General features: G+C 36.1%; 3 protein-coding genes across 5 annotated transcripts in view; all 3 read left to right on the forward strand.

Annotated features, from left to right (window-relative positions):
- The first annotated feature begins 25,958 nt into the window (after positions 1-25,958).
- Positions 25,959-62,722, forward strand: trim2a (tripartite motif containing 2a). Of its 3 annotated transcripts, none has more exons than XM_059343097.1 (12): positions 25,959-26,095; positions 42,039-42,217; positions 47,387-47,624; positions 48,785-48,936; positions 50,020-50,200; positions 53,656-54,379; positions 55,009-55,112; positions 55,846-56,013; positions 57,730-57,910; positions 59,179-59,249; positions 60,417-60,557; positions 62,406-62,722. In XM_059343097.1, exons 2-12 carry the CDS (start codon positions 42,084-42,086, stop codon positions 62,556-62,558), a joined length of 2,247 nt encoding a protein of 748 aa, XP_059199080.1. In that variant the 5' UTR covers positions 25,959-26,095; positions 42,039-42,083; the 3' UTR covers positions 62,559-62,722. The 3 variants fall into 3 exon arrangements, with proteins under 3 accessions (XP_059199080.1, XP_059199096.1, XP_059199086.1); XM_059343113.1 differs by having other exon boundaries at positions 57,730-57,898; positions 62,406-62,720; XM_059343103.1 differs by lacking the exon at positions 25,959-26,095 and adding an exon at positions 38,231-38,536.
- A 4,201-nt stretch (positions 62,723-66,923) lies between these two features.
- On the forward strand, positions 66,924-93,335 carry mnd1 (meiotic nuclear divisions 1 homolog (S. cerevisiae)). The gene is made up of 8 exons (XM_059343250.1): positions 66,924-67,051; positions 70,010-70,075; positions 71,495-71,552; positions 72,858-73,006; positions 77,028-77,102; positions 77,223-77,337; positions 87,673-87,717; positions 92,972-93,335. The coding sequence occupies exons 1-8, from the start codon at positions 67,049-67,051 to the stop codon at positions 93,076-93,078; spliced, it is 618 nt and encodes a 205-aa protein (XP_059199233.1). The 5' UTR covers positions 66,924-67,048; the 3' UTR covers positions 93,079-93,335.
- Positions 93,336-101,459: 8,124 nt separating this feature from the next.
- The window catches only part of tmem131l (transmembrane 131 like), a 73,236-nt gene continuing 30,516 nt past the window's right edge, over positions 101,460-144,179 (forward strand). Inside the window, exons 1-12 of the mRNA XM_059343263.1 lie at positions 101,460-101,660; positions 102,382-102,455; positions 106,308-106,351; positions 122,449-122,520; positions 131,104-131,227; positions 131,715-131,831; positions 135,517-135,621; positions 138,181-138,258; positions 140,724-140,877; positions 143,579-143,637; positions 143,725-143,830; positions 143,934-144,036. Of these exons, the coding sequence (XP_059199246.1) occupies positions 101,537-101,660; positions 102,382-102,455; positions 106,308-106,351; positions 122,449-122,520; positions 131,104-131,227; positions 131,715-131,831; positions 135,517-135,621; positions 138,181-138,258; positions 140,724-140,877; positions 143,579-143,637; positions 143,725-143,830; positions 143,934-144,036 (1,160 nt within the window). The 5' untranslated portion in view covers positions 101,460-101,536. The remainder of the gene's footprint in view (positions 101,661-102,381; positions 102,456-106,307; positions 106,352-122,448; positions 122,521-131,103; positions 131,228-131,714; positions 131,832-135,516; positions 135,622-138,180; positions 138,259-140,723; positions 140,878-143,578; positions 143,638-143,724; positions 143,831-143,933; positions 144,037-144,179) is intronic.

Raw genomic sequence — 144,179 nt, forward strand, 5'->3', positions numbered from 1 at the left:
CTATCAGACAAAATCTTTAATGGAAAAGGAATGCAAATAACTTGTTTCTGTCTTTCTTTTCTTTTCTTTTCTTCTCTTTTTTTTAATTTAATCTGAAAAGAGTCTTTCATGGGCTGCTGCATAATGTAGGGTTGTTATGACAACAGCCTCCCTCATAAGAAGGGAGGGGCTTGGCTGGAAAGTTACTATACTGGTGCAGCCGGGACGTCCCGACAGGAGGGAAGCTGCTGTTGCTGGAAATCTTCACCATTTTTTTTTTTTTTCATGTAAAATAAATGTTTGTATTTCATTTGTTTGTGTTTACAATAGACACTATGGAATGCCATTTAAGTAAACATCAAATACATATTCCTATAAAATAAATAAATGAGAAATTGGAAAAATAAAAGTTTCTTGAAATGAAAAATAAAATAAAAAAATATGGAGTTGTATGGAGTCTCTTGAAAATAATAAATATGAAATTTTAAAATAAAAGCCCCCTGAAATAAAAGTGGAATTATAAAATAGAAGTCCCCTTAAATATATAAATGTGTAATTTTAAATAAAATTCTCTTGAAATAATTAAATGTGGAATTATAAAATAAATGTCCCCTGAAATAAATAAATAAATAAATGTGGAATTATAAAATAAAAGCCCCCTTAAATATATGAATGTGTAATTTTTAATAAAATTCTCTTGAAATAATTAAATGTGGAATTATAAAATAAATGTCACCTGAAATAAAAAAATAAAAAAATAAATGTGGAATTATAAAATAAATTTCCCCTGAAATAAAAAAATAAAATAAAAAATAAATTAATGTGGAATTATAAAATAAAAGCCCCCTGAATTGAAATAATAATAAAAAAAATATGGAGTTGTAAAATAAAAGTCTCTTTAAATAAATACATGTAGATTTTTAAAAAAATCACCCCAAAAGACCAAATTGTATCAAATACTGTAGAAATTAACGCAGTACAAACATTTCATGCATTTCTTATATCTTACTAATTTAATAGAGTCAAAATAACATTTAACTTAAAATAAAAACAACTTGAAAGATTGTGTTGAATTACATAAGTACATCCCATCTGACATGACATAAACTGTATAACCTCTGAAGGGAGAAACAGAAATAATGCATGGATACGAAGGCTATTTTTACACGTGAATGTAATATTGATGAAGTTTTTTTGTTTTTTTCTCGGAGTGAATCAGCTCTGACTGCATCCGGCTGCGGTCGCCTTTCCCTTTTATTGTCGGCGGATCCCTTTAATAAGTAGGTGGAAGTGAGTGGAGCGGCTCCCACTAGTTAGTCAGTGTGCATGCAGAGCAGCAGCAGGACGCTGCAGGAGGACAAACACAGCGGTTAAACTGGGAAAAGTCCAGTCAGGATCTCAGCCTGTCACCTGAACCTCCGCATGCGTCATTGCAGTTTTCACACCGGCAGATTAGATCACGTTTAGGTGAGTGAATCTGAATTTACTGCGTGTATTTTTTGCAGAAAACGTGAGCTGAGACTGAATGCATGTCTCACTTGATTCTGTGTGACACTTTTGGATTAACTCACAAGACAGAAGAAGCTTTTTAAAATAATGCAGAATTAAATTTCTGGATTAAATTAGCATCCAATCATGCAAAGTGCAGCACTGACTGTGTGTGTTGTGTTAATTTATGAGTTCAATATTCCATTTGCAGCAACAACAGTTTATTCTAAGCCTGCAGTATGAGAGAAGCAGGCTCGTGCGTGTGCATGTGCGTGTGTGTGTGTGTGTGTATGTGTGTGTGTGTGTGTGTGAGCATCCTAAATCTGCAAAAACCTGAATGGACTTCTGTATTACTGAGGCTCCTGCTGAGTTATGAGTCTCATGTACCACATGGCTTGGGGAATTTATGTTTTGTGCAACAATTTCATGTGCATAGACTCAGGAATAGTAAATATTTAGGTTTACTGTCAGAATATAAGAAGACTATCGCTCTCAGGTTATGTGTGCAAATAGGGTGGAAGTAGCTGCTTGTTTGTTTGTTTTTTAAGTTTAAGAAGAGATATTTAGTTCTCAGTGAAAGTGCAATTAGATTTTATACTAAAGTTGAATACAGCAAAGCTTTTTACAGTTGAAGTAACATGAATAATTGATGCTTTTCAGCTGAAAGATTTGCTGGAATATACATGCAGCCATAATTCATTTGGTTTGTTTGTTTTACGTGTGCTTTTTCTGGTATTCTGGTATTCTGATATGTCAAGATATCTGCAGTGAAAAAGGGTCTAAGATTTAGTTGGGAACAATAAAAAAGAAACAAGACTGTTCTGATGACAGCAGGGCCAGCTAGCAGAAAGAAGAACAACATGTTAAAAACAAGATGGACAGACATGATAAGGAGGGAAAAAAATAGGTCATCCTTGTCAATAAAACAAGGAAAAGTTTATCTTGTCTTTGTGTGTAACAACTCTAGCAATTCAGTAGCTTTTTTATCTGCACAAGACAAACATTCCTCAAAAGGAACATTCAGTTCATGCTCTTGAAAAGGTAATTGAATAAATCAAATGTCACATTTTGTTATCAGTTTCTGCAGTATTGTTGCAGAGCTTAGGCATGCTGCAGGACGGGGGTCAAGTGAGCTCATTCTGGGTTGTCAAGTGTGTTTATTGTTTATTGTTTATTGTTAAAAAGATCCCCATTAGCTGTCACCAAAAGTGGGAGGAGCTAGTCTTCCTGGGGTCCACAAGACAAAACAAAAATCACTTAACAATTAAACATTGTAGACATTATTATATACGTCATCAGAAATCATTCTGAATAAGTTATTACATTCATATCTATTACATTAATTCTCACTTTCATACAGTAAATATGTTAATATGTAAAAGTGTGTCTCCTCTTTCAATGCTAATAATCAGAATCACATTGTGCATTTAATCAAAGATTCTTGCAGTGATTGTCATTGAGCAAAACAAGACAAATAGCCTTTTTTCTCGATGTTGGTAATCAAAAGGATCACATGCAGGATTCATTTGACTGGAGAAGTTTCCATACTGCTTTGAATTTGGTTATTTTAGTCCATGCCTTAACCTCCTGTGACCCTGCTCCTCATATTTCATTTTAGGTTTTCTGGACCTTATATTTCATTCTGCTTAACTATAACTATGCACTCTAGAATAAGAACAATACATCAATCAGTGTAAAAATCAGATGGCAGCATCTTGGCAAAGTCAATGAACAGCTTTTACCCAGACAAACGTGGACCAGGTACCAAAGCTGATCAGATTTTATGGCTAAAACTTGTGTATTTGTGCTTAATAATGTTTGTAGTTTGATGTTCTGTGCAAGTTTGACTATTTTTAGCATTAGCAACAAGATCCGACTCTGCTAATCAGGATGAAAACGAATAGACTTTTACTATCATTCTTCAAATGAGAGGGTGTAAATGTAAGGAAATAAAAAGTTTTATTCACTAGTGAATTAATTGCGTTATACAGTAAAATGAACCCATTATTTTTTTTTCAAAAACTAATTCCTGTTCAAAGACAATGCTTAGTTTTTGTATTTATCAGGTCCTACAAATCCAAAATATCTAGGAGAAACTAACAATTCATACCAAACAAAAGCTTGGCTCTGAGGAGGTTAAAGGTGTCGATACCTGTGCTGACTGTTTGGATCTTTGCTTTCCAGAGTGTTGGCTGGTATACCTCAGTATACCTTCAGGACAGCCGTCCTCTACTGCAGTTATTCTCAACCTTGGGGTCTGGACCCCAGTTGGGGTCACGAGATGATTTCTGGGGGTCGCCAAATCATTTTGGAAGTCAGCTCTGTCTCCACTGTGTTAAAGTGTTCATGTGTTTTAGTCTTTTTGGTCATTTTGTGTCTTTTTTTCAATCATTTTGTGTCTTTTTTTTGGTCATTTTTTGTCTTTTTCGTAATTTTTTGTCTTTTTTTTGTCATTTTGAGTCTTTTTTTGGTCATTTTGTTTCTTTTTTTTGTCATTTTGTGTCTTTTTTTTGTCATTTTGTGTCTTTTTTGATCACTGTGTCTTTTAGTCATTTTGTGTCTTTTTTTTTTGGTCATTTTGTCTTTTTTTTGGTCATTTTGTGTATTTTTTGGGTGATCTGAACTGTGCGTGTGAGATTGTGTTCAGTGAGCGGGGGTCGCAGACAACATGCATGTTAAATTGGGGGTCGCGACTCAAAAAGGTTGAGAACTACTGCTCTACTGTACCCAGGGAGCTTTGGAAGCTCAGTGACGTAAAGGAGATGGAGCGAGGCCGACCACGAGGTCTGCTCTGTGGCTGGTGGACACCATCTCATCCCTTGCCTTGCAGCTTTTACTCACTTTGTTGCCCACTCATTTCCTCCACCACCAGCCCACATCTGTGTGATGGAGCAGCCTTGTTCCAGGCTGAGTCCAGCCTTCCCTTGGTGCACTCTGCCCACAGTGTCTCAGTGTTTGAGCTCTGCCTTTGACTGCTGCGTTGCTTCTGATGTGGTCCATGTTCTGCTAGTAGATAAGGTGACACAGTTAGCATCATCTCCAGTCTTTGATGTACTTGTCCTCCTCTGGAGAGGTGATTCCTCCACCGTGGAGTCCTGCTGCTGAGGATCCACTTTCTTTCATATGAGCTGATCAGCGTCTCCAGCTGGTAAAGATCCAATCAATTTTCTCGTCAGTGGAGCATGAAATCTTTTCAGCTTTAGCAATAGAGGGCATGGTTTAGAAAACACTGCTTTTAAAAATTATTTAGTGAACTTAAACTAGGTGCTTATTAGGGCTGGGCGATATGTCCCTAAAAGAATATCACGATATTGCAGGCTATTTTTTGCGATAACGATATACTTGACGATATTAGGAAATACTTAAAAACATATAGAAAATATGATTTTTTTTTTAGTCTGTATAAATAATTAAAAATCTAAAATGTAGTTTGAAGTGCAAATCTCAACAGTTGCCAAATACAAATTCTTTTACTCTTGAGTATGACCAAATAATAAAAATAACCATTTAGGGGTTTTGGGGGCATATTTAAATGACATTTTGTAAAGGAGAATAAAGGTTCTTTTATTTTATTTAAGGCATCTTATTTTGACAGTCTTCTTGTAAATTCTGTGGTGGATTCTGCAAACACACTGTGCTCTTATTTTGAAAGCTGCATGTGTTTAATGATAGGGAGCAAGTAGCTTTTTGTGATTAAAACAACTTTAACCACTACATCAAGAAGTAGGAACGTTGCCAATATCATCATATGCATTTTGTTTTAACCATTAAAAAAATATACTGATATCATCGTGAACTATATGATATGGCACACCACTAGTGCTTATAGACATTTTCTATCCCTAAAGTAAGACTTTGTATCTTGATCGTTTTAATTTGTGCACAAACTGTGATGTAACTTTGACAAATCTGTAGTTTTTCAGCTCTGTTTCCTTCTGCTTCCTGTCTTTCTGTTGATGAACGCTAATCTTCTCCTGGTTCCAGCTCCATAGTTGCATGCACAGTTATGATGTGTGATATATTTTTATCTCATCTAACTTTTGGCAAAAAAAAATCAATCATTTATCAAGTGAAAACGGCAAATGTTTTTCTTTTTTCATGCTGGATATTTATGCATAGTGGGGCGGATTAGCTGAACAATCGTTCACTTTGTGATAAAAGCATGAAATTTGGTAGATGTGTTGGTGAATATGTTTCAAACAAATCTGGATATTGGGCCACCTCAAAAGCGCCCCCTAGTGGCCGTGGCAGGCATTTGTTATACAAATAAATCAATGATGAATAAAAACTGCCCTTTTAATAATACCAACTGGTGATGAATTGTATATTGTTGGAAAGCCTGATTAGTCACCTTTACAACGAGGTACAGCTTGTAAGGATCGTGCATTCATGGAATGAGCAACGGGGCTAAACGTGTGGGTCGCACCCCCCAAAAATGTGCATCCCCTGTGAGGCGGATTAGCTCAATAAATCACAAGAATTGTTTATTTTGTGATAGAAGCACACAATTTGGTGGATGTGTTGGTGGATATGTTTCAAACAAATCTGCATATTAGGCCATCGCAAATTCGCCCCCTAGTGGCCATAGCAGTCATTTTCTTCATTAAAATTACAAAAAATATTTAAATCATTTCTTAAAATATTTAAAAAATGTAAACTAAATATACAAACGTAAATTAAAAAATGTAAATACACATATTAAATTAACAAAAATCCAGTTAGACACTCTTTCAGTTATTTTTCCTGCTCCACCACAATCACGCTAGCCATCGAGCTAGCTAGCAAATGAGCTAGCTAGCATTTGCTTCCTGGGACAAGCAGTGCAGTGGACTGTCCATCAAGGTATGTCTAAATATTTTATTTCACCTGTTATAATTATAAATAAAATATGCTATGAACATCATAAAGGCTAAAGAGAAAAACAATCATCATGGGCCTTGGCGGAAAAGTAAATTAGCAAGATAGCAAGAATAGGTACTTAAGCTAGCTAGTTAGTGTAACCCAGGTGCATAAAGCAGCTTTTTCTCCTTTCCTTTCAATTTCGTCATTAATATCGCGGTGTTACCTGTACTCCCGCGATAGTGACGTAACGCTCACGTGACGGGTTGCCGCCAGTCACGGCAGTCTATTTTTAGAGGAAGCTGCGGTAGCTTCCGGTCTCTTTGCATTGAGCCACTCGCGTCTGATCTGTCTGTGCTGCAGGTGAGGTGAATTGTTTGTTGCAAATTCTCCGCCGAATTATATATTATATACTTGCCGGTTTATGTGACGTCCTTTAAACTCATAGGAGCCGACTGCCGCTGGGTCCGCTGCGGGGTTTTGGGGTTGAATCCGTCCGTACTGAACTGGTGAGTGTTAATTAGCGATTGTAGCATGTTAGCTATGCTAATGCTAACGGGTATTATTATAGCGGCTGCTAGCATTTTGCCAGTTAGCTTATGTTAGCCTCTGGCAGACTCTAAAGAGATTGGTTCATGACAATGTTAATCATGACAATGTTGATGCATGGTCTGATCTATGAATGTATGTATATTTATTGTGATAAATATGATATGTCAGCTAACAAAAGGTGCCTTTACTTGTATTTGATTTTGAATAATTTATGCACTTCTGAAGTATTTTGTATTAATTTGAAGTTGCATTTATTTAAATACTTTTTCCCACAATTAGTATTAAGAGATGTGTACACATGGGATTTATTGTTGCTCTGGCCTTGTTTCATGTAGGCCAGGTGTCAATGGAGATGATGAAAGTGATTAGATGATTGTGATGGCGAGCTACCCAAGAGCTTCGACTGAAATATTCACCAGCAATTCCCCCAGTTCCCACTACTCCTGCCGGGCCGGGTAGGAGGCTCCATTGGAGTCAGCCAGAACCTTGCACCCCACACTTCCACACACTATTCCCCCCTCTGCTCCTTAACACACACACGCACACTCCTCTTCCGTTACTGGCAACGTGGAACTTTTTGTGAACTTTGGGACGGGGATGCTGGGTCATAATTTATGTATTTAATTGTTGAATGATGACATGTGCTTTACAAAATTCTGATTGCAACCTATGGTGTCTAACAATTGTGGGTTAATCTTGCATTGATTTATTTTTTTGTTCTTTATCCAACTTAACTAGTTGAGTTATTTATTTTATTTAAATACAATTATATATATTTTCTGTAAGTTATTGTTACAGTAATTTTCTGTTATATTTATTTGTGTTTCTAATATACGGTACCCTTTTTGCAACTCAATTCTGGTCTCTGTGTGGTGTTTCCAGTCCTCCATTTCCTTCCTGAGCCGAATCTATATCTTCTGTTTATCTAGCCTACTACTACTACTACTACTACTACTACTACTACTATTATTATTATTATTAATACCTTAAACTGTACATTTAATATATGCTACATAATTGGCGAGCTAGCCAGGAGGATTTGATAAGGTCTTGGAACACACACATTTATTTTTGTTGGACAATCAGAGGTATAAATCATGGACATTTTTCATAAACATGAAATTAAGGTACCTAATTCAGTAATGGTGGAGGGTATGACAAATACAGTAACTGATAATGACGTTTTTGAGTTCTTGAAGCAGTATGGGTCTATTTCCAAAATGGTAACAATAGATGAACCTGATTCCCCATTCGATCAAACACTCATCGTGGAGTTCAGTTCTGGGGCTGCGGTGAGTGCGTTGCAAAGCGTTTTACCACACTTTATCTACGCGGGTGAACCAAAAGTAGTGTATGAAATATCTGAACTGGCAATTGTTTGCGCCGCACAGGTAGGGCAGGCTACAACTAAGTCTTACCTGACGGAGTTGCAGAATCTTGCAAAGCTTACGGGGAGGGATTTTGCGGATGTTTTAAATGGTGCAATGTCTCACATTGGTCACTCTGTCAGCAAGCTGCAACATGTCCCTACTCCAGAGAAAGAGCCACAGGGAGGCGAGGAGAAGCCACTACCATCAGTCCCTTTACTTCCTGTGTCTCCGGCGTCACCACCAGCTGCAACCCCCAGACCCGGATCAGCCACACCAGCTATAACTGCTCGTGAGATCAATCCCCCAGAAGTGCAGCGCTATGTTGTGGAGCACATCGTCAAAAGTGAGGATAACGGCTTCCACCACTCAGCGCAGAGACTCAGATCTTTTTCTGGCAAAGTCCCACGGCCACAGAATGAAACAGACTATGACACATGGCGGTCTGGTGTGGATTTGCTGTTGCAAGACCCCTCTGTTTCTGACCTCCATCGTTCAAGGAGGATTTTTGAAAGCCTACTGCCCCCTGCTGCTGACATGATTAAGCACCTGCGCCCTGACACATCGCCAGCCATCTATCTGCAGACACTGGATTCTGCATATGGAGCCGTGCAAGACGGAGATGAACTTTATGCAAAATTCATTGATACATTTCAAAACACTGGAGAGAAACCGTCTATGTACCTTCAGAGACTTCAAGTTGCACTGAACATGGTTGTGAAACGAGGAGGAATCCTGGAGGCTGAGGTCAGTAGGCATCTACTCAATCAGTTTTGCCGAGGCTGCTGGAACGACGCTCTCATTGCTCAACTGCAGCTCAAGCAAAGAAAGTTGAACCCACCTTCATTCTCAGAACTGCTGCTCTTGCTCCGCACTGAGGAAGACGGCGAAGCTGCTAAGGCGCTGAGGATGAAGCAGCATCTGGGCCCCAGCAAGCCAAAAGCCAGCGCCCAAGCCCAGTATGCTGTCACCGACAGTGAGGAGAAAGGTGTGTGTGCTGTACTTACCACCATTACCCAGCAACTCGCAAAGCAGCTGGCTGAGATCCAACGACAGCTTGCCACCTTAACTGCTGCCCAGGCAAGTCCAATAAAGCCTGCTGTTCCAAGAGCCACTAATGGCAGTAGGTCGGGTGGAGGTTCGAGGGCTGGTAAGTTAAATGCTATGCCATCAGCCCACAGCCAGCCTTCCGGACCAAAGCCTGGCTACTGTTTTCATTGTGGTGAAGATGGTCACATTAAGCTCCAGTGTGACAATCCCCCAAACCCAGCTCTTGTCACAATGAAAAGGAAATCGTTTGCAGAAAGACAGCAGAGATGGCGACGTTCTCTTCACCATACTCAGCATTTAAACTAACAGTGGTTCCTGTTAAGGGGCGAACAGGCACCATTGAGGACCAACAATGTCCCAAGGATAAAGAAATTGTGGAGTGTGCCAAGCTGAATAAGTCTTCTCTCGAGATGTCGCACCTGCCTGAAGGACTAGTGGGCTCAAGGTGTACTGCAGTTGTGAGCATTGCCGGCCAAGAGTGTCAGTGTCTCTTGGACACGGGATCACAGGTGACAACCATCCCGGTTTCATTCTACAACCTCCATTTCTCTGAGTATCCAGTTCAACCACTGCATGATCTTCTTCAGGTGGAAGGTGCAGCAGGTCAAGCCGTCCCTTACCTGGGGTATGTTGAAACTGCCATAACGTTCCCATCAAGCTTCCTGGGCACGGAGTACACAGTTTCCACTCTTGCTCTCGTCGTCCCAGATGTTCGACCGGAATTCCAGTCCCATGTATTGATTGGTATGAATACTCTCGAAGTTTTGTATGAGCAGTATTCAAGTATGCCCAACAACTTTATGCCAACCTTACCTGGATATCGTGCAGTGTTGAAACTGTTGCAGATTCGTCACAAGCAGAACCCTGAAGGAATTATCAGATTGGCCAGCCTGATTCCTGTTTTGATCCCTGCTGGCAGAGCTGTTGTTGTGGATGGAATAGCGGAGGTCCCAACACCTGCTGTCGGCCAGAGTGTTATCATAGAACATCCCACAACTCCCCTGCCTGGTGGTCTTTGTGTCGTGAACTGTTTGATAACGCTGCAAGACCAGCCACTGAGATTTGTGCCTGTTATCCTTCGTAATGCATCTGAGCAAGATGTTTTTGTCCCCCCCAGCAGTGTCATTGCTGATATTGGGCCATCCCTGTGTGTCTTGTCACATCACGCCAAGACTCAGGTCCCCACATCAGAGAACCATCCCAGAGCCACCCTTAGTTATGATTTCGGAGATTCTCCCATTCCAGAGGAATGGAAAATCCGGGTTGTTCATAAACTCAACGAGTTGCCTGAGGTTTTCTCTCATCACAGTCTGGATTTTGGATGCACAGACAGGGTGAAGCATTCCATAAAACTCCACGACGAGACTCCATTTAAACACCGTGCTCGACCAATCCACCCTCACGACATCGAAGCGGTCCGGAATCATCTTCGAGACCTGCTCGACGCCGGGGTGATTCGGGAGTCAGAATCACCATTCTCCTCACCCATTGTTGTTGTTCGGAAGAAGAACAATGATGTTCGTCTTTGTATTGACTTCCGGAAGTTGAATCTCCAAACCATAAAAGACGCTTATGCCCTTCCCAACCTGGAGGAGTCATTTTCAGCATTAACAGGTTCACGATGGTTCACAGTGTTGGATTTAAAATCGGGGTATTATCAAATTGAGATGAATGAAGCGGACAAGCACAAGACCGCTTTTGTGACACCTCTTGGATTCTGGGAGTTTAATAGGATGCCGCAAGGTGTTACGAATGCTCCCAGCACCTTCCAACGTCTGATGGAAAAATGCATGGGCGATTGGAACCTGAAAGAAGTGCTTGTTTTTCTGGATGACCTGATTATATTCTCGGACACCTTGGAAGAGCATGAACGGCGGTTACTAAAAGTTCTACATCGGTTGAAGGAGTTTGGTCTCAAACTGTCTCCCGAGAAATGTAGATTTTTCCAGACATCAGTACGTTACTTGGGTCACGTGGTGTCTGAGAAAGGAGTAGAGACGGACCCAGAAAAGGTCAATGCCTTAAAATCCTGGCCAGTCCCTACTAACTTGAAAGAACTGAGATCTTTTCTGGGTTTCGCAGGATACTACCGACGTTTCATCAGGGATTATGCTGTCCTGGCCAAACCTCTCAATCAGCTCACCCGAGGCTATGCAGTCACTCGAAAATCCACCAAAGCTGTTGTCTCCAGCAAAACCAACTTGTTCCATCCTAAGATGCAGTTTGGAGAGCGATGGACTCAGGAGTGCCAGCAAGCTTTCGAAGTACTGATTGAACAGCTCACTTCTGCTCCTGTTCTTGGGTTTGCCAACCCAAAGCAGCCCTATATTCTCCATACTGATGCCAGCACTACGGGTCTAGGTGCTGCTTTGTACCAGGAACAGGAGGGGAAGTTGAGGGTGATAGCCTACGCCAGCCGAGGTCTGACAACAAGCGAAACTAGGTATCCAGCACACAAGTTGGAGTTCCTTGCATTAAAATGGTCCGTTACAGAGAAATTCCATGACTACCTGTACGGAGCCACGTTCACTGTTGTCACGGATAATAATCCCTTAACGTACATTCTTACAACAGCCAAGTTGGACGCTACCAGTCACCGCTGGTTAGCTGCCCTTTCAACCTACTCCTTTAAGTTGCAGTATCGTTCCGGCAAACAGAACATGGACGCCGATGCACTATCTCGCCGGCCACATGATAACTCTTTGGATGATCGTCCTCTCCAGAAAGACCTAGATTTGATTCACCAGTTCACTCAACAACATCTTATTGAACCTGGTGATGTGGAGGAAATCACACCTGATGTTGTGGAAGCCATCTGCCAGAGTTGTCAGGTGCGAACCCACCTCTCATCAGATCCAGCTGGGACCTGCTTCACGCTGGTGGAGTCTTTGTCGGCCTCTGTGGATGCCATTCCAGAGGGCTACATAACAGAGACTCAACACGGCCTGCCAGTCATTTCATCCTTGTCACAGCTGGACCTCAAAGACAGCCAGAGGTCAGATCCCAGCATAAGAGAAGTCATTTATCAGATGGAAACTGGTGAGAAAGTTCCCCCAACATTAAGGCATGAGCTTCCGGATGTTGCTCTCCTCCTCAGGGAGTGGAATCGTCTTGAACTACGTGATGGTGTTTTGTATCGGAGGAGGCAGGATGATGAGCAGGTCTCATTTCAGCTGGTGTTGCCAAGAGAGCTACGACCAACAGTCTTGACGTCCCTCCACAACGACATGGGTCATCTAGGGATTGAACGGACACTCGATCTCGTACGGACCCGATTTTTCTGGCCTCGAATGGCTGCTGACGTAGAGGCTAAAGTCAAAACTTGTGAACGTTGTGTTCGCCGGAAAGCCCTACCTGAGAAAGCTGCTCCATTAGTTAACATCAGGACCACTCGTCCACTGGAACTGCTTTGTATGGATTTCCTGTCACTCGAACCTGACACCAGCAACACAAAGGATATTCTGGTCCTTACAGATCACTTCACCAAGTTTGCTGTAGCCATGCCAACGGCCAATCAAAAGGCAAAGACTGTAGCCAAATGTTTGTGGGAACAGTTCATTGTGTATTATGGCATCCCAGAACGCCTTCATACAGACCAAGGAACTGACTTTGAATCTCGCTTGATCAAAGAGCTCTGTGAACTTACAGGCATTAAGAAGACACATACTACACCGTACCACCCTCGTGGCAATCCTGTGGAACGCTTCAACCGGACTCTCCTGAGCATGTTGGGGACGTTGGAGCACAAGCAGAAGTCAAAGTGGAAAGAGTATGTGAAGCCCTTAGTGCATGCATACAATTGCACCCGCAACGAAGTCACAGGATTTACTCCCTACGAGCTGATGTTTGGTAGATCGCCTCGACTTCCTGTAGATCTGGCGTTTGGCTTACCAGTGTCTCCATCTCAGACTCCATCACACAGCCAATATGTCCAGAGTCTACGGTCAAGATTGCAGGAGGGATATCAGCTTGCTGCAAAGAACGCTGCTCGATCCATGGAGAGGAACAAGGTCCGCTTTGATAAGCGGGTGATTCCATCTGTCCTTGAGGTGGGGGATAGAGTGCTGGTACGTAACGTGAGGATTCGTGGCAAACACAAGCTTGAAGACAAATGGGAGCGTGATGTTTATGTTGTTGTCAAGCGTGCTGGGGATCTGCCAGTATATACTGTACATCCAGAAAAAGACATGAATGGATCTACTCGGACCCTCCACAGGGATCTCCTCTTGCCATGTGGTTTTCTGTCAGCTAGTGTTAAAGATGAGTCATCAGTGCCTGATCCTGCTCACCGACCTCGAACCCGCAGTCAACCACAAACCGACACAGATGTCCTTGAAGATTCGATGGATGAAAAAGCTGATGATCTCCTGTCTCTGCCTGGTTGTCAGCCCACTCGATTCAGCATCATCCACCGACCTTCAGCTGAATGTTTAGCTGATCCTGTCAGTGACACCCCTGCTTCATCTCCAAGCAGCTCTGACCTTGTTAGTTCTCCACTACGTGCTGCTCCTGTTACGCTTGACTCTTCAACTCCTCAGTTACCTGCAGTGGAAGAGGCCTTTCCAGCAGCTGAAGTGGAACTACCCTGTGGACCTGTGGAAAATAACTTACCTGTGGAGGAAAACTTATCTGTGGAGGAAAATCTACCTGTTGAAGGAAATGTACCTGTGGAAGAAAACTTACCTGTGGATGTAATCCAACCAGCTGAGCCGGAAAATCATGACCCTCAGGGTGACCAAGGTGAGACATGCACTCAGCAAGTTGAGATGACCACTGATCAAAGCGTTGTTGTTGACAGATATGGTGCAGATTCTGAGGCTGCCACTTTAAGACGTTCTGGTCGTCAGCGACAGCCGCCTGAGCGACTCCAATATTCTGCCCTAGGCACTCCGCTTGTTTCTGTTGTTCAGTCCCTTTTCCAGGGGTTAGCAAATGTATTGAGTCCTGCACCTGCAGCAGACGCTCATCCTGTTCCTCGTGTTTTTGTTCTATAGCATGCACCGGGACGGGCATGGTTTAAAGGGGGGAGGGTGTAACCCAGGTGCATAAAGCAGCTTTTTCTCCTTTCCTTTCAATTTCGTCATTAATATCGCGGTGTTACCTGTACTCCCGCGATAGTGACGTAACGCTCACGTGACGGGTTGCCGCCAGTCACGGCAGTCTATTTTTAGAGGAAGCTGCGGTAGCTTCCGGTCTCTTTGCATTGAGCCACTCGCGTCTGATCTGTCTGTGCTGCAGGTGAGGTGAATTGTTTGTTGCAAATTCTCCGCCGAATTATATATTATATACTTGCCGGTTTATGTGACGTCCTTTAAACTCATAGGAGCCGACTGCCGCTGGGTCCGCTGCGGGGTTTTGGGGTTGAATCCGTCCGTACTGAACTGGTGAGTGTTAATTAGCGATTGTAGCATGTTAGCTATGCTAATGCTAACGGGTATTATTATAGCGGCTGCTAGCATTTTGCCAGTTAGCTTATGTTAGCCTCTGGCAGACTCTAAAGAGATTGGTTCATGACAATGTTAATCATGACAATGTTGATGCATGGTCTGATCTATGAATGTATGTATATTTATTGTGATAAATATGATATGTCAGCTAACAAAAGGTGCCTTTACTTGTATTTGATTTTGAATAATTTATGCACTTCTGAAGTATTTTGTATTAATTTGAAGTTGCATTTATTTAAATACTTTTTCCCACAATTAGTATTAAGAGATGTGTACACATGGGATTTATTGTTGCTCTGGCCTTGTTTCATGTAGGCCAGGTGTCAATGGAGATGATGAAAGTGATTAGATGATTGTGATGGCGAGCTACCCAAGAGCTTCGACTGAAATATTCACCAGCAATTCCCCCAGTTCCCACTACTCCTGCCGGGCCGGGTAGGAGGCTCCATTGGAGTCAGCCAGAACCTTGCACCCCACACTTCCACACACTATTCCCCCCTCTGCTCCTTAACACACACACGCACACTCCTCTTCCGTTACTGGCAACGTGGAACTTTTTGTGAACTTTGGGACGGGGATGCTGGGTCATAATTTATGTATTTAATTGTTGAATGATGACATGTGCTTTACAAAATTCTGATTGCAACCTATGGTGTCTAACAATTGTGGGTTAATCTTGCATTGATTTATTTTTTTGTTCTTTATCCAACTTAACTAGTTGAGTTATTTATTTTATTTAAATACAATTATATATATTTTCTGTAAGTTATTGTTACAGTAATTTTCTGTTATATTTATTTGTGTTTCTAATATACGGTACCCTTTTTGCAACTCAATTCTGGTCTCTGTGTGGTGTTTCCAGTCCTCCATTTCCTTCCTGAGCCGAATCTATATCTTCTGTTTATCTAGCCTACTACTACTACTACTACTACTACTACTACTACTATTATTATTATTATTAATACCTTAAACTGTACATTTAATATATGCTACATTAGCTTGGAACATGTATCAGTGGCTGTTGGGTGTGAAAGCTTAATAAGACACTGTTAAATTATGTCCTGTGGAATGTGGACATCCCTCTCTGCACACACACACACACACACACAGGCACACACACACACACAGGCACACACACAGGCACACACAAGCACACAGGCACACACACACACACACACACACACACACACACACAAACACACATACACTATATGTAATGTCTCCTTTGCCCATGTGGTTCTTTTTTTCTTTTTTTAAATGTATTTTATAACTCCATCACAGTTAGTCAGGCGGCTTAGGACCAGATTTGAGAAGAAAGGGGACACGCCGGACAAAAGCACCAAAATTTTTCCACATGCTCTCTATCACTATAGGTTTCAACTTTTGGTAGGAGCCACTTCATCAAGATTGCAGATAGGAGATGGCAGCCATATAAGCCATAAGTCTATGAGAACCAATATATCTTCCAAGCCACTTAGAAGGTCAATCTTGGTGTCAAAATATACATTTTCTGGGTCAAAGAATCATTTAAAGCTATTGAGAATATCACTGGATGACTCACTGTAAATAATTTGTTGATCAAGATCTGACATGAGATGAAAGCGTACCCTTGATTGTTTTGAGCAGTGTACATGGCAGCTAATCTTCACTCTCCCGTGACCATTGATTCCAAACAGTTTCAACTCAGGATTCCCTGCTGCAGCACTTGAAGCAAGTTGCCCAGTCTGAGTGAAAATGAACATATCTATTTGATAAAATAATCATCTAGTGATATTCTCAATAGCTTTAAATGATTCCTGGATTCCCAAGATTGACCTTCTAAGTGGCTTGGAAGATATAGCATTTCTCATAGACTTCATATGGCTGCCATCACCGCAATCTTGATGAAGTGGCTCCTACTAAAAATTGAAACCTATAATGATAGAGAGTATGTGGAAAAAAGGTGGTGCTCTTGTCCGGCGTGTCCCCTTTATTTGGCTAAGTCGCCTGACTAAGTCACACACCTCAGTACAAGGATTTTGCCAGAAAGAGTAACCTGCTACAAGTAACCCTAGTAGAATTTTTAAAATGTATGATTTTTTTCTCTGTCTAAATGTGTTTTGTTTTTATTGTTGCAGGTCATACAATATTGAAAATTATTTTTTCTTTTTAAGGAGCAATCGAAGAATACAAGCCAAAGAGGAGGCCGTAGCCTGTGAATGGGAATATCAAGACCTAATAAAATGTTATACAAAGTTAATGTTCTTTTCTATTAGACTGTAATAAAGCTTTTGTCACTTTAACATGTCTCTAAATTATATTTGTGGTGCTGAAAACATGAAACAGCAGCGGTAGGGTAGGCAAAGCATTCCACGCCAGTAACCACCGGCGGCCATTTTTAAAAAGGCCGCCAGTGGCCTTTTAAATGGCCGCTTTTAAATGACCATTTTTAAAAATGGCCGCCACAGCCATCAGAATTTTTTTTGCGATGGCCCAATATCCAGATTCATTAAACATGTATTCAGCAATGAGTGTACCAAATTTGATGCTTTTATCACAAAATGAACGATTGTTCAGCTAATCCGCCCCACTACACAGGGGATGCACATTTTTGGGGGTTGCGACCCACACGTTTAGCCCCGTTGCTCATTCCATGAATGCACGATCCTTACAAGCTGTACCTCGTTGTAAAGGTGACTAATCAGGCTTTCCAACAATATACAATTCATCACCAGTTGGTATTATTAAAAGGGCAGTTTTTATTCATCATTGATTTATTCGTATAACAAATGCCTGCCACGGCCACTAGGGGGCGCTTTTGAGGTGGCCCAATATCCAGATTTGTTCGAAACATATTCACCAACACATCTACCAAATTTCATGCTTTTATCACAAAGTGAACGATTGTTGTAAAATATTGAGCTAATCCGCCCCACTAGCAGTGATTAATTGAAAGAAACAATTCATTACTCTATAAAGATAATGTTTAGTTGCAGCACTTTGTCTCTTTAAAACATAGTTTCAGCAGCACATCACTGAGCCAGATTCATTAGATGGCTCCATTCATCCTCATAGACAAACTAAAAGTGGATTAACGTCTGGTTACATCTGCCAGCTCTCTCTGTCTGCCTCGGTCTCCTCCTTTCATGTCTGAGCCGGAGTTTTTGTCCAGCAGCTGTTTTTCTAGTCGTTGGGACATTAGAGGTGCTTGAATGCAGTAAGTGATTCTGGGAACAGGAAGTAGAGAGTGATGCATTAAGGCTGCATAACTCTCCCACCACTGCAGAACACGGTGCTGCAGCTGCAGCGCTGCAACTCTGGGACTGTTCTCATGATAACGGGCCACTAAGATGACTCATTGCTCTGATGTAATGCAAAATGTCAACCGGACCGCACTGTTATATTATAGTTGGCTGATTGGTCACAATGCATTATATGCCATACATCCAGACACTGGTTAATGTGTACTGCAGAACATGGTCTCACAGGAATCCGTGAAATAGCCACGGATTCGCTTAACTCAAAATCCGTGGAATAGCCACGGAATCACTCAAATTTCCGTGAAACTGACATGGATTTCGCTACAATGCAAGTTAATGAGGGGTCGCGAGATGATTTCTGGGGGTCGCCAAATCATTTTGGAAGTCAGCTCTGTCTCCACTGTGTTAAAGTGTTCATGTGTTAATGTGTTTTAGTCTTTTTGGTCACTTAATGTCTTTTTTTGTTCATTTTGTGTCTTTTTAGGTCATATTGTGTGCTTTTTTAGTCATTTTCTGTCTTTTTTAGGTCATTTTGTGTCTTTTTTGGTCATTTTGTGTCTTTTTTTGGTCATTTTGTGTCTTTTTTGTTCATTTTGTGGTAAATCTATGTCTTTTTTAGTCATTTTCTGTCTTTTTTAGGTCATTTTGTGTCTTTTTTGGTCAATTTGTGTCTTTTTTTGGTCATTTTGTTTACTTTTTTTGGTCATTTTGTTTCTTTTTTGGGTGATCTGAACTGTGCATGTGAGATTGTGTTCAGTGAGCGGGGGTCGCAGACAACATGCATGTTAAATTGGGGGTCACGACTCAAAAAGGTTGAGAATTACTGGCTTAAATTACCTGGATTACTCAGTATATGAAGTTAGTGAAGATTTGTTGGCCCACACAGGCAGATATGTGTTTCCATTGCGGTTGTTGACTCGTGTTGTTATTGATGTTTTCCTTCAGCTTGTGCAGCGCCTGAAGGCTCTGCAGGCTTACTGCTCTGACCTTTGACCCTTCAGCCTCCCGGGATCAATGGTGTGAGCTCTGCAGCGACGTCTGTCTGGTTAAAGCTAATTGATTACCAATTGGTCATCAGCCAGCTTAGTGACTCCTAGCCCAGTAGTAGGCTGTAAAGGATTTAACAGGAAGTCACAGTGTGTTTGTGTGTTAATAGTCGTATTGTTCACTGTGAAACAACAGTAGCAAAGAGGCACTTCAGGGCAGGACACTCTGTCAATAAGACAGCTGTTTAATCAATAGATGCTGCACAAACTGAGGCAAAGTCTGCTGAAAACATCAGTAGAGTACTGGTAGCTTGGGCGGTTTCCTTTTTTTTCTACAGCACAGTGTGTGTACTGAGAGGACCTCTGAGCAGGTTGATTTAGTGAAAACACCTGTGGCTTTACAGATGCTGTAAACCAGTAGTTCTCAACCTTTTTGAGTCGCAAACCTCAATTTAACATGCATGTTGTCCGTGACCCCCGCTCACTGAACACAATCTTACACGCACAGTTCAGATCACCCAAAAAAGAAACAAAATGAGCAAAAAAGACACAAATTGACCACAAAATGAGCAAAAAAGACACAAAATGAGCAAAAAAGGCACAAAATGACCAGGAAAGACACAAAATGACCAAAAAAGACACAAATTGACCACTAAATGAGCAAAAAAGACACAACATGACCAGAAAAGACACAACATGACCAGAAAAGACACAAAATGACCAAAAAAGACAAAATGACCAAAAAAAGACACAAATTGACCAAAAAAGACACAAAATGACCAAATAAGACACAAAATGACCAAAAAAAGACACAAAATGACCAAAAAAAGGAAACAAAATGACCAAAAAAAGACACAAAATGACCAAAAAAGACACAAAATGACCAAAAAAAGACACAAAATGACCAAAAAAAGACACAAAATGACCTTAAAAGACACAAAATGAACAGAAAAAGTCATTAAGTGACCAAAAAGACTAAAACACACTTTAACACAGTGGAGACAGAGCTGACTTCCAAAATGATTTGGCGACCCCCAGAAATCATCTCGCGACCCTAATTGGGGACCCAACCCCAAGGTTGAGAATAGCTGCTGTAAACAATTAATTATCAAGATTGTCAATGAATTTTCTGTAGACAAACTAATTAATGAAGTATTTATTTCAACAATACTATGAAATCCAGCTTTAGGATTTGAGGCTTGGATTGCGAGAGTTCCCATAATAATAATACATTTTGCTTATAGAGCACTTTACATGGTACTCAAAGACGCTTTACAGTTAAAACACAGTGAAAATGCAGTTACAAATAATTAAAATAAACAGCATTAGTCAAAGCGGTTCAGAAGAGGTGACTAGTGTTTTGCAGGTGGGCCGATCTGAGCAGTCTCTGATATTTCTGATGAATTAGGATTAATAAAAACCTAATTAAAATCCTTTCTTGCAGCTACCAATACTTCCTGTGTTCACTGTCACATCTCCGGCTGTGTGAGCTTCTTTCTGCTTTCTCTAATAATAATATCAGTCATAATGTAACTTGCATGTCGTGCTGCAGCCAGCAGGGGATATCAGCGCTGCAGGAAAGAAACACCACCCACCCAAATGATTTCCATCATGATGCTTCTCAAACAAACCCAGTTTTTGATGACTTGTTTCAGCTAATATGCCTTATTTGAGAACAAACAAAAACAGGAATAGCAGCTAAATATTGTGTGCACAGTGTGTTTGTCATTCACACTGACTGTTTGCATTTCAGATTTTTCAGCGTTCTCTCTGCGTCTGTTATTTTGCATCGATGTCGAGTTGTTTGTCTTTGTTTTCTTTGCTCAAGGGAACAGTAGAAGCAATAGTCAAAATATCCTCGCCTTAACCCTTTATCAGGCAAAGAACTATATTTGGTAGTTAGAGTCAGGTAATATTTTGAGAAAAAAGTTGCAAATTTACTAGATTAAAGTGGCAAACCTACAAGAAAAAAGTAGCAGATTTAAGATATTTAAAGTGGCAAATCTGCGCGAAAAAAGTTGCAGATTTATGAGAAAAAAGTGGGGAAAAAAGCAACTTTTTTCTCCCAGATTCACCACTTTAAACCTCATAAATCTACGCATTTTTTTCTCATAGATTTGCCACTTTAATCTCGTAAACTTCTTTTCTCAAAATATTATTTTCGTATGGTTTTTTTTACACATTCTGGCTGTATGTAATATCCTCCAATATTCTCTAGGGTTGAAATTTGGAATTTGCAAGTATTTCAATGAGTGCCCTATTAAGGGTTAAAGTGGTGAATCTGGGAGAAAAAAGTTGCTTTTCCCACTTTTTTCTCGTAAATTTGCAACTTTTTTCTTGTAGATTTGCCACTTTAATCTAGTAAATTTGCAACTTTTTTCTCGAAATATTACCTGAAGTTACCAAATATAGTTCTTTGCCTGATAAAGGGTTAACTTTGTCTGTTTTGTTTTCTATAAACTGGGCTGAAGTTAATCATTGGTTATCTTTTGACACTCAAACTGGTTCTGATGAACTTTGACCTGAGCAGCTTGTTTTTGGTATTTTAGCATATAACACTATGAGCCATGTCACATTTAGTCACTTTAGGAACATTTGAAGATTTATTTTATTTTTTCTATTAAGCTCCTGTAGTTTTTTGCCTTTCTTTTTATTCATGTTCTCAGGGATCAAACTGGCATTATCTCTGTTGCATGCTAAATTGTATGTACGATTAGCCCTGTGACAATAATTACAATATTGACTTATTGTGTGATATATGGTCATGACCATGATCATTTTGGCTGACCTCAATATCAACTGTTGTGTTTACACGCAGGTTTGTTTACTTAATAATGTCAACAACATCATCAGCCAACATGATGTTTAACTGACTATTATAAGACCTGGGCACAGTGCCTTAGCATCAAAAATACTAAGACACTTTTTTTTGTCATTTCTGGTCTGTTTTTTTATTTATTTATTGAGGATATTTTCATATTTTTTTTTCATTTTGGAAGTCAGCCTTTTTTTGGTAATTTTTTGTCTTTTTTTTTGTCATTTTGTGTCTTCTTTGGTCATTTTGTGTCTTTTTTTTTGTAATTTTGTTTCTTTTTGGGCCATTTTGTGTCTTTTTTTTGGTCATTTTGTGTCTTTTTTTTGGGTCATTTTGTTTCTTTTTGGGCCATTTCATGTCTTTTTTTGGTCATTTTGTGTCTTCTTTGGTCATTTTGTGTCTTTTTTTGGTCATTTTGTGTCGTTTTTGGTAATTTTGTGTCTTTTTTTTGGTCATTTTGTGTCTTTTTTTTAATTTTGTGTCTTTTTTTGGTCATTTAGTGTCTCTTTTGGTAATTTTGTGTCTTTTTTTTATCATTTTGTGGTCAATTGTGTCTTTTTTTAGTAATTTTGTATTTTTTTGGGTCATTTTGTTTCTTTTCTGCGTCATTTTGTGTTTTTGAACATTCTTAAGAATTTAAAAGTTTGTTGCTTTTTGAAAGGGTGTACTTGCATTATCATCCTATTTTATTATGATATTATTATATCTATATCAGTGGCATAAATTGGTCTTTGAATTCCAATAATATCGTTTATCACACTAAATTCTGGAACAATGCATCATCTCAAAAATAGTTATTGTGTGGTGTATTGTTTCCCTTTATGTGGGTAAAGAAATGGCAGTCACATCATAAAAAAGAGTAAAAAGAGAATTGAATCATTGTGTCTCTGTGTCCATTCTCCATGCTGTAAGTAATCCAGTTAAGTGGGAGTGGATGTACAGATGGAAAACAGATGCATTTGGATAATTACTACAAACATTGTTTGTGGCCTGCCAATAAGATTAAAGCTTTCAAGAAATGGGGAAACTCTCTAGGGGCATATCCATGTCTGTGATATATAGTGCAGCTATTCTCAACCTTGGGGTCGGGACCCCAATTGGGGTCGCGAGATGATTTCTGGGGGTCGCCAAATCATTTTGGAAGTCAGCTCTGTCTCCACTGTGTTAAAGTGTTCATGTGTTAATGTTTTTTAGTCTTTTTGGTCATTCAATGTCATTTTTTTGTAATTTTGTGGTCAATTTGTGTCTTTTTTGGTCATTTTGTTTCCTTTTTTGGTCATTTTGTATTTTTTTTGGTCATTTTGTTTCTTTTCTGCGTCATTTTGTGTATTTTTTTTGGTCATTTTGTTTCTTTTCTGCGTCATTTTGTGTATTTTTTTTTGGTCATTTTGTCTTTTTTATCATTTTGTGGTCAATTGTGTCTTTTTTTTAGTCATTTTGTATTTTTTTTGTCATTTTGTTTCTTTTCTGCGTCATTTTATGTCTTTTTTTGGTCATTTTGTGTATCTTTTTTGGTAATTTTGTATATTTTTTTGGTAATTTTGTGTCTTTTTTTGTCATTTTGTGTCTTTTTTGGTCATTTTGTTTCCTTTTTTTGGTCATTTTGTGTATTTTTAGTCATTTTGTGTCTTTTTTTGGTGATCTGAACTGTGCGTGTGAGATTCTGTTCAGTGAGCGGGGGTCGCAGACAACATGCATGTTAAATTAGGGGTCGCGACTCAAAAAGGTTGAGAACTACTGGTATAGTGTGTTTGTGTGTGTGTGTTCCTGTCTGTGGGGTAGGGTTGTCACGATACTAAAATTTTCAACTAGATACCAATACTCGATATAAATATTCAATACTCGTTACCATTTTCGATACCACCAGGATAAAAACAAAGACCCCAAAATTTAACAGAAATATTTTTATTAACAAGAAAAATGCAACATGTAAAAATGAACAGAACCGCACACTGTAACAGATTGCTGTAAGAAAACAGCCAAATTGTGACAGTAATATACTGTTTTCCATTAAAAATGTATTATAAGGTATTATACTGTAGAAAACAATGCATCCTGGGAAATATTTGTAGGTATTATTATTTTATTTATTTTTTCTAAGTCTCTTCTTGTCCACATTTAAATGGCTGTATTAACTAACTCATTCAGTATATGGTATATTAAAATTACTGAGGTTACAGTGAAGACAACACTTAATACGTAGTAATTGACTTTCAGACAGTAATATGCTATATTTATTTAAAAAATGACTGCATTGTATACTGCAACAATATTGCAACTAGCTTCAGCACTATACTGTGTTTTAGTCTACTGTAAAAATCAATGAAATGCAGGATTTTACTGTAATTCAGTATTTGTTTTTCTACTGTAAAATTAACAGTAGAATGCTGCAACCCTGCTGCCAGTATTTTACTGTTAATTTACAAGACAATTGTTTACAGTGCAGGTTAAATATTTATAATAAAAACAGCTGTGCAAAAAGAAACTGCAACTATGATAACAAGCTTCAGGTCTGAGGTAGTGCAAAAAATAAATAAATACGATAAACAATAACAATTAGAACAATATTTTGAGGTTGTATGCTGTGTTTATATGCTGTTTATATGCTGTGTATTATATTGTAATATTGTTAAACTTATCTAGTCCTACTTAATTGCTAGCTGCGGCTAATGGCTAATAATAACATGATACTTTTGAAAATGAGTATTGTATCCGGATACAACGTTTTAGTATCGATACTTTTTTGAGTATCGATACTTTTGCCAACCCTATTGTGGGGAGTGTGTGTGTTTGGGTGTGTGCAGCCTAAAAAGACAGAATGAGTGATTTTGTTTTGTGGAACCACTAAAACATGTGGTAACAGTATGGGTGTCAGAACATGATATTGGGACCAGCAAACACTCATTAAAACATTATTGTACTTACTGCCAAAGGCCACAGTGTCAGACTTAAGTGATGGTTGTTGAGTTTAATAATTATTTTGCCTGTTGAGAGAAGCTGTTTGGGAGCTTTTGAAGGTTTCACAGTATCTTTATCAGCATCCTTTTTTTTCAGTTGTTGTGGATTTGTAGGTATCTAAATCTCTTTATCTATAGAACAACTATTAACCCTTTATCAGGCAAAGAACCATATTTGGTAACTTGAGTCTTGAGACATCTATAACAGGAGGAACCACATTGATATATATATATATATATATATATATATATACATATATATATATAAATGCCTGCACAAAAATGTAAAGTCAATCCATCCAATAGTTGTTGATATATGTCAGTCTGGCCCAAATCATTGGACCGACTCACTGAAAGGCTTTTCTAGAAAACATGTTTATATTTCTCAGTATAGAGAGTCAAAAAAGTAGTGTTTTGGATTATCCTACGGATTTGTGGTTAAAGTAGTTCTCTTTCTCTTGTCTCTGATGATTCTGTTGCATCATCTCCGTGTTGTTTACCAGCTTTGATTCAGTGCACCGAGTCCCCCCGGGGCAGACGGGACAGATAGAAACATGCTTGTTAAACTGCAGTTTCACTCTTTTAACTTCCATGTGCTGTGATCATTATTCACAGGATTGTTTTATGGTTATTGTGGATCTCATTTGTCATGAAATCATCTTGTTTCAATTACTGTGGATTTGGCCAGCTGTTACTCTTAAATTCTCATGTCAACTCTTTGGAATAATAATGTTAAAACTCTGTTTGTTTTACACTCAGACATGTGTTTTAGCTTTGATAAATATGACTTCATAAAATGATGTCATTGCAGCTCACATGCACTTGGAGCCTTTCTTGGAAATGTAGATAAAATTTGTGCACATGACAACAGGGTTCAGCATATTAATTTAAAAAAAGAAAAACGCATTTTGCATGTAATACAAAGCCAGATGCCTATTGTAGCAGGGTCAGTGCTTGGACATATTAAATAATTAGGCTCCTCATGGACGGTTCGGTTTCCCTTTCTCTTCCCTCTGTGTCAGATCCTCCGTCACTCCTTATCAGTTTCTCCTCTCTGCTCGTCATGCCTCTGGGACTCTTGCCCTCACTGGGGTTAAAGAGCAGCACAAGCGTTAAGCCCCGCCCCCTCCAGCGTCTCTAAACCTCCTGATTGGTCGATGCTTTCCCTTTACACTGCCGGCGGGACCCTCCTCCTCCGTCTCAGCTCGTCCAGTGGCTCCCCGTCAGTCTGTTTGGATTATTGTAGCAGCTCAGGCCTCTCTGCCCACTGCACAAACTCCAGCATATAAGAGATGAGAAGGATTAGGTGACAGGGAGCAGTGTTTGTTTTCAGCCCAGAGAAGAAAGCAGGACAGGGGAGCAGCCATGGAGTGGAAGTAAGTGGGATGTTTGGGATTTTAAAGATGGAAAAGAGGCTTGGAAAAAGTGAGCAATAGAAAGGGGAAAAAATTACACAAGGAACGAACAAAAGGAAAGATTTATGATTTAAAGGAAGAGGGAAACTGATGTTGTTTTGGGAAAGTCGTCATGCAGAGTACATGAATTGTTGGTATGCATCCGTTTGGCTTCTGTCGCAGGAAAAGGTCATTATTAAAAGATTCTTGCATACTGTCAGGTTATTTATTTCCCTGGAGGTCTTGTGTGCTTACACTAGAAATACAGGTTAGTTCACATGCTCTTAGCTGTTCACAAACTGTAGTAAAGTATAATATGTTTTGCTCCCGGCAGATGTGCTTGAAGTGGCTTTTCTGTGCAGGTGTATGCTGTACGGTCTGCTCACTAGAAGATATTTGCTTTACTCTCATTTCCTTTTCCTGTTTGTCATGCTCAGTGACCTCAGCTAATCTCTAAGGTGCACTGTAGATGTGTTGAGAAAAAGTTGATATGATGCAAAGTGTTTCCAAGTCTGTCATTTATCAGTGTGGAGAGGCTGCAGGTATCTAGTAAGAATGAACAATGTTAAAAAAGCAGCTGGAATGTGATGAAATATGACGTCCAGCTGCATCATTAAACTGTCTAGGCAAAAAAAAATTGACGCAGTTATCATACTGTAACCAAAGACTGTAGGGGTGTGCCATATCATATCGTTCACAATAATGTCGGTATATTCTTTTTATGGTTAAAAAAAATGCATATCATGATATTGGCAACGTTCCTACTTCTTGATGTGGTGGTTAAAAGTTGTTTTAATCACAAAAAGCTACTTACTCCCTGTCGCTAAACACATGCAGCTTTCAAAATAAGAGCACAGTGTGTTAAGAGAATCCACCACAGAATTTACAAGAAGACTGTCAAAATAAGATGTCTTAAATAAAACATACAAAAACCTTTATTCTCCTTTTACAAAATGTCATTAAAATATGCCCCTGGAACCCCTAAATGGTTATTTTTATTATTTGCTCATACTCAAGAGTCAGAGATACATTTTAGATTTTTAATTATTTATACAGACTACAAAAAGAAATCATATTTTTTTATCTTTTAAGTATTTCCTAATATCGTCACAAATACCGGTATCGCAAAAAAAGCCTGCAATATCGTGATATTCTTTTAGGGCCATATCGCCCAGCCCTAATAGACTGCAGATATAAACCATGACATCACCCTTTGGTTTGTGGAATCCCATTTTGTACCCTCAAGTTTAGCATTTGTCTTTGTTTTTTTTAAGCCAGAAGTGACCATATGAACAAGAGGGAACTAACCCTAATGCTAGATTTTAGCTTGGTCAGCACAGTGAATTTACAATCGATGGTAAACTTTAGTAATCCGGATTTTAGCTAATGTGAAAACAGGCTTAAAACAAAATGTACTTTGCGGAAAACTGAACATTCAATTCCTTACAGCTCTTCCAAACTCGGCGCAATGGAGTTTTTTTCCCCAGTGAAGATGTTCTAGCCTTAGCGATGTGACTTCAACTTATTCTTATTGGTTAAAATCAACATCTTGATGGTCCCAACAATGCTAAATATGCATTCATTTATGTATAAATTGGTTATTTAACAAAATCAACCCCTGTACAGTTGTCATTAACAACTAAAGTTAGACATTTTCACATGGAGGTCAATGCGGGATTGACTCTCTTTTAGAGCCAGCCTCCAGTGGCCGTTCAAGGAACTGCAGTTTTTATCATTGTTCAGACCTGGAGGTTGCTGCCTGGTTGTAACACTGGTAACTCTTTTACTGTTTTTTACTGTTTACTAGCTACTGTGTTCTGGCTGTTGTCAGGATGGAGGTACAATTAAAGCACAGTGAAACCTTTTTCACTGGAAATTGGTGCAATTTGATGACTGCCACGACAAAGTGGAAAACAACTCTGACGTCAAACATAATACATTGATTGTTTTCTGGCTAAACGACTGCTAAGGCTACAGATAATGTAAAAATGTCATGTAGGTCCAAGCTAAACACAAAAGTTAGGACATTTGAAACTAAACAGATGATGGAATAACAGATTGATGGAGGGATAACCTTGTAAATTTAAGAGGTGCTGATAGGTAGATTGTTATATTTAACATATCTAAATGCTTTTTAAACCGATTTTTACCTTTTTTTTGCCTGCATAGGTCTCTTGCAGAAGGCTTAAGGATCAACTAAATCCAAAGCTAAAACCATTCATGGTGCATTTTGTCTGGCCGCTGAGCCACAGTGTTTTGGCTTTATCCAATTCTGGTTGACAGATGTGCAGCGTGGACAGTCTCCAACATCCTGACGCTAGCACATCTGTAGGCCTTAATTAGAGGTCAGGGGTTTACGCACATGTGCTAATGCACCCGGACACCCAGACAGAGCTTCGTCTTATCTTCTGTCAACAGAAAACATGGTTGGCAGATATAGAGCACAGTGACAGCTTCCTGTTTCACTCAGAGTACAGCCTTTTTCTCTAAAAACACATATTTGACACCTGAAAGAATGGGAGGGAATCCAGTTTTTCAGGTATGGTACACCAGTAGTTCTCAACCTTTTTGAGTCGCGACCCCCAATTTAACATGCATGTTGTCTGCAACCCCCGCTCACTGAACAGAATCTCACGCACAGTTCAGATCAGACAAAAAAGAAACAAAATGACCAAAAAGTGATAAAAAAAAGACACAAAATGACCAAAAAAGACACAAAATTACCCAAAAAAGAAACAAAATTACCCAAAAAGACACAAAATGACAAAAAAAGACACAAAATTACCCAAAAAGACACAAAATGACTAAAAAAGTCAAAATGACCAAAAAAAGGAAACAAAATGACCAAAAAGAATTACCAAAAAAAGACACAAAATGGCCAAAAGACACAAAATGACTAAAAAAACAAAACACAAAATGACCAGAAAAGACACAAAATAATCAAAAAACACACAAAATGACCAAAAAAAGACATTAAGTGACCAAAAAGACTAAAACACATTAACACACGCTGACTTCCAAAATGATTTGGCGACCCCCAGAAATCATCTCGCGACTCCAATTGGGGTCCCGACCCCAAGGTTGAGAATAGCTGTGGTACACACCTCTCAGAAGACATCAAAAGTTTATTATTCATAGATATATTTTTTAAAACAGCCCAAATAGAACCCTAAAATGGAACTCACAAAATATCTATGGGGTAATCTATTCTTCTGGTATTTTCTGGAGGTTGAGCATTAAACTTTAATTCGTTGTTTCCAAAGATGCTGCGACTGGAGGCGTGCTCTGCCGCTGTAATCTCTCATCATCCCGTCCCCAGTGGATGCTTTAGATTAGCATGAGAGTGTTCCTATATCAGGGGAGGGGCTTGTGTTGCTCTCTGCATTGAAGGCGTTTGAACCCCCTGATTCCCCTGAAGCTGAAAGCTGGAAGAGACACTGAACTGTATAAAGCTCCGGGACGCTGCTGCTAGATTATTACAGCATCTGGAGTCTCAGAGTTAGTCTCAGAATTAAAGTATTGTTGATGAAATGGTGCGATTACTGGGGTCAACATGGACATAAGCTGTATAGACGGACCATCTGGTTTTAGGTGCTGAGAGGATTTAAAAAACAATAAAAAAAAAAACTGCTGAAAACAAAAAACTACAACAGTTACAATGATGATACAGTGTGTTTCATAGTCTGAAGAGTCAACACAGTGAGTGTAGCATTGATTATAGTTATTTTATCTAATGGATATGTTAGAGCTGTTGCCTGGCTAAAAAGTAATCTTAGTCTTATCTTGTGTTCCCAGAATGAAGTGGCAGTTAACCAACTGATACTTGTTCATGTGTGCAGCCTTTTTCTCCAAAGCTTGTAAAATGTAATGAGACTGTTAGATGAGAAGCTTGTTTGCATACTTATGTCTATGCTTTAAGCGCAATGAATGTCATAATTTAAGTCAGTTGCTCTCACGGCCAAATTGAAATATTTCAACAACTATGAGACAGATTGAGATTCAATTTTGTAGACATTCACGGTCCCCAGAGGATTCATCTTAATGAATTTGGTGATACCCTGACTTTCCCTCCAGCGCCAATGCCGAGGTTAATATTTGAGATTTTGATTGAAATGTCTACACAGCTATTGGATAGATTGGCGTACGATTTGGTACATGTGTTCAGGTTGCAAGATGTTTTCTAGCAGTGGTTGGTTGGTTGTTTTTTTCTGAGCTTTTTGTCAAGGTCAGGTTAAAATAAAAAAAACGTCTCATACTTTGGTTTATATCCAAATACCATCAGCCTCGACTGTAGTTTGTGTATAGTGCTAATTACACTGCAAAAAAAGAAAAGTTGGGTGAACTCAAAATTTCAAGGCAACAAACTTCGATAAATTTTAAGTTGGATAATTAAACTAAATATTTTAAGTTTTGTTTTTGAGTTTGCTCAACTCTGAATTCAGATTTTTGTCAACTCAACTGTAAGTTGTACTAACTTATAATTTTACATTGTAATAACTTTTAATCCTTACTTCTGCTAACTTCTGCAATGTGCTGAATTGGCACGATTGTAACGCCGCTATGAAATGTCAGCTAATGTTGCGACCACAATTTTGAGTCAGCATTGATATGCTAATGGCTACTCTTGTAGCTGTAACAAGCTGCACCGCTAGCGTCAGTTAGCCGCTAGCATCAGTTAGCCGCTAGCATCAGTTAGCCGCTAGCATCAGTTAGCCGCTAGCTTTCGCTAGTGAGCGAATTTCACCGATTTCCCGCATTTCACAACAAAGAAATAAGAGTTATCAGAACTATTGTCCCTTGTTTTGAACCCCAACTTAAAGATATAAGTAACAACAACTCACCAACTTGTTTTTGAGCAGACAACTGGCTTCCTTTGTTGTGCTAACTTACATTATTGCCCTAAATGTCAATCATTTATATTTCCAAGTTTTACCAACTTAAATCACTGTTTTAGGCCAAAACATACAAGTTGGCTTTTTTGCAGTGTAGTGTATTTCAGTACATTAAAGTACAGGCTTTGACTAGTAGTTTTCATTCCTGCTTGTCTACAGATTAAACATTTGTTTTATTAGTGAACTTTAGAGCTGATAGTAAGCAAACACTTGTACCTTACAGCCAGACCAGCTGTCTCTCTTTCAGTCTTGCTTTCAGTCTTTATGCTGCACTAGATTAATCTACAATGTCCCCAAAGAGTTCAGTGCAGTGCACATTAAGAAAACACATGCAGATTGACACTGTGCAAGCAAATGAAGAAAAATCTTTATAAAATTTCTTCACAACATGTTTTCTAAATGCTGCACATTTTCCTTATTTGCTTGTTATGAAACTCACTGACAAGGGAGCTGTAAGTATTTTCTCTCCAAACATCAATAAGCAGGTGTCTTAAAAAGCCAAAGTGCACCAGTCTTAATTTGAATTAATTTGAATTTTTACATTGTCTTCAGCCTGGAAATATTCCTCTTTATTCCACACTTGTGCAAAGGAGAACAAAACATTTGTTTGTAAAGTGTTTGTAAAACTGCAATCACTAAACATTGTACCCTATTAAAATATTGCTGATGTAAAACAAAGTGGCAGTGCATGAAAGGAGCAGCAATAAACTGTCCTGTGACACCAACATGAATGTGTCCGGTCACTGGACTCTAGGACTTCTGACCCAACAAACTAATGAACCTTACATCATAAAACATTATAAAACATTGGATAATGTTCAGATGAAGTGAGACAACAAGCTGATCTCTGCAGCAGCACTGCAAAAAAAGAAAAGTTGGGTGAACTCAAAATTTCAAGGCAACAAACTTCGATAAAATTTTAAGTTGGACAATTAAACTAAATATTTTAAGTTTTGTTTTTGAGTTTGCTCAACTCTGAATTTCTCTGGCACGATTGTAACGCCGCTATGAAATGTCAGCTAATGTTGCGACCACAATTTTGAGTTAGCATTGATACGCTAATGGCTACTCTTGTAGCTGTAACAAGCAGTGCTGCTAGCATCAGTTAGCCGCTAGCATCGGTTAGCCGCTAGCATCAGTTAGCCGCTAGCATCGGTTAGCCGCTAGCTTTCGCTAATGACCGAATTTCACAACAAAGAAATAAGAGTTAGCAGAACTATTGTCCCTTGTTTTGAAACCCAACTTAAAGATATAAGTAACAACAACTCACCAACTTGTTTTTGAGCAGACAACTGGCTTCCTTTGTTGTGCTAACTTACATTATTGCCCTAAATGTCAATAATTTATATTTCCAAGTTTTACCAAACTAAATCACAAATACAAGTTGGCTTTTTTGCAGTGTGTGTAACAGATGCACCTATTTGTTCTCGTTCTGGTTGTTTACATTCCTGATGTTCCTGTTGTTGTAACGTTGACGTGTCATTGTTGTTCAGGGTGACATGGTATTATGTGTGTCTAGAAACAGAGAGGTGGTGAAAACAGCTGAGGTCAGAGCTCTGGAAAGAGCTGTGGGATGGACACCAGAGGGAGACCCAGAGTAACATATAAGACCCCGTGTAAACACTGTGTAAACCTAAAATCACACTAAAACAACTATTTCCTCTTCATACTGGTGAGTGGAAATTAGCTGGATCCTCTACATGCAGTTAATGTTGGTTAAAGTTGTTTGTTCTGTGTTGGAGGATGATTTGAGAGAGCTGCAGATGATGTTGTTTTTTCTATTACAGCGACAAAGTCAATTGGAAATGCTGTTTTTTCCTTTAAGGTAGTCTTGTTTGGCAACAAAACAGGTTAAGTTGTGTGTGTCCTCTTCAGTTCGTGTTAATGTGTTTGTGCCCCTGAGCTGTTCATGATGCTTTCAGGCCTTCCAGTGATGTAATGATCCTTCTGGTGGAAATGTAAGCAGACATAAACCCCCAGCCTTTAGTTTTTAGTCATGCTCTGAATGGCTTTGGTCCTTGTCTCACTGGATGGATTAGGAGATTTTCCTGGTAGACATTCATGGTCCCTGGAGGTTACACCCCTATTACTTTATTACTTTGTTGATCCTCTGACACTCTCTCCAGCACCAGAAGGTTCACATTTGTAGTTTGGAGTGAAGCATCTCCACAGCTATTGGATGCACTGCCACGCCTTTTATTTATATATATATATATATATATATATCCCTTCAGGATAAATTTTAATGAGTTTGGTGAAACTTCTTGGAGCCCCATCATCAGGTCAAGATTTACTAATAAAACCGCCATCATCGTCAGCTAATTGTCAAATGTTAGCATGCTAGCATGCTAGATTATACCTGCAATGTTGGGATTTTTAGCATGCTAGCATGTTAGCATTTTACATTATAACTGCAATGTTGTAATTTCTAGCATTTCGGCATGTTAACATAAAAAATTATAACTGTAATGTTGTGATTTTTACCATGTTAGCATGTTAACTTGCTAAATTACCATGCAATGTTGTGATTTTTAGCATGTTAATATATTAACATACTAAATTATACCTGCAATATTGTAATTTTTCGCATGTAAACATAGGAAATCACACCTGCAATGTTGTAAGTATTAGCATTTTAGCATATTAATATGCTTAATTATACATGCAATATTGTAATTCTAAGCATTTTAGCATGTTAACATAGCATATTAACATGCTAACATGCTAAAAATCACAACATTGCAGGTGTAATTTACTAATATGCAATGTTGTCACTTTTAACATGCTTGCATGCTGGTGTTAGCGTTTAGCTGTGCCTGAGTATAGCTTCACAGACAGCTACATTGGTTAATGTTTGTTAAATGCATTCTCTGTTACATAAACACTGTTGAAGTAATTAAAACGTGCTAGTAGTGTCAGTATCAAACTTCAATTTGGAAGTCAAAGCAGGTTCCAGTCCTGCGTTTTGATTTATATCGGTTTTGTATCTATTGATATTGATTGCAGACTGTACCTTTGACAAATCCTCAACAAAGTGCCGAAGAAGTGTGTTGATGTCACTGAGCTGGTGGATGTGAGGAACAAAGTTTGCATTATTAAAATGGAAGGCGGCCTCAGTCACCTCTCATTAAAGGCATCCTGTAGAGCGCCCTGTGGGCTTTGAAGCAATGACTTTGTTTTTGTACCTTCAAAGCCTACGGGATGACAAATCCCATAAAAGGCCAAAAACAACAGTGATAATCTTTATCTTTCTACTCTCGGACTTATCCGTCAGAGCAATGAATCCAAGTTGATGCTTAAGAAACTGATTTGCATCTGAATGTTTTATGCTCCAAACACACACAGAGATGACTGTTGATTTTGGCCATTGAGTTTTCATCTTTCCTCCCGAGTTGCATGAGTTTCTCTCGTCCTGTTTCCCACTCGTCTGAATGACTCACTGAGTCTGGCAGAGGCTGAGATGAGATCACTGCAACAGCTTCAGAGCTGCCAGGCAAAATGAAATGTGTGAAAGGGCTCAGTCAGGACCAACCCAGGTGACTTTTTTTTTAATGGAAAGTTAGAAATGAGAAAAAACAACAACACACGTTTGAGAACTCCCCCTTTTTTTAGATATGGATGTTTCCATACACTGTAATACATGATTCTGTAGTCATTTCATTTTACTTAATATATTTGATAAAAAATGTATTAAATATAAATGCGTTCTTGGTTTTGAGGCAGTTGTTTAAGTAACTTTAATATAAAAATGTTTGAGATAGAATCTACTTATTTCACTTTATTCACCACTTTAAATCTCATAAATCTGCGAATTTTTTCTCTCGTAGATTTGCCACTTTAATCTCGTCAACTTTTTTAACATTTATTTGAGATTTTTTGGTCACAAATTTAAGATTTTTTTTTTTTCACTAATTTGAAACTTTTTTTTTTTTTACCGTTAATTTGAGATTTTTTTCTCACAAATTTAAAAATATTAAATATTCACTGTAATAAATTATTCTGTAGTCATTTCATTTTACTTAATATATTTGATAAAATGTATTAAATATAAATGCGTCCTTGGTTTTGAGGCAGTTGTTTAAGTAACTTTAATATAAAAATGTTTAAGATAGAATCTACTTATTTCACTTTATTCACCACTTTAAATCTCATAAATCCGCTTTTTTTCTCTCATAGATTTGCCACTTTAATCTCGTCAACTTTTTTACCATTTATGTGAGATTTTTTGGTCACAAATTTGAGATTTTTTTCTCACATATTTAACTTTTTATACCGTTAATTTGAGATTTTCTTCTCATAAATGTAAAAATATTAAATATTCACTGTAATAAATTATTCTGTAGTCATTTCATTTTACTTAATATATTTGATAAAATGTATTAAATATAAAGTACATTTTAAGTAACTTTAATATAAAAATGTTTGAGATAGAATCTACTTATTTTGACCACATTAAATATAATCTTTTAATTGACAGTCACTTCCTGTTAAGTTGTTATTAACTCAACTTGTAACGTAGTTAGATTTAATTAATAATATTGTGTGCAATCTGTTGCCTCAATTTTATTGAGTAGCTATTGTTTATCTTTTTTTACAGTGTACATCCAGCTAAATTTACAGTATTTGATTCATGCTGTATAAAATTCCATTAGCTCGAACATAGTGATGGGAATTGGTAAGATTTTATTAATCTAAAATGGATGAATATACAGTGCTCTGTCATGAAAACGATGAAACATAAATATTTTAGAAATCTTTCAAAAGCTTGTCTAAAACTAAAATGTTATTGTTATTTAATTGGCAAATAAGAAACTGAATTAACTTTTTTTTATGCCCAAATTTGAGCCAACTCACTGGTCAAGCATAACATTCAACCACTGAAACTAATTTTTCTGTTCAGGAATGCGTAGATAACTGCAATTTAACATCTTAATCAAGAAATAATCATGTGCTTTACTATTTTTACAGTTTTTTTTGCAAAACAGTAAATTTGAATATTCATGGATAACAATAATAATTATATTTTAGCCTTTAAAATATTTCAGGTAAAGAGCTTCTACACTGCAAAACAAGAAAAGTTGGGTGAACTCAAAATTTCAAGGCAACAAACTTCGACAACAAATTTACGTTGGACAATTAAACTACATATTTTAAGTTTTGTTTTTGAGTTTGCTCAACTCTGAATTCAGATTTTTGTCAACTCAACTGTAAATTGTACTAATTTATAATTTTACATTGTAATAACTTTTAATCCTTACTTCTGCTAACTTCTGCAATGTGCTGAATTGGCACGATTGTAACGCCGCTATGAAATGTCAGCTAATGTTGAGACCACAATGTTGAGTTAGCATTGATACGCTAATGGCTACTCTTGTAGCTGTAACAAGCAGCGCCGCTAGCATCAGTTAGCCACTAGCATCAGTTAGCCGCTAGCTTTCGCTAATGACCGAATTTCACAACAAAGAAATAAGAGTTATCAGAACTATTGTCCCTTGTTGTGAACCCCAACTTAAAGATATAAGTAACAACAACTCACCAACTTGTTTTTGAGCAGACAACTGGCTTCCTTTGTTGTGCTAACTTACATTATTGCCCTAAATGTCAGTAATTTATATTTCCAAGTTTTACCAACTTAAATCACTGTTTTAGGCCAAAAAATACAAGTTGGCTTTTTTTCAGTGTACATACTGGTGTATTAACCATTACAGACACATAAACAATGATTTTGGTCATTACTATGCTGTTAATTCAGGACAGCTGTTGCACAAACCTGTGCTCTAATAAATTTGTCAAGCACTATATATATATATATATATATATATATATATATTATATACACACAGCTTTCATGTTTTCTTTAGGGTTTATTTTACAGCAGTCATTGAGCACACCTGGCCAGCCTGAAGCCACACATTAGCATACAGGACTAATTTTCCTGTATGTTGAGCTGAGCAGTTTGTTGACACACACACACACACACACACACACACACACACACACACACACACTCCCCTTCCTTTTCTCTCTTCTGCACACACACGTGCATTATGTGCTGGCATTAAGCAAAAATATACAGCTGTGTCATCATTCAGAGGGTCAGTGTTTTACTGTCTGAAGGTTAAAGCTTTTGTTTCATAGTTCAGGTGATTTATTCTCTATAGATTTTAACTAATCGCACCGACAGAAGTGCAGTGATTTAGCTCCATGCTCCTGAAATTGCATGAGACCTTCATCTCTATCTTTAGGGAATAACAACACACTGTGACGTTAAGACTTGACCCACTCATGCTATGTCATGGGGGCGGGGTCATACTGTATGAAGAAATGTGTTCATGCACATATAATAGTGCATTTGGCAGATTTGAGGCAGTTTGCTCACATCTTCACTTTTATTCTCTTATTCGTAATGATTTTCTTTCATCTTCAATATTTTGCCTCTGACTTCCTGTCCCCTGCCTTTTAGCTCTGTATGCTCTGCATGTACCGTGAGTCAGCAGCATGCACACGCCCCCACACACACACACACACACACACACACACACACACACACATAGACCCGCACACACACATGCACTCAGAAAGATCCCTTTGGCTTTAACTCTATTGGCTGAGGAGGGGACTCATAACTGCTGTCCCTTTTTTTCATTTGTTAGATCACCATCCGTCAGCCAGTAGTCGCTCACACACTCCTAATGCTGCACACGCTCGCTGCACTGCAGTGAGCCAGCATTTACTGAGAGAGAGAGAGAAAGAGAGAGAGAGAGAGGTAGGAGGGAGATGAATGGATGAGACAAACTGAGCCAAGAATGGAAGTGATGGGAGGAGAGGAAGTGGTGAGGGAGCGTAAAAAAAGAGCAGGAGGGAGGGGAGAGATGATGCAAAAACTGAAATACAATCTAGCTAAATCGCTCCTCCTCAACTTGGCTTCATGTGCACACACCCATAAACACACAGAGGAGCACACACACACACACACACACACTCCCCGTCGGCTCCTGTCTGGCTGCTACCTGGAGGGAAGCATCATCAGAGCTGACATGACAGCAGGTTCAGAGGGATTGTAGCGCGTGTTTCAGTGTTTCTGACTGTGTTCTGGAGTGGATGACGCCTGTTGATCGGCCTATAGATGCAGCTCTGTGAGTCATACTCTTAGTAATGTTAACAGACAAACATTTGGAATAATTTCTTCCGTCTATAATTTTTGTGTGATTGTAACTATTAGCTCAGGCAGTCATGACATGCCAAAAAAAGGTCACACTTCTCAGTCCTCCGGTAATGTTTGCCTTTTTCATGTGTTCCCTCCGCTGCCGTTACGATGACAGCTCCATCCAGCAAGAATTATTCCGCTTAGCTGGTGCGGATCTGATTATGTAAGAGTGGAGCGTTGTGAGGCTGCTGCGACCTTGTGCACCGTCAGCACAGGGCTGCTTCTGTTGTGGCTGTCCGTCTGCAGGATTTAGGAATTCTACTTTTTATAATCTGTGCCATATTTGATGCTCTGTTAATCTGCTTAATCTGGGCTCTGGAGCCGGTAAGTTATTAACACACAGCCTTAAGACTTGAGCTTTTTGTGTTTGTTTGTTTGTGCATGCCTGTGCTGGCATACAGTGTATATATATATATTGTCATTCAAACCCTTTTTATGAATGAGGTTTTATCTTCTGGGCTGGTTAAACATTTGACTAGATTGTGAACATTTAGTTGAGGTTTCCTTTAAGTGATTATTCTGCACTTTTTCTCTTTCAATTACAAGCTTTATGAAGCTGAACTAAGCTGCTCAACACGTAACTATTTGTCATCTGACAGCTAACGCATTATACCAGCCATGCAACATATTGCAAATTTCAGTAATAACCTACTGACGACATGACAGCTTCATTATAACAGTCATTTTATCCACCGCTGCTCCGTTTACAGGCTTACCGGACACACCACATTGTAGTTAGGAGCTGTGCAGAAGCTCGTATCAGAGAGAGAGATTAAGAGAAAACGGAGGAGAAGAAGGAGAGCGTGCACCATAGAAAGAAGCACATTCCCCAAGGGTTTCCTCTCAGCAGCAGAGGTGGCCTGTTTCTGTGCCGGTCTTGAATGTGAAGAGACAATAAAAGCCCTGACACACTTTCTGTGTCCAAGTTAGCAGCCGGATAACGTTACAGAGAAGTCAGACGGTAAAAGAGAGGAAGCAGTAAACGGATGTTTCAGATAAAACTGGAGAGTTCACTATTTAAATCACTGTAAATATGAGTTATAGTTTATTTTTGTTTTGTAAGTGTTCTGAGTCTCTCTCTCTCTCTGATGCTGAGTGCTGAACACGGAGTGCCTTGCTTCCACTTTATAATCAAATATTTATCACTCAAAGTGCTTTTTATGACAAACATTGGGCGGCAGCAGCTCTGAGTTTCTGCTGCTGTGCTGCTTCTCAACATGGAGGTCGAGAGGAAAGAAAGAAACTCTATCTTAAAGTTAAAGTTTCTCTTCTCATGTTTGAAAGTTTTACCTTTTTTATCAAACTGCAAAAAAGCCAACTTGTATTTTTTGGCCTAAAACAGTGATTTAATTTGGTAAAACTTGGAAATATAAATTATTGACATTTAGGGCAATAATGTAAGTTAGCTCAGCAAATGAAGCCAGTTGTCTGCTCAAAAACAAGTTGGTGAGTTGTTGTTACTGATATCTTTAAGTTGGGGTTCACAACAAGGGACAATAGTTCTGATAACTCTTATTTCTTTGTTGTGAAATTCGGTCATTAGCGAATGAAATGTCAGCTAATGTTGTGACCACAATTTTGAGTTAGCATTGATATGCTAATGGCTACTCTTGTAGCTGTAACAAGCAGCGCCGCTAGCATCAGTTAGCCGCTAGCGTCAGTTAGCCGCTAGCATCAGTTAGCCGCTAGCATCAGTTAGCCTCTAGCATCAGTTAGCCGCTAGCATCAGTTAGCTGCTAATTTTCGCTAATGACCAAATTTCACAACAAAGAAATAAGAGTTATCAGAACTATTGTCCCTTGTTGTGAACCCCAACTTAAAGATATAAGTAACAACAACTCACAAACTTGTTTTTGAGAAGACAACTGGCTTCATTATTGCCCTAAATGTCAGTCATTTTTAGCATTAGTTTTACCAAATTAAATCACTGTTTTAGGCCAAAAAATACAAGTTGGCTTTTTTGCAGTGCATGTGCTTTTTTTGGACTTTGGGAACAATTTACAGATGCAAACCTCCCTGGATTAAAAATTCAAAGAATTGACCTTCTTTACAGTTGGAAGTGACATGTCTCTTTTATAATAATGATCTATAGGGGAAATGCTTGTTGGGCTCCAGGCCAGTTTTCATTGGTAGCCAGGCTGAGTGTATGTGCTCACTGTATCCTTTTCTTTTAATAAGTGTAGACATTTCCTTGGGTTTTATGAGCCAAAAAGGTTGGAAGCAACTGTTTGACTGCATTCTCTATCAACCAGCTTCATCTTTGTACATGCTGGACAAAATATCAGCCTCTATTTACACTCAAAGTCCTTAAAGCTCTCAGAGGAATGTACATTTACATGTCAGCTAAGGAAGATGTTTGATTTGATAGAAAGCTCCAGAACAGCAACTTAAAAAACTTTCTGCTTAGCTATTAGAGCGACAAGTACTGCAAATTAGGGATGGAAATAATTAATCGATGAAGGATTAATGGTCGTTAAGAATTCGGTCGATCCCTTGGAATTTTTATTTGATCTGTGTATTTTGTAATTTTATCTCTGACTGCGTATCAGTACTCACTGAACTGAAACACGTTGGAGAGTTGGATAAAGCTACAGTTTGCAAACTGAAAGTTGCAATAACAATAATAAAACACACAGAAATACAAGAGTATTAATTTGAGCAAAACTAGCTTACTGTATCAGACCTCATGAACATAAAACATAAAACATCGAACTCCTTGACGTTATTTTTACAGTATAATCTCAGTTGAGTTAGTTTAACGATCGACAGGATCAAGTCTCTTTTCATCCTTTCAAAATAAAAGCATCAGTAATCAAAACAGGCTTTTGCATAGTACTATGTATGAGACAGAGCTACACTTCCTCACCAAATGTCAAAAATATAAAGTAATTAGAGAAACATATTTCCAAAAATTTGAATCTGTCAAAAAATATTTTTTTAAATGGTCAGATGAGGAAAAACTGCCGCTCCTCCTCGGGGAAGAGTCACAGAGCTTGTTTTTATTGTATTTTATTTTATTTTGTTTTATTTTATTTTATTTTTATTTTTTCTTCTTCTTTGCTGGGACGGTTAGATTGTATGAATGATAGATTGATTGTAATTCAATGATTGTAAATATTGCTTTCTTTTATTGTTATTAGTTTTTTCTTTTCTTTTAAAATGAATAATAGAATTATAATAATTTATTGTAAATATTGCTTTCCTTACTGTTATCTTTTTTTTTTCTGACGCTTGCTTTGGCAATATGTACAGTGTTACGTCATGCCAATAAAGCCAATTGAATTGAATATATATATATATATATATATATATATATATATATATATATATATATATATATATATATATATATAATTTTATTTTGCCCATGTATGCATGTTTTTATACATACTATCATGTGTATGTATAAAATTAGTTTGACCTTCAGCTTATTCATCTTATTAATGTTGTTTAAGGGCCACTGACTCAATGATGAGAGTGATTATTAAGTTTATTCCACTGAGCCAAATGAAAGTCCTCTCGTGGTTGGTTTAGTATTGGTAACCTTGTGATTTGAAGGCATGTTTACAATTACGGTTTCAATATTTAGTGTTTTTATATTTTTAGGGTTAAAGCCTGAAGCCACATGAGCTGGTTGGTTTGTGTGTTTGTGTGTTGGGTATTTCCTCTCTCAGTGTGATGGATGGAAGGAAGAAAACATTTTGCTTTCAACTTTGATCTTTACAACCCACAGGTTTCCACTCGCCTTTTTGGGCCGTCACTGTCCTGTTTGATCACACGCTGTGTCCTTCTGCCTGTCTCATCCTCCCTCTGTGTCTCTCTGCAGGGTGCAGGGTAAGAGGAAGAGGGACTCCTATGTCAGAGTTTTAGGATGGCCAGTGAAGGCTCCACTATTCCCAGCCCCGTGGTCCGCCAGATTGACAAGCAGTTCTTGATCTGCAGCATATGTCTGGACCGCTACGAGAACCCCAAAGTACTGCCCTGCCTACACACCTTCTGTGAGAGGTGAGTGGAGCCATCATGGTGTTTTAAAGCTGAGATTAAATGTTTTTAACTTGTAACTGTTGCAGGTAACGCTTTATATTAAGGTCCTTGTAATAACCATTAATTAGAATCAGAGTGGATTTCCAGTATTTAGACATATCCCTCTGGTGATGATGGTGATAAGTGTTATTTGAGGTTTTGGTAACGCTTTATATTAAGGTCCTTGTAATAACCATTAATTAACAAGTAATAAGCAAGGTTATTATAGTTAACGAAAACTAACAAAATAACGAAAACTAAAATTGAAAAAACATTTTCGTTAACTGAAATAAAAATTAAAACAAGAGTTTTTTAAAAAACGATAACTGACTGAAACTGTATTGTGTGGTTACAAAACTAACTAAAACTAACTAAAATTATAGTGAAAATGTCCTTCGTTTTCGTCTTTGTCAACTTTTTTCATACATAATTCAGTGTTTTTCTGTTTCAACATGCAGGAACACATGGTGAATATGTTTACTGAGACTGAAAATACAAAACACCCCGAACTGTAAGAGTTAATAACCTTATTGAGGCTGAGATGGATAAACCAAAGGAAATGAAGGCACATACCCATTACTAAAAAACTAAAACTAACACTAAAACTAATAAAAACTAAACTAAAACTAAGCATTTTCAAAAAATAAAAACTAAACTAAAACTAGCAAACTCACTCTAAAAACTAACTAAAACTAACTGAATTTGAAAACAAGACACAACGAAATTAAAACTAAAACTAAAAAAATCCAAAACTATTATAACCTTGGTAATAAGACCCTTGTAAGTCCTTACAAGATGCTTATTAACATTATTGTGTGTTTATAAGCTTATATAAGTGTTAATAATGGCATTACAAACACCCATGACCCACCCATTATGTCTTTGCCGTGCCTTTATTAATGTTATTTTGTTTGCTTATCGATATTAAAATATACTTTATTGCTCATCTATTATAAGTTAACTATGCTTTTTGCAACTACCGGATCTAAAGCGAGAACAATGCCTTATTAATTGTTAATTAATGGTTATTAAGGACCTTATTGTAAAGCGTTACCCTGTTGCATACAACAGAGGAAAGCATGTGAGTTAGGTTTAAATGTGCAAACGAAGAGTGGAAGTGCAACTGTGCGTGTTTTCTGCAAGAAAGAGATGCTGCATGACAAAGTGCAGTAATATAACTTTCTCAACAGTGTCGTCATTTTGTAAATGTGAGTATTGTTTCACATGACATGCTTCTCTGCTGCTGACTGGGTGTGTTGGTGCCGTCCTCTGTGACAGCCAGTCTTTGTTTCCGACACAAAAGAGAAACTGTGAACGGTGCCTGTCCGTCCGTTTTACTCCGGTTGCTTCTGGAGAGTCAATAAAGCTGTAAGATTGAACAATATTGCTATTTATGTTCTTGTGTATATATCTCATACATCCACGTCTGTGGTATGAGTAAACCTTTCTTGAGTGGCAAGAGGAGAAAAGGAAAATGCAATGAAAATCATCTCTTGATTTAATGTAAATGTATTTATTTATTGTTGAGCTTTGTGCACTGTGTGATGTTTAAGTATTTCAGTTAAAGTTACAATTTTAAAGCATCTGTGCATCTTTTTCCATCCTGGACTTTTTCTTATCTGCCAGCTAACAGCTACCTAAAACTATGTTTAACCATCATTTATAAGATGAGATAATATGGCTTTATTTATCCCGCAGTGGGGACATTTAGTTGTCACAGCAGCTCAAGATACAGACACATAGATATAGAAGACAGAATAAAGAATAATAAAAAAAGACATGTGTGTGTATATATATATATATATATATATATATATATATATATATATATATATATACACACACATACATACATTTCTGCTATTTGAAATGTATTATTAACATATCTTTTTGTGTTTGTTTTCGTAAGAGTGCATTTTTACAGATATTGGAGAAAAGAGATCATAGAGCACCTAAAGGAATGTTTAAAATATAATATAATGCTAAATCCTTCATGTCAGAAAGGCATTATTGCACTGACCTGAAGCTTCCTCTACTGTAATGCATTTCTGACCACATCCAACATAAAGCTCAGTGTGGTCCATGCATTTGTGACCACACGGGTCACTGATGTAATGTGTCTCTACATTAGGTTTATTGAGCTCATTACATTTTTATGCAGATGATTCAGTCATTTATTGTTCAGACCCTTCAATACCTGCAGTCTGCTTTTGATGTGGTCCAATCCCATCTAGCTGAACTCAAGTTTGTATTGAATGCGGAGAAATCAAAACTTATGATCTTCTCAAATGGTAAAGACTTGATATCCAATTTGCCAAAGATAACGACAGTACAAGGTGATGAAATTGAAAATGTCACGGCTTATAAATATTTAGGGATTACTATTGATCAGAAGCATAATTTTAAAGTCATTTCAACCCCATATTGAAAGCCTTGTGACAAAACTGAAACTAAAATTAGGTTTATTTTTCAGAAACTAATCTTGCTTCGATCAGTCAAGGAAAAATTTGATTTCTGCAACGTTTTTGCCTCTACTGGATTACAGTGATCTGCTTTTTATGAATGCAACTCATCAGAGCCTTAAGAAGTTGGACTGTGTTTATGATTGTGCTCCGCGTTTCATTACTGGCTTGGGAATTTGCACACATCATTGTACTCTGTATGCCACGACTGAAATGCCGTCTTTGTATGTTGGCAGGCTCTCTCATTGGTTAGTTTTTATCTATAAATGTATTCTTGGGCTGCTTCCCTCATACCTGTGTACATACATGTGTCGAAACCAAACTCAACATGGTTTATGATCTCAAAATATTGTACAAATATTGCATACATACACGCATATATATATGTATATACATATGTGTCATCTGTATTAGAGCACAGGGCGCTAAGAGCCTAAAACTGTCCTCTCTGTCTCAAAAGTCAATTTTCAGCACTTTTTATTTCTGAGATAATTTTCTGTCGGAATTTACCCCCAAATGGTTCTTCTTCATCCTGTACCATCTGATTTGTAATTATTTATATTATAATATTGGATTATAGTTATTACTGCATTAATGTGTTCATCACTTTAATATTGAAGCTGGTAAAGGTGAAGTTATTTTGTATACTTTATCTGCTGGGTAACTTGTGAATTTTCCTTGTAAAGTTTGATCTAAATCAGTATTATTATTATTATTATTATTATGAATTTGTTGGTGATATATTTTTATTAATAATCTCAATCTGCACTCTAACTACTAGTTAAGTTATTCAATAAATGTAGTGCACGAGAAGTATACAGTAGTAGAAAATGGTAATACAAATTAAAGTACAAGCACCTCAATAAATGACTTTTGGCATGTAAAGATTTCAACCACTAGATGGCATCGAAGGCAACGTTTTCACTAGTGTTCATCCACTTTACAGGTTAAAAAGCTGATAATGAACTGGAACATTCTACTTTTTAATATTTTTGTTGAATTATTTTTTTTTGTTTAGTTTTTGTAATTCTGACCAGATCTCTCTTCAGAAAGAGACTTGAATGATCAATAATGACAATATAATGACAATAATGAGGGGCCCCTGTGTCAAATTAATAATAAAATGGTCAATTTAAAAAGATGAATGACGGAACAATTCTTACCTATTTTTTCTTCAAACAATATCGCATTGTACACAAAACGAACCCAAAATGTGTACATTGTGTAGTTAAATAAAAGCAATAAAAGCTTGTGTATATTACAACAACAAAAAAAGTAATTGTGCACAAAGATGAGAAATATCATTGTCGTACAAAAATAACTGTTCTTGTTGGTAAGTCTCATTGTTTCAATCAATGTATTTGTATCTTCCAAATACACTTAAATTAGATTTTTAAATAAGGCAAAATAAAGGTTTTGAATGCTTAAATATAATCTTTACTGTTTTTTAATGTGCCCCTCTGATTAACCCTTCATAGGGCTCTCATTGAAATACTTGCAAATTCCAAACTTCAACCCTAGAGAATATTGGAGGATATTACATACTGCCAGAATGTGTAAAAAAAAAAAACATAACATATGAAATAATATTTTGAGAAAAAAGTTTACGAGATTAAAGTGGCAAATCTACGAGAAAAAAATGTGCAGATTTATGAGATTTAAAGTGGTGAATCTGGGAGAAAAAAGTTGCTTTTTCCCACTTTTTTCTTGTAAATCAGCAACTTTTTTCACACAGATTTGCCACTTTAAATCTCTTAAATCTGCGACTTTTTTTCTTGTAGATTTGCCACTTTAATCTAGAAAATGTGCAACTTTTTTCTCTATATATTACCTGAAGTTACCAAATAGTTATTGCCTGATAAAGGGTTAAACCCTGGCCCCTCCTTGGCCCCCACAGTAAAACTGGTCTAGAACCGCCACTGAATGACAGAAAAACCTTGCTATAGTGAGTAATAAGTGCAAATCTACTGTAGATAATCACTTTGGTTATACAGTAGAGCTGAATCCTATGGGTCTGTTTAATGGCTTCTCAATGCAGCCACCCACACCTTTATCCAGACACTTTCTTTTTACATAACATTTCACAGGAAGCTCCCACTCTCTAATACAGCTATTCTCAACCTTGGGGTCGCGAGATGATTTCTGGGAGTCGCCAAATCATTTTGGAAGTCAGCTCTGTCTCCACTGTGTTAAAGTGTTCATGTGTTAATGTGTTTTAGTCTTTTTGGTCACTTAATGTATTTTTTTTTGTCATTTTGTGTCTTTTTTTTGTGTCTTTTTTTGATCATTTTGTGGTCATTTTGTTTCTTTTTGTGGTCATTTTGTTTCTTTTTTTGGTCATTTTGTTTCTTTTTTTGGTCATTTTGTGTCTTTTTTTAGTCATTTTGTGTCTTTTTTGGGTCATTTTGTGTCTTTTTTGGGTCATTTTGTGTCTTTTTTGGTCATTTTGTGTCTTTTTGGTCATTTTGTGTCTTTTTGGTCATTTTGTGTCTTTTTTGATAATTTTGTGGTCAATTTGTGTCGTTTTTGGTCATTTTGTTTCTTTTTTGGGTGATCTGAACTGTGCTTGTGAGATTCTGTTCAGTGAGCGGGGGTTGCGGACAACATGCATGTTAAATTGGGGGTCGCGACTCAAAAAGGTTGAGAACTACTGCTCTAATATCCCGCCGGTCTCCTCCTCCTCCTCCAGGTGCCTGCAGAATTACATCCCGGCCCACAGCCTCACACTGTCGTGCCCCGTGTGCCGCCAGACCTCGATCCTGCCGGAGAAGGGTGTGGCGGCATTGCAGAATAACTTCTTCATCACCAACCTGATGGACGTGCTGCAGCGGGCGCCGGACAGCTGCAGCCAGGAGGCCGCCGCTCTCAACAACATCACCACCGTGGCCACGGGCCAACTGCTCTCCTGCCCCAACCATGGAGGCAACGTAAGAGACACACACACCGCCAGGCTGTCTGACGGCTTCTCACTTTTCATTCAATCATCTCTCTCTCTGTGTCTTGTGAAGTTCAGATCCATTAACCTCCACATCTGAACATTCAGCTGTTGTTTATGCAGTAAAACATCAAATGTTATCTATCTTCTAGGACTAAAGTTGATTATAAAAGTATTCAGATCCCTTACTTAAAAATACTAATAATACACGGCAAATTTACTCCATCACAAGTAAGTAAGTTTTGAATGCAGGACTTTTAAGTAAAAGTACAAAAGTATCAGCATAAAAAATTTACTTTATCAGGCAAAGAACTATATTTTGTAACTTCAGGTAATATTTCGAGAAAAAAGTTGCAAATTTACTAGATTAAAGTGGCAAATCTACAAGAAAAAAAGTTGCAGATTTAAGAGATTTAAAGTGGCAAATCTGTGTGAAAAAAGTCTCAGATTTACGAGAAAAAAGTGGGAAAAAAGCTACTTTTTTTCTCCCAGATTCACCACTTTAAATCTAAGAAATCTGCACATTTTTACACATTCTGGCTGTATGTAATATCCTCCAATATTCTCTAGGGTTGAAATTTGGAATTTGCAAGTATTTCAATGAGTGCCCTATTAAGGGTTAAAGTGGTGAATCTAGGAGAAAAAAAGTTGCTTTTTTTTCACTTTTTTTCTTGTAAATCTGCAACTTTTTTTTGCGCAGATTTGCCATTTAAAATCTCTTAAATCTGCGACTTTTTTTCTTGTAGATTTGCCACTTTAAATCTCGTAAATTTGCAACTTTTTTCTCGAAATATTACCTGACTCTAAATACCAAATATAGTTCTTTGCCTGATAAAGGGTTAAACCTGAATTTTTTTTCTCTCTACTCTAACTCTATTCTGTTACCTTCTACTACAGCTGTATTTTACAGAGGGCTTGGATAGATAATGCTATTAAGCCTCACAAGAATGATGACATTGTTTATATTAACCTTGGTATAACTCAATAAAAAGAGAATTTCCTTTATCAAAGCAAAAAGCTGATATTTCAGTGTGGAACAAAGTGGCGAACCAACCCATGCCGCCATCCGCCACGCTGCAAATATGACTAAGAAAATGTTGAACTCAACCTCAACCCCATATTTAAGTTTAATCTCTTTTTCCTGTTGCTTAGGTCATGGAGTTTTACTGTCCGCCTTGTGAGACGGCCATGTGTCAGGAGTGTACGAGTGGCGAACACGGAGAACACCCAACTGTGCCTCTTAAAGACGTAGTGGAGCAACACAAGGCCTCGTTACAGGACCAACTAGATGCTGTCAAGAAGAGGTACAACACCAGCATTATGCAGACTTCATGCTACATTAACACACTTTATGCATTTCACTAGCCTGGGTATACCCATACTGCCTTGCACGCTCGAATTTAATTTCGAACCTGCAGGCAGTCTGGAAACCAGGGCCGTTTCTTAGCCCTGTTTTAGGATCCAATCACAGAACGGGGAGGGACGGCAAGACGATGACGCGTACTACTCGGCAGACGGAAGCTTGTAGTTTTGTAGTTTTCTTACGGATCCAACATGGCTGCAGCAGACGCGAAACTCTCTTTAGCTGTAGGCGGTGTTTTAAATAGTTTAGAGCGAAAGTTGATTTTAAAAGAAGAACGTTTGACTTTAAACTCCTGTTTCACCACGAAAAAGGATGTTTTAGCCGTGCTTCCAACAGGATTTGGGAAAAGTCTAATCTACTAATCTACCCACTAGCGCCGCTACTAGTCCACTACTAGCCCCACTACTAGCTCCGCTACTAGCCCTGCTACTAGCTCCGCTACTAGCCCCGCTACTAGCCCCGCTGTTAGCCCCGCTACTAGCGCCGCTATTAGCCCCGCTACTAGCGCCGCTACTAGCCCCGCTACTAGCCCCGCTACCGTAACGCCGGTGATCTGGCTCCGAGCCGGGGGACAGCGGAGCCCCCAGAGACCTGCAGCAGCTTGTTTATTGCCCATAAAATCAGTGGATGTGTGTGGCTGAATGTGAACATGCTGCAGAAAAACGTTGCAGAAGCAGAATTGAGCATTTTAGCCTCAAAGTAGAGATGGGCTAGTCTGGCTATGTAAACATCAATTTCTGTCGCTCTACATACGTCATCTGGTACAAATGATCTGAGTGGCTAAGAGCTACCTACAGACGCTTTTGATAGACATTCATAGCGCCCAATAAACGGCTCCAGAGGATCGTAAACCACGCCTCCTCTATGGAGAAATGAACGGCTGGTTTCCAGACTATATCTCATTTGTGATTAGTCTGGTGTTAGCCAGGCTAGCATTTAACAGCCACTTTCCTATTTTATGTGCATGCTCTGCTCATGTGACTGCAGACTCATTGTATGAAAAACGCCTCCTCATTCCTCCCAGGCTGCCAGAGATCGACTCAGCCCTGCAGACGCTGTCGGAGATCCTGCAGCAGCTGACCAATCAGAAGAGCTCCATTGAGGACGACATCCATACCACCTTTGATGAGTTGCAGAAGACTCTGAATGTCCGAAAGAGCGTTTTACTGATGGAGCTGGAGGTCAACTACGGCCTCAAGCAGAAGGTGAAGCATTTGATTCAGCTGACACGTGCAGAGTGGACTTCCACTATTTAGACTTATCTCTCTGGTGATGATGGTGATAAGTGTTATTTGAGTTTTTTAATCAGCGTAAAGCACTTTGTGGTCATTATCTTCCTCTTGAAGGGGCTGCGTTAAAAGCAGGCTCTGATTTGTTCTTAAAAAGTGCTTTTGAGAGTAACAGATGTATAACAAATGGAACTAGAAAATTTCCTCTGGGGAAATTTTGAAAGGGCCACGGGGGCTACTGCCGGTCTGTGTACACTATGATGAGATTCTTCAGAGAGTGTGTGTGTGTGTGTGTGTGTGTTTGCATGTGTGAGGAGTGTGCGCACTTACGTGTGTGTGTGTGTGTGTATCTGTAACTGTAATCACATCAAAGATCAAAGTTAATCAGATCAAAGCAATCAACAGAATTAACTGGCACCTCTTCTGGCATAGTGACAGCAGAGACTGATGGAATGGAATTTCTGGCCCCGAACAGAAAACATTTTTGGCAAAACCATAATACCTATTATTGATCCGACTTCACTTGAACGTCTACATATGTTTTTTTTTCAAAAAAATGAAAAAATAGCTTTGTTAGAGCGATCTAAAAAAACTGTTCCATCCTCCTTTTTTTAGAAATCTTCGTGCGTTTTTAATATGGGAGCCAATGAGGCTGTTGGTGGTGTTGGTGAATCATCTGTGCGTCCTACGCCCAAACTATAACTCTGACAGCTTTACCAGAGGATTGTGAGGGAGAAGACAAATTTTCCTACGTTTTTATGTATAAATTATCTCTGTAGAGTGGAATTTGCGGCCTGGAGCGCAGTTTTCAAATTTATTTTTTGACAGTTTTTTCTCTCCCTCTACACTCTGGCGATGATGTCACACACTGTGACATGAACATTCCGTGCAATACACACCCATTATAATCTCAGAATTTCTCCAAAAATGATCATGGTCATTGAACAGGGATTGATAAAAAACTATATGACCTATCGAAACGTGGATTAATACACCAATACACAAGACTTGTGTCTAATGTTTAAAGTTTAAATGGAGTCTCTAGGTGAAATTATGCCGGAGAAGTAGACGTTTAAAAATCTACAATTATTGTTCTTTTTTGCTCATTTTTTGTCGCCCGTCCCATTCATTTCAATGTAAAATTTTGGGCAGTTTTTCGCGACTTACATCGGGCGAAGTCCCAAATAGTCCCAAAAAATCAAGAATGAGCCTAAATATGAGAACATGTCCCCTTTAATATGAACATTGACCTAAATATAATCTGTTTGAGGACAGCATTTAACTCTTCACAGGCTGCTCATCAGGCTGTTTTTGCTGGTGTGTGTCTGGGGCTCAGCTGGTCTGATAGGCGATTAACAGACCACCCCCATCCACTCAACCAATCAGCCGGCCTGGTTAGGACCTGCTGCCGCCCCCTCAGGGAGCTGCATCACATGGGCCGCTAATGATTTACAATTCACTGGGTGGTGTGCAGTCAAAACACTAAAGCCCAGGGGAAAGTCAGATAAGTGACTTTCAGTTTTGTTGTTGCTGTTAGCTAGATGGAGCCAGTGTACTGTGTGTGTGTGTGTGTGTGTGTGTGTGTACACTTTGGGTGTGTCAGAGACGGCGAGGGAACAGTGAGCAGCTCTGCTCTTCATGCTGTGGACACTTTATCCTCTTCCTCTGAAGCTTAATCTCTTTTCTTACAGTATGTACAGACAGTATGTACATTTTTAGAGCTTCAGATTATGAATTAGTGTAAACAGGAAGAGATAGCAGAGGGCGGGGCTGAAACATTTGACTTCAGGGATAAATGGCTTGATGGCTTCTCTTGTTGGAGAAGAAGAGGAGGAGTGTGATGGTCAGATGCGGGTGAGTCCGTCTCCATGCTTTATTGAAATGATGTCCCAGTAATGAGGAGGAACAGTGGAAATCAATTTAAAGAGCACAAGAACAAAGAGCTTCCTGTTTTAACACATGCTCTATACCCTACTGAGAGATTTCATGATGTAAATGTGACTTGTAGCTTATTGTAAGGTCACAGTTTCTCTAGTTACAAAGTAAAGCATGACTTGTGATGATTTAATGCATGATTTACCTCAGTATGCATCATACATGTGGCTTGATTTCCATTTCATTTATTCTTTATTTATGCAGGAGAGTCGCATGGACAAAGTGTCTCTCTTGCAAGATCTTTCTTATTAAATTAAGACAAAATTTTAGGAAAATAGCCAATGTAAAAAAAAATAATGACAAAAAGTTAAATAATCTTTAAATCAATCTTTAATTTTTTCAACTTTACCTTGACTGATCGGAACTAGTTTTTATCTTTTGAGAGAAAAATGGGTTTTCAATTGTGGTTGACTGATGAACCTTGAAAGTTTCCTCAAATCAACCACACATTGAACAGGAATTTAGATTTATTTGCTTTATCAATTTGAATTCATTGGCAATTCAGATTGAATTTGATCACAAACGTGTAACATGTCTATTGTTCAGCACAAAGAAATTAGAAATTAGGTGAGTTTCTGTGATTAGCAAACATTTAATGGATCATTAGTGCAAAAGTTACTTTCAGTGCACATGATTTTATGTATTTAGCACATGTTCAAAACAGTTTACCAAAGTGCTTTACACTTTAAAAGGTTGGAAAAGTACAGAAATGTGTCAATGACTTAAGGACAAAACATATTGTCATATATAAAATGTGAGTTTTTTAGCATCAATATTTGGAGTTTCAGCCTTTCAGGGTTGGTACAGCTTTGTGAGAGTAACAAAAAATCTCTCTCAAAAATATCCACACTCTTGAACTGTTTATTATCATCACATCTAAATTGTCTCTACAAATGTAACTGTTTATAGAATAAATGTATTCACAAGACAATCAGTGTACAGTGACACTGTTTATATTACCAGATGCACAATTTAACTTTGACTGAAAATATTAAGATTTTTAATTTACATGAATGATTGTGATGAAACACCAGCTGATGAAGCATTTTTAAAGGGGTAGATTTAAATTCAAGCATATTCCTCCTAACCTTGAAAACAATGGTTAAAATTCAGCCTTTTTCAAACTTTTAGGACTTTGTACAAACCCCGAACTTCTTACTCTATAAGTAAACTGCCCCAGTAAGATTTCACAGACTAATCTTTGCATGTCTGACAAATATTCGTCTGTTTTCATGTCTAAAAGCTGTTCAGTGTACAGAATCAGAAGAGGGTATGCTAGTGCCAACATGTACTAAAAAAGCAAAGATCTCACCCGTGTAATGGTTGCAAGTCATGTGGTATTCTTTATTTGTATGTGTTGAACTTTTAGGGGAATTCTGTTTCCACTGACTGGATCTGTCTGTGTTTCGATGTGTTTTTACTGCACTTATTCATGGTCTCTAACCACAGGAACCCTGCTGCCCCGTGCTCTGTGTGTGTGTGTGTGTGTGTACCAGGTGCTGCAGGCCCAGCTGGACACGCTGCTGCAGGGCCAGGACGGCATCAACAGCAGCTGCAACTTCACGGAGCAGGCGCTGAGCCACGGCACCGAGGCCGAGGTGCTGCTGGTGAAGAAGCAGATGAGCGAGCGCCTCATGGAGCTCGCCAGTCAGGAGCTTCCTCTGCAGCCCGGAGAGAACGACCAGCTGGACTTCATCGTGGAGACGGAGGGGCTGAAGAAGTCCATCCACAACCTGGGGACCATCGTCACCACTAACTCTGTGGCCTCGGAGACCGTGGCCACAGGCGAAGGGCTGCGGCACTGCGTGGTGGGCGTCCCCACCGCCATCACCATCACCACTAAAGACAAAGACGGCGAGCTGTGTAAAATGGGCAACGCGGTCATCACCGCGGACATGTCGTCAGCTGACGGCAGCAGAGGGGAGGGGGAGATACTGGACAACAAGAACGGCACTTATGAGTTTCTGTTCACGGCTCCCAAAGAGGGGACTTTTAATTTGTCGCTGCGTTTATATGACCAACATATCAAAGGAAGCCCCTTCAAAATAAAGGCCACAAAGTCCATAGACGTGTCGCCGACTTCAGACGGCATCAAGAAGAGGCTGAAGTCTCCGGGCAGCGGGCACATCAAGCAGAAGGCCATCAAGAGGCCGGCCAGTATGTACAGCACCGGGAGGAGGAAAGAAAACCCCATCGAGGACGACCTCATCTTCAGGATCGGTACGAGAGCGACTCCCTCCAAGCACCATAGTCTAGACGGATTTCAGAATAAAGGCCTCCTATAAGAAGTGAGGAGCATTTATGGGTACAAGTCAGGAACCAGTCTACTTTACTTATCTCAAGGCTGCTGAGTCCAAAAAAAATGGTTCCCAAGCGAAATTTTGAGTTTTTGACCTTCTAATTTGTATCAAATGGCCACCAAATTGCCCATCTTGCTCAGTCGTTGGATCATTTCCCCTTAGTTTTTTTTGTAAGTAGGCAATCAAGATGAGGAAATTAAGTTTCTGGATCTATAGTCTAGAGTCAGAGCAAGAATATAGTGGAGGTTCAGTGTCTTTTTTATGCATATATATATATATATATATATATGCAAAATACCAACTGGAACATTTAAAAGTGATTGATTGAATATTTATGTCGGCCTTAAAAAATGACACAAATAATGCTTAATTTCACCTTAAAAGTTGGTATTTGGCATATATGTAATATAAATAAAAAAAAAATAAATAAAAAAAAAAATAGTACCACAATGCAGTCCATGAATTAGTTAACCCTATACTATCTGTAATCTATAGTAAGTATGATGCTTTTAGTTACCACGAGTCGACTAATGCATTTCATGTTTTTAGGCACAAAGGGAAGAAACAAAGGAGAGTTCACTAATCTGCAGGGAGTGGCTGCCTCGGCTCTGGGGAAGGTGCTGATAGCAGACAGCAACAACCAGTGTGTGCAGGTAAAAATAACTTCTGTATGAAGATGCTGCTGTCAGGCTGTAGATAGATAGATAGAGACGTTTGTTCAAGAGAATTCATACTTATCACTGTTCAGGTACATGAAACACTGCTGCCTGTGCACTTTGTCATCTCAGTGGAAATATACTGTCTATAACTGTAGAATGGCTTTATCCCTTTATCAGGCAAAGAACTATATTTGGTAACTTCAGGTAATATTTCGAGAAAAAAGTTGCAAATTTACTAGACTAAAGTGGCAAATCTACAAGAAAAAAAGTCTCAGATTTAAGAGATTTAAAGTGGCAAATCTGCGCGAAAAAAGTTGCAGATTTACGAGAAAAAAGTGGGGAAAAAAGCAACTTTTTTCTCCCAGATTCACCACTTTAAATCTCATATCTGCACATTTTTTTCTCGTAGATTTGCCATTTTAATCTTGTAAACTTTTTTCTCAAAATATTATTTTCGTATGTTTTTTTTTTTACACATTATGTATGTAATATCCTCCAATATTCTCTAGGGTTGAAGTTTGGAATTTGCAAGTATTTCAGTGAGTGTCCTATTAAGGGTTAAAGTGGTGAATCTGGGAGAAAAAAGTTTATTTTTTCCACTTTTTTCTTGTAAATCTGCAACTTTTTTTGCGCGGATTCACCACTTTAAATCTCTTAAATCTGCGACTTTTTTCTGCAACTTTCACCACTGGTAACAGGTAACTTTAACCTGATTTGTGTGATGCAGATTTTCTCCAATGACGGCCTGTTCAAAAGTCGTTTTGGCGTCCGCGGCAGGACTCCGGGTCAACTGCAGCGGCCGACGGGAGTGGCCATCCACCCAAACGGTGACATCATCATTGCAGACTATGACAACAAATGGGTCAGCATCTTTTCAAATGAAGGCAAGTTTAAGGTAAGTGGAGATTTAGTGTTTTATCTGTATCTCATAGAGTTACTGCCATAAATACTGCTATTACGTGTTTAGATTTCCTCTTCCTGTACCTTTACAATGATGGACTCTTTTGAACAAGACTCTTTCAACTATTCAAATCAGGTGCATGCCGAACCCTGATTCACATCTGTGAGTCATTTGCATTTTTCACAACTCATTCAGATTCTGGAGGTTAAGAGCAGAGCTGGCCCAAGCCTCCATGGGGCCCAAAGCAGAATTCGATTTTGGGTCCCTTTATTTCTGCCAATAATAATTAAACAATTTAATAATTGATTGTTGATCATTCACACACCTACTATAAACCCATTGTGGCTCTGTCAGTGTTGTTTACATGATCCTATTGTCAGCCTGATATGTCTTTACACATTAATGGGGGTGGCCCAATGCAATAATAATACAAATAATACCAATGAATAAATGATGTCCAGGGTGTCACATAATATGGTTTTTAATCTCAAAATGTAGCACATTCAACGAGAAGAGCGAGCTAGGGTTGATTTACACATCGTTCCAAATGGTAAAATATTATATAAAAAAAAACCTATATTATATATATTTTAGTAAAAGTTTCATCTGGTTTATTATTTTTGGCTTCAAAAAACTGCAACAGCAATGTGCAGCAAACAATTTGTGCAAACAACAAATCTCAAACTATATAAAGTAGCCGGATGCAAAAACAACTAGCTAATTTGCTATTAACAGCTACACAAATCTCTTTGATAAACAATCCATTACCAAGACAACATACCTTTATCTTGGCATTTTTAAATAAAATAAAAAATATTTTTTGCATTGCTCTTGGGGGCCCCCTAGTGGCCACGGGGCCCTAAGCAGTCGCTTAGTTCGCTTATGCCTTGGGCCGGCTCTGGTTAACCCTTTATCAGGCAAAGAACTATATTTGGTAACTTCAGGTAATATTTCGAGAAAAAAGTTGCAAATTTACTAGATTAAAGTGGCAAATCTACAAGAAAAAAAGTCACAGATTTTAGAGACTTAATGTGTCAAATCTGTGGGAAAAAAGTCGCAGATTTACGAGAAAAAAGTGGGAAAAAAGCAACTTTTTTTTTCTCCCAGATTCACCACTTTAACCCTTAATAGGACACTCATTGAAATACTTGCACATTCCAAATTTCAACCCTAGAGAATATTGGAGGATATTACATACTGCCAGAATGTGTAAAAAAAAATACAAAAATAATATTTTGAGAAAAAAGTTGACGAGATTAAAGTGGCAAATCTACGAGAAAAAAATGTGCAGATTTATGAGATTTAAAGTGGTGAATCTGGGAGAAAAAAGTTGCTTTTTCCCCACTTTAAATATATTAAATCTGCAACTTTTTTTCTTGTAAATTTGCAACTTTTTTCTGGAAATATTACCTGAAGTTACCAAATATAGTTCTTTGCCTGATAAAGGGTTAAATGTATGATATTTCCAAAGTAGAAAATAAATTAAAAAAAATAAATTAAAAAAATAAATTTTAAGAGATTTAATGTGGTAAATCTGTGCGAAAAAAGTCGCAGATTTACGAGAAAAAAGTGGGAAAAAAGCAACTTTTTTTTCCCAGAAGGGTTCTCTATTCTCTAGGGTTGAAATTTGGAATATGCAAGTATTTCAGTGAGTGTCCTATTAAGGGTTAAAAGCTTGTAACCGAAATGTGAAACCTGCGTCTCCTCCAGAACAAGATCGGCTCGGGGAAGCTGATGGGCCCTAAAGGCGTGTCGGTGGACAGAAACGGACACATCATCGTGGTCGACAACAAGGCGTGCTGCGTCTTCATCTTCCAGCTCAACGGCAAGCTGGTCACCAAGTTCGGTAACCGTGGCAACGGCGACAGGCAGTTTGCAGGTACACTCAATGGTAATATGTGCACACTGCCCCTCCTACAGCCTTCCTCCAGCCAGATCACACCTGCATGTGGAATGAAGACGAATGCCAAACCAGGAGCCAGAAAGATCCCATCAAGCTTTGACTTCTGGTGTTTTTATTTAAACAAATAGACGAGACAGGAACCAACAGACACTCATTATTCACTGTTATCTGTTAAAAACATACAATGAACTCATCTGTTCTAAAAACAACAGCATGTAGTACCAGTTTGAATCTTGTTTTGTCATTAAATTAATTTTTTATTCATTTGCATGTCCTCTGAAAAACATCTCTCATGAGATTATTTCTAAACCGAACTACTGCTGTTTGGTTTTGACCAACAACATCTATCTGAGACTTTACTGTCTTTTTTTTTTTTTAAATTAAACCCCATAAAAGTATATTAAGTAGTTTAAATGAGCCCTACCTTGAGGCAATTAAAACACTGCTTACATAAATGCATCAATAATAATATTGTAAAATCCAATGATATATTTAGAAAATATAAAGCAATCTGAGTGGGTCCATTCTGAATAACGAGTACTTTTACTTTACTTTACTATACTTTAAGTACATTTTGATGCTGATACTTTTGTACTTTTACTTCAGTAAGTTTTGAATGCAGGACTTTTACTTGTAGTGAAGTAAATTCACAGTGTGGGATTAGTACTTTTACTTCAGTAAGGGATCTGAATACTTTCCCCACTGGTAACAGGTAACTTTAACCCTTAATAGGACACTCATTGAAATACTTGCAAATTCCAAATTTCATCCCTAGAGAATATTGGAGGATAATACATACTCAAATTAATGGGAAAAAAGTTGCAAATTTTTTCTCGTAAATCTGTGACTTTTTTCGCGCAGGTTTGCCACTTTAAATCTCTTAAATCTGCAACTTTTTTTCTTGTAAATTTACCACTTTAATCTAGTAAATTTGCAACTTTTTTCTCGAAATATTACCTCCCCAGCCCTGGGTTTGTATTTTTATTCATACTTGGCTTTAATATGCCGTCATAGTGAAGTTCTCCTGGTACAAGTCACTGAAGAATAACTCTGTTTGTACGACTGTGAACTCATCTGTTCTAAAAAAAACAAAAAAAAACAACAGCATGTAGTACCAGTTTGAATCTTGTTTTGTCATTAAATTATTTTTTTATTCATTTGCATGTCCTCTGAAAAACATCTCTCATGAGATTATTTCTGCTGTTTGGTTTTGACCAACAACTTCTATCTGAGACTTTACTGTCTTTTTTTTTAAGGGCCTCACTTTGCTGCTGTCAACAACAACAATGAAATCATCGTGACAGATTTCCACAACCACTCAGTCAAGGTAGGTGCAGCATCAAAGTGGTGGAAGGTTTTACAGGTTTACAAAGTCTAGGGCTGTAAAGAAAACTAGTAGCAGTTAATATTTTAGTGGTAAAATGATGACTTGAAAGGCTTTTCAATTGTCAATATTGAGTTCACGATTATTTAAAACAAATGTATTTTCTACTTTGGAAATATCATACATTTAACCCTTTATCAGGCAAAGAACTATATTTGGTAACTTCAGGTAATATTTCGAGAAAATAGTTGCAAATTTACTAGAAAAAAAGTTGCAGATTTAATATATTTAAAGTGGGGAAAAGCAACTTTTTTCTCACAGATTCACCACTTTAAATCTCATAAATCTGCACATTTTTTTCTCATAGATTTGCCACTTTAATCTCGTAAACTTTTTTCTCAAAATATTATTTTCGTATGTTTTTTTACACATTCTGGCAGTATGTAATATCCTCCAATATTCTCTAGGGTTGAAATTTGGGTTAAAGTGGTGAATCTGGGAGAAAAAAAGTTGCTTTTTCCCCACTTTTTTCTCGTAAATCTGCGACTTTTTCGCGCAGATTTGCCACTTTAAATCTCTTAAATCTGCGACTTTTTTTCTTGTAGATTTGCCACTTTAATCTAGTAAATTTGCAACTTTTTTCTTGAAATATTACCTGAAGTTACCAAATAGAGTTCTTTGCCTGATAAAGGGTTAATGTATTGTAAAATAAAATTTAAAATAGTATAATTAAAACTAAACTATTTGCTCATACTCAAGAGTCAAGAGTAATTTTTTTTGTATTTGGCAACTGTTGAGATTTGCACTTCACACTACATTTTAGATTTTTATTTATTTATACAGACTAAAAAAAATCATATTTTCTATATATTTTTAAGTATTTCCCTAATATCATCAAGAATATCGTTATCGCATAAATAGCCTGCAATATCGTGATAATCTTTTAGGGCCATATCGCCCAGCCCTAATCAGATGCTTAGAGCGTGAAAATCACTATCACTACAACTAAGTCTGAAATGTGTATCATGGTCATTGTAAGTATTTCTTTAACAAAACTATCCTTTGGTTAATGTATTATTTTATCATATTTTCTTTACCGTGCTGGCACACAATGGCCCATGTAATTTTTATATTAATTTTGGATTATTGTCTTTGAAAACCTAAATGTAGGTGTTCAACACAGAAGGAGAATTCTTGCTGAAGTTTGGTTCTAACGGCGAGGGGAACGGCCAGTTCAACGCCCCCACAGGAGTAGCAGTGGACGTCAATGGAAACATCATCGTGGCCGACTGGGGCAACAGCAGGATACAGGTGGGCAGGAATAGAATCTAATCCCTGTAACACATACAAATGAAGAAAATGAAGAATGGTTTTCTTCAAATTTTCAAAAGCCTCTTCAGTTATTGTGCATCATTGATTGATTGATTGATTGTCTTTATTTCGAACATGCAAGCAATAAAAAAACAAGTTTAAATATTAATAGATGAATAAATAAAAAACAAAACAAAAAAGCAAAAAAAATTCAGACAACTTTCAAAAACAGACACTTTCTGCAAGCTCGAAAGGGGGTAGGAGGAAGTAAAAAAACTTATCTAGTCCTACCCCTTAACAGATCAATTTGACTTGGATAGTTAGTATTATGTTATTAACATGTCAGTATGGTAAAAAGCTATATTAATGCATATATATATGAAATAATGAACAATTGTGTGTATATAGATATATATATCTATATACATATATATATGAATAATCAATATAGTCACATACAAATATTATAAACAATTATATATATATTCATCAATATTATTAAATCAGTTTTGTCCTTTATACAACTAATCAGATGAGCAAATACTGTTTTTCAGTAGGAAGGAGTTAAGAAAAGGAAAAAAACAACTATTGAGACTTATTTGAAATTTTCTGGTCTTGCACATTGGATAATTAAATTTTCCTCTTCCAAAGCATTGTGCCTATTTATAGTGTCAATATACCAACTGAAAATATCAATGACTCAAATTAACTTTTAGTAAATTAATCATATTCTGTTTCACAACAAGTGTGCCCTGTTGCCTGCTACAGTTCTTTGGTGTGTGTGTGTGTGTGTGTGTGTGTCAGAAATCCAGTATTTTGAAATGACTCAATTTTAGAGCTAGGAAACAAAAAAGTGCTATTTTGATAATCGACCAGTGTAATTTTTCATGCAAAAATGCTGATTCAGCCTCTCAAATATTGAGATTTCTTGCTTTTTTACTTGCTTTTTTATCATATTAAACTGAATATCTTTGGCTTCTGGCAAAACAAGACATTTAATCGAAGAATTAAAAATCATTAGATTAATCAATAATTTAAAAAAAATAAGTATTTGGACCCCTATTTCATTTTGCCAACCAGCCCATATCACTGCACCTTGCTCTGAATGCCTGACACAATGTAATCATGCAACAGTTAATCAATAATTTACAAACTTTATTGCAACATTATTACTATAAACTGCAGATAAACTCAACTCGACTCAACTTTGACTTTATTATCCTGAAGGATATTTGATCTGCAGTCGGCATCACATCACATCAAAGACCATGACAAACAATAAATATTGACAACAGTAACAATCCAAAAAAAAAAAATTTCCACAATACAAATGAGAGCAAGGTACACCTGCCAGACTAAACATGTGGTTAAAAAAACAAGCTAAAACATTATAAACAGCAAATTACATAATACATGTTAAATTAGGAGCTTTTAAATTAAATGGAAATAAAATATTAAATCCGGGCCAATCCATGATATCTAAGAAGGAAACACATTAAAGCAAGCGGGAAAGTGGGAGACACAGTGTCTCCTGGCATGAGAGTGTTGTGAGAAAATATTCTTAAACAATCTTTGCATTTTGTGTTGAGCGAGATCATATCAAACACGTTTGATATGATCCAAACCAAGACTAGGAAAAGACTGATATGAAACAGAGCAGATTACTACCTTACACTTAATGATGGAGATGACGGAGCGCTGTGACTCCAGTAAGACTCCTAGATTTACTAAAGACTTTTAGTTTCTAGTCTGGGACTGGGAGATCATTTGGTGTAAGCCCAGCATTATCTGGCCTTGGGGCTTTGAAGCTACAAGAGCCCTGACTGTATAATTCTCTTTGTCTCTCAGGTGTTTGACGGCAGCGGCTCCTTCCTGTCCTACATCAACACGTCGGCCGACCCGCTCTACGGCCCCCAGGGACTGGCTCTCACCTCCGACGGACATGTTGTGGTTGCAGATTCTGGCAACCATTGCTTCAAAGTCTACCGCTACCTGCAGTAGCCCCACGATCTCTCTCTCAGCGCACAAGACTCTACATTGTACATAAACGCACACACACACACACACATACACATGCACTTATTAGAACTGGCCGATTTGCACTCACCCCCCTACCAGTTCATCTCTGAATCACGCTGTCGTCGTCATCGTGCCATCTGTGCAACCTGGTCTCACAGAAATCCGTGAAATAGCTACGGATTTTGCTTAACTCAAAATCCGTGGAATAGCTACGGAATCACTCAAATTTCCGTGAAACTGACACGGATTTCGCTACAATGCAAGTTAATGAATGAATGTCATATCCCGTGGCTATTCCAACATACAAAGTGATTATGTACATTCACTGAGTGAAGATTTAGAAAATAAAACATATATTTCTCACTAGAAATGTGATCAAAATCCATTTTTATGCAGAAACTAAGTCAAAATATTGATTTTTCACTAAAAATGAGAGAACTGTTCGCCATGTTTTTTGTTCTGACCGCCGGGACCTTGAAAGTCACGTGACTTGGAACAAACCAATAGGAACAAATATCCATGGAATAGCCACGGGATATGACTGTCATTAACTTGCATTGTAGCGAAATCCGTGTCAGTTTCAGGGAAATTTGAGCGATTCCGTGGCTATTCCACGGATTTTGAGTTAAGCAAAATCCGTGGCTATTCCACGGATTTCTGTGAGACCATGTTCCATCTGTGTGACTGACATCATGTCCCACCTCGCTGAAGAAACAACAGAGAGAATTATTTGTGGTTTGAATGAAGGAAGAGGAGCTACGATATTCCCAGGCGGCTGCTGCTGATTGGTGCTTTAAGGGGTCATTCATAACCTTGTTCACATTCCATCTTAATTACACTGATTTTAACCCATAAGAACCCAGACCTGTTTATCCTTAAAGGGAAAATGATGGGGGATATACAACAGACCAAGGGGACCACATAGAACACTTTTCTGATGTTTTAAAAAAAAAATTCCACCCCTAAATGTCAAAGATCTGTAATGTGACATATATATACGATACATTGGGCGTTTATTGTATTTATGTTTATAATATTTCTTATTTTTAAATGAATAAACTAGACACCTTTTCTGCTTGCAGAAACAAATTTGCCTTTTTCTTTCCATCTCCACAACATCGATCAAAATTGTCACATTAATAGCGCTGTTTAACAATAAATTATTTTTCAGATTTGTTTTTAAGTAAAAATAATAATAATAAATCAATCATAAATACAAACAAATAACCTTTTTGTTTGCATCTCCATCACATATATCAAAATTGTGACTTTAATTTGTTCAGGAAATCTGGTCAGAACAAGTTAAATGCAATACAGGACAAACTATTAACGCATTAGAATTGTTAAACGGGTTTAAACTTAGCCTCGTAACAAAAAATAAGCTTTTTGAAATTAGCTACTTTTTCACATTTCTGTTTCCAGTCACAGCCACATTTTAGAGAAGTCACTTCCTGTCACATGACCACCACACCAGGGTGTTGAGTATATGTCTCTTAGGGATTTAATGAGTTAATGTGAAGCATAAAGCTGAATATGTGAGATTCTAGAAGATTTAAAGTGTTTGTTACGGGTGTCACCATGGGTTCTTATGGGTTAAAAAAATAAAACTTTAGTATTGTACATATGACCTTTTGATTTGCTGTGATATGTCAGGAAAACTGGAAAAATAATGCACTTGTTCCTAAAAATACTGGTTGGACACTGTTAACTGAAATTAAAGTAATGAAGCACCTTAGTCACCTGATAATTAATTAATAGTCTATTTATAGTTCCAGTGGCTGCAGCTTCCTGTTAAACACTCTTAAGAGTCTTCACATTTTGCCTGTTCGCTATAAAAGAATAATATTCCACCAATTGTAGGTAGCAGGGTGTTATAGAGCATGATAAGGCATCTCTGTGCATGCTGTTTTTACTAATAAACACCAGAAAAGATATTTGTGTGCACAATATATAAATGTTTCAAGCTGACACTTAAAAAAAACCACAAAGAAACTTTAAATGGAAGCACTGTTTCGATTACAATATGTATATCTCTCTCTGTGAAAATGACTAGTCAGTGTAATTGTCATCACTTAAAATTAACAAACACGTGGTTATTAAAGTGTGCTGATAATTTCTGCTTAATTGGTTTTTACAAAAACACGGTTTGTTTGCGTGTACAAGAAAAGTGTGATTGTGTTGTGATCAATTAAGGTGCAAAACAAAAGCCACTTGATATGTTGACTTGCAAAGCTGCTGTGATTATGTGCAAATATCTTATAATTTGTTGCAGAATTTGAGGAAGCTGCAAATATGGTGAGAATAAAGTCAGTTCTTAGATGCATCAGTGAAAAGGTTCAACATCATGCAGGTTTATTCAAACATCAGATGCAGAGCTGTAACCACTGTCACTCCTTTCAATGTGCTCTTATGTCTTTCAAAACAATCTGTAGAACTAACAAGTTGTATTTTAGTAAAAAAAAACAACAACAAAAAAACATTTTTTTCTCTTCTAAAAAAAAGATGCAATATATAGTTCAACAGCTGAGATGTGTGTTGTAAAAATATGCTGTGCTCCTATTAGAAAGCCTTAGTCAAAAATAATTTGTCCTCAAGCACACAGTTTCCAGTACTTGTAAGGGTTTATCCTGAATTTGGTCATTCATTTTCTACACAATCAGGTTAAATTATTTGTTTTCCATTGTCCTGTTTATATTTGTAATGCCAAATGGAATAAAAGTGCCCATAGGAAAGAGTGTTGTGTTTGTTGTGTACTCACTGTATGTTTTTAAAAGGAGCTTTTATTTTTTAGGGCTGTGTAATGGCAAGAATCTGGCTTTACACCAAGGTTATAATAGTTTTCAAATTCAGTTAGTTTTAGTTAGTTTTAAGAGTGAGTTTTCTAGTTTTAGTTTATTTTTTATTTTTTTGAAAATGCTTAGTTTTAGTTTAGTTTTTATTAGTTTTAGTGTTAGTTTTAGTTTTTTTGTAATGGGCTATGTGTTGGCTGCCAGATTCAAAGAGGTCATAATAAATTTTGCCTTTATTTCCTTTGGTTTATCATCTCAGCCCCAATAAGGTTATTAACTGTTTTGAATTTTGGTTCTAGTGTAAACATCCCAGTCTCAGTAAACATATTTACCATGTGTTGCATGTTCAAACAGAAACACTGAATTATGAATGAAAAAAGTTGACAAAAACGAAAACTAAGGACATTTTCACTATAATTTTAGTTAGTTTTGTAAGCACACAATACAGTTTCAGTTGGTTATCGTTTTTTTAAAAACTCTAGTTTTTATTTTTATTTCAGTTAACGAAAATGTTTTTTCAATTCTAGTTTTCGTTATTTCGTTCGTTTTCGTTAACTATAATAACCTTGCTTTACACTATGTATCATGATACAGGGGTTACATTTCAATATTTTGCAATTCTGTAGACAAGGCAATAAAATCTAATTTCAGGAAAAATTGTTATTGTGTAAAGAACACACCATATGCGTTTATTTTTTATGCAGTGAGGTCTGGATTTGCATTAATCAGTCCCTAAAGCAACCCTTATCATAGCACTTCTTTTTGTACAATCTGTCTGCTACGAATCTTTGCAGACTATAAATTAAAATTAATATTGTGTTTTGGACAAAGCATAATACCCCCAACTCAAGTGTATAGAAGTTATCTTACACTTTAAGCTTGAATAGCTGCTGAAAACACTTTATAAAGTTGCTTTTCTTCATATTTTTATTAACATAACGTATTTTAGTTTGCAGAATGATAATCAAATCAGACATTTTATTTACATGTTTATTATTGTAAAAATTATGTTAAAGATTGCAGGTATTTTATTTTTCCCTGCAGGGGTGATTAATCTGTGTTTTCAAAAACTGCAGGTCTGCACAGTACACCGTAACTAATGTCGTTTTTATGTTATAATGTTCCAGTAAACAACAGAACTCTTTCGTTTAAAGATAAGAGACCCTTTTTTCCCAGTCCTGTTCCTATTTGAACAATGTATTTTATTAGACAGCAGAGGGCGTCAGGAAGTCACGAGGCGAAGACAAACAGCATCCATCCTCCCCTTTAAAGTAATGCTGCCTTCAGTTGCAGTCGGAATAATAAGGACTCAAGCGAAGAAAAAACGAACCACCCAAAACGTCAATAGCAAAATGGCAAACGTGTGAAAGTATGAAAGATGTGTCAACAACACAACAGTTTACATGTTTTTGTGTCAAAATGATAGGCCATTTAATAAAATTTGCACACCCTTATAAAGAGCGCTTTGTAGAGTTTGTTACAACCGCATACGTGACCGGTGAAAGTAGAATTCACGAGGCGCAGTGAAGGCAGCACAAGGCACGTCACAGCCATTCGCGGGAGATTCAGTAGTTATCTTACTGCCTGAACTATTTCTTTCTTGTTTTGGATTAAAAACATAGCAGTATATAATATATATATCATCTTGTCCTGGGACATTGCTGGTACATCCAACATAACAAAATGGTAAGCAGATATTCACCTTTACCTGCAGACTGCAGTTGATGTAATAGTACAGAAACAACCGACTTATTTGGGCTGATGCTAGCTTTGCTAAGCTAACGTCGTTATCGGTAACGGTAGCTTTAACTATGGAGGACTAAACATGACTTAAGTATAAATAAATAAATAAATCAATGCATAAATAAATGTATAAATAAATGCATAAATAAATAAATAAATATGTAAATAAATGCATAAATAAATAAATACGTAAATCAATGCATAAATAAATAAATAAATGCTGAAATAAATGAATAAATAAATAAATGCATGAATAAATGTATAAATAAATACAGGAATAAATAAATAAATGCTGAAATAAATGAATAAATAAATAAATGTATAAATAAATACAGGAATAAATAAATAAATGCGTAAATAAATGCATAAATAAATAAATAAATACGTAAATAAATGCATAAATAAATAAATAAATGCTGAAATAAATGAATAAATAAATAAATGCATGAATGAATGTATAAATAAATACAGGAATAAATAAATGAATGTGTAAATAAATGCATAAATAAATAAATAAATATGTAAATAAATGCATAAATAAATAAATAAATAAATACGTAAATTAATGCATAAATAAATTAATAAATGCTGAAATAAATGAATAAATAAATAAATGCATGAATAAATGTATAAATAAATACAGGAATAAATAAATAAATGCGTAAATAAATGCATAAATAAATAAATGCAAAAATAAATGTATAAATGCTTTATATTTATTTCTACATTTCTACATTTATTTATTTCTACATTTCTACATTTATTTATTTCTGTATTTATTTATTTATTCATGCATTTATTTACGTATTTATTTATTTATGCATTTATTTATACATTTATTTATGCATTGATTGATTTATTTATTTATACTTAAGTCATTTTTAGTCCTCCATATTAACTGCCAACCGACAGTAATATAAATTAATACATATATTTCTAAAGTTATACCCTTAGCAATACAGACAGGGTCAATAGTCACAATTCAAGGACTGTATTACTAGATACGTATACCCATCAACTTCATTTAACGTTAATTAACAGAGGACAGGTGAACTTTCTGTGATTAACGTTAGCTAGCTAACTTAACCTATAAGGGGAGAAACAGACCATATTAGTTGGGCATAAAATAATAATAAAAAACACTACGTTTTCAAATAGAGGTTTGGTAATGTCGTTCAACCTTTAGTAACCATACTAGCAAATAATTTCTTCTTCGTGGTCTAAGTTATTGTTGCGCTGTGCTACCCATGTTGGCCAAAAGCGATATTACAACAACAGTGACGTATGGTAGATGACGTCACCCTGTTAAAATAATCGCCTAACTCATTTTTTCACGTTTTGCAGGAAACACAAAAAACTTCACTGAAAGTGTAACATATGACATTTATTGATCATTTCACTCAAAAAGGATGGCTATTGGCAAAGTAATAACACTGTGTGTAAATGATATAACTTAAGAGAAATAAATGACTTAGGCAATTTTTTAAACATGCCTTTGTGACTTAAGCAAGATATGTTAACACTTTATTTTGAAGGTGTCTACATAAGGGTGACACAAGCCTGTCAGAAACATGACATGACAAGTATCATGAGCATTAATGTTACTTCAAAGTGTCATTAATGTTCATGACACATCCCATGTCATGTTTATGACACACTCATGTCACTCTTATGTAGACACCTTAGAGCAGGGGTGTCAAACTCAAATACACAGTGGGCCAAAATTTTAAACTTGGACGCGGGCCAACATTGATATTTATTGAAAAAATTGACCTAAACAAGTTCAAACGAAACGGAACGAGCAAAGCTTGATATAACTTAATATTGCAAATATTCAAAATCGAATATCAAATAAAACAAACAAACACATCAATGGCATTCATTTCTTCAATAAAATTTAAATAAAAATCGTATGTCCCTTTATTTTATATGCGGCCTTCTTTAAATTTAAATTTAACAGTAATCTTTTTCCACAGGCTAAAAATAAATGTAAGAATAAAATAACAATAATAAACCAAATGGCTATTAATAATATCCTTCAATGAATGAGCAACCCTTCAAGCCTTGGACTAGCAAGAAAAAGTGCATAAAGACAACTTTAATTGTTGCTCAGTTTGCTACACACTGATCTACTGTGTTCAAGCCAGAACACCAGCAGAGCATTCTGGGATTTGTAGTATTATATTTTGGTATTTCCTCGCGGGCCAAATATAATTATACTGCGGGCCAAATTTGGCCCACGGGCCAGAGTTTGACACCTCTGCCTTAGAGTAAAGTGTTACCAATATTAGTGTCAACAATAAAACACTGATAACTAAACAATCTCCCTCTAGCTCTTCTTTGCTGGGTTCTTATCTGATGCCTATGAATGTGGCAAATTGTCAAAGAAGTGATGATCTTAAAGGGGTAAAATCACATGATCTGATCAACTGAGGATGTAGGCGATTTTACCATAGGTGGCTGGCGTCATGAGGAGATGATTTAGGCAAAAAAAACAACAATTTTGACAAAAAATGACTTAGGCGATTATTTTAACAGTGTGACGATGTATAGATGTGCAATAGAGAGCTACCACAGACAGCAGTGACGGCCTCTATTGAATATGCATATTTCTAAGTGCTGGAAATGCTAGATAAGTATCGTGAAATGTTCATGCTTTGCCCCTTATTGTATGGTAAATGCTAGGATTACAACCTCACATATAGTGTTAACTGCCACTTGCATATTTTTTCATTGCAGTGTAATATGGTGGCATATGTCCATGCTTTGTTCCATGTTAAATGCCAGGATTACAATCCCTCATACAGTGTTTACTGCCACTTGCGTATTATTTTTGTGCTTTGTAATATTGTGGCATATTTAATGCTGTTGTTAAATGTTACTTTAAACTATCTGTTACAGTCGAAGAAGAAAGGACTAAGTTTGGAGGAGAAGAGAACTCGCATGATGGAGATTTTCTTTGATTCGGTGAGTTTTCCCATTGCAGGTGACCATGTTAAAGTTTAAAGCATATTTATATAATATGAAGCCTCCATATTTCTTTTGTGCTGTCTTACAGTGTGACTGCATGTGTTCAAAAGATAATCACTGTACCTAGGCAGTATCGTTATGCATTTTATTCATTTTAACACAATCAGGACATGAACAGTATTGATATTATTGATTCAGGCTGCCCACTTTGTGTGAAGGAGACAAAAGCCAACATGCAATCTACCACTGGGCGGCTGTGGCTCAGTTCATGGCAGCCTACATGTTGAAGTATCCATTCCTTGGGCAGGATAGTGTACCCCAAATGGGGTATTTCACCGCATTCATTGGTTTGTGAATGTATTCCCAGTGTTGGCAGGTGGCACCGTTGAAGGATAGTCTCTGCCACCTGTATGAATTTGTGTGTGAACAGGTGAATCAGCGCAGTAAAGCACTTTGGATAAAAGCGCTATATAAGTGCAATCCATTTACCATTTACTACTAAAATATGAATAAAATTTAAAACCTGCATCAGAAAGAGAACAAGTTGTTCTGCATCACTTCATCGTGAGGTTTTCTCTCTTATTTATGTGTTTGTATATATATATATATATATATATAATTCAATTCAATTCAATTCAATTTAATTGGCTTTATTGGCATGACGTAACAATGTATATATTGCCAAAGCAAGCATCAGAAAAAAAGATAACAAGATAAGGAAAGCAATATTTACAGTAAATTATTATAATTCTGTTATTCATTTTAAAAGAAAAGAAAAACTAATAACAATAAAAGAAAGCAATATTTACAATCATTGAACAATATTTACAATCAATATATAATTCATACAATCTAACTGTCCCAGCAAAAAAAAGAATAAAAAATAAAATAAAAAGAATAAAAACAAAACAACCAACAGCTGTCTCTCTCTCTCTCTCTCTCTATCTCTCTCTCACTCACTCACTCACTCACTCACTCACTCACTCTCTCTCTCTCTCTCTCTCTCTCTCTCTCTCTCACTCTCTCTCTCTCTCTCTCTCTCTCTCACTCTCTCAATTCAATTCAACATATAATATAATATAATATAATATATATATATATATATATATATATATATATATTACACTAGTAATAAAAGGTGTATTACTTGTAAAGTGCTTTAGAAGGGAGAGAGGGTTAAAATGTCAGCCTTACAATTAGACATAATGTAGATAAAATTAAGTATTTTTGGATTTCCTAAAATAGGTTAACCATGCAAAATAATTCCTGGAAAGGCAATGTCACGCTAATGCATATTTTAAAACTTGAAATTCATACTATCGTGCATCTGACAGATGTTATATTTAATTCCTCTTTCTGTGATAATATGGTATAAAAAAGTTTTTCTTCTAATATATTCTCTCTTTCTCTTTGCAGAAAGATGTGTTTCAGCTGAAAGACATTGAGAAGATCGCTCCTAAGTCAAAGGGCATATGTGAGTAATGATAAACAGTTTAAATAGAGAAATGTCATTCTAACAAACGCTGCATACAGAGAAAAGTGACTCTTGATAACATTGTGGTGTCATGCTTGTAACATGACCATGGCAACCAGGACTAGCTGTTGCCACCCTAACTGTATTTAGTCTGTTTAAACAGAGCCAGACCTATCAATGGCAGCAATCTCATAGTGCAGAGAACTGTTGAAAGCTTTTGGTTTTAGATAAAACACATGTCCTCAATGTCAATATAGAGCTTGACTTCATGAGTATGGAGGGAACATTTAAAAAAATATATAAAGTTGAATTTTTAAGTGCAGCAGAGGAACAAAGCTGTGTTGTGTATGTTTGGTAGAGCTAAGGAGGGATTTAGTTTTAAAGTGGACATAACATTAATGTGGAGAAACGGGATCGTGTTGCTGTGATTAAAAGCACATGTTTTTGTCCCTCTTACTTGGGCATGATATAGTTACTGAGTGATGGGGGGAGGGGGCAACAAGAGATCTGCATTATGGGCACATTTTCCTGTAGAAGGGGAGAACATGTGAGAAAAGGGGCCAAGGGAGTGATCTCGGTTAAATAAAAAAAGAGTGGTAATAGCACACTGGTAACCATTAAAAGGCAGAAGTTGAAAAGGGGGAAAAAAGCTGTTTTGAGTTGCATGAACAGCAATGAGAAGAAAGAAGTGGAATGAAAGCTCATACAGAGTTTGATTGATCCATCCAGAGTGTTGTTGTTTTTTTTTTTTCAGTTTTATTTTCGTTCCTCGTTTTTTATTTTAGCTGCTGTTCAACATCCTCTCAAGACTCAGCACAGCTCAGCCCTCAATGCAGCATATAAGCTCTTTCAGTTTCACAGTGGACCGGCTGAGCAAACGTGTGGGAGTATCACATTTCACTGCTGACACTGTTCAAGATGGAGCTCCTGCTCTATTACATCCTCTCATGCAATGTTCTCCCAGATAAGCAGAAAGCAGCCAGAAAGGCTGCAGATGTGTGGGTTAAGTAGTGTGAACATTTGAGTGGTTCTTTGCCAGCAGTAAAAATGACAACTGAATCTCACTTGTATTTTTTAAATCCTCAGCAGAATGCACTATTATACCTAATATCGGTTACCTTTTATACAGCTGAAGAACTTCTCAGCTTGCAACAATCACACCTCTGCTAAAAATCAGTCTTTCCATGAATCAAATCAGTAATCCACAAATAGCATCAACTGCTGAGATGGCAGCGTAATGATAGAAAATGAAGGATTATGGATCTTTATGTAGGAGGTGTGCTTTCCTCTCTCTGCTGCCTAAAGCTCCCATGACTGTGAAGGATGTGCTACAGAGCCTGGTGGATGACAACATGGTGGACTGTGAGAGAGTGGGAACATCCAACTACTACTGGGCTTTTCCCAGCAAGGCCCTCCACGCTCGCAAGCATAAACTGGAGGAGCTGCAGAAACAAGTAAGGACACTCCTCTAGTCTGAAAACAACCAAGCTGTGGATTTTACTCATCAAAATGCAGTGAATACACACCACTGTGCTGTATACCAGACTTAAGAACAGTTCTTTCTCTGCACTGTTAAAAATGTCTGTAGATTTTACGGTGAAAAAATGTTAAACCATGACAGTAAAAGACCGTAAAGTGATAAATGGGTTAATTCAGTTTCAGTAACAATGAAACACCCTAAATGTATATATCAGCCAAAACACTATTTTTTTCCTTTTTTTGGGGGGAAAAATACATTACTTCACTGTAAAATACACTGGCACAGTGAATATAAAAAATATGCTAACATATTTACAAGCCATCACTGTAATTTTTAGCATTTTTTTTTTCTAAAAATACATTTTCACACTGTTAAATGTACGAAACACCATATCTCTAACAGAAATATACTGTAATATTTAATGGTAAAATCTTTAATCTATGCAGCATTTATAAAATATTTTCTTGTCAATCATATGACAAACAGCGTTTCTTTTGATCGAAAAACGTTTTATTTTTTACGGTAAAATATGGAATAAAATGGCAATCTTAAATGTGAAATCAACAGGGCTAATATCATTTTACCGTAATATTAGAAAAAGTTGCACAGAATTTATTACGGTAAAGTTCTGGCAACCACAGCTGCCGGTATTTTACCGTAAAAACAACAGTTTTTTTTACAGTGTGGGTCATAAGCACAGAACAGTGAATAACACCCTCACATGCAAACCTACTGAATTTTGTGCAACAATTACATTTATTGTAGTGCAATCATTTCCTTCATACAAGTGAAAAAAAAATTTCTGAATGGGAGGGAGGGTATAAGCTAAACTTCAAGGTCCACCGAACACGCACAACCAAAAAGAGCTTTTGTATCAGCATCTACGGAGTTAAATTGTGGAATAAGTTAAGTGTGGAAGTACAGAAAAGCCAAAACATAAGACAGTTTAAAAACAAATATAAAGACATCTTTACAAAGTACAGAAATTTAGAAAAGCCTCTGTAACATGGATATATGTAGACTGTAATTTTGTAATATACATGGTAACTGTATTTATGTTTATAATATTTATATATATTTATATATATATAGTAATTTATAATATACATGTATAGGTATTCACAATGTAATATAAATTGTTTATAGTATATGTATATATATATAATTATTTATAATATTTGTATGTGACTATACTGATTATTCATATATGTATATACTGACCTGTTAAGGAGTAGGACTAGATACGTTTTTTTACTTCTTCCTACCCCCTTTCGAGCTTGCAGAAAGTGTCTGTTTCTTTTCAATTTTTTTGCTTTTTGTTTTGTTTTTTATTTATTCATCTATTAATATTTAAACTTGTTTTTTTTATTGCCTGCATGTTCGAAATAAAGACAATCAATCAATCAAATAATTATATTATTGTAGTGCAACATCTACTCATTAGTGCAGAATTACAATGTTTATATATATTTTTTACTGTTTGTTTGCCGAAGTTATATTTTTGTGTCTTTTTATTGCTCTGATCAAGACTAGAACTTCATTGAATTTGTACAATGAATGACAATAAAGCAGTTATATTCTATACAGCACAGACACCATCTCCCCAGAGCTGATCATTAAAACTTTATTTATATAGTAAGTAAACTTTATTTATATAGCACCTTTCACAGACAGAAGTCACAAAGTGCTTCACATAAAAATCATACACATAACATAAAAATGTACACACAAATTTTAAAAGACCAAAACAACAGCAATTTAAACAACCATAGCAGTCCCGAAACAATCAATCAAAATTAAAAGTCCTATATTTTATGAAAGGAGAAGGTAGATTTGAACAGATGTTTCATCAAAGGTTGTGTTTTCTGTTTCTAGAAGACGCTGCTCACTATCGTTTACAGTAAATGAGGCCAGCACATGTTGAGCACGGAGCAGAAAACGCTTCTGGTAAAAGAGAGCTAAGAGAAAAATGGGAAGTGGTAGTAGTTTAATTATAGATGGATTTTTTTCTTTTCTTTTTTTTGAAACAGTTTTTTTCTTTCACACTTTAATGTTGAAACTAAACAAATGTATTCCTAAATAGAAAAAAATATTCATTATAATCACAACTTCAGAATCTCCATGCTGCACTTGTGTGAGAGGTTTGTTGTTGTAGAAAGTGACGCTGCTCATCTTTGAGTGTCTCCGTGTGTGCTGCGTCCCTCTTCCCTCAGACAGATGGTGTGAGGGTGGAGACTCCTCAGAGAATGACGGCTGCCACATTTCTTGGACAGAAGTTAAATGATGTAGAGCAGCAATCTGTCACCAAAATAAAGACGTTTCATTTTACCATAACCATTACAATATACAGCAGACAATCATTAGAATAACTCTGTTGACTCATAATTGGATGGTTAATATTATAGCATTTGTTTAACAGATGCAGCGATGTTAATATGTGTGCTGGAGTGTCATTTACAAAGAAATTATGAGACAGCTAAATTACTTATCAGCATGCTTTAACAGTACAATGCACAACACTGTTAATCTCAATAAAATGTTGGCCTCTAATGCACTGGTGATTAGTCATGAGCAATTCAGATTAACACATGTAAGGGTGTATGTAACGGTTAAAAGGCTTCAATTCAATTCAATTCAAACAACTTTATTTATCTCAAATAGGGCAATTCAGTTTGCTTCTTCCCTCTGGTAGAAATTGTGCTAACTAGTGATGATTTGTCGCCTTTTAGATTATTGGTTTATCTCAGTAACTGCTTCAGTTCAAATGTATTCATTTTAATGCAGAATAATACAGGAAAATCTCTATTGTCAACACATTTCTCCCTGCAGTTTGGAATTAAATATGTCGCATGTAAGACTGTTTTACTTTTTTTAAATATACTGTTATTGAAGGAAATGTGTCAGACAATATCCCTCCTCCTTCCATGTAGCTTTTTACAGAACCTCTGAGAGATCATTTTATCTTCTCAAGTTTGAGAATAACGGGGGTTTAGTGCACTTCCATTCCAGCAGGTGCATATGCCACTATATCAGCCTGTCTAGCAGTTAGAGAGGTGTGGACCCGAAAAAGTGTGATATGGGTGCAGGGTTGCAGATCTTGTCCTCCAACTTTAGACAAAGTTATAAACACAGAAGGCCAGAAATTCTTTAGTTTTGGAGTGAAGTGTAACATATAAGATCAGTCTGCAGGAGTGTTCTTACAGCAGTCACATTTATTTTCAACATTTGGGTTGATCTCAGCTAACTATGACCTGGAATTGTATTAGACTGAGACATGCACAGAAAGTTGATGAATATACACTACTGGTCAAAAGTTTTAGAACACACCAACTTTTCCAGAATTTAATTGAAAATTATGCAGTTTAATGTCTCAGTGTACTCTGAAATTAATGCACATTTGCAACATTTAAAATTCTTTATTGAGCATGATAGTGTTTTTGAAAGTGAAAAAAAGATTCAAAATCACATTATATGTTGGACTAAAGGACTAAAAAAGACACAAAATGACCAAAAAAGATACCAAAAGACACAAAATGACTAAAAAAAAGACACAAAATGACAAAAAAAGACACCAAAAGACACAAAATGACTAAAAAAAGACACCAAAAGACACAAAATGACTAAAAAAAGACACAAAATGACCAATAAAAGACACAAAATGACTTACAAAGACATGAAAAGAATTAAAAAATGGACAAAATAGCCCAAGACTCCATAGAGTTAAGTTGTTAACCCATTTCTTGTTCCCTGAAAAAGGCCTACTTGTATAATTCTGAAATGTACATTATTTTTCAGTTTTGGTTAACCTTACCTTTTTTTATTTACCTCTGGCAGTTCACCACTTACCTTTGTACCCTTTCAAGCTGTTCATTTGACTTGAACTGCTTGAATTTCAATAAAAAACTGGAAAAATTGGGGTGTTCTAAAACTTTTGACCGGTAGTGTATCCTCTGAATGGGTCCATCCCAGAACTCATAGACTCATTTACTTTACAGATTTCTGAAGCAAAGCAGCGGAAATTGTCTGTACAGAAAGCCGTTGAAAAGGCGAAAGTAGGACGTCAAGATACAGTAAGAATGTTTTTCATATGCTTCTACGCGTTTTACGGACAAATATATCTATTTTTTTTTAGCATAAAATGAATAATCCATTTGTAAAAATAAATCTATCGAAAATGGCTGTGTTTGCAGAAGGACAGAAGCTCTCTGCTGAAGGAGCTGCAGGCTCTGAGAGAGGAGCGGACTCAGCTGCAGGCCGAGTTGGACAAGTACAGAGAATGTGACCCAGAGGTCGTTGAGGAGATGAGTGAGTACAGTAAAATGCAACTAAAAGTCTGTTTTAAGCTTTGGCATCGATCAAGTCAACTGCGATCACCGGCCAAAGAAATCTAGCTTCCATAAAATGTAGCACACTGTAGGGCTGGGCGATATGGCCCTAAAAGAATATCACGATATTTCAGGCTATTTTTGCGATAACGATTATTCTTCACGATATTACGAAATACTTAAAAAGATTTAGAAAATGTTTTTTTTAGTCTGTATAAATAAATAAAAATCTAAAATGTAGTGTGAAGTGCAAATCTCAACAGTTGCCAAACACAAAAACGTTGACTCTTGAGTATGAGTAAATAATAAAAAATAACCATTTAGGGGTTCCGGGGGCATATTTTAATGAAATATTGTAAAGGAGAATAAAGGTTCTTGTATGTTTTATTTAAGGCATCTTATTTTGACAGTCTTCTTGTAAGTTCTGTGGTGGATTCTGTTAACACACCGTGCTCTTATTTTGAAAGCTGCATGTGTTTAGCGACAGAGAGTAAGTAGCTTTTTGCGATTAAAACAACTTTAATTGTTAGCCTTACGCCACTACATCAAGAAGTAGGAATGTTGCCAATATCATGATATGCTTCTTTTTTAACCCTAAAAAAAATATACCGATATTATCGTGAACGATACGATATGCCACACCCATAGTACACTGCCCAGTATCATGAAATCCTGCTGTCCAAGTCCAAGAAATGAATTTGCTCGTTTTCTTTGATCATATCTAACATAGTTGAATCAATTGTTGCCCTCGGATTTAAAAGCTGAATTTTGTGTGAGTTTTTTTTGGAAAGTAAGCTTGTACAGTAAGCTTATAGTTAGCAACTATAAATGAAAGCTTTGGGTGGTCTTTACACTAAGAAGATAATTAGAATGTATTCCAGCATCAGGTGGCTCATCAAGACAGATGGTGTGTTGTTTTTTTTGATGCATCCATTGAGAATCTCTTATTAAGAGGCAGAGAAAGAGTTGGGCAGCATCCAAGAAACAAACCACTTGAGGAGCTTCTATATGACTCAAACTGCCAGAAATAAGTGTTTTCACATCTGATAATTAACACAGAGTTGTTAATTTCAGTATTGCCTCTCAGAAAATGGTCAAATATAGGAGTGAGAAAAATTAGTGTTGAGCCATTTTCTTACCATTAATGTATTGGCATCCCAGTAAAGTTATACAATTTAGTTTAGAGCTCAAAAAACACATTAAGTGCAGTACTTGCTTGTTATTTTTGTAAATATACACTCTCTGGATTTGATGCATTCTTTTTTTTTGCGATCAATTATTTTTATTTTCAAAAGAGAAGGGCATGAAACAAGTCAAATACAGTAATACAACAAGTAGTATTCACTTCCCTTTACCCACCCACCCCTCCCAGGTTAGCGACATCCCCCCTCCCTCGATATCCCAAAAAGATCTTCTACATTAGATACAGCATAAATCACATAGTACATAAGTCATATCCATGTCCTATATGCCAAAGTAAGTATATGAAAATAAACAAAAAATTACATATATTTCAAGTAAAGATGTCTTTCTCAACTCAGTAAATCTTTAACCATTGCCACTGCAGAGGTCCAGGTTTGGATTGTTTTCTGACTAGCTCCATGCATTTTTGCCACAGACAACTCCATATAGAGTATGCTCAAAAATGATTGTAACCACTGGGTGCGTGTGAGTGTGTTGGGGGGCTTCCAGCGCAAGGCCAGCATTTTCTTAGCTGCAGTCAGCCCCGCTAATAGAGTGCGGGTCCGAGCAGAGGACAGGTTCAAAGATGAGGTGTCATTTAGAAGTAGTATTTTAGGAGAACATGGTATGTCTACCTCCAATAGGCCTGATAAAGTGGAAGATACCAACTTCCAAAAAATCGCCACATCAGAACACTCCCAGTACATATGTAAGAATGATCCTACATGACCCAGAGAACATAGATCACAAATGGATTTGATGCATTCTGTTTTTATTTGCATTTTACAAAGAGTCCCAGCTTCAGTGTTCGTACCTGTCTAAGAGGAAGCGGGACAATTCTCTCCATCTGTTCAATGACCAACCGAGGTCGACTCATGTTTTTAACAATGCTCTATCACTTTCCACTTTTTGACCATCAGCCATTACCACAAAATATAACATCAAAAATAAAACCCTCTTAAGAAAAATCTCCTCCCTGCAGAACTTTGCCTTGTAAAATGTAAACACTCGGCTCATCCAGTTTGCATGTCATAAGTAATTTCATTTCGTTTGCATATGTAGGTCATAGAAGTCATCAGCACTAAACTGAGACTGTTACGTATCCAGTTAAAAACCCCATGTAGTATGTTTAAATATTCAGCACATCAATCATTCAACACAGACATACTGTAGTTACATAAATGGATATGATAGCAGGAAAAATCTCCAGTAACCTGTGCTGCAATGAAGTTGGCTACCAATCAAAATCACCTACTCATAGTGCTAAAAAAACCAAAAACATAAGCAGAATGTGAAGAAAAAACATACTTTACACCCTCAAATCCTCACTGAATATTATCTTGCATGGTCAGACAGCTCCAAATAAGCCGCATTAGAGAGATGACCACATTCATATGAAGTATGAGCGTATGAATGCAAATGCTTCCTTTTAATGCATTCAAGGACCGCCAAGTCGTCCTTACAGTGTGCATAGAAGGAAGTGCGGTGCAGGTTTTGGTCTCAGGGGTCCACGTCTCTAATGCTACAGCTTAAAACAAACACGTATGTTGTCTGTTGAGCAGCAGTTTCTCACGGTTCAAAGTTAAATGTGATTGAGGAAGTAAAAACCGATCAGAAGTGGTCACCAGAGAAGCTCTTATGTCAGTTTTAAACCATCAGCTTGAACCACAAAACATGTCCACACAAGTCGGTGAGTGTGAAGAGCGAGAACCTTCCTGCTGAAATGGAGACTATTTTTTTTTCTGGTCTCATTTTAAGACTTGCATGTCAGTTTTAATTGCGGTCTAAATGAGCTGTGCAAGCTCTGACCTCTGACCTGAGGGTTTGGAGAGCGAAGCTTTTACCAAGATAACATTATTAACACACCTCTTCTATTGTACGTCCACACAGTGCACACAACTATTAGTGGTATTACAAAAATCCCATACTGCCTGGAGTTCATGTAACAGCTGACCTGTGTTAAAGGGGGTGTGTTGCCTTATGTACACATGTGATGTGCCGTGTCATAAAACTTTCTGGTTTGTTTACCTGCACCGCCCAAATAATGCATTTAGTCTGCACGCACTGCAGTTTTTTTTCTACTTGCATGACGTGAATATGGTCTCATCTTTTGACAATCACAAGGAAATTCCAGACAAAATGTATTATTAATAAGTTGAAATAAGGTTTGTGGCTCAGTTTAAGATAAATGTTGAGAGTAACTTTAAAATTAAAGGCAGAATGAGTAGGATTTTGTCAAAGATTTGTCAGCTTGGTGTTTAGCCTTGCTATATTTATGGGGGGTTTTAGCACCATTTTTGTAGCATCCTTATAGCTTCTACGTCTTTACAGAGTCAACCCCTCACACCCTGCATGCATTGGCTGGGGGTGAAACACCCAGAAACATCCTTATTACAGGAGAAAGGGCACACTGCAAAAAAAAGAAAAGTTAGGTGAACTCAAAATTTCAAGGCAACAAACTTCGATAAAATTTTAAGTTGGACAATTAAACTAAATATTTTAAGTTTTGTTTTTGAGTTTGCTCAACTCTGAATTCAGATTTTTGTCAACTCAACTGTAAGTTGTACTAACTTATAATTTCACATTGTGATAACTTTTATGCTTACTTCTGCTAACTTCTGTAATGTGCTGAATTGGCACGATTGTAACGCCGCTATGAAATGTCAGCTAATGTTGCGACCACAATTTTGAGTTAGCATTGATACGCTAATGGCTACTCTTGTAGCTGTAACAAGCAGCGCCGCTAGCATCAGTTAGCCGCTAGCATCAGTTAGCCGCTAGCATCAGTTAGCCGCTAGCTTTTCGCTAATGACCGAATTTCACCGCTTTCCTGCATTTCACAACAAAGAAATAAGAGTTAGCAGAACTATTGTCCCTTGTTGTGAACCCCAACTTAAAGATATAAGTAACAACAACTCACCAACTTGTTTTTGAGCAGACAACTGGCTTCCTTTGTTGTGCTAACTTACATTATTGCCCTAAATGTCAGTAATTTATATTTCCAAATTTTACCAACTTAAATCACTGTTTTAGGCCAAAAAATACAAGTTGGCTTTTTTACAGTGCAGAGTGATGACTGAGAGTTTAGCTAAATCCCACTCATTGTGCCTTTAAGTTATTTCATGGCCGAAAATATCCGTGAAGACTGATATAAGTTATAGTCTACTATGTAAGTACTACCTTGTAGGCAGTAGGAAATATCGTTTAGGATGAATGTCTAGTATACTGAGAATTTGACAGTGTACGATATGATCTGTATGATCATAGCAAAATTTCTCATAATTTAGCCAACAAGGTTCATAATTTGGAATTAGGTAAAAATATAGAGTGATCACAAAAGGCCTTAGGTAATACAAAAAAAGAAGAGAAGGCAATGTGATATATTTTGTGTATATTCTGTGTATCAGCTAAATATTCTCGACACTCTATGCTAGATTCGTAACCAAAAAAAAGATTGTATTAGCTTGCTGCCAATATAAGCTAAAATCCAAAATGCAGCCAAATTCTTTCACATTTGTATCTGGGTCACAGAGAAAGGACTTAATGATCACATTGTTAGATCCATCCTATGCAGAAGCTCAGTCTCTGGTGCCTGTGATAAACCTGTTGCCAAGCTTAATCACTGCAGCAGCTGTTGGAGTCCCAGTCCCAACCCCAGGAAAGTTTTCTTTTATTTTTTCCTTTCCTATGGCTATCTGAACATAAAAAATGTTTTTCTTCTTCTTGAAATATTGACACATTTAAATAAAACATTTGAATGGAATATATTAAATATTAAGGTTACCATACCAGTCGTTTTATCTTATTTGCAAATGGCAAAAAGAGATTAAATCTTCATCCAGAGCTCCCTATTTATTATTAACTGGCGTATGTCTCTACTGCGAGTTTAGACTATGGCAAAATCAGTCAGTATCAATCTCAATTTCTGTCTGTATATGTTCTGTTTTAACTTGCATGTGAAAGTTATGTAATGTACCTCATATGCACCCAGGTTGAACAGATAAACACATTAGACAGGGAAAGGAGAAACCTTTCCTTAGCTTCTACTTTCAATTTCTTCTGTCTAATTTCCATATTTTTCACTCTCTCTTCATTTGCCCACAGGTGTTATTTTCGTTTTTGTTTTTTTTAACTACACCACACACACACACACACACACACACACACACACACACACACACACACACACACACACACACACACACACACACACACACACACACAGCTTTGATACAGATAACGATCTCCCTTCAGTGAAACTTGAATTGTTCTCTGAGAGCTGTGTGCCTCTATGTACGGAGTGTATTAAATGATGTTATGTCTACTTGTGTCTCCTGGGCCTGATTGGACCTGGAGGATGGGCTCGGACCTGCTCATGCAGATGTTCTTGTCATTGGTTCAAAGAGCATCTTTAAAGCAAATGTCTGTCTGATCATAGGTGAAAGTGTTCAAAGTACAATTTTAATGGATTTTTTAAAAGTAAAACATCTAAGCACTTCTTCTGCCACTGGTTGAGACCATAAACTGTACAAAAGAAGTGGACAATGCCACTGTTAGCGAACCTTAAGTTTGCTATTTTAACCATCCTGTTTTTTCACCTTTTATTTGTATTTGAGAGCCATACCCAGAACCCAAACTGTATTGGTTTAGATAGATTGATTAGATACTTTTACCTACTAGAGGTTGTCTCATGTTGACCAATTATTCCTAAACATTTAATCCAAATGGCTATAATTTAATGGTTTGATTCTGCAAACTGTCTTTTTAATTTAGAATGTCACTCAGGTCAAAAGCATAACTCACTTCCTTACTTACTTCTGTTCACAAAGATCCAGACCCACACTACGTTTTTGTTATGTATACTAATTATTGTGTATTGGATTTCTTTGCAATGTTTTATGCCCTAAGCATGTTTGACAGTATTTTCCGCCAGTGCTGGAAAAAGTATTCAGATCCCTAACTTAAGTAAAAGTAGTAATACCACACTGTGAAATGACTTAACTACAATTTAATGTCCTGCATTCACAACTTACTTAAGTTAAAGTACAAAAGGATCAGCATCAAAAACGATTGTTTTATATTTTCAAAATATATCATTGGATTATTATTATTGATCCATTTACGTAAGCAGTGTTTTAATTTTCTCAAGGTAGGTGATTTTAATTACTTAATATGTTATCATGAGGTCTAATTAAAAAAGATGTCTTATCACTTTAAATTTATAATGTTTTTTAAGCTAACTCTCGACCTGAGAAGTAACTAAAGCTGTCAGCTAAATGTAGTGGAATAGAGGTATAAAGTTACATAAAATGTAAATACTCAAGTACAATTTCTGAGATGTTGTACTTTACTTGAGTAAATGTACTTAGTTACATTCCAACACTGGTTACCACATCCACAAATACCAATAATCCAAACCAAACATTTTGGCAAATCCAACTGAAACCAAAATGTATTTACATTTGTAGATTGCTTGGTACTCCTCCCATTTGATTGCAAAACGGCTCATAAAAGCATGTTTGCATGTTTACTTTAATTACTATTCAAAGTACTAGTGGTGGTGCCAACCAGTGGACAAACCACATTTTGATTTAATTTGTATTCATCAAAGGCCAAAATGTTTGACAATGATTATCACACACATAGCTGCCAATAAGCCAATGTGGTAGAAGGTGTGGCTGAAGAACCACCAACCATGGGAAACGCCTTAACTAATCATAACCAAAATATGTGCATGGCAGGTATGACACAATGAGGAAGCAGAGTTGAAATGGTGGATGTGAATTCACACACCATGTTTACAACCACACTGAAGGGAAATGACAACAGTACAAAAATGTATTGATGTTTTTTTCAAATTAATTTGAATTCTTAATTTCCTCTTACATTGACCAAGGAAAACAATGTTTGTTTACTTTCCTTCCTTCCCTATCACTCCTTTTAGTCAGGCGGCTTAGCGAAAAAAAGGGGACACGCCGGACAAAAGCACCACATTTTTTATCCACATGCTCTCTATCACCATAGGTTTCAATTTTTGGTAGGAGCCACTTCATCAAGATTCCGGAACGGATATGGCACCCATATAAAGTCTATGAGAACCAGTATATCTTCCAAGCCACTTAAAAGGTCAATCTTGGTGTCAAAAAATACATTTTCTGGGTCAAGGAATCATTTAAAGCTCTTGAGAATATCTATCTATATATAATATATTATTTATGTCTGCTGTGGTTGTAGCTAACCAATATGTTTTTTACTTGGCATCATTTACTTGCGCATGTGTACTGTTTTGTGCATGATATTAATTATGTTGTATCTATTAATGTGATGTTATATGCTTACATAAAGGGTGCCCTTTCAACATTTAGCCAGGGACAACAGATTTAAAAAAAATGAGTCATCCAGGCTAACCAAGGCTCACGTACAGGTACATGAGTCAGAGGTGAATTCATCTAGTCCTTCCCACTTACAGCTCATATCAGTTTTCATTTTTTTGTTCTCTATAAATGATTGTTGCTGACGGTCAGTGACATTCTTTTTTTTTTTTGAAAATTATATTTATTGGGTTTTTAGAATTAACATGACACATACATTAATGAGGGTTTACATGCCCACATTCTTAGATAAAAAAACAAAACAAAACAGACAAGACAAATTACCACTAAAACAAAGAACAAAACAAAGTAAAACAAAAAAAACAATAGATACAAAAATAATAATAATAATTAAAAAAAAAAAAGTATAACCCTGTATTTCCTATGTAGCTGCTGTGTTGAATATTACATTTTCTTTATACACTTCATTGTCATTTTCAAGTGTTCAACATCTTGATCGGTGACTTTCAAGATGTTCAATAAATTGTCCCCATAGCTTAAAAAAGCTCTGTATTTTTCCCTTGGTGGCATAGGTTAACTTCTCCATGGCTAGAACATTGGAAAGACTCTTAAAGGAACACTCCGCCGTTTTTTCATATTAAAACATGTTATTCGGGTAAGTAAGACGAGTTGAGACAGACCTCTTGCGTCTCAATGCGTGCACTCAATCGCCCTGGCGCGCGGCGCCACTTGGCTAGCACTTAGCTTAGCCCAGTTCATTCATTAGGATCCAAACAGATGGACAGTTAGAAGCGACCAAACTCCTCCACGTTTTCCCTATTTAAATACAGCTACACGAGTAGTTAAACGACCAAGTACGGCGACACAAAATAAAACGTGGCGCTTTTCTAAGCGGATAAAAAGGAGAACTATAATGTATGGCAGAATAGCACTTGGGAGCACTTCGACTCGGCGCAGTAAAATCATCACTTCCGCTCCCTCTCACTTCCGTCAGGAGTGATGATATTACTGCGAAAAGCGCCACGTTTTATTTTGTGTCGCCATACTTGGCGCCGCGCGCCAGGGCGATTGAGTGCACGCATTGAGACGCAAGAGGTCTGTATCAACTCGTCTTACTTACCCGAATAACATGTTTTAATATGAAAAAACGGTGGAGTGTTCCTTTAAACCAATGTTTAACTGTGGGAGATTCAGCGCTCTTCCAGGAAGTTGCTATACAGTGTTTAGCCTGAAGTGAGCACAAAATGACAATCTTTTTATTCGCACCTGACACTCCTAACTCCGCTGAAAGTAGTCCTAGGATAAATACCTGAGGGCAGACAGACAAGTCAGTGACATTCTGATCAAAGCCTTGGACAAGATCATTCTTCTGATTTTTACGAAGGACAAAGGGAGAAATCTACTAACCCCACTGTGAACTAAGCCTGGCCTACAACAGCTCACATTGGCTGGATGTTGTGATGCTGCAGCTCAGTCTTCTTGGCACAGCAGCCAAACAAGTGTTTTCTATCTTTAATATGGCTTCAGCATGAGCTCAATTTATAAAGCTATGATTCAAGGTGCATACCAGCTTGATGTCACATTGTTGTTGTTGTTTAAGGATCCTCTTTTATGGGCCACTTAAACATTAAGAGCAATCCAGTTAGAGCACATTGTTGAGCGCTGTTTCAGCTCCAGCTGCAGGGAGGTGGAGGCTAAGCTGTCCACTTGAATTTAATAGTAAATCAGCACTACAGTGTGGCTGCAGCTATCCAACCATCACATATCTGACCACACTTTCCTCCACAAAGGATCTTGTTTGCGGCAGAACTTCATTTATGTCCACTTTCCCAGAATGTTTTCTGTCTTGTGTCCAGTGTTTTCTGACAGTTTAATGTAATGTACTAGACTTGCAGTACATTTCTTACAGAAAATATCATCTTTTCTGAAAAGACTGTCAGCTCGGTACGGAAGCCCTGAACCGCAAGTGAAAATTTTTTTTTTGAGATGTTATCTTGTTATTTCGAGATCATATCTCGTTATTTCAAGATAATATCTCGTTATTTCGAGATAATACGCATATGTAAAAAAAAAAAATAATAATAAAAAAAAAAAATCTTCCAAAATTTTTTATCTCATTATTTCGAGATAAAAATTTTTTTTTTTTACATAGGTGTGTTATCTCGAAATAACGAGATATTATCTCGTAATTACGAGATATTATCTCGAAATAATGAGATAATATCTGAAGAAAAAAAAAATTTTGGAAGATTTTTTTTTTTTTATTATTTTTTTTTTTTACATATGCGTATTATCTCGAAATAATGAGATATTATCTTGAAATAACGAGATATGATCTCGAAATAACAAGATAACATCTCAAAAAAAAAATTCTTCACTTGCGGTTCAGGGCTTCCGTAGCTCGGCTTTCACATAAAGTATTTTTTTTTTTTTGCACAGTATGCAAGTCTTCCTTCATAAGCACGGCTCACAAAACATACATGCTGTATGGATTTGCAACACAAAATGGACTATGATGTTTTGGTTCTCTTATTTATTTATTTTTTTTACATAACTCTTACTGTTTGACCTTTGAAATGTTGTCCAGTAGGTGTTTAAGTAAGTAAGTAAGTTTAAATTGCAGATCTGAGCGGTTGCCTTGTTTTGAGCAATAATCAAAAACTGACTAAAGGGAATAATTTACCTGACAAAAGGAAAGAAATTTTAATTGATTTCATGTAGTCGTTTTCCTTCCATTGGTGTAACACACATTGCAGACGTTATTTATAACGCACATACTGATCGTACATTTTGTTTTGCAGGAAAGTCGAATGTTGTAGCAAAAGAAGCTGTTTCCCGCTGGACAGGTGAGTCATCTTCTCTTTTATTGCACGCACTTAATATGTCTGGAATCAAGCTGCAACAATTAGTTGATCAACAGAAAAAGAACTAGCAACTATTTGAGAATCAGTTAATCATTTTTGTACTTTTTTTAAGCAAAACTGCAAAATATTGGGTGGTTTTAGCTTCTCAAGAGAAAGAATGTGAAAATTGTCAGCATATTTAAGACATTTAAAGTGGCAAATCTGTGCAAAAAAAGTTGCAGATTTACGAGAAAAAAGTAGAAAAAAAAACTTTTTTTCTCCCAGATTCACCACTTTAACCCTTAATAGGACACTTATTGAAATACTTGCAAATTCCACATTTCAACTCTAGAGAATATTGGAGGATATTACATACAGCCAGAATGTGTTAAAAAAAAAACATACGAAAATAGTATTCTGAGAAAAAAGTTTACGAGATTAAAGTGGCAAATCTACGAGAAAAAATGCGCAGATTTATGAGATTTAAAGTGTTGAATCTGGGAGAAAAAATAGCTTTTGTCCCACTTTTTTCTCATAAATCTGCTACTTTTTCCGCACAGATTTGCCACTTTAATCTAGCAAATTTGCAACTTTTTTCTCTAAATATTACCTGAAGTTACCAAATATAGTTCTTTGCCTGATAAAGGGATAAAGCCCATTAAAGCTGTAAGGTTGCTCTGTGTCTCCTCCTTGCAGTCAACTCTTAGGCTCTGTGTGCATTTATTGACCCAAGCTGTAACCTTGGAGACGGCTGACCTTCGGGGATCATGGTAACCAGTTGGTGTGTGTGTGGTGTTTTGCCTCTTTAGGGTCAACATTGCCTGTAACTGGTCAACAAAGTCACGCTGTCAGATTTCATTGGCACATTTCTGCTTCACTTCCATAGGATCAGACTCATTTTAAGACACGATGAGTCATATCTGCCTCTTCCATGGCTTTTACTTCCCTCATCTGGGGCGGACACTATGAAACAGAAATATAACAGTTTTCCGTACAGCACTGTGTAGAACAGCAGCCTTGGTACAAGTGCAATGTCATTTTTGAATACAAGCTGTAATGTTCTCAGCTTGTTACAATGAAAAGCACAATTTGTCCAGTTTTGTAAATCAGCTATTCCCAACCTTGGGGTCGGGACCCCAATTGGGGTCACGAGATGATTTCTGGGGGTCGCCAAATCATTTTGGAAGTCAGCTCTGTCTCCACTGTGTTAAAGTGTTCATGTGTTTTTGGTCATTTCATGTCTTTTTTTGGTCATTTTGTCTTGTTTTGGTCATTTTGTGTCTTTTTTTGGTCATTTTGTGTCTCTTTTGGTCATTTTGTGTCTTTTTTTGATCATTTTGTGGTCAATTTGTGTCTTTTTTGGTCATTTTGTTTCCTTTTTTGGTCATTTTGTATCTTTTTTTGGTCATTTTGTTTCTTTTTTTGATAATTTTGTTTCTTTTTTGGCTGTTTTTGATTCTTTTTTTGGTCATTTTGTTTCTTTTTTGGCTCTTTTTGATTCTTTTTTGGTCATTTTGTGTCTTTTTTTGATAATTTTGTTTCTTTTTTGGCTCTTTTTGATTCTTTTTTTGGTCATTTAGTGTCTCTTTTGTAATTTTGTGTCTTTTTTTGGTAATTTTGTGTCTTTTTTTGGTCATTTAGTGTCTCTTTTGGTCATTTTGTGTCTTTTTTTGATCATTTTGTGGTCAATTTGTGTCTTTTTTGGTCATTTTGTTTCCTTTTTTGGTCATTTTGTTTCCTTTTTTTGTCATTTTGTGTCTTTTTTTGATCATTTTGTGGTCAATTTGTGTCTTTTTTGGTCATTTTGTGTCTTTTTTTGGTCATTTAGTGTCTCTTTTGGTCATTTTGTGTCTTTTTTTGATCATTTTGTGGTCAATTTGTGTCTTTTTTGGTCATTTTGTGTCTTTTTTTGGTCATTTAGTGTCTCTTTTGGTCATTTTGTGTCTTTTTTTGATCATTTTGTGGTCAATTTGTGTCTTTTTTGGTCATTTTGTGTCTTTTTTTGGTCATTTTGTGTCTTTTTTGGTCATTTTGTCTTTTTTTGGTCATTTTGGGTCTTTTTTTGGTCATTTTGTGGTCAATTTGTGTCTCTTTTGGTCATTTTGTGTCTTTTTTTGGTCATTTTGTCTTTTTTTGGTCATTTTGGGTCTTTTTTTGGTCATTTTGTGTCTTTGTTTGGTCATTTTGTTTCTTTTTTGGCTCATTTTGTGTCTTTTTTTGGTCATTTTGTGTCTTTTTTGGTCATTTTGTGTCTTTTTTGGGTCATTTTGTGTCTTTTTTGGGTCATTTTGTGTCTTTTTTGGGTCATTTTGTGTCTTTTTGTGGTCATTTTGTTTGTTTTTTGGGTGATCTGAACTGTGCGTGTGAGATTGTGTTCAGTGAGCGGGGGTCGCGGACAACATGCATGTTAAATTGGGGGTCGCGACTCAAAAAGGTTGAGAACTACTGCTGTAAATCACCTACATTTTTCCTTACAATTTCTTCACAGAAACCAACACAACACAGCCAAATCTTCTAGCCTTGGTTTGAAGTTTGAATCTTTGTGTACCTATATTTTTTTCTAACTAAACATTTAACGTACACTGCTATTATTGCTCTGTGGCTGCTGTTATTTCAGCTTCTCACAGCCGACCCCAGCAGGATAGAGGAAAAAACCCAGCTTACTGTATTGAACTGCCTGTGGCTAGCGCTTTTCAAAAACAATGTTGTGCGTCTTTAACCTGTAGCGTCGCCCCACTGGGACACACCCACACACACAAACACTCACCTACAAGCCCTGACACAGTTCACACTTCCACTGAATTTTGTCATATCAAAACTCAAGTACAATGACCCTACAGGAGCATTACTAATGGCATGATTCAGAGCTTATTGACTTAACATCCTGATAAAACATGTGTTAGTCTACAGGAAGCTATTTGATTTACTCTTTTAAAGGGGTGACACAGTGTTCAGGTTGTCTAATGAATCACTTCTTAAAGGCACTTTTTAAAAAAATCATAGAAACCTTTTTAGATTGTCACATAAAGAAAGAAGAAAGTAATTACCATGTGTAATTCTGATGTGTAAATCTGATTACAGCTATGTTGAAGGTTATCTGCCTGTAGAGTTAAACTGATATGTGAATGAAGCACTGTTCTGAACGTGTATGCTTGAATGACTCATATCAGATAAATAAAGATATTCTCACATTAGACTATTAGGGCTTCAAACTTAAATTATAGTGAAATTGCAATATGGAAAATGTGTGTTTAAACATAATCTGGAGTTTCATCTACACAATCGCCCATGTAAACCAAAAATCTTTCGATATTTGAGTTGCAAATTTACTGGATTAAAGTGGAAAATCTACAAGAAAAAAAGTTGCAGATTTAAGAGATTTAAAGTGGCAAATCTGATCAGATTTACGAGAAAAAAGTAGGAAAAAAACCTACTTTTTTCTCCCAGATTCACCACTTTAACCCTTAATAGGACACTTATTGAAATACTTACAAATTCCACATTTCAGAGAATATTGGAGGATATTACATACAGCCAGAATGTGTAAAAAAAAAAACATACGAAAATAATATTTTGAGAAAAAAGTTTACAAGATTAAAGTGGCAAACCTACGAGAAAAAATGCACAGATTTATGAGATTTAAAGTGGTGAATCTGGGAGAAAAAAGTTGCTTTTTTCCCACTTTTTTCTTGTAAATCTGCAACTTTTTTTGCGCAGATTTGTCACTTTAAATCTCTTAAATCTGCAACTTTTTTGATATTTGAAATTAAATAATCAAAAAACATAATAAACAAAGTTTAAAGTAAAAGAAATAATCCTGGCATGTGGATGTGTTTGTTGTTTCCTGATGTTTCAGTAGATGTAGAGCAGACCCTAAATGAGAAACTAAAATAACTGAATGAGTTGCCATGAGCACTAAACTTATATAATGTAAATATTCTTCTGGGCTCAGTGGATTATTTTGGTCATCTACAGTTATAAGCAAACATGTAAAGTGTTTTTCAAATTATTTCCTGTATTCAACTGCCATTCATAGCTAACATGGTCCTCTGTTGATCCCCTTCTTTGGAAATTAGCAAGCATAGAATTATCATAATCAAAACATAGTCAACGTTCATATGAACAGCTTTTAAAATATTCTATCAATATACATTGATTGCTGTATAAATTCATGCTGTTAATGTTATTTTTCTCAATTGCATTCATAGTAAATTAGATGCATTAATAAAGGCTGAAAGAGGCTAAAAGTTAATGGTTTATGTAGCTCAGAAGTGCTTGAATTTTCCTCTTGGTTGCCGTACCAACCCTAAATAAGTTTAAAACATGAACATTTCTCGCAACTTGCTAAAATGTCACCTCTGCCTGACAGATATATGGCATCAAATCTGTATGGTCTCACAGAAATCCGTGAAATAGCCACGGATTTCGCTTAACTCAAAATCTGTGGAATAGCCACGGAATCGCTCAAATTTCCGTGAAACTGACACGGATTTCGCTACAATGCAAGTTAATGACAGTCATATCCCGTGGCTATTCCAACATACAAAGTGATTATGTACATTCACTGAGTGAATATTTAGAAAGTAAAACATATATTTCTCGCTAGAAATGTGATCAAAATCCATTTTTATGTAGAAACTAAGTCAAAATATAGATTTTTTCACTAAAAATGAGAGAACTGTCCGCCATGTTTTTTGTTCTGACCGCCGGGACCTTGAAAGTCACGTGACTTGGAACAAACCAATAGGAACAAATATCCATGGAATAGCCACGGGATATGACTGTCATTAACTTGCATTGTAGCGAAATCCGTGTCAGTTTCACGGAAATTTGAGCGATTCCGTGGCTATTCCACGGATTTTGAGTTAAGCAAATCCGTGGCTATTTCACAGATTCCTGTGAGACCAGGTTCATCTGTAGTTAGCCAGATTTTTATGCAAAAATACTGGTAAACAATGCTCGGTTATAGAGTGCCCCGCTCTCCTTAAAATCCTCGTCAAATGCCCAAATCATCTACAGGTGTGGGAAACGCTCCATTTTCAGTGCTTAATAATTAAATCTTCTGCCAAAAATAACTCAACTTTCACCAAAACAAGCAACGAGACAGATGGTTTGTTCTTGGACTCAACAATCATTTTCAAGTCCAAGAATATTCTCATAATCCCAGACTGACTGTGCTATCTGTAATATGTTATATAACACCGGAGGCTCTGTGTTTTTTGCCTCATTAAACAAAGATTTCGTTTTCTGTTTTCAGACAATGTTTTTGCCATCAAGTCATGGACCAAAAAGAAGTTTTCCTTTGATGACGGCCGCATCAACAAAGCCTTCGGGATCCCTGAGGACTTTGACTACTTGGACTGACTGGCAGCGTTTATACCAGACTTTATGGTAACATTTGGCAAAGAATAAGTGTTTAAGCTTCAGTTTGAAGCCAGTATACCTGGTCTCAGCAGTTCTACTTTATGTTCTGGGTAGCACAGCTATTCTCAACCTTGGGGTCGGGACCCCAATTGGGGTCGCGAGATGATTTCTGGGGGTCGCCAAATCATTTTGGAAGTCAGCTCTGTCTCCACTGTGTTAAAGTGTTCATGTGTTAATGTGTTTTAATGTGTCTTTTTGGTCATTTTGTATCTTTTTTGCTAATTTTGTGTCTTTTTTTGGTAATTGTGTGTCTTTTTTTGGTCATTTTGTGTCTTTTTTTGGTCAATTTATGTCTTTTTTTGGTCATTTTGTGTCTTTTTTTGGTCATTTTGTGTCTTCTTTGGTCAATTTGTGTCTTTTTTTGGTAATTTTGTGTCTTTTTTTTGGTCATTTTGTGGTCAATTTGTGCCTTTTTTTTAATCTTTTTTTAGTAATTTTTTTTGGTCTTTTTTTGGTCAGTTTGTGTCTTTTTTTGGTCATTTTGTGTCTTTTTTTGTCATTTTGTGTCTTTTTTTGGTCATTTTGTGTCTTTTTTTGGTCATTTTGTGGTAATTTTGTTTCTTTTTGGATGATCTGAACTGTGCGTGTGAGATTGTTTTCAGTGAGCGGGGGTCGCGGACAACATGCATGTTAAATTAAGGGTCACGACTCAAAAAGGTTGAGAACTACTGGTGTTGCAGACCGCCAGAATTAATATTTATAGTCTAGAGTGGGCTTTGAATAAGGACAGATACGAGTGATTTTGCTGTGACAGATGGACTTTATCAGCCGATATGTTGCTTTGGTGCAACCAGAGAAGAGAAGCACAAATCATTAGTGGCTGTGAAGGGTGAGGGGGTTCTGTCTGACTTGTGGGACACCTGTTTGCATGAAAACTGAGAGCCCAGAGTTGATGATGGAAAGGAATCAGTACTTAACACATCTGTGTGGCCAATGATCTAATTTATATGGTTTAAACAGATGGTTTGGAATCAAATTCTTATAGTCTTTTCTTTTTTTCCCCTCTGCGTTTCACTTTTGCTGGGAGGAAAAATGAAAAACCCCTTGTGAGCAACATCTTCGTTCACAAAAAAGTGCACCGGGACTTACGGCAGAGTTGAATTACAGAGGATATGTTTTGTGTACAACTGTTGTAAATATTTAAAGTACATTTTGCAGAACCTCTTTTCTCGTGTTGCAAATAAAATGTCCCTTTGAGTTTAGAAAGTCGTCTTCTGCACTTGTATTCATTCTAAAACTTGGTGTGCAGCGTCAGAATGTATTTACACCAGGCCTTTTATCTTTCCTGCCTATTTCTTAAGAAATCGCCTCAGTTCTGTCACACAAGCACAACATTTTGCTTCAGAGCGGCACACTCACTTTCTGTAAGAACAAAAAAGGAAAATTGTTGTCATGACATGTCTAGAATGACTACTGCCCTGCTTATTTTCCTCCCATTTTCTCTGTCAAAGCAGATGCAAAACAGGTAGTTAGGTGTTCTGTGTTTACTCAGTGACCTAGTTGACAAGGACAATGTGTCTGGGTTTGTTGATTTAGATTTCAAATGTGCTCTGTGCTTGTCTTGTCTTACTCATCAGTTTAGTTTTCTTTCCAGTAGATGAACACTCTGTTCTCTGCTGATTTATGACTGGGTTTTATTTATAATGTTGCTAAATGCCTGTTATTTTTATATGTAAGTCATTAAAGAAGAACATGTTAGTATTAAGAGACGAATGTTGAAATATATGTATCCTGTAGCCCAGTAGTTCTCAACCTTTTTGAGTCGCGACCCCCGCTCACTGAACACAATCTCACACGCACAGTTCAGATCACCCAAAAAAGACACAAAATGACCAAAAAAGACACAAAATGACCAAAAAAAGACACAAAATTACCAAAAAAGACACAAAATGACCAAAAAAAGACACAAAATGACCAAAAAAGACACAAAATGACCAAAAAAAGACTCAAAATGACAAAAAAAGACACAAAATGACAAAAAAAAGACACAAATTGACCAAAAAAAGACACAAAATGACCACAAAAAGAAAGAAAATGACCAAAAAAGACACAAAATTACTAAAAAGGGAACCAAAATGACCAAAAAAGACACAAATTGACCAAAAAAAGACACAAAATGACCAAAAAGACACAAAACAACCAAAAAAACAACAAAAAATGACCAAAAAAAGACAGAGACAGAGCTGACTTCTAAAATGATTTGGCAACCCCCAGAAATCATCTTGCGACCCCAATTGGGGTCCCGACCCCAAGGTTGAGAATAGCTGCTGTAGCCTACTGATTAAAAGAGTTGGCAGTTTCCTGTTTATAATGCATATGTACAGTTGTTTATTATCTGCTACTAAACACATGTGCTGATATAAATGTCTTTTCTTTAATGTTGTGTATTTATTGTAGCCACCCTGAAGCTTATTATTACAAGTGTGCAGGGGACTGTAGCAACACTGATCGAGCAAAAAACAAACTAGTAAATGCCTGGCTGCAGGTTTGTTAGGTGGAGCTGACACACCCACAGCAGAGTAACCTGAGTGTGTGTTCATGTGTGTACCTGCCCAACCTGTCCTGAGTGATTCATGAGGCTGACATGCTGAATGTCAAAGCTCTTCTTCTTCTAAAGGCCCCTGCATAGTTTCACCTCCGCGTCACTCAAACACCACTGTTAATTACAGCTCCTTTGGTTCAACATGTCTTGTCCTAACGAGATCAACAATGCAGCAATTAGGCCGACTAAAGACTTTCACTCAACAAAAAAACAAAGACATATGATTATCTTACACTCAGCTGATGCATTCATACTGCATGTAAAGGTAAATGCAGATTTTTACTGGAATAATATGTTAAAAGTACAAATAAGTCTTGCAGAATGGCCCCCAATGATGACGTTTTTGAATGTAAAGTATGAATCTATAAAGTAGCAAATAAATATACAGTACAGGCCAAAAGTTTGGACACACACCTTCTCATTCAATGCGTTTTCTTTATTTTCATGACTATTTACATTGTAGATTCTCACTGAAGGCATCAAAACTATGAATGAACACATATGGAATTATGTACTTAACAAAAAAGTGTGAAATAACTGAAAACATGTCTTGTATTTTAGATTCCTCAAAGTAACCACCCTTTGCTTACTAGAATATAAGACATGTTTTCAGTTATTTCACACTTTTTTGTTAAGTACATAATTCCACATGTGTTCATTAATAGTTTTGATGAATCTACAATGTAAATAGTCATGAAAATAAAGGAAAAGCATTGAATGAGAAGGTGTGTCCAAACTTTTGGCCTGTACTGTATGATTATCTTACACTCAGCTGATGCATTCATACTGCATGTAAAGGTAAATGTAGATTTTTACTGGAATAACTATGTTAAAAGTACAAATAAGTCTTGCAGAATGGCCCCATTGATGATAAGATCATTGGACGTTTTTCAATTAGTCAGGCTGCTTAGCCAAATAAAGGGGACACGTCGAACAAAAGCAACAAATTTTTTACACATACTCTCTATCACCATAGGTTTCCATTTTTGGTAGGAGCCACTTCATCAAGATTCTGGATCGGAGATGGCAGCCATATAAAGTCTATGAGAACCAATATATCTTCCAATCCACTTAAAAGGCCAATCTTGGTGTCAAAATATGCATTTTCTGGGTCAAGGAATCATTTAAAGCTATTGAGAATATCACTAGATGATTATTTGATCAAATAGATATGTTCATTTTCACCCAGACTGGTAGGTCTTCAAGTGCCGCAGCAAGGAATCCTGAGCTGAAAATGAATCCATGTTCATGGGAGAGAGCGGATTAGCTGCAATGTACACTGCTCAAAAAAAAATCAAGGGAACGCTTTAATCTCATGTCAGATCTCTAGTGATATTCTCAATAGCTTTTAATGATTCCTTTACCCAGAAAATGCATATTTTGACACCAAGATTGACCTTTTAAGTGGATTGGAAGATATATTGGTTCTCATAGACTTTATATGGGTGCCATCTCCGATCCACAATCTTGATGAAGTGGCTCCTACCAAAAATTTTAACCTATGGTGATAGAGAGCATGTGGAAAAAATGTAGTGCTTTTGTCCGGCGTGTCCCCTTTATTCTTAAATCTGGTCCTAAGCCGCCTGACTAAATCTAAAGTATGAATCTATAAAGTAGCAAATAAGTAATTAAATGATCTGGCGACCCACTTATCTCTATGTATCATATAGGATTTCTCTTTTTTAATTTATTTTTATTGATGTATGATATGGCCTACCCCCTGTGGTTCTTGTTATGGTTGTTTTTGTCTAAGACAGCTGTTTGTTTTTGTGGCTGTCTGCTGGTTTGTGTAATGTTTATGTGGCTCCTCATAATGACATGCTGTATATATGCAATGTATATATATTTTTAAAAATATATGGCATAGCCTTCCGTTCATGTTTCTCCAGCTGATTGCTTTATATTTGTATTTATCTTTATTTTGTTTTTTGATGTTGTTTTTGTTCTATGAAAAATAAAGATATTGAACACAAATGTGTGCTAAAGTGCAGCACTTTCCAACATTGTGGGGTAAATCATCACACTGTTAAAATAATCGCCCAAGTCATTTTTTGTCAAAATTGTTTTTTGTTTTTTTTGCCTAAATCATCTCCTCATTGCCACCTATGGTAAAATTGCCTATGTCCTCAGTTGATCAGATCATGTGACTTTACCCCTTTAAGATCATGGCCTATGTCAAGTGTGTGACTTAAGCGGATTTATTATGCTTAAGTCAAAATAAAATGGGACTTAGGCAATTTTTTGAACATGCCTTTGTGACTTAAGCAAGATATGGTAACACTTTATTTTGAAGGTGTCTACATAAGAGTGACATAGATAGATAGATAGATAGATAGATAGATAGATAGATATACTTTATTTATCCCAAGATGGGAAATTGCAGTGTAGCAGCAGCATTACACACAGAGACAATAACAACTCAAATAAATAAGAACAACCTAGGCATACTTCAAGCAATAAAATATAAAAATACAATAAAAAATAAAGTGTCTAAAGAAGGAGTATGTATTAAGGAGTAGAATTCCAGTGCAGAATACAGTATAAAAATAAATGTTTGGTGCTGTGAAACAAATAAGGTGCAATGAACAGTGTGCATAAAAAAAATCAAATAAAAAAAAAACATGAGGGCATCATAAACATGACATCGGATGTGTTATGAACATTAATGCTCATGATACTTGTCATGTCATGTTTCTGACAGGCTTGTGACTTCAAAATAAAGTGTTACCATATCTTGCTTAAGTCACAAAGGCATGTTCAAAAAAAAGCCTAAATCATTGATTTCTCTTAAGTTACATAATTTACACACAGTGTTATTATTACTATGCCAATAGCCATCCTTTGTTACATCCTTTTTGAGTGAAATGATCAATAAATGTCATATGTTGCACTTTTGGTGAAGTTTTGTGTTTCCTGCAAAACTTGAAAAAATGAGTTAGGCGATTATTTTAACAGGGTGACGAAATTATAAATGTGCATGATGGCCTTTTTTTTGTCAACTTTGTTTTTTTTTTTTTTTGCCTAAATCTTCTCCTCATAGCCACCTATGGTAGAATCGCCTACATCCTCAGTTGATCAGATCATGTGATTTTACCCCTTTAAGATAATGGCCTATGTCAAGTGTGTGACTTAAGCGAATTTATTATGTTTAAGTCAAAATAAAATGGGACTTAGCCAATTTTTTGAACATGTCTTTGTGACTTAAGCAAGATGTATACATAAGAGTGACATGAGCGCGTCATAAACATGACATGGGATGTGTTATGAACATTAATGACACTTTGAAGTAACATTAATGCTCATGATACTTGTCATGTCATGTTTCTGACAGGCTTGTGTCACTCTTATGTAGACACCTTCAAAATAAAGTGTTACCATATCTTGCTTAAGTCACAAAGGCATGTTAAAAAAAATGCCTAAGTCATTCATTTCTCTTAAGTTACATAATTAACACACAGTGTTATTACTATGCCAATTTAGTGAAATGATTAATAAATGTCATATGTTACACTTTTGGTGAAGTTTTTTTGTGTTTCCTGCAAAACTTTTAAAAAAAATGAGTTAGGCGATTATTTTAACAGGGTGACGAAATTCTAAATGTGCATGATGGCCTTTTTTTTGTCAACTTTGTTTTTGTTTTTGTTTTTTCTTATGTAGACACCTTCAAAATAAAGTGTTACCATATCTTGCTTAAGTCACAAAAATCATTCATTTCTCTTAAGTTACATAATTTACACAGTGTTATTACTATGCCAATTTAGTGAAATGATTAATAAATGTCATATGTTACACTTTTGGTGAAGTTTTTTGGGGTTTCCTGCAAAACTTTAAAAAAAAATGAGTTAGGCGATTATTTTAACAGGGTGACGAAATTATAAATGTGCATGATGGCCTTTTTTTGTCAACTTTGTTTTTATTTACCGTCGGCAACAGACACGTAAACAGGCTTGTCGCAAGTGTCAGTGGTGTGTGAGTGTAGGATGTGTTCGAGGCTATACAGTCTATGTTTTGAGGCGGCGGGGAGGGACGAACTTTAAGATAATGACCTATGTCAAGTGTGTGACTTAAGCGGATTTATTATGCTTCAGTCAAAATATAATGTGACTTAGGCAATTTTTTGAACATGTCTTTGTGACTTAAGCACACTTTATTTTGAAGTCACACAAGTCTGTCAGAAACATGACATGACAAGTATCATGAGCATTAATGTTACTTCAGAGTGTCATTAATGTTCAGGACACATCCCATGTCATGTTTATGACACGCTCATGTCACTCTTATGTAGACACCTTCAAAATAAAGTGTTACCATATCTTGCAAATGACCAAAAGTCATTCATTTCTCTTAAGTTATATAATTTACACACAGTGTTATTACTATGCCAATAGCCATCCTTTGTTACATCCCTTTTGAGTGAAATGATCTATAAATGTCATATGTTACACTTTTGGTGAAGTTTTTTGTGTTTCCTGCAAAACTTGAAAAAATGAGTTAGGCGATTATTTTAACAGGGTGACGAAATTATAAATGTGCATGATGGCCTTTTTTTTGTCAACTTTTTTTTTGGTTTTTTTGCCTAAATCACCTCCATCCTTGGTTGATCAGATCATGTGATTTTATCCCTTTAAGATAATGGCCTATGTCAAGTGTGTGACTTAAGCGGATTTATTATGCCTACGTCAAAATAAAATGGGACTAAGGCAATTTTTTGAACATGCCTTTGTGACTTAAGCAAGATGTATACATAAGAGTGACATGAGCGCGTCATAAACATGACATGGGATGTGTCATGAACATTAATGACACTTTGCAGTAACGTGAAGTCATGTTTCTGACAGGCTTGTGTGACTTCAAAATAAAGTGTTACCTTATCTTGCTTAAGTCACAAAGGCATGTTAAAAAGAATTGCTTAAATCATTTATTTCTCTTAAGTTATATAATGTACACATAGGAGCCATCCTTTGTTACATCCCTTTTGAGTGAAATGATCAATAAATGTCATATGTTACACTTTTGGTGAAGTTTTTTGTGTTTCCTGCAAAACTTTAAAAAAAATGAGTTAGGCGATTATTTTAACAGGGTGACGAAATTACAAATGTGCATGATGGCCTTTTTTTTTGTCAACTTTGTTTGATTTACCGTCGGCAATCTATCCTTTGCTACATCCCTTTTGAGTGAAATGATTAATAAATGTCATATGTTACACTTTTTGAAGTTTTTTTTCGGGTTTCCTGCAAAACTTGAAAAAAAAAATGAGTTAGGCGATTATTTTAACAGGGTGACGAAATAATAAATGTGCATGATGGCCTTTTTTTTGTCAACTTTGTTTTTGTTTTTTTGTTTTTGTTTTTTCTTATGTAGACACCTTCAAAATAAAGTGTTACCATATCTTGCTTAAGTCACACAAAGGCATGTTAAAAAAAATGCCTTCAAAAAGTCATTCATTTGTCTTAAGTTACATAATGTACACACAGTGTTATTACTATGCCAATTTAGTGAAATGATTAATAAATGTATGTTACACTTTTGGTGAAGTTTTTTTGGAGGTTTCCTGCAAAACTTCAAAAATGAGTTACAGGGTGACGAAATTATAAATGTGCATGATGGCCTTTTTTTAAGTCAACTTTGTTTTTATTTACCGTCGACAACAGACACGTAAACAGGCTTGTCGCAAGTGTCAGTGGTGTGTGAGTGTAGGATGTGTTCGAGGCTATACAGTCTCTGTTTGAGGCGGAGGGAGGGCCGGAGGAACAGAGGAACAGAGGGAGGTGCTGCTGCTGCTGCTGCTGCTGGAGAGAGAAAGAAAGAAAGACCAACGCAGCGAAACACACGGCAGGCTGCTGGCTGAGAGGCAGCATGGCGGGGCTTCAGGACTTCCACCAAGGCAGCCACTGTCACAGGAAAACGTGGATCAATATACTATTAGGAATACTACAGTTACTTTTACCCTGCGTGCAGCATGGAGGGGCTCAGCTGCAAGGTCTGTACAAGGCTTTATTCCCCGTTTAGGGGGTGTGAAAAAAATGTAAAAAAAAAAAAAAAGGTTAATTTAGCTCCACTGATTTGACAGCAGCCGAAAAAAACACTGAAAAACTGGCTTCAAGCTAAATGGACCAAACACCTTTTATAATTAAAAATGGCGGAAAATGTTTTGAATACATTCTCAAGTTGTCTTTGAAGCATATTTTGATTTTTACCACCATGTTTTGTCAACATGCTAGTTCATGCTAGCTCCCAGTTCCCTCTGCTGTTCCGATAACTTGTCCAGGCAGGGAAGTAACGTATTAACTGGGGCTTTAAAGGGCCATTTAACAGCCACTGTAGGCTCTGTTATAACGCTACATAGTGCTGTAATATAACTCTACACCCCTACAGTAGCCGTGTTTACTGCAGTAGCAGCGGAGATGTTTTCCAAGTTAGTTAGCCATCGAGCTAACCAGCTAGCAGCTAGCAGACAGCCTTTGTCAGCCTGCAGAGGCGAAGTCATTTCCTCACTTGTCTGTGTGGTTTTCATCCACGCCGCTTCACTTAAGTCATTTGTTATAAGCAGTAATAATAAAAGAGGCATGCTGTTTGCAGATGCATTACATAAACTCTTTTATTTATGGTGCATTCTCAATTTGTTGCTTTTCCTTTTCTATTTTTGCCCAATTTCCAACCCCACACCTCACTAATAATTGTATATCTTGCTCCCCACAAAGCTCTGAGTCAGATGTCCACCAGCGTGGTTGAGGTCTGGCAACCAGAAGATGCAGACCCGTTAGTCCAACTTCAGGTAATATTTATTATTTTCTTGCTTGTGTGGAGGAGGAACTGAGGGTCTTTATTGTGTGAAAGCACCTCAACAAATGCAGTCAAATGCATGAGCACGTGTGAGGGTTTTTTTGCATCCCCATTGTGTTTTGGCTCCACTTTGCAGCGAGTTGACTTGTGCCTATTTGTTTATGTGAGGAGATATCGCAGGCCAAACCCCACTTTGTGGACACGTTTTTCTGCACATTTTGTACTTATCGAGCTAGTATCTATAGTTCAATACACGACTGAAGTAAAACCAGAGCGGGAGGCCACCTGCCATGTGGCTCCTCCTTATTTTTCTTTTGTACATAGTGTCCATTGTGGAGTTCAGTCAGTTGTACACACTGAGAGTATGTTAGGAATGAGACAGACTTCTTTCCTGCATGCTAATTTAAAATTATTTCCTGCTTCTGTAGTTTGCATGTTCAGCTTTTTGATGTGCAGGCTTTTTGTTTTGTTTAGGAACTGAGTTACAGTTTCCTAAACATTTTCAAGTAGGCTGGTGTGATGATTATGTAATCATGCAGCAAGACAAACACAAACAGCAGGAGTTGAGAGCTTACTGATTACCTGTCATGAGGTCACCAGCTGACTGTCAAGTTACCTGAGGGGGGTGTGGCATTTTCTCTAGTCCGTTGTAAACAGGCATGAAGAGCATTTCTAATGGAGCTGCTCTGAGAAAAACAGTAAAAATGATGACGTGCATTACCCCAAAGTAGTTTTGGTAATTTAGTAAAGTTTGTTTGAAGATAGAGAAGTTTGTGAAATTTGATGTTTCTTAAGTTTTTGAAATCCCTATTTTGCAATTTGCAGCCTGGAGTTATTATTACCACATACATGCACAAAGCAGAAAAAAACAAACACAAGAAGTTGAACATTTTCCTTTGATACATTTTAAAAAACAAGATGGTTTAAATTAAGGGAAAGGGGGTATGTCAGTGTTTGGACATGCTTTTTTTTTTTTTTTAACTCTTTCCTACCTTGCAGACCAATTGGCAGATGGCAGAATTGTTGACATTGTGAGGTGTCATGTGTAGATTAGGCTGCAGTAAATGGAGTGACTGTCTCAGTTACATGGGCCATGTGAAATAGAGCATGACATGGATGTCTTTCATCTGTGTTCCAGTGTTGCTGGTGGTCAGCTGGTTAAGTGTTGCTGCAGGCATATTGAAGTGGTAATGCAGGAAATGTTGCATCATGTGCCATAATACATAGTTAAAATCAAACCAGATATCAAATTTTGGGCAGCAGAGATCTCAACAGAGCAGATATCATGTGCATAACTAGAGCTTGTAATTGTTGTTTTGTGCCATGATCTTCACCCCATGCCTCTTAGTATTTTGCAAACATTGACTTGTGTTTTGGATTTGAATCTGGATCATATGTTTGGATTGGCTGCAAGTCTAAATAGCTATCCTCCAGTCCACTAATGATTGTTAGATTAGATCACGTATTCACCTGCCTATTTGCGTTTCATGTTTTGTATACAAGCAATGTCATGTGTTTTAAATCCCTGCATTCATCTTTGGATAAAATCACATGGTGCTGCTTCTGAATGTTCTTTGTTCTTTAATGGCTCACCTGCTGAAGCCTCATGTGTTCTGTCATTGTTGTGCCTAATCAGCTGGAAAATCAGTTTTGCCTTGTTCACTTATGCCATTATCATGCCAAGCTTTAAAGGTGCCGGGGGCATTGTAGCGTATGATACAGAATAAGACAAGGATACATCAGTTGGAAATTTTTTTTTGGCATTTTTAGGCAATGGATATTGAAGAGGTGTATTTTTTTAATTGCAGTATATACTAAAGTAAAGTTAGGAAATGCCTTTTTTGGTTTATCCAGCAAATTATACCATATTATATTGATGAAAAACCCATAAAAATGCCATGAACTAGTTCTGATCTTCGATTTGCAGCATTTCCTGCAATGGCTTAATATAACAAAAGATATTTTAGGGTTAGTTGCTGTCTCCGTAGAAACATCAAACAAAAATCTGTATCATCATGAAGCCATAATGAAGCCTCACAGCTCCAGATTGTTTCTATGGAAACTGTATGTTCTGCGTTTGAAGGGACCAAAGCTTATCTCTGTAGGCCATACATGGCGCACATAACCTACTGCACTGTAGTTAACAGTTTGCACCGCAGTTTCAACTCCTGCATTGTAATTTACAGTCACTTACATAGTAATCCACGTTCAGTAAAAAAGCTAAATGTACACCTCGTGCACCCATATCTTTTATGCTTTCATGCTGTACTGCTGGCGTGGTTATTTTAAAATGCTCTGCTGAAAGGTCTCCTCAGGTAATTGTGAGAAAAACTGAGGCTCATTTTACGTATAAAACTAGAGAGAATATTACACAGTATTATCACACAAATATGGATTTGATCAAGTCAAAACATTGAAAATGATCAGTCAGTTGTCCATAAACTAGCAAGTGTACTGCTGATCAAATTTCCTGTGTGAAAAAACTTAACTTAGCACATGCTCTGTGTTGACATGCACAATGTAATCTGGTTAGGCAAAGGTTTGAAGTGTGCAAATGGCTCAGCGTAACTTGATTTTCACAATAATTCAAGTATTCCTGATTCGCGGTAATTGTGTGGATGTCTGAAAGTAACCCTGTATACTGGGGAAACACATTATTAGTGCTACGAAGTAAGATACATAAAAATGGAGGGAATTTGTTGTCGATGTGTGTCATTTTTCTTGCTGATACATTTATAAATACATGTATCCCACAGTAAGCAGCGCATTGAAGTTAGATGACAAATGGATATATATGGGTGTATAGGTTCTACTCATCCTGAGGGAATTCTTCATGTCCTCATAGCACCATAACAACAACAACAAACCATATTATAACTTCATGAAGTTTAAGTATGTAGAAGATTTTTTATATTGTGTAAAAAGTGCCTCTCTGAGATCAAGAAAAATAAGAAAAACCTGATGTCACCAGTCCTTTCAACATCATCTTGTAGGGCTTCATCCCAGTATAGATAATTTAATATCTCTATAATAATATTTATTACAATTATAGGATGTTTTCTGGTAATTCAGTAAATATAACCACATGGTAAAGCCTATTTCTGTACACTCCATGTAAGCAAAACACCTTCAGCTTTCCTCCCACGTGCAAAGATCTGAGCGTAAAGTGTTGTTCAATTGGCAGTTTGACTGGTGTTTCAACATTGCAATAGAAGAAAAAGTAGACATTTTTATATTGCTTTGACCATATTTACATGTTGTATAGCACCCAACCTTATTATCTAGCCTGATTTCCTTTTTCAAACTAATGTTCTGTGTAATCACCGATCTTCTGTGATGCTTAATTAGTTCAATAATCTTGCATACACAGTTTGAGAACATGGACAACAAACTGGATGCCTTATTCTGGGAAATACAGTATAAATTGCCAACACTGGGAGAAAGTATTGCCTGCTGCCTGCCTAACCCTTGGAGTCAGGCTGGAAAATATGTAATGCCAGTTTTATTTTCCCAAGGCTATTCCAGTTTTCTGCTTGGACTTCCTGGTTTATTTAGTGAAATCATATTAAATGCAAAATAAAACCTTTGACATTAAAAAAGCAAAACTGTGGATGCACAGTGAAATTAATCGGGGCAGTTGGTGGTGAATCAATGTGCATCAAACTGCTTGTTTATGAATATCTTCATAGTAGCCAGAAGGCAGTTTGGCATAACAGTATCCTTGCATCCCACAGAGCCTCCTGATGCGGTTCTTTTTAGGCCACAGTGTGAATGTAGAACAAATGGGTTGCAGTTTGCTGCTCCGACCGTATTGACTAAAAATGTATTTTTATTTCCTTTTCAGGTAGAGAAGGAGCGAAGAAAAGATGGTCTTCCAATTGAAGACAGGTAAGCGTTTCTTTCAGTTTTTATCTTCTGTGGGAGCAGCATAAAACTGAAACTCTTCTGTGGGTTTTTTTTCTCACATTCATGACAGCAACCTTGTATAAAAAAGGCGTAATAGAGATTTAAACCCTTTCACTCTGCTAGTTCAAACATCGGTCAGAGAAAGTTACACATTCATTCAGCAGTTTAAAGGAATCAGTCGTATGAAGTTAATGAAAGGTTTCCACCTGTTCACGAGTGCCACTTGGGGATATGTAGAGACTTTCCACCGAGCCGCATAATTACCAACAAAACCCAAAACCAGCATCCAGATTGCATCATACTGAAGTGTTTTCTTGTGTATGGTGTAGACTAGAATTATACTGTAAGACACAGAGTGAAAGCACATGCTCTGGCGTGGGTTTGGTTTGTGAACAGCCCAATGGAAAAAAAAAAAAAAAAAAAGCCTTCCTCTTCCATCACCAGAGAGAGATTGTGCGCCATAGTACAGGCAAGAAGCGTAATTCATTGTGAACATATTCAACAAACTACAAATTACCCCAGAGCTCTGTTAAATGGTTTATGTGATGTGCCGAATTCAACTCTAGCTGTGGGGTGACATGTTTTTGCATTTACACAGACAAATGACGTGGTGTGGTTTCAGTTTAATAGGACTGTAGGTTTCTAAAAAGGCTTTTAAAAGTCTTCCCCGGCCTGCATGCAGGCTGTGTTGTTTATGTTGGTGGGTGAGGGGGTGTGTGACGGAGAGAGTTTTGGGGGCGTGTGTTAGAGAGGCACAGAACCAAATTCCTGACTAATTTTAGAACTCCTTGAAAGAAAAAGGAGGGTAGGTCTGTCTTTCCCAGCTGTTTTTTGTTCCTGCAGAAAATTTGTTCGGAAAATCGACGTTTGCAGCACGATATCAACAAGACGTGGTGTTATTTAGTCATAGCTTTCTCAGAAATGGCTAACTTTAGGCATGTTTATCTCTCTAACTGGTGTTCAATGCATTGTTCAACTCACATTCTAGCATTTGTGCTTGCTTCTGCTCCTTGTTTATCTTTCTAGCGAAGTATTGCCAGTTATGTAAAGAGACCAGCCCTTCCTATAACGTAACTGGCTACATATGTTCCTGACAGTGTGCCCAAAGTGTTCCTGGCCTAGAAGTTTGGCTGACTTGTCTGAGCAAGTTGTTTGTGTAGCGCTGCATGATTTCAGTGGTACCTTACTGCTGTGTTACTGCTACTATGTCTTGAATTTATACAAACCATCATGACAGTACAATGCAATCGTGGCAATGGTACAAAATTAATTTAATGCCCAAATTCAAAAACAAGTCCTAGAATAGAATAAAATAGAACTTTATTGTCATTGTACAAGACAAACGAAATTTTGTTTTGTCCAGATGCACAGTACAAAATATTGATATTTATATCAATATAGGAAAACACAGAAAAATACTTAAGACAAAACACAACATTATCAACATTATCAATGCTCTCAGCAACATATGTATAAATAAAATATATATCTAAGTAACAATGTTTTAAAAAGTCCAAGTCCTAATGCAGCCTAGCAAAAATATCTTCTCCTGAAGACTGAATGAAATACCAGATTATCATTATTTGGGTTTGGAGACAACAAATTTATATCAGAAAACCTGCGTTTGGAATTATGGGTGTGGAGTCTCAAAATATGGTTTTTCGATTGAGTTATATGCTACAAAGTTGCATTATGAAAAATTTAGGATCCAGTGTTTTTTTTTTTTGAGAAAAGTCAGAATGAGGGATGTCACCAGAAACGCTACTTTGGTACCAAGTTGATGCCTTAAACTTGACGGTACTATAGGGAATCCGGGATGCTATTTACTAGGGGTGTGCCATATCATATCGTTCACAATAATATCGGTATATTTTTTTATGGTTAAAAAAAATGCATATCATGATATTGGCAATGTTCCTACTTCTTGATGTGGTGGTTAAAGTTGTTTTAATCACAAAAAGCTACTTACTCCCTGTCGTTAAACACATGCAGCTTTCAAAATAAGAGCACAGTGTGTTAAGAGAATCCACCACAGAATTTACAAGAAGACTGTCAAAATAAGATGCCTTAAATAAAACATACAAGAACCTTTATTCTCCTTTACAAAATGTCATTAAAATATGCCCCCGGAACCCCTAAATGGCTATTTTTATTATTTGCTCATACTCAAGAGTCAAGAGTACATTTTTTTTGTGTTTGGCAACTGTTGCGATTTGCACTTCAAACTACATTTTAGATTTTTAATTATTTATACAGACTAAAAAAAAATCATATTTTCTATATCTTTTTAAATATTTCCTAATATCGTCAAGAATATCGTTATCGCGAAAATAGCCTGAAATATCGTGATATTCTTTTAGGGCCATATTACCCACCCCTACTATTTACTTTTTATCCTGACAGAAACCATGGTTGATTTTTAATCTGCATGCATAATTTCTAGCCAAACATTGTTGAAAAAGTGCAGCGAATATTGGTAGCGAGAGCAACATGTAGCATGTATTTTCTCTCTGCTCCACACTGGGAAAAAGGAGAAAAATATGTAGAGCTGCAAGCAAAATGGGATTCATTGTCTTTTTGTTTTTTTTGCCATCATATAATTTTGCTGGTATTGGTACAGACTACCTAATCTCTGGTATTGTGACACAAGGTTATAATAGTTTTGTATTTTTCATTAGTTTTAGTTTTAATTTCGTTGTGAATTTTTGTTTTCAAATTCAGTTAGTTTTAGTTAGTTTTTAGAGTGAGTTTGCTAGTTTTAGTTTAGTTTTTAGTTTTTGAAAATGCTTAGTTTTAGTTTAGTTTTTATTAGTTTTAGTGTTAGTTTTAGTTTTTTGTAATGGGTATGTGCCTTCATTTCCTTTGGTTTATCCATCTCAGCCCCTAAAAGGTTATTAACTCTTACAGTTCTGGGTGTTTTGTATTTTGGTTGGAGTGTAAACATCCCAGTCTCAGTAAACATATTCACCATGTGTTCCTGCATGTTCAAATAGAAACACTGAATTATGAATGAAAAAAGTTGACAAAGACGAAAACTAAGGACATTTTCACTATAATTTTAGTTAGTTTTAGTTAGTTTTGTAACCACACAATACAGTTTCAGTTAGTTATCGTTTTTTAAAAAACTCTTGTGCTTATTTTTATTTCAGTTAACGAAAATGTTTTTTCAATTTTAGTTTTCGTTATTTTGTTATTTTGTTTTCGTTAACTATAATAACCTTGTTGTGACATCACTAGTTAGAATATCTACCTCTGCTGCTTTCGATTTGACCCTTGTTTTTTATCTGTCTTTTGCAAGTCCCCCTTCTTTATGGATGTGCATTATAAATAGCTGGATTACTCCTTTAAATTGACAAGCTTTCAATCTTAATTAAAAGTTCATCTGGTTCCCATGCGGCAGTCAACTGTTGCTGAACAGTGTGGGAATATGGCTATTTTTAAGTCTAGGGAGGTGAGAGTCAAAGGAGTCCTCATAGTGCTGGTTGACCTGGAGACCTCCAGAGCGGTGCACTGTGAGGCCTCTCGTGCCAGGGTTATCAGGCACTTGGCAGACCTGCCATCACTCTCGCCCAGCTTAAAGAGCAAAGCAGGCTGCAAACACAGTAGTTAATGATATCTCTGTCTGAGTCTGGCCTCCTCGTTTGTACACTGTAAAAAATGTTTGTAGAAATAACAGTAAAACTCTGTCAAATACATCAGAAATAGGCCGTAAAATTAAAAATTGTACATCACTGCATTAGACACTTTTAATTACCGTAAATCAAAGAATAGCACAAAACTGTAAAAATATAACATTTTTTAATGCAAAATGTATGGAAAAATACCATGATGTGTGAATGAATGACACAATTACCCTAAAAATAACGGGAATATTCAGTCTAAATTACAGTTTTTGCTAATATTTACATTTAAATTTAGAATAGAAACTGTAATTTTTACAGTGAAGTTCTGGCAACCACAGCTGCCGGTATTTTTCCGTAAATTAAACAGTATTTTTTTTACAGTGTATGTTTTTACTTTAGTCTGCACAACAATAATTTCTTTGCTCTTTCATTCTGCTGATTGAAAGAACGTCTTCCTTAGACAAACATCACCGTATTAGACACTTTTAATTACCGTAAATCAAAGAATAGCACAAAACTTTTACCTTTTTCTGTCATAAACTGGAAGAAACATGCAGTTTTGCTGTAAATATATAACATTTTCATGCAAAATGTATGGAGAAATACCATGATGTGTGAATGAATGACACAATTACCCTAAAAATAACGGGAATATTCAGTCTAAATGACAGTTTTTGCTGATATTTACATTTAAATTTAGAATAGAAACTGTAATTTTTACGGTGAAGTTCTGGCAACCAGAGCTGCCAGTATTTTTCCGTAAATTAAACAGTATTTTTTTACAGTGTATGTTTTTACTTTAGTCTGCACAACAATCATTTCTTTGCTCTTTCATTCTGCTGATTGAAAGAACGTCTTCCTTAGACAAACATCACCGTATTAGACACTTTTAATTACCGTAAATCAAAGAATAGCACAAAACTTTAACTTTTTTCTGTCATAAACTGGAAGAAACATGCAGTTTTGCTGTAAATATATATAACATTTTCATGCAAAATGTATGGAGAAATACCATGATGTGTGAATGAATGACACAATTACCCTAAAAATAACGGGAATATTCAGTGTAAATTACAGTTTTTGCTGATATTTACATTTAAATTTAGAATAGAAACTGTAATTTTTACAGTGAAGTTCTGGCAACCACAGCTGCCGGTATTTTTCCGTAAATTAAACAGTATTTTTTTTTACAGTGTATGTTTTTACTTTAGTCTGCACAACAATAATTTCTTTGCTCTTTCATTCTGCTGATTGAAAGAACGTCTTCCTTAGACAAACTTCCTCTTTAGTGTAGTGTTCTTACTACAGAACACATGGTTTTGATTTCACTGTTACTCTTATTGTTTCCCTGTCTTCTTCTCCAAAGCTTGTGAACAGCAGTTGACCTAAACTCTCCACTGGTCCTAACCTCTCCCCTGCAGCATGGCTGAGGTCACTGCTAACACTGACTTTATTTGAGTTAGATCCAGGGGATCAAATAGCGCCAAACATAACTTGTTATTTTTGTACTGTGGCTGTGGACAGAACCCTTGGACTACAGCTCAGTGGCATGCTTGTTGAGAGTTTTTCTGTAAGGCCAGCTGCTGTTGAATTCAGAGAAAACTCACTTACTAATACATATGCCAAGGTAAATGGCCTCCTCCACATCTTAAATAGGCACATAGAAACTAGGGGTGTGCCATATCGTATCGTTCACGATAATATCGGTATATTTTTTTTATGGTTAAAAAAAATGCATATCATGATATTGGCAACATTCCTACTTCTTGATGTGGTGGTTAAAGTTGTTTTAATCACAAAAAGCTACTTACTCCCTGTAGCTAAACACATGCAGCTTTCAAAATAAGAGCACAGTGTGTTAACAGAACCCACCACAGAACTTACAAGAAGACTGTCAAAATAAGATGCCTTAAATAAAACATACAAGAACCTTTATTCTCCTTTACAAAATGTCATTAAAATATGCCCCCAGAACCCCTAAATGGTTATTTTTATTATTTTCTCATACTCTAGAGTCAAGAGTACATTTTTTCGTATTTGGCAACTGTTGAGATTTGCACTTCACACTTTACATTTTAGATTTTTATTTATTTATACAGACTAAAAAAACCAAACATATTTTCTATATATTTTTAAGTATTTGGTAATATCGTCAAGAATATCGTTATCGCAAAAATAGCCTGCAATATCGTGATATTCTTTTAGGGCCATATCGCCCAGCCCTAATAGAAACCTAAAAATCCATAAGAAACTGACACAAACTAAGAGCGTGTAGCTTGTTGAACCTGGCTTTTGGATAAAAAAAACGAAGTAGTTTTACACCTGCATTTATCCATATAACTGCATTGTATGCTTTCATTCCAGATCATGATTGTTTTTTTGTTTTTGTTTTTGTTTTTTATTTCAGTGAGCTTTATTTTCAACAAAACTTTCAATCGTATCCAATAATATTCATGACATCCTTTAAACTTAAGTCCATTGTAAAATTAGCTTCACTGAAAAAAATCTGCCAATTAAATAACGACCAAATTTCCATCAAATAAATAAAAAAAAAAATAATAATAATAAAAAAAAAAGAAATCTAAAGAATTTTAAACTCTTCACTTAAATTTGGAGACTAGAGACCAGATCATGATTGTAATCTGATTTCAATCAGATAAATGGCTATATGATGTTGAAACTGCTGACATTAGATTTCAAATAACAATGCCAGATCTATATCAGCTGTCTGCTATAATACAAGACTCCTCTGCAGAGGCAGCCGACCTCATTTCCCCTTCACATTTGACCCTTCATATGCTCACCCATGCAAAGATTTCCACTCTGACTAACACTTACGCTGTTTGGCAAGTTATGAATTAACAAACGATTAAATCTGCTGGGATAATGAGAGAGAGAGGGAGAGAGAGAGAGAGAGAGAAGCAGTAGTTATGTAATAGAGAAGATAGTTTGGCCCTTATCAAGTCACACACAACTGCCAGCTTATTTGTTCTTTCTGTTGTAGTATTTGTATTTGTTATCATTGGCTTTATCTACAGCAGGGATCAAGAAAGTGAAATGTTAGAAGTTCACAGGTGTTAAAGCATGTGGCAGTGTGACAGTTCAGCTCAACGGGTGATTAAATGGCTATGACACGTTGAAAGAGTGAATAGTTTAAGGAAGAATTATGACAATGGGTCGTAATACCTTTCTACAAATAATGTTAACCATTTGTCAGCAGTGTTGTTTAAGTAAATAGAAAAGGATAAAGAAGGCTAATCTCTGAGACAAACAGACAAGACACCTTCTACTGTGCTATCAGAAGGCCTGTAACATCTTATCAGCACCATAAAATTAAAAGAGCTATAAAGCATGATCTTGTTGCTTTTTTTATTCAGTGTCAATGGGAACAAGAGCTCCTTGTTCATCAAAACTGAAAGAGTATCTCCTTTGAAACATGCAAATTAGTTTGCATGTTGATTTCCATAGAAGGATTGCTTGTGTGATATTTGTGTGTGCTCATTCAAATTATGCTTACTCTAAATTTGATCTGAATTGCATGTATCTAATTATAATTAGATCATTTTTGTGCATAGGCATGTTACCATAACCACATTTTTATTGGACAATATATTGTCCCAGACATAATTGCAGTAATCGATGTTACTGTCAATTTAATGCAACTGTTATTAAGATAATAAAATACCATAATAATGTGCACCCTTATGATAGAAGCAGCACAACCAGAAATGACAAGGCAATACATGTCTCAGCATAGTTTTTTTGTTCATTCAGCTTAAAAGAACTGTAAAAAAAAAAAAAAAAAAACGCTTAGGTGCTGCGTCCAAGTCTCTTAATTGGTGCTAAAGTGTTTACATTTTTATGTAAACACACACACAAACTTTCACTTAAGCTAACATTATAATTATTGTGGCATGCTTATTTGTATATGTACACTCAGTGCATGTCCTGTGCCAAAATGGATATTTAGATTTTAGCATATTTTAGAGTTGGGGTCTTTTTCTGCCCTGTCTGTGCCTATAAGTTGCATCACACGTTTTCATTACCCATTTAATTGCCAATCAAGATCCATTATAATGACATAAGTATCTGCAGAGGAAAATGGTTCAGGGTCTTGGAGGTAGTTGAAGTCTTTCTTTGTCCATTGTTGCTTATTTCAAGCTCCTATTACCCATTGTGGATAATTATTCCAATTCAGTTTAGCCTGAAGAAGTAAATTGTTGTTTTATTTGATGACGGAGCAGATTCTCCCTTTTTATTCCCTATCTTGAGATGCTTGTTGAGGCACTGAAGCAACAATCAGCGCCTATTGATTGGCCAGAGCGGAGGGAAGATAAAAGGTGGTTTGTTTGTTTTTTTTAGTCTTTGTCGATGTTCTTTTCATTTCTGTTGCCTCAGCATTGACCTCCTTTTCTTCTTCTTTTTTTGCGTCATGGCGTTCAGTTGAGCTTTGGCACAAATAGCAAGTTAAATGTGTGAAATAGACCCAGAAGAGAAAAACATTTGTAGCTTTGCTCTGCAGAAAGAACTCTTTTCTGAACTCTCTGAACTGTTTTACCCAGTGGTAGTTTAGGGAAGCTTACATAATTGTGTGTGAGTTATGTCAAGTTAGTAATTGTCCCCCAGCAGTAGACTAGAAACACTGTGCTGTCACACAAACCACATTTACCAACACAGTAGACGCATGTCTGTGCAGCAGTATCAGAAGTTCCTGCAGACTGTGGCTGTCCCAACTGTCAGCAGACTGAACTGAGATCAGTCTGATAACTTGCACATTAACTCCACTCTTAGAGCATTTGCACTGGGCTAACTTTTAACTAGGGACTTTTTGTTTGTGTTTTTATCAAGTAAAAGCCACACTTGAAGACAGTAAATATATTTGTATCGACCATAACAATGTGTAGTCTGAAACCGAATTCATACAACAAACAAACATGTTTTTATATGCAGAAATGTTTAAGTAGGAAGAATGGAAAACCACTACGAATACTGTAAATGAGATTGGCAAATTAGATTGCTGCCTTAACAGGAAACTACCCACTCAGAACATTTCCTATTTATGTACATACTGTACTTTCATTTTATGTATGCATGTTCATCATGGAAGACTTTACAGCACTGCTTTTTTGCAATATAGTGTATTTTACTTATGTGAAATATTGTGTGTTTAAATCATTTATACATATTTGAATATACACTACCGGTCAAAAGTTTTAGAACACCCCAATTTTTCCAGTTTTTTATTGAAATTCAAGCAGTTCAAGTCAAATGAACAGCTTGAAAGGGTACAAAGGTAAGTGGTGAACTGCCAGAGGTAAATAAAAAAAAGGTAAGGTTAACCAAAACTGGAAAATAATATACATTTCAGAATTATACAAGTAGGCCTTTTTCAGGGAACAAGAAATGGGTTAACAACTTAACTCTATGGAGTCTTATAGGGCTATTTTGTCCATTTTTGAATTATTTTCATGTCTTTGTAAGTCATTTTGTGTCTTTTTTTTAGTCATTTTGTGTCTTTTGTTGCCTTTTTTTTGTCATTTTGTGTCTTTTTTTGGTCATTTTGTGTCTTTTTTTAGTCCTTTAGTCCAACATAAAATGTGATTTTGATTTTTTTTTACTTTCAAAACACTATCATGCTCAATAAAGAATTTTAAATGTTGCAAATGTGCATTAATTTCAGAGTACACTGAGATATTAAACTGCATCATTTTCAATTAAAATCTGGAAAAGTTGGTGTGTTCTAAAACTTTTGACCAGTAGTGTATATTTGTTACTCCTTGCATGCCACTTCAGCATTGAATGGCCCTATTATTTTGGTTGCACTTCATTCCTTTTTTAGAAGGGGACGTTAAAGCAGCTTGACAGGGAGTCCTGGTATTTACTTACTTGGTCCAATAACAGATTCCTTGTTTCACCTTTTAGAGTCTTGCAAATCCCACAGCTGCTTCCTTACATTTATCAGGAGTTGCTTTATGAGACATGTCCCAGCAGCTGGTGAATGTGTCTGCCATTGTTTATATTCACTGTAAAAACTGTAAAATGCTCTGTAAGAATAATGACATTTATATTTTGCTCAAAAGACACAAAATGACCAAAAAAATAGACAAATAGACAAATTGACCAAAAAAGACACAAAATGACCAAAAAAAAGAAACAAAATAACCCAAAAAAGAAAAAAATGACCAAAAAAGACACAAAATGACCCAAAAAAGAAACAAAATAACCCAAAAAAGAAAAAAATGACCAAAAAAGACACAAAATGACCCAAAAAAGAAACAAAATAACCCAAAAAAGAAAAAAATGACCAAAAAAGACACAAAATTACCAAAAAAAGAAACAAAATAACCCAAAAAAGAAAAAAAAACAAACCCAAAAAAAGACACAAAATGACCAAAAAAAGGAAAGAAAATGACCAAATTGACCACAAAATGACCAATAAACCCCACAAAATGACACAAAAAACCCACAAAATTACCAAAAAAAGACATTTAGTGACCAAAAAGACTAAAACACAGTTGCTTTATGAGACATGTCCCAGCAGCTGGTGAATGTGTCTGCCATTGTTTATATTCACTGTAAAAACTGTAAAATGCTCTGTAAGAATAATGACATTTATATTTTGCTCAAAAGACACAAAATGACCAAAAAAATAGACAAATTGACCAAAAAAGACACAAAATGACCAAAAAAAAGAAACAAAATAACCCAAAAAAGAAAAAAATGACCAAAAAAGACACAAAATTACCAAAAAAAGAAACAAAATAACCCAAAAAAGAAAAAAAAACAAACCCAAAAAAAGACACAAAATGACCAAAAAAAGGAAAGAAAATGACCAAATTGACCACAAAATGACCAATAAACCCCACAAAATGACACAAAAAACCCACAAAATTACCAAAAAAAGACATTTAGTGACCAAAAAGACTAAAACACAGTTGCTTTATGAGACATGTCCCAGCAGCTGGTGAACGTGTCTGTGATTGTTTATATTCACTGTAAAAACTGTAAAATGCTCTGTAAGAATAATGACATTTATATTTTGCTCAAAAGACACAAAATGACCAAAAAAAATAGACAAATTGACCAAAAAAGACACAAAATTACCCAAAAAAGAAACAAAATAACCCAAAAAAGAAAAAAATGACCAAAAAAGACACAAAATTACCAAAAAAAGAAACAAAATGACCAAAAAAAGGAAACAAAATGACCAAATTGACCACAAAATGACCAATAAACCCCACAAAATGACACAAAAAAACCCACAAAATGACCAAAAAAAGACATTTAGTGACCAAAAAGACTAAAACACAGTTGCTTTATGAGACATGTCCCAGCAGCTGGTGAATTTGCCTGCGATTGTTTATATTCACTGTAAAAACTGTAAAATGCTCTGTAAGAATAATGACATTTATATTTTATGAGACAAAGGTATGCCTGATTCTGGTGACAACCATACAGACAATAATAAAACTCAAATCATAGTCAGATTTGTCAGGACAGGGTTAAGATCAGAAAGAAGGCAGAGTTAATCAAGGTAGTAGTTGTGGTTGTATTGTGTAATAAAGTGAGTTGCCTCAGGGTGATCTTTGTAATTCTTACAATGTTCTTTATTGCTGAAGTGTTTTGAAATCTTGCAAGCTTGCAAGACTAAACCTGCACATTGTGCATTTCTGTTGCCAAATGCTCAACACATGGTTTGTATATTTTAATGTTTTAACGCATTGTTCAGAAAATCTAATTAGAGGAACATTTTGCACTTTAATTTATAATTTGCTACGGAGTTTATGTATTATTTAACCCATTGAGGCCTAAAACTTCCTGTAAAACCTCTGGCCGATTTTAAAATCAGCCCCTAAAACCTGAAGTTTTTCTGGAAATTCAACAGAAGTGTCAACGCTTCTACTAAATAATAGATTTTTCAGCCTCTGTAGCAGATAGAAATTAAATTCAAAAAAGTATTTGAGAGCTTATACAAATACTACAAAACGACGTAAACGCTTTCCAGGCTTCAATGGGTTAAATGAACTGAACTTGATTAGGAAATTATATTTTAAAAAGTAATAAACTTCTGTGATCAGATGTTTTGGTCATGGTAAAACTAGAAGTGAATGCTCTGCTGCAGCACTGGGCTGGTGATAGACTATATTTATGCTTCTTGGTTTAACTTCCTTCCTGTTCACTTGTACAAATACTCAGTATGTCTTCTTCATAGTAATGTTTTTCTTTGAAATGGCCCTAAAAAGGAATTATTATTTGGACAAATCAGCCTTTTGATAAATGCAATAATGTCATCAAAGGAACCCTTCATATTGTTTCCCAACCAAGCCCCAAGCAGCTCACCAGTTGAGGCTTGTTATTTTTTTGGAATTTGTAAATCAACAGATAAAGTACTTTTCTTTGTGATATGTGATGATATTTTTGGGGATTTTGGTTTGATATTTTTTTTAGTTTTTTTTTACATTTTTTATTTTTATTTTGTGAGAGCATTATCATACAGTGCTTACTTTCAGACAATATACAATAGTATTTCTGCCACTCACAATCAAGGTTTTTTGTTTACAAAACAAGAAACAAGATACAGAAAGTTAAGCGTATTATTACATTTGAGAACTTTGAACAAACTGGGAAAGGTAGACATATGTAAAAGAGCAAATAGAAAAAAGAAAAAGAAATTATCCACCATGGAGTTTCAAAATGAAATATAAGTAATACAAACTAGTCATTAGACCCAATAGAACATAGTACAATGTTACAGTACAAAACAGCATTACAGGGTCTTGGTTTGATGTTTTAACGATGCCACTGTATTTTGATTTATTTTCTAATCTGATAGCTAATCAAATTACAATTCAAATCTAATAGCATGTGTTTTTTCTGGGCTGCTGTAGCTGTCAGAGTTGGCAAGGAGCAATTTAAAGAGAGGCTCGTCTGGGCGGAATGGAGGGAAATAATACACAAAACAGTGTTGAATTCATTAGAGATAGACCCATGAAAAAAGAAAAGCAACCTCCTTATAGATGAATATATATATATATATATATATATATATATATATATATATATATATATATATATATATATATACACACACACTACTGGTCAAAAGTTTTAGAACACACCAACTTTTCCAGAATTTAATTGAAAATGATGCAGTTTAATGTCTCAGTCTACTCTAAAATTAATGCACATTTGCAACATTTAAAATTCTTTATTGAGCATGATAGTGTTTTGAAAGTAAAAAAAAGATTCAAAATCACATTTTATGTTGGACTAAAGGACTAAAAAAAGACACAAAATGACCAAAAAAAGACACAAAATGACATAAAAGACACCAAAAGACACAAAATGACTAAAAAAAGACACAAAATGACTTACAAAGACATGAAAATAATTCAAAAATGGACAAAATAGCCCAAGACTCCATAGAGTTAAGTTGTTAACCCATTTCTTGTTCCCTGAAAAAGGCCTACTTGTATAATTCTGAAATGTACATTATTTTCCAGTTTTGGTTAAGCTTACCTTTTTTTATTTACCTCTGGCAGTTCACCACTTACCTTTGTACCCTTTCAAGCTGTTCATTTGACTTGAACTGCTTGAATTTCAATAAAAAACTGGACCTGAACTGAACTTTTGACCGGTAGTGTGTGTATGTGTATATATATATATATATATATATATATATATATATATATATATATATTACCATAGTTTTTCCACTTGTTTCCTTCAGTTGGTCAACAGCTGTGTTAGTCATCTGTCAACTGGTCCCAGTCTTGCGTTCACATCGTGCACAACCACCAATCAGCTGCTGCTTCCCTGCTTCCAGCCAGCCGTTCCCACAGCTCATTAGCACAGCTTGTCACACACACAGTAACCAATAAAAACACAGTTTAGCTCCAAAACTAGCTGCTGGAGGAGAAACTGTAAAAGAGAGCTTCCTGTCTCAACCCTGACTTGTGGTTGGCTGCTTCTATTGAGCGTTCTCAACATGTGCAAAGCAACATGCAATGTATATCCACCTGCTATGTTGGTCTACAGTGGAAGTCTTTAAATGACTCTGACATGTGACTGTTGTGGGTTAAGTGCATTCAATTCATAACTGATTAAAAATAACTCCTTACTCGAGCATCATGGTTTCTATACAGTGAGCTGTTTAGAGTCAACAGTGCCTGAAGTGAGCCAAGTCATTGTACTTTAAAGCAGTAGTTCTCAACCTTGGGGCCCCGACCCCAATTGGGGTCCCGAGATGGTTTCTGGGGGTCGCCAAATCATTTTGGAAGTCAGCTCTGTCTCCACTGTGTTAAAGTGTTCATGTGTTTTAGTCTTTTTGGTCATATAATGTCTTTTTTTGTCATTTAGTGTCTTTTTTTTTGTCATTTTGTGGGGTTTTTTAGTCATTTTGTGTCTTTTTTTGTGTGGTAATTTTGTATTTTTTTTGTAATTTCATGTCTTTTTTTGGTCATATTGTCTCTTTTTTAGTCATTTTGTGTCTTTTTTTGGTCATTTTGTGTCTTTTTTTTATCATTTTGTGGTCAGTTTGTGTCTTTTTTTGTCATTTTGTGGGGGTTTTTAGTCATTTTGTGTATTTTTTTTGGTGGTAATTTTGTATCTTTTTTTGGTAATTTCATGTCTTTTTTGGTCATATTGTCTCTTTTTTAGTCATTTTGTGTCTTTTTTTGGTCATTTTGTGTCTTTTTTTTATCATTTTGTGGTCAGTTTGTGTCTTTTTTTATCATTTTGTGGTCAGTTTGTGTCTTTTTTAGTCATTTTGTGGTCAGTTTGTGTCTTTTTTAGTCATTTTGTGTCTTTTTTTGGTCATTTTGTGTCTTTTTTTAGTCATTTTGTGTCTTTTTTTGGTCATTTTGTGTCTTTTTTTATCATTTTGTGGTCAGTTTGTGTCTTTTTTATCATTTTGTGGTCATTTTGTGTCTTTTTTTAGTCATATTGTGTCTTTTTTTGGTCATTTTGTTTCTTTTTGGGGCCATTTTGTGTCTTTTTTTTGATCATTTTGTGGTCAATTTGATTCTTTTTTGGGGTCATTTTGTGTCTTTTCTGACAAATGCCAAAGTAGCAAGTCATAACTTTACAAGGAGTCTCTGGCTTGAAGCTGACTGTTTTTAGTTGTTGTCTGCTTCATTATTTGTCCAAAATACGTCGTATCAACTGAGTTTGTATGATCTGAACTGTGCGTGGAGATTGTGTTCAGTGAGCGGGGGTCGCAGACAATATGCATGTTAAATTGGGGGTCGCGACTCAAAAAGGTTGAGAACTACTGCTTTAGAGTATAAATGTGCCTTTACCAAAGTATGTTTTAACTCTTAATATTGAGGTATTGTGGCTGATTGGCATGTTGCTGGTTCATGGCTTCATGGCCATTTAATGATGAGTGATGAATAATGATGGTGCCACACCACATGATATTACATTTCTACACATTTTAATACAAATAGTCAACCTATGAACCTAGTAAAAAAAGATAGTTGGGTTCAACAAGATGTAAAAATGTTTCTGTAAGTGCTGAATGATTGTTTAGGACGTGCACAACTAAGCTATTGTGTCAAATGTAGTGTCCTCTCACACAATTAAACAGTTTATTTACTAGTTGTATCCTTCAATGTTATCTAGTAATGTAATTTATTTGCTGACAGGATGGTAGTCCCTTTGTTAGGGGGGAAGTTGGTAGTTTAAGAGGAAGCCTGGGGCAGAAATACTTTTCAATAATGTTAATTCATCTCTATGAGCTGTCACATTTTCTGCTCGAAAGGGGACACAATGTTCTAATCTTATGGTGTCTGAAATACACTACCGGTCAAAAGTTTTAGAACACCCCGATTTTTCCAGTTTTTTATTGAAATTTAAGCAGTTCAAGTCCAATGAACAGCTTGAAAGGGTCCAAAGGTAAGTGGTGAACTGCCAGAGGTAAATAAAAAAAGGTAAGCTTAACCAAAACTGGAAAATAATGTACATTTCAGAATTATACAAGTAGGCCTTTTTCAGGGAACAAGAAATGGGTTAACAACTTAACTCTATGGAGTCTTGGGCTATTTTGTCCATTTTTGAATTCTTTTCATGTCTTTGTAAGTCATTTTGTGTCTTTTTTTGGTCATTTTGTGTCTTTTTTTGGTCATTTTGTGTCTTTTTTTAGTCATTTGTGTCATTTTGTGTCTTTTTTTAGTCCTTTAGTCCAACATAAAATGTGATTTTGAATCTTTTTTTAACTTTCAAAACACTATCATGCTCAATAAAGAATTTTAAATGTTGCAAATGTGCATTAATTTCAGAGTACACTGAGACATTAAACTGCATCATTTTCAATTCAATTCTGGAAAAGTTGGTGTGTTCTAAAACTTTTGACCAGTAGTGTACATAAACACAGACCTTTTTTATTTTCATAAAGTTTTTAATGAAAAAGTACTCTCCTTTGGACTCATGTTTTTTTCTTGTTCTCTCCACCAGCTCCTCTCTATATACGCGGGAGAATGGGAGGCCCTTGCATTTTCAGCCCCCAGCGTTGGAGTTTGGGACGCAGTAAGTACAGTTCTCACTTCCTCGTTTTTAATATGGTGTGCCTCACTCAAAAAGCATAGATGTTATTCATTCACACCAAGGTTATTATAGTTAACGAAAACTAACGAAATAACGAAAACTAGAATTGAAAAAACATTTTCGTTAACTGAAATAAAAATAAAAACTAGAGTTTTTAAAAAAAACGATAACTAGCTGAAACTGTATTGCGTGGTTACAAAACTAACTAAAGCTAACTAAAATTAAAGTGAAAATGTCCTTAGTTTTCGTTTTTGTCAACTTTTTTCATACATAATTCAATGTTTCTATTTGAACATGCAACACATGGTGAATATGTTTACTGAGACTGGGATGTTTACACTAGAACCAAAATACAAAACACCTGGAACTGTAAGAGTTAATAACCTTATTGGGGCTGAGATGATAAACCAAAGGAAATAAAGGCAAAATTTATTATGATCTATTTGAATCTGGCACCCAACACATAGCCCATTACAAAAAAACTAAAACTAATAAAAACTAAGCGTTTTCAAAAAATAAAAACTAAACCAAAACTAGAAAACTTATTAAAACTAACTGAATTTGAAAACAAAAATTCACAACGAAATTAAAACTAAAACTAATGAAAAATCCAAAACTATTATAACCTTGATTCACACGTCCAATAACAAAAAGTACTTAATTTCACAATTTCTCAGTCTTTAATGATTTTGAAATGAGTTAAAATAATAGTGGCGTCATAGCAAGGGACCTGTCGCTGTGATGAATGCTCCAGAAAGGGAAGATTTCATAAAGCAAGGGGCCCTTCAGCCTAACAGAACAGACAGGATATCCAAGTATGGCAGTCAGCTCCCTTTCCCAGCATCCAGACACATAGTGGAGTGGGCTGACCCCAGTCTAAAGGGTTCAGAACTTCACTGTTTTCCTCCATACTCCAAAAACAGAAAGAATATCAGACGTAATGCTGTGGTTGGAACCGTCACAAGCAGTTCCTATTTTGTAGTAATTTGTGTCATACTTTGGGAATGTGAAAGTATACTGAATAATATTACTGAATAAACATTTGGAGACTGAAATATGGCTGCAGGGAATTTTGCAGTTGTGATCAAAACAGGAATATGAGATCAAAGTCCCACGAGTCAGTTTATGGTTTCATTTTTTTTTCTGAGCGAGCTGTGGGAACTGTAGTAATTATACTGTTCAGTTACACCAGAAGTATTGAGTAGTAAGTAATACGGGAGATGTGACTACGCAACATGTGTACCAACGATTGGAAACACAGACATAGGAAATAAACTCCATATTGAAAGAGCTGCAGCTTGTGTATGTAACTAAACAAGACAGAAATAAAAAATATGAAGTAAATAAACTATGAAAGGAGAGAGTTAAATTTCCCAGATGAACTTCAAATGACCAGACACCACATTTTATCTCTGTAACGGTTTATGCATGCTCTGCTGTCTGGCTTTCTGATGTTTATTGATCATTTTACAGACATTTTCTACAGCAGACTGCATTATTTTGTGGTTAGGAAAAGATCATATCTGCCTGTGTACAAAAATGTGTTTGTGCTTTTAAGGCAGAAACTCACAATGCAATGATAATCTAAAACATTGCAAAGTTGACCAGGGTGAGAAATAGAAAATACTTGATTGTACTACTGTGTAACAATCCCCTGATTTTAAAAATTGTTGGTGCATGTATTTCAGCTGCTTGAAATGAAAGCAGAGTCAAACTGTCACAGACAAACAGGAAGTGAAAGATGCGTCAGTTGAGGCTCGACTGAGCATCTCAAATTTAAGTGTCAAGATTGTGGTAGTGATTGTTGTAGACTGATAGAATTTATACTATGCGGTCATTTTTTTAAGGGTGACATAATCACCTGAAATTGACTGCCTAAACCAGTAGTTCTCAACCTTTTTGAGTCGCGACCCTCAATTTAACATGCATGTTGTCTGCGACCCCCGCTCACTGAACACAATCTCACACGCACAGTTCAGATCACCCAAAAAAGAAACAAAATGACCAAAAAAGACACAAAATGACCAAAAAAGGAAACAAAATGACCAAAGAAGGAAACAAAATGACCAAAAAAAACACAAAATGACCAAAAAAAGACACAAAATGACCCAAAAAAGAAACAAAATGACCCAAAAAAGAAACAAAATGACCCAAAAAAGACACAAAATGACCAAAAAAGACACAAATTGACCACAAAATGATCAAAAAAGGAGACAAAATGACCAAAAGAGACACTAAATGACTAAAAAAGACACAAAATTACCAAAAAAAGACACAAAATTACCAAAAAAAACACATGAAATGACCAAAAAGACTAAAACACATTAACACATGAACACTTGAACACAGTGGAGACAGAGCTGACTTCCAAAATGATTTGGCGACCCCCAGAAATCATCTCACGACCCCAATTGGGGTCCCGACCCCAAGGTTGAGAATAGCTGGCCTAAACTACCACAATTGACTTTTAGTTAAATTAAAGTTGAAATTTTCACTTCATCATCACCATCACCATTATCATTATTTAACTTGGGATGCTTACAACCCTGATTCCAATAGAGTTAATGAAAAGAAAATGCATTACATTCATAAATCGGTGTATATTTACATAAACTATTTAAACTATAAGATTATCATTTCGAACCAAAAGCTTCCATATTTAATGGGCTGGAAAAATAATTGGTAACACTTTACAATAACCAACTAAGTGATGTTTATAGATAGTTTATAAACCAATTACCGTATTAACATTGTTAACAATATTTTACAAAGTGCTATACATATTTAATCTTTAAATGTTTTAAACCAATTTCTTAAAGGTATATGAATCATTTCAAAATCATTAACATACTTAAAATGGTGTTAAAAATGTTAAAATGAGTGCAACTAAAACTATTGATAAACTAACAATTATAATTTAATTGTTTGTTAATGGTAAAGTAACTATAAACTTACATTAATATTCCATCTATTTGTCGTTTATAAATTATGTAGTTATTTAAACATTAATAAATGATGTATTTACCATTCTAAATGGTCTATATATGCTTTATAAATGATGATTAAACATTAATAAACTATCTGTTATCCATTTATAAATGATGGTTATTGTAAAGTGTTACCAAATAATTTTCTGAAACTTTTGCATAAAAAGTAAAGAAGGTTTATCAATGACCAAAATAGTTTTTGATTATTTTTCTTTTGATCGACTAATTGATTTGTTGACTAATTGTTGCAGCTCCAGAGCAGAAACATGCTTATCAAACTGCTGCTGTTTGCCATTTTGTCTGGAGAGAAATGAGACATGCAATAAAGAAAACAACGCCTGACACACATAAAGAATAAAATTAAATTGTATTCTTAACACACTCAATTCCAAAAATGAAACAATGCAGTAAAAAATGCTCCCTTTGTATTCGTGGGCTGCTTCTGCAGAGAGAGGCACGTACACACAGACCACCATTGATCCCAAACTAATTGCATCAGGGTTTTCCCCTCAACCAAACTACCATGTGCAGATTGTTGATTCACTGTGTCCGTCTCTCTTGAAGCACAACACTCTGACTGTTGACCTCATCCTGCACATGCATAGCAACTCTGTGTCAGCCGAATGGAGAAGGGAAGACTGTTTACATAGAGTTTTATAATATTTGAAAAAGAGAGTCATGGTCGAAATGTCCAGTAATAGTTTTGCATCTTGATAATATACACTACTGGTCAAAAGTTTTAGAACACACCAACTTTTCCAGAATTTAATTGAAAATGATGCAGTTTAATGTCTCAATTACTCTGAAATTAATGCACATTTGCAACATTTAAAATTCTTTATTGAGCATGATAGTGTTTTGAAAGTAAAAAAAAAGATTCAAAATCACATTTATGTTGGACTGAAGGACTAAAAAAAGACACAAAATGATTAAAAAAAGACACAAAATGACAAAAACGACACCAAAAGACACAAAATGACTAAAAAAAGACACAAAATGACCAAAAAAAGACACAAAATGACAAAATAAGACACAAAATGACTAAAAAAAAGATACAAAATGATCAAAAAAAGACACAAAATGACAAAAAAGACACAAAATGACTAAAAAAAGACACAAAATGACAAAATAAGACACCTAAAGACACAAAATGACTAAAAGAAGACACAAACTGACCAAAAAAAGACACAAAATGACTAAAAAAAGACACAAAATGACCAAAAAAAGACACAAAATGACAAAATAAGACACCAAAAGACACAAAATGACTAAAAAAAAGACACAAAATGATCAAAAAAAGACACAAAATGATTAAAAAAAGACACAAAATGACTAAAAAAAAGACACAAAATGACTTACAAAGACATGAAAAGAATTCAAAAATGGACGAAATAGCCCAAGACTACATAGAGTTAAGTTGTTAACCCATTTCTTGTTCCCTGAGAAAGGCCTACTTGTATAATTCTGAAATGCACGTTATATTTTACCTTTTTTTATTTACCTCTGGCCGTTCACCACTTACCTTTGTACCCTTTCAAGCTGTTTGAAGGTTTCAAGATTTGACTTGAACTGCTTGAATTTCAATAAAAAACTGGAAAAATTGGGGTGTTCTAAAACTTTTGACCGGTAGTGTATTGCTGATACACAACCATATATCAAAAATCATAGAGGAAATAAGTCTTTTTTTTGTTTAGAATGTTTAGAAAGTTTGCAAATCAGCAGATCACCTAAAGTTTGCTTACCAAATATTTGCTGTCATGACAAATGCTACAAAACAAGTGCACACAAATACTAGACTATTAGACAAAAGGTGCAGATAGCAGTAAATAACCAGTTCTTCTCTTAGGTCTTCTAGTAGTCTGTTGTTACATTCCAAAAATAGCTCCCGTTACTGTGCTGCCAATTTAGTGTTGTGACAGCCGTGTCCATGAAACATTTATAGACAACATTTGGACCATTTTCAGTGTGTATGTGGTCCATCTTTCCAAGTATTGTCAAGTGCTGTATTTGCACTTCAGGAAATCCATGTTAAGTCCCAGTTATGTTCTGTGTTTCATATTTTTATTGATGTGTATACAAAAAAAAACAGAGGGACATAGCTACATCAGGGTACATTGGTGTCGACATTAAACATGTTGTACACATCCTTAGATTTAAATTGTATGATTTTAAGAACAAACAGTCACACAAAACGAAACCAAATAGACTATACAGTGTTTAGATATTTAGACATAGTCTGTATAAAATGAATAAACTGACCACATAAACATAACAGATTAAATACATAAATAATAATAAAAGAGAGAGGGGAAAGAGGAGGAAGTAAAAAAAATAAATAAATAAATAAAATAAAAAAAATATATATATAATAATAATAATAATAATAATGAATAAATAAATAAATAAATAAATAAATAAATAAAAAGGGACTAAGAAAAGAAAAGAGAGGAGTGTGGGGGGGGGTTACATCGTCACAAAAAAGTCCATAAACGGTTGCCATTTATCGTAGAATTTGCTCAAGTTTCCCCTTCTTGAATATCTAATTTTCTCTACCCAGTTATGTTCTTTCTGTTTTGTAGACTATGTACTTTAGAATGATTGTCAAGTGCAAACATCCACAAACAAAAGAATAACTTAGTCTGAAGTTTGTGTGTTCTGGTTGAGCCACAACACAGCAGCTTTATTTATTTTAGCTTAATTACATTTGTCAACATTGGTTAGCTGACAAAAAAATGAAAGCATATAAATACAGGACTATTAAATATACTTTTAAGCTCCATATACAAAAAATTACATTACATTCAACTGTAAAATGTTATAAAATTGAGTGCAAACACAAACAGATGTACAATATATTGCACATCAAACAAAGACATAAACTCATCCATGCTCAACTAACACAAAATAAAAAAACTTCTATTGGCAGTATTTGTTGCAGTGCCATAGTATTGGTTTATATTTTATTGTAAGTAAGTAAGTAAGTAAGTAAGTAAACTTTATTTATATAGCACCTTTCACAGACAGAAGTCACATAAAAATCATACACATAACATAAAAATGTACATACAAGTTTTAAAAGACCAAAACGACAGCAATTTAAACAACCATAGCAGTCCCGAAACAATTAATCAAAAGCCTGAACAAATAAAAAATAAAAAATTGTGTATAGGTTATTGTTACTACTCTCTGTATATCCAAAGAATTAAAACCATAATCACTTTAAACCATGCATACATTTTGCATTATCCAAGATTATCTTTAAGAGCCAGTCAACTTGTAATGTAGCCCACATGAAAGTAGCTCACATCCCACCTCAGCCTAATGAAACACCCTTTACTCATTTAAATGGCCTTGTTATTATATATATAACAGAGCAGTTCCAACATAAGGTTATAAACAGAGATTTGTATTTTTATTAAATTGGAAATGTGATTAAATTAAGTATTTAATTAACTTAAAGTGCTTGTGGAAAGGGTGGGGTGAAAGGTATTAATTAGAAGTCTTAGTCTGGGCGTCCCAAAGAAAAAATGTTGAGTGGTGACATGTCACTGTAAAAGATTAAAGCAGAAATGTCCAAACCCAGAGAGCCCAAAGCCTTTTTATAGCCTTCCCCATGTCCCTATTTCTATATGTGGTTTTACTTATAACACTGGGGTCTTTCTCAGATTAAAACATGAGCTTCATAGCCCACAGCCATCAAGTATTGACAGAATGCAAAACATTACTTATTCAGCGACTCCCATGACTTATTGCAGTGACGATCCACATGGTGGATTAAAGTTTAATCTAGCGGTTAAAACATTTAAATTACGATCATGTGGAGAAATGCTGCTCGCATAATGTGTAGGGCAGTTCTTTGTGGACTAATCAAGGACTAATCTCCACAAAGAATTATGCAATAGCGCCACTTTAAATATGATGTTTTAGATCGATTTTTTTTACATGTTTCTTGGAAATAAACCTTTCCGCATTTAAAAAAAAAAAAAAGCATAAAAAATGACGAATCGACTCAAGAAATCTTAGTCAATTAAGACTAAACCAACAGATTAGACAACTAAAGATGGAGATGCCCTAAATGTGACTTTTTTTTTGCCTAAATCATCTCCTCATTGCCACCTATGGTAAAATCGCCTCCATCCTCAGTTGATCAGATCATGTGATTTTACCCCTTTAAGATAATGGCCTATGTCAAGTGTGTGACTTAAGCAGATTTATTATGCCTAAATCAAAATAAAATGGGATTTAGGCAATTTTTCGAACATGTCTTTGTGAGTTAAGCAAGATATGGTAACACTTTATTTTGAAGGTGTCTACATAAGAGTGACATGAGCGTGTCATAAACATGACATGGGATGTGTTATGAACATTAATGACACTTTGAAGTAACATTAATGCTCATGATACTTGTCATGTCATGTTTCTGACAGGCTTGTGTGACTCTTATGGAGACACCTTCAAAATAAAGTGTTACCATATCTTGTTTAAGTCACAAAGGCATGTTCAAAACTCAAAAAAAGTCATTTATTTCTCTTAAGTTACATCATTTACACACAGTGTTATTACTATGTCAATAGTTATCCTTTGTTTCATCCTTTTTGAGTGAAATGATCAATAAATGTCATATGTTACACTAATGGTGAATTTTTTTGTGTTTCCTGCAAAACTTGGAGAAAATGAGTTATTATTATTATTATTATAATATTATTATTTTAACAACATAATATTGTGACGACATGTGTGTTCTGGTCATTTGAGCATGATTGAACATGCCGCCTTTAATATGGCTATAAAAAAGACACAAAATGACCAAAAAAGACACAAATTGACCACAAAATGATCAAAAAAGGAGACAAAATGACCAAAAGAGACACTAAATGACTAAAAAAGAGACAAAATGACCAAAAAAAGACACAAAATGACCAAAAAAGACACAAATTGACCACAAAATGATCAAAAAAGGAGACAAAATGACCAAAAGAGACACTAAATGACTAAAAAAGACACAAAATTACCCAAAAAAAAGACACAAAATTACCAAAAAAAGACACAAAATTACCAAAAAGACTAAAACACATTAACACATGAACACTTGAACACAGTGGAGACAGAGCTGACTTCCAAAATGATTTGGCGACCCCCAGAAATCATCTCGCAACCCCAATTGGGGTCCCGACCCCAAGGTTGAGAATAGCTGGCCTAAACTACCACAATTGACTTTTAGTTAAATTAAAGCTGAAATTTGCACTTCATCATCACCGTCACCATTATCATTATTTAACTTGGGATGCTTACGACCCTGATTCCAATATAGTTAATGAAAAGAAAATGCATTAAATTCATAAATCTGTGTATATTTACATAAGCTATTTAAACCATTACAACTACTACAACTCGGCTGGGACGTAGAAAGTGTTTTTTGCGGCTAAAAAAGCTTGGGAACCGCTGCTATAGATCATTGTTTATGAACAGTATGGTGCCTTTAAAAGCCTGTGTGTACCTCCAGTTTGTCAGCTTGCTTCATGGGTAAAGGCGACATTGAGAGGCCTATATTTATGATGTTGTGTGTCTGTCTTTACAGGCCGCTGGGGCTGCCAAGAGCTGAAACCATATATATACACAACCCCAGCCAGGAAGTTCCTGTGACACTGCTGTCAATGTTTACATCCAGCAGGCATTTTTACATACCTTTCTTTCACAGAAGGGTAAGTGTATACAGTACAGGCCAAAAGTTTGGACACACCCATCTCATTCAATGCGTTTTTCTTTATTTTCATGACTATTTACATTGTAGATTCTCACTGAAGGCATCAAAACTATGAATGAACACATATGGAATTATGTACTTAACAAAAAAGTGTGAAATAACTGAAAACATGTCTTGTATTTTAGATTCCTCAAAGTAACCACCCTTTGCTTACTAGAATACAAGACGTTTTCAGTTATTTCACACTTTTTTGTTAAGTACATAATTCCACATGTGTTCATTAATAGTTTTGATGAATTTACAATGTCAATAGTCATGAAAATAAAGGAAATGCATTGAATGAGAAGGTGTGTATGTGTGCCAGTTTTAGCTGCACAATATAATTCACACAAGTAATTATGTGATGGTGTAATTTCAACTCTGAATGTGTCTCGTTCTCTGTAGAAATATGTGAAATACATTCTCCTGTTTCCTCTCCGTCCTAGGTGATCCCACCCAGAGGGAAGGCATCTTTTAAACTAATTTTCCTCCCGTCTGAGGAGGGCAATGTAGAAAACACATTATTTATAAACACATCGGCCCACGGGCTGCTCTCATACCAGGTGAGCTCCATTTATACACCTCCTGCTCTATCGTCTCAGGTCACATTCTGCTGGGTTAGTAATGAAATACCCCCTTAACCCTTTTTTTTTTATTACTTTATTGCAGGTTATGAAGTTACAAATATTAACAGCTTCATCACATATTCAATTCATTCTGCCACATTTATGCATTTTTTACAAGAGGCAATGCCAAAAGAATAAATAAATAAGTAAATAAGATATTCATTTTTAATTGTTTGCTTATTCAATGAATTCTTTCATTAAGGAAAAGAAAGAGAAGAAAAACAAAAAAAAACATTTTTTTTTTTCTTAACCCTTTGATGCACAACATGGGTCTAAAGTGACCCGACTGAGGTTTTAATTTTTATATATCTTTGCAATAAATTAATTTCATCATTCAGCATTCCAGGTTTTCCTCAATCAATTTGTTTTTGATTATCATACATCCTAATTTTCTGTTTTTCATTTCTTACTTTTTGCATAAAAATCCTTTTATTATCGCTACGCTTCTAATGCACAACATGGGTCAGAAATGTCATTATGGGGTATTGTGTGTGTATAATTTTAAGGAAAAATGAATTTAAGCAATTTTGGAATAAGGCTGAAACATAAAATTTTTTTAGAAAAAGTGAAGCGCTGTGAAAACCTTCCAGATACACTGTATGTGTGACAATGATGATACATAAACATGTTAAATGTATTAAATATATGAGTGTGGAAAGTAACTATTTGAAACAAATTACTATTATTATAGTATTAGGTCATTTAATTTTAAATCGAATTTGGATGAATGAGCCGTTTTTGACCCATGTTGTGCATCAAAGGGTTAATGACACTGGTCTCCATAAGCTTTTGTCTCCAGATACTAAAGTGAAACATACTAACATGTTGAATTTCTTACCACAATGTGTTTCCTTGCTATGAAATAGTTTACAAAACTTGTCATAGCAAAAAAAAAAAAATGTGATCAAAAATAGCCTCAGACCAGACTGCTGGTTTCACACTGCTGCTTAGCACATAACTGGCATCCGACATGTTTGTTTTTACTTTTCATCCTGCATGCACATACTTGTAAACACAGGAAGTAAAAAAACCCAACTGTTTATTAGACTTTTGTTTTAATTTCGTTTTTAAAACGGCCTTAGACTTCACACTGCATGATCAGCAGCTGAAAAGCAAAAAAATGTACTTCAGGATTGCCCCGAGCTAAAACCAACACCCTGGTTTCACACATTCACACGCATTGTTATAACTTTTATTATGACATACTTCACCTTATTAGACCCATCTATGTTCACTCAGAATAATATGAATATAGTCTGGGAATGTGCATTCACATTCACATGCTTCAAACTGCTGTTTCCTCTGGGCTTATTTACTCTCCAGTCCCTGAGTCTGTCTCGTTATTCCACCAGAACTGGTTGTTCTAACACTTGAGGCTTTATTAAAGCTAATTTTTCTCCAACATTAAAGACTTTGGCCACTGCTTAGTGATAGTTACATCTTTCACATTTCACCTTAACCCATAAGAACCTATGGTGACACCCATGTAATAAACACTTTAAATTTTCTAGAATCTCCCATATTCAGTTTTATGCTTCACCTTAACTCATTAACTCTATGGACTCTTGGGCTATTTTGAGCATTTTTTTAATCATTTTCGTGTCTTTGTAAGTCATTTTGTGTCTTTTTTGGTCATTTGTGTCTTTTTGTGTCTATTGTTGTGTCTTTTTGTGTCTATTGTTGTGTCTTTTTTAGTTATTTTGTGTCTTTTGTTGGTCATTTTGTGTCTTTTTTTTGTCATTTTCTGTCTTTTTTTTTGTTATTTGTGTCTTTTTGTGTCTTTTTTGGTCTTTGTGCGTCTGTTGTTGTGTCTGTTTTTGTTATTTTGTGTCTTTTGTTGGTCATTTTGTGTCTTTTTTTGTCATTTTCATGTCTTCTGTGGGTTTTTTTTGGTTATTCTGTCTTCTCATTTTGTGTCTTTTTTGGTGATTTTGTGTCCTTTTTTTGTGATTTTGTGTCTTTTTTTTGTCATTTTCTGTCTTTTTTTAGTCATTTGTGTCTTTTTGTGTCTTTTTTGGTCTTTGTGCGTCTGTTGTGTCCTTTTTAGTTATTTTGTGTCTTTTGTTGTGTATTGTGGTTTTGTGTATTTTTTTGTGTCTTTTTTAAAGTAATTTAGTGTTTTTTTCAGTAATTTTGTGTCTTTTTTTACTAATTGTGTGTCTTTTTTAAGTAATTTAGTTTTTTCTGTCATTTTGTGTCTTTTTTTTTTTAGTAATTTTGGTCATTTTGATACTGCCTCCAGCAGCCCCCAGATAATTAGAGTTTGAGACCCCTGTTCAAGAACATTTAAAGTGTTTGTTACACGGATGTCACCGTGGGTTCTTATGGGTTAAGTATTGCATGTGTGTTGGAGGTTTAGATTGTTTTATTGCAAAGAAGAATTCCTCCAAATCCATTAGGAATGTGTATTTTGTTGTAGCTGTGAGTTTTGCCCCTCTCACATTCAACCTGCACCACAGTGTTTCTCACATGTAGCTTATAAATGGCAAGCTAACACGCCCAGACACGCAGACACTTTGACTCCCGTGCACTGCCCACAACAGTGCCACTCCCTTCACGTGCCTCAGAGACATGTCAATGTTGCACTCATTTGCTTGTTTTTTTATGTTACCAATGAGACCAACAACACAGATCTTTGATGTGCATTTTTCTCCAACATATATATCTGTCTACTAATTGTACAGTCATTATCTTTTCTTCCATTTCCTTTTTTCTGCATTGGGGAAATAATGGTGCCATAAAACTATGTTGTTATATAGCTAAAAGAACATATGTCTACTACGCAGTGGTGGGATGTAACTAAGTACATTTACGCAAGTACTGTACTTAAGTACAATTTTGAGGTACTTGTACTTTACTTGAGTATTTCCATTTTATGTAACTTTATACTTCTACTCCACTACATTTAGCTGACAGCTTTAGTTACGTTTCAGGTCGAGATTTAACGCAAAAAATGTGATTAATTTAGAGTGATTAGACTCATAACAGTATATTAAGTAGTCCTGGCTTAAGAAAATTAAAAGGCTGTTTACATAAAAGCATCAACAATAATAATGTAATAATATATTTGGAATAGATAAAACAGTCTAAGTGGGTCTATTTTGCATAACAAGTACTTTTACTTTTGATACTTCAAGTGCATTTTGATGCTGATACTTTTGTACTTTTACTTCAGTAAGTTTTGAATGCAGGACTTTTACTTGTAGTGGAGTAATTTCACAGTTTGCTATTAGTACTTTTACTTCAGTAAAGGATCTGAATACTTATTCCACCACTGCTAGTACGTGCTCAGTATTATGCTCTTGACACATGCTAACGATTGTAGCAGCAGTCTTTTTACTTTTTACTTTTTTTTACTTTCCAAGCAGATGAAAGACAGTTGACAAATGGGGTTTCTTTTAAAATACTTTGTGGTGATACATTATTAACATCTTACTGTCTTTTTTTATTTATTCATAATCACAAAACACCAGCTACCATGTTACAACCTGCTCCAGAAGTTCAGTTCAGAACCACTAAACAACACTACTCCTTTGTTTGCTGGTTTGCTGCCTTGGCCTTAATATAATGCACATGGTGCTGAGAATAACCCTTTTATAAAAGTTAACTGTTCCTTTTCCAGGTATTTGGTGTGGGTGTTCATCTGGGCTCATTAAAGTCTGTCCAGAGAAAGGACAGTCTGCTAGTTTTCCCTCACATCCAGAGCATTAAGCTGACCCAAACTCAGGTATGTATTTAAATATCTCTGTGTTGGTTTGTGCGGACCATACATAGTAGTGACTAGCATCTCATCATTGGAAACAGCTGATTTCCCCTTTCCTGCCAGCTCTGATAAACAGACGGCTGCCTACTAGCACACAGAGGCTTTTTGTCATACGCCCTGACAAGCTCTCACTGTCGTGAAAATGTGTCTGCTGTCAGCATGAAGGGTGTCACAAAACAATCACTTTCTTTTTTTTCATGCTAAAAAATGTAAATGTTTGCTTGCAGAGTTATAACCACAAACCATCTCTTTAAAATACTTGTATAATAATTCATTTGTACATGAATACAAGAGAGAAAAAAGAGAGAGAAAAAGAAAAAAGACGTGCAAAAACACCCGAAAAACCATTGACACATGAGTGCACTGTTTAACCCATTGAAGCCTGGAAAGCGGTTACGTCGTTTTGTAGTATTTGTATAAGCTCTCAAATAAATTTAATTTAATTGAATAATTAAAAAATTAATTGAATTTAATTTCTATCTGCTACAGAGGCTGAAAAATCTATTATTTAGTAGAAGAGTTGACACTTTTTTTTCCAGATTTTTTCCAGAATTTCCAGAAAATTAGAGGCTTATTTTAAAATTGCCCAGCGATTTTTCAGGCCTCAATGGGTTAAGAAGCATTGTATGTGAGTGAGACGCTGTCTGAGAGAAGTCGCCTCCACAACAGGAAGTGGGGTGGCAGTTGCAAAATGTCAGCTTGGCCAAGTGCAGAAAGAACTTTCTTCACCTATACAGTGTACTTATTATCACCCAGTTGCTAGACTTCCTCTAAATTCGCTTTTTTTCTGTCTTTGTATTTCTGCTACATGTACCAAGTTATGTTTAGGCGGATATTTTGTTCCACAAAACTGATTACAAGGCCACAGTGCTTTGTTTGTTAGTAAAATATTGTAAAAAAGTTCTCATAAACTCGACGTGATCAAACTTTATGTGCCTGGAAGCTGAATAAAGAGGAACAGACCCTATTAGTATTCAGTTTAAAACAACAGGGGGCAATAAAAAGCTCAACCCAGTTTAGATGAAACTAAAACTACCATGGTAGTTTAGCTAAAAGTTACAGAATAGCTCTAATAACTTCTGAGCATGTGTGCAGGGTTTGTACAAAGTCTTGAAGGCTTAGAAAATGCTTTTGAACCATTCGATTTTCAAGGTCAGGAATATAATACATTTGTTTTTTACTTTTACTTTTTACTTATTTTCAACACAATCTTGTTTTTATAATAATAATAATAATAATAATAATACATTTTATTTGGAGGCGCCTTTCTTGGCACCCAAGGACACCGTACAAAAAAGATAGAAAAGATTCAGCAATAAAATACACAGAATTAATAACAATTCAACACAAAAGATAGATTGGACAGGGTAATTGTGATCAGAGGGAATAAGCAGTTTTAAACAGATTTATCTACACAATCCCTTGTAATTTTACACTCAATAAGTTTTATTAAAACATGCAGTCAAAGAGAATATCATCATTGTCCATGAATTTATTTATAGTAACAATTTAGATGCTGAAGGCTTTGAGAGTCCCTCATGCAACATTGCCAAGTGTTGGGAAAGTATTATCATCAAGGTCTACTATAATCAGAATTGGTACTTTTCTGGACAATATTTAAACCATGTTGTTTAAAGAAAACCACAGGGTTTCCACTTGTTCAGTTTGTGTTTGCAGACCTGTGAGTGTAGACAAACTTTGTCATGCTGCTTTTAATTAGTTCAATAATTGAGCAAACTAACCAAAGCTGCTATGTTGTAGTCAGTGGTGGAAGAAGTATTCAGATTCCTTACTTAAGTAAAAGTACCAATACCACACTGTGAAATTACTCCACTACAAGTAAAACTCCTGCATTCAAAACGTACTTTAGTAAAAGTACAAAAGTATCAGCATCAAAATGTACTTAAAGTATCAAAAGAAAAAGTACTCGTTTTGCAGAATGACCCCACTCAGATTGTTAAATATATTCTCAATATATGATTTGATGATTATTATTGATGCATTTATATAAGCAGCATTTTATTTTCTCAAAGTAGGGCTCATTTTAACTATTTAATATACTTTTATGAGGTCTAATTTAGAAAATGTCACTTTAAACTTTAAACCAATCATGTTTTTCATGTTAAATCCCGATCTGAAAAGTAACTAAAGCTGCTGGCTGTATGTGTAGTGGAGTAAAAAGTACAACATTTGCCTCTAAATGTAGTGGAGTATAAGTATAAAGTTACATAAAATGGAAATACTCAAGGAAAGTACAAGTACCTCAAAATTTTACTTAAGTACAGTACTTGAGTAAATGTACTTAGTTACATTCCACCACTGGTTGTAGTAGTGGATTTCTACAGTGTGCAGTTCACAGCTAGCACCACTAGAGTTCACTCATGTGGCCTTGTAGCAGCCACTGATCATTGAAAACCTTCATTTAACACACCCAACCTGCTGATGTTTCAGTGTATTATGCAATGCTCAATTCAGTATTTTAGACTCCTGATGACATGTTCTGTCCTGCTGTTTCTCCTGCAGGAAGATGCTTCCAACATCACTATACTGGGTCTTCTCCTGGACTGCAGCTTACCCAAGAGTTTGTTCAACAGTCCACAGGTATCTATTTTAACTTCCCCAAAAACAAAATGTTTAACTGTCGGACAAAACAAGCCCCCCACTTTACTGTAAAGTCAGTTCTCAGTGTTTGTAGTGGAGGTTTCAAGGTTCCTCTTCACACTTGTGTAAGCTGCATACTTTTATTCTTCCTGTAAGTCGCTTTGGATAAAAGCGTCTGCTAAATGACTAAGTGTAAATGTAAATACTGCACCACAACTGGCTTACAGACAGGTTATGATGTCATGGAGACACAGAGGACTTCCTGAATTACACTTATTAATAAAAAACTTGAATTGTGAGCAGTCAGAGCATTAGAGGAGAGGGCATCAGGTAGAGTTAGAGGAAAAACATTTTTTCATTTATAAACGGTAAACAGATTAAACAGTTTATTAATGTTTAATCATCATTTATAAACTGTTTATAGACCATTTAGAATGGTAAATACATAATTTGTTAATGTTTAACTCACTTAATCATGTATAAATGGCAAATAGATGTATATTTATTAATAAAAATGTCTATTAATGTACGTTTATAGTTACTTTACCATTAGCAAACAATTAAATTATAATTAATTGTTTATAAATAGTTTTAGTTGCACCCATTTTAATATTTTTAACTCCATATTAAGTATGTTAATGATTTTGAAAAGATTCATATACCTTTAATAAATTGGTTGAAAACATTTAACGATTAAATATCTAAAGCACTGGTTAATAATTGGTTTATAAACCATCTATAAACATTATTTAGCATGTTATTGTAAAGTGTTGCCCATTTTTTTGTGGTGTATGATCCTGCACCTTTTTTTAGCTTGTTCCTACTTTGCATTCTTTATGAGTAGTGAGTGTTTCTGACTCCTCTAAGCAGAAGGCCAGATACTCTAAAAACTTCCACAGACAGCCGGGCTTGTCATCAGAGCGCCTCCTGTTTCCCCCCAGAACCCCCGAGGAGGGCCACATCTCCTGCCAGACTTTTAATTGCTTTCTCAAGAGACACTATAATTGACGCAGGGCTCCCAGAGCTCATGTGGCGCAACACACATGATGCAAGAGGTGACTGCAGACAACCTGACTATGTTGTCATACGTATACGAACTGAAATCATCGAGCCGTTCTGTTGCACGAGCGTCCCAGCTGTGACCTTTCGGATCATATCCAAGATCAACACCTGCTCCTCAGACTTTGCTAGCAAAATGGAGCACGGTGCCGTGGTCAGTGTCAATACAGCGCACAGATTAAATGAGCCTTACAGGAAGTTAGCAGTGGGCTTGGTTTCAAGGGATTAGGTTTGCTATTGCACCCTTGAGCCCCCATGGCACCCAGACAGGGCATCTGTCTACAGGTTGTCAGTGCTGATTCACCCACTGAGACCAGCCTGGAGCCTGGTTTGCTGTGAGATTTGCACTCCCAGTATTGACTTGTGAGCTTCGAGAGGGTGTTAGTCACAGGGTGGGGGTAGTAGTTAGTGTCTGCTTGTTTCTGTCTGTCAGTGTGCAGAAAGTATCCGGTTACTCTGTCGACTTTCACAGCTCAGAAAATAATTCACACTTTTCCTTCACCGTTTGTTTTCTTTCCACTGTCGCCTTAACAGCTCATTAATTTATAAATATAATATATTCTTTGTCTGCTTAACACTCAAATTGTCATTTTTATTTTTATTTCTCCTCTTTATCTTTGTTATTTTCTGTTCCTATATACACTACTGGTCAAAAGTTTTAGAACACACCAATTTTTCCAGAATTTAATTGAAAATGATGCAGTTTAATGTCTCAGTGTACTCTGAAATTAATGCACATTTGAAACATTTACAATTCTTTATTGAGCATGATAGTGTTTTGAAAGTAAAAAAAAGATTCAAAATCACATTTTATGTTGGACTAAAGGACTAAAAAAAGACACAAAATGACCAAAAAAAGACACAAAATGACCAAAAAAAGACACCAAAAGACACAAAATGACTAGAAAAAGAAACAAAATGACCAAAAAAAAGACACAAAATGACCAAGAAAAGACACAAAATGACAAAAAAGACACCAAAAGACACAAAATGACTAGAAAAAGAAACAAAATGACCAAAAAAAAGACACAAAATGACTTACAAAGACATGAAAAGAATTCAAAAATGGACAAAATAGCCCAAGACTCCATAGAGTTAAGTTGTTAACCCATTTCTTGTTCCCTGAAAAAAGGCCTACTTGTATAATTCTGAAATGTACATTATTTTTCAGTTTTGGTTAAGCTTACCTTTTTTTATTTACCTCTGGCAGTTCACCACTTACCTTTGTACCCTTTCAAGCTGTTCATTTGACTTGAACTGCTTGAATTTAAATAAAAAACTGGAAAAATTGGGGTGTTCTAAAACTTTTGACCGGTAGTGTACAAAATTGCTCAAATGACTCCTTAATGTTATCATACTTGTTGTGTTTGGTGCGTGACTGGTATGTCTTTCCTGTCCCGTCCCAGGGGTCCTGCCTCCAGAGCGAGGAGCGCCTCAGCCTGCAGATTAATCTGTCGGCGCGTGGTGACCGGCCCACTGACCTGGACAAGCTCAAGCCTTACGTCATTGAGCACATTCTGGTGCTGCTGATCGCCCCCACTGCTGGGCCGGCTGCAGTAGGTGGGTCTGTTTCACCTGTCTGACCCAGTGTCTGCAGGCTGAGTAGCATTAGCACATTAGCTAATGTGACTGTGTTGTACTTAACCCTCTATGGTAGGCATTATGATGCCAGTTAGGAAAAAAATGTTTAGAGTGTTTTTTTGTCTTAAAATAGACAAAATAAGGTTTTTGATGTACTTGGAAAAGTTTTCCAGAAAAGTTTTAATAAAGATCCCAAGATGGTTATGTTTGGACTCATACCAAATTACATAACTGGAAGGGGGAAAAAATATATTTTACAAATATTACTGATTTCAGCTCTTAAATGTATTACTGTTAAATGGTTAAAACCCGACCCTCCAACATACAATATGTGGATTGAGAAGGTCTGGGAAATTTATCACATGGAACAAATAACTTATTCCTTGAGGCTTCAAAAAGATATATTTGTTAACAGATGGAGACCTGCCATGACCATACTAATGCAATAATCTGATGTTACCTTTATTTTATTTTACTTTATTTCACTTAATTTAATTTGATTTATTTCCATTAACACAGTTTATTATTTAATTACTTATTGTTTTATGGTGTTACTTTGGTTTAACTATGTCATTTATACATATTTGTCTTGATGTATATGATTTAATGCTATATTAAGCAGATCACAAATGAAAAACAGCAGACTAAATGTGAATTTGTATGTATATTTTTGTATATGCTGCAAAAATTGAAATAAAATTTAAGTTTAAAAAAAAAAATAGACAATAAATCTGAAATTTAATATATTAAAAAATAGTTTTAACATAATTTATTTAATAAACATGTGTAAAAGATTCAGTAGCTTCAACAGGGTACAATACATAACGTTTTAAATTTAAAAACATTATAAAAGGAACTTTTTTAACCGGTTTCTTATCTGAATTTTGCCTGTAGGAAACATTGTACCATTGAACCATTGTAATGAATGTCTTGAACAGTCTTAAGTGTATGAAACTAAATCAAAAATGAAGCTTTACTCACTTATCAGTAGGAATATGTATTTTTTCCAGATGGAAAAGGGTCAGGAAATTACATTTTGAGAGATTTTTTGTGGTGCAAAATGGCAAAGCTGTTTCCTTTTGGAAAAGTCTGAAAAATAGGGTTTCAATATGGCCTCCTGGAGGTCACGTGACAAATTAAAGCATTGCTATTGGTTCCCTATACTCTTCCCTCTTTTTTAAAGTATCGCATCACTCAAAAAGATGCCTTGTAGAAATTTGACAGGCCAAAAATGGGGCAACACCGTAACATAGAGGGTTAAATATACCACACAGCTATGATACTGAGTCGCACTAGTGTGTTGATGCTTCTAAAACCTACACTCAAATAACGTCACTACATTTCTTATCTATTCTGACTGTTTTTTTTATGATGGACCACTTTTGCTTTGCTTAGAAAAAGTTTCCCTTTCTCTTAAATCTTGTTTACTTTGACTCTGGAGAAAAGATAAGATAATGATAATGATTCTGCTGCTTTCAGATGAGAGAAATATAAATATAAGGAGACATCAGTGCTCACTGTCCAGAGTAACTCAGACACAAAAGATCAAATTAATTCAGCTGCATTGGTGTAAAATGACTGAATATTTTTAAACTGATCACTCACACATATCTTTGTTTTTGAACCACATCATTGATAAATTCTTAGAAACACAAATTTGGTTAAAGTGTCACAGTTTTGACGTACAGTATTATTAAACTATTTCTGTCACCAGCAGAGGGTGGTTTGGTCTATACCAGACCTGGGCAATGTGCAGTCCTTGTCCGGCCCGCGTGAGGTTACCCAGGAAATCAATATAACCGCAGTGCTTTTATTTTGAAAAAGAAATTAGCAAGCATTAGCACTAGAGCTAACAAGCACTTTTACTATAGTTAAGACAACAAATATAGCCACTAATATATATGACAGAAGAAAATAAACTTTAACAAACCTTGTGTCCTGTCAGTCAGCCACTATAGAAGCCTTTTGATACTTTATATCAACTTTATATGAATTACGACGCACTCGTTATTATTTACGGTTCGTTTTTTCATTTAACCGTTCCACCTGTTATTTCCTGTCACTACCTTTCAAAATGAAAGCACCAGTTTCACACTGGACGGCACCTTTTCAAAATAAAAGCATCACAACATTGTAAAACACCTAGAAAATGTACAAACATGAAAAAACAAGATATATAATACAAAAACACCAATAGGAACCTTGCTAAATGCCATTTATAGTTGTGTTTAAAATAAATGGAATAGTGATATAGTGATTGGAGTATTTACTACTTTTTAACTGCTATATTTGATTCACTCCACATTAACAGTCTTATCATAACATGTATTCTTATCAGTAGCAGCTCAAAACCAGATAATTTACTGTATTTTATAAAGAGATTACATTAATATTGAGCAGAATTTAGTTCAGAGTTTTGGTCCGGCCCCTGCAACCTTCGTGGTATTGGTCATGTGGCCCCTTGAGAAAATTAATTGCCCACCCGTGGTCTATAGGCTTCTTATAACTTCTTTGTGAATATGGAGATCATTTTAATATTCACTTTTTAATCAAGAAATGTGTCTTTGCCTCAGCAACAAGTTCCAGCAAGTTATCTCAATGACCTATAGAGAATGTTAGGGAAAACATACTGAACATGTGCACATTTATGTGACCTTTTTTGTTTTTTTCTTTTTTACAGGGGAACCAAAAATAGGAGTTTTTATGTTAAATTCCGGAGGCAAGAAGCTCTATGTAAAGGTGAGGTTTTTTCTTCTTTGTCCTCCTATTTTATGGGAATTATCAGTTGCAATTTATAGACTTTGACAAGATGATTTATCTCCCCAGGACATGCAGGTGCTATCAAAAGTGGAGGCCAGCCTGGAATTTAATCAGGTTCTTCTGAGACCAGAGGCAAAAAACTTCACTGAAGTGGCAACACTTGCCTGTAGAGGTGAATTTCAATTCAAATCATTTCTTCTCAGTTCACATAGTATCTTATAAGGAGCAATTGCATTAGACCCAAATGTCCTGGAACATTTTGTTTCTTAAATCAGGTTCGGTGCCAGGCAACGGAGGGAAATGCATAAATCATATCAGCTTAAAAATTCTAGGAAACCAGACAACCTACAGCTTCCCTGGACTCCATATCACACACAGGTAACTTCTGTCATTTCACACTCAAGTTGTGCTCAGAAACCATTACAATTCAAACGAAAAGTAAATTCAATTCAATTTAAAAAATCTTCATTGTCTCTGGCAGGTAATTCTGGTGCTGCATTAAAAAATACAGAGAGATGGTG

The sequence above is a fragment of the Centropristis striata genome, chromosome 1 (genome assembly GCF_030273125.1).
Source record: "Centropristis striata isolate RG_2023a ecotype Rhode Island chromosome 1, C.striata_1.0, whole genome shotgun sequence".
Classification (NCBI taxonomy): domain Eukaryota; kingdom Metazoa; phylum Chordata; class Actinopteri; order Perciformes; family Serranidae; genus Centropristis; species Centropristis striata.

What these genes read in the sequence shown, in the direction of transcription:
- trim2a (XM_059343097.1), top strand. Translation starts at nt 42,084, where the DNA reads ATGGCCAGTGAAGGCTCCACTATTCCCAGCCCCGTGGTCCGCCAGATT. An exon ending in GCCCCAACCATGGAGGCAAC is followed by an intron (nt 47,625 to 48,784) that starts GTAAGAGACACA and finishes CCTGTTGCTTAG; the next exon opens with GTCATGGAGTTTTACTGTCC. An exon ending in GTTTGCAGGTACACTCAATG is followed by an intron (nt 57,911 to 59,178) that starts GTAATATGTGCA and finishes TTTTTTTTTAAG; the next exon opens with GGCCTCACTTTGCTGCTGTC.
- mnd1 (XM_059343250.1), top strand. An exon ending in TCCTAAGTCAAAGGGCATAT is followed by an intron (nt 71,553 to 72,857) that starts GTGAGTAATGAT and finishes TGCTGCCTAAAG; the next exon opens with CTCCCATGACTGTGAAGGAT. An exon ending in AGCTGTTTCCCGCTGGACAG is followed by an intron (nt 87,718 to 92,971) that starts GTGAGTCATCTT and finishes TTCTGTTTTCAG; the next exon opens with ACAATGTTTTTGCCATCAAG.